The sequence below is a fragment of the Lontra canadensis genome, unplaced genomic scaffold, assembly GCF_010015895.1.
Source record: "Lontra canadensis isolate GAN:19392208 unplaced genomic scaffold, GSC_riverotter_1.0 scaffold112, whole genome shotgun sequence".
Classification (NCBI taxonomy): domain Eukaryota; kingdom Metazoa; phylum Chordata; class Mammalia; order Carnivora; family Mustelidae; genus Lontra; species Lontra canadensis.
This window is the reverse complement of record NW_022631106.1, coordinates 4,475,002-4,619,180: the sequence shown is the minus strand read 5'-3', so window position 1 is coordinate 4,619,180 and position 144,179 is coordinate 4,475,002. Positions and strand designations below refer to the sequence as shown.

The 144,179-nt window shown below is 40.6% G+C and overlaps 1 protein-coding gene and 1 non-coding gene across 2 annotated transcripts; one reads left to right on the top strand and one right to left on the bottom strand.

Moving 5' to 3' along the window:
• The first annotated feature begins 12,823 nt into the window (after positions 1-12,823).
• LOC116856818 lies at positions 12,824-12,928 on the top strand. Its single transcript, XR_004380632.1, has one exon. It is a non-coding gene; the product is annotated as a U6 spliceosomal RNA (small nuclear RNA).
• Positions 12,929-60,232: 47,304 nt separating this feature from the next.
• On the bottom strand, positions 60,233-121,889 carry SLC9A4 (solute carrier family 9 member A4). Its single transcript, XM_032840425.1, has 12 exons — positions 121,624-121,889; positions 114,713-115,176; positions 93,120-93,379; positions 91,498-91,715; positions 88,668-88,870; positions 87,550-87,636; positions 84,157-84,227; positions 79,027-79,188; positions 73,225-73,321; positions 68,431-68,562; positions 67,134-67,221; positions 60,233-61,028 (listed from the first exon to the last, which is right to left on the bottom strand). The coding sequence occupies exons 1-12, from the start codon at positions 121,877-121,879 to the stop codon at positions 60,673-60,675; spliced, it is 2,394 nt and encodes a 797-aa protein (XP_032696316.1). The 5' UTR covers positions 121,880-121,889; the 3' UTR covers positions 60,233-60,672.
• Positions 121,890-144,179: the final 22,290 nt, after the last annotated feature.

Below are 144,179 nucleotides of genomic sequence, written 5' to 3'. Positions count from 1 at the left end.
GGATCATGACCTGAGCCAAAGGCAGAGGCTTTAACCCACTGAGCCACCCAGGCACCCCGAATGGAGAGCTTTTAGTGTGTTTTCTTTATTTACTGGTACCCAACCATCCTATGTGATGAGTATTTCCTCCCCAACCCCCCGTTTAGATAGAGGAAATGTAAGGCTCCCCAAAGTGTAAAAAAAAAACAAAAAAAAAAACAAACAAAAAAACTGATCAAAAGCTATTCAGCCTCCAAGTAACAGAGGTGAAATGAGAACAGAAATTTCTTTCCAGGCTTGTAGGCTGTGAATAAACAGCCATAAGAGTGTCTCCAATGTGATAGAAACCCCAAACGAAATAAATATCAAAGGTTATGGAATTCAGAAGTGAGGATCCGGGAAGAAATAGGGACCTTAGCACCAAGGACCCTGGAGGCCCTGACAAGGACATTGACATTTACACTGACATGGGAAATCTTCTGAAAAGTTTGAGCAGAAATAAATGAGACGATCTGACTTTTGTTTAAATGGGATTCCTCCAGTTCTTGTCGTGAGAATGAAGATTAAGAGAGCAAGGACAAAAGCACGATGCAAATTAGGAAGCTTTTAAAATAAGCTAAATGAGAGATGATGCTAAATTGTGTCCACCTAGTGGCAGTAGAATGAACATTATTACCTGAAAGATCAGCTTGGAGGGTGGGAGAAAAAGAAGAATCTAGGTTAACTGTACGCTATCTTCTCTGAGCCACCGGTGGGGGGGGGGAGGGGTGCGGGGAATGGAGTGGCTTTAAGAAAGTTCCAGGATGGGACGCCTAGGTGGTTCAGGTCACGATCCCAGGGTCTTGGAATCGAGCCCCATGTCAGGCTCCCTGCTCAGTAAGAAGCCTGCTTTTCTCCCTCTCCCACTCCCCCTGTTTGTAATTCCCTCTCTTGTCTCTCTCTGTCTCTGTCAAATAAATAAATAAAATCTTCGGGGGAAAAAAAAAAGGAAAGAAAGTTCTGGGTTCTGGATGCCTAGATGGCTCAGTCTGTCAAGCATTTGCCTTTGGCTCAGGTCATGATCCCAGGGTGCTGGGATGGGGGTGGGGGTGCATCAGGTTCCCTGTTCAGCAGGGAGTCCGCTTCTCCTCTCCCTCTGCCCACCCCCATTCATGCTCTCTTTCTCACTCTGTGCATTCTCTCTCTCTCTCTCAAATAAATAAATAAAATCTTTTTGAAAAGGGAAAAAAAGAGAAAGTTCTTTTTTTGTTTTGTTTTTGTTTTAACACAGACAAGGAAGTTTGTGGAAGAGCCGGTTTAGAGTGTGGTTGTCAGGAACTTTGGAAATGGTAAGCTTAGGGTACCTATCAGACCTCCAAGTGGCAATGTCAAAAAGAGTTGAATATTCAGGTTTGGGATTTAGGGAAGAAGCTCCGAATGGATATGTTGATCTGTGAGTCAGCAGCTAATAGATTGGTATATTAATTAGGGCAATATTCTTGCTATTACAGAAAAACACGGCCTCTAAGTGACCAGAGCTGAAACTCAAAACCAAAACCTAACTCCCTAAATTCGTAGAAATTTCTCATTCCATTAAAATCCAGTCCACACTGAGGAATAGGGAAATCTCAGGGGAAGGGTTCACACAGTCATTAAGGGACATAGGCTGATCAAGGCTTGCCAATTGGTACCGTCACCCCACTGGTGGAGAGGAAAAACAAATTATGTCCCTGGGAAATTTTTGAGGCATACAGATCCCTTCTACTCATATTCCATTGGCAAGAAATAGACCAGTGGTCATAATTAGATGTGAGAACTTGGAAATACAATCTCTGGCTGGGCAGTTTTTTTCCCAAGCAACAACAGTCACTAAGGAAAGGGAGCACTAGTCTTTGCCAATTGGCTGGGCAATTCTTCCGGGGTTAACACTGAGACTACCCAAGGAGGGAGCACAGAGGGAGAAAAGAAGAGAGGTTCAAGGACTGAACCACGAGTTGTGCTGATGCTTAGAGGTTGTAGAGCTGAGGAAGAACCAGTAAACAAAGACTGGGAATGCACATTGAGAAAATAAGAGGGAACTCAGCAGAGTCTATATCCTGGAAGCCAAAAGAAGAGAGTATTTCAGGGACAGAAGCATGAGTAACAATATCTAATCCTGTGATGGATTGAGTAAGATGAGGACGAAGACAGGGCTTTTGATCTAGAGACATAGAAGCTTGGGGACCTAAAGAAGAACGATTTTGGTAGAGCACTACCTGTTAAATCCCCACAGGTTGAAGAAGGGAGTAGAGGAGAGGAATTGGAGGCAGTGAGTCCCAACATCTATCAACAAGGATTTTACTGTATGGGGAAAGAAGTAAATGGGACGATAGCCAGAGGGAAACAGGGGGTCAAAGAGAGAAAAATTTGTGAAGGCTGGAGAACTAACCGCATATTTGCCTAGTGACGAGCATGATCCAACGTTAAGGGGGAAAAATGACTTAAAAGAAAAAAAAAATCTCTGAAGGACTATCCCAGTTAGAGGAGAGGGATGGTATCCAGTGTGCAGGTGGAAGGACCAGGCTCGGCTGGGAGCAAGGCCAGTCTATCCACAGCAGCAGGAGAGAAGGGCACAGACAGGTCAGTGAGCATTTGCGATGACAGCGGCTTAATGGGTTCTGATCTCATCACTTCGAGTCTTCAGTGAGAGTGAGGTTAGAGAGAGTGGTATTGGAGATGTAAGGAGAAAATGAAAATATAAAGTAGTCATTCAAGGACATTGGAAGGGTGAATGACTAGGCATATAAATTATGAATTCCAAATACAATTAGAGCTCACTTGAAGTCTATAACCAAGAATATAAAAAGGGACCAGACAGTTGGACTGTGTGTTTTCTGGGTCCACATTCCCTTGCACAGGTGCAAGCAGGCAGTGGGTAAAGATCAGATTAACCTATATTGAGGTTTCACCAGGCATGTAGGACAAAGTGAAGGGCTTGAAGGAATATGCAAGGGCAATGGCAATGGTATTTACAATGTACAATGACAATGGTAAAATGGCATTTAAGTCAGGTAGGACCAAGGGACCATATCAGAAAGATACGAAAGGGCACTGGAGAGTAAATGTCTAGTATTTGAATTTAATAAAGAATTTGTTTATTTTCATGCAGACTTTGATTTATGAAAAAGGAGCTGCCTACGGTTAATATAACTTGTGAAATGTGTTCAGATATTGATTTGTTCATTCAACAAATGATTATTCAACTGAATTCTTTTAGACTTTGTGACAGACTCTCATCATTGTACAACAGGAAGTATTTTAACTAATGGAGCTCATTATCTCATGGGTTGGCCCAAATCATCCATATTAATTCAAGCTTAGAGACTGTTCCAACTCTAGGAGCAAATGAACAGCCCATAAGATACTGACCTTGTAGAGCGCCTGGGTGGTTCAGTGGGTTAAAGCCTCTGCCTTCGGCTCAGGTCATGATCTCAGGGTCCTGGGATCGAGTCCTGCATCGGGCTCTCTGCTCGACAGGGAGCCTGCTTCCTCCTCTCTCTGCCTGCCTCTCTGCCTACTTGTGATCTGTCTCTGTCAAAGAAATAGATAAAATAAAATAAATTTTAAAAAAGATACTGACCTTGTAGACTCAAATTTATATACCAATATAGATGGCAATTTATTTTTGCACAGGGACATGGCTTGGGATTTCTTCAGAATTCTGTACTTGAGTGAAATGGGCTATTTTGCATTAAACGATGATTTATCCCTAGTATGAGCATATATATAAAAAATTCCCCTGATTTGCTCTAGGAACCTATTTTTCTTCTGGGTCAGAGACATTACTTAGAGGTAGTTTTGTCAATTCTGGAATTCTGAGAAATATTATACAGAGAAAATCCTTACAGAAGACTTTATATAGCCCTTCTTTAGTTGCTTACAAGATAGTCCATGGCTCTCTTCCTTGTATTCATTCATCCTTTATCCCCATCCCTTCATGTGTGTGTCTCCTCCAGGAACATGAGCTGTTCTAGAGCAGATGCCATATCGTTTGGTAGACTAGGAGGGCGTGGTAAGTACCTAGCCAGTGGTTGAATGAGTGAAAAAAAAAAAATCACTGAATTGTCTTGATTTACTGTCTGGACATGCCCTACTTAATTCTTAGAGAATTCTTTTTCATTCTGTTTATCACTCAGTCCAATGTTTGCTCCTTGCACTTTCATCTAAACTCTCCCTCAGTCTTTATTACGTGCTTTTAGCATTCTTGTAAATTATGCCAATAAAGAGCAAAGGAAAGCCTAGCTGGCAACTGGCTTTTTCTGCTCAGGAGTCCTGGGAATGTCCTCCAAAATTGTAACATTGCAGTGGTGGCTTCTTCCTTAGGTGAAAATGACGATGTGGAATGCCAAGACAACTGACTAACTTGAAAATAAATGAAAGGGTCACTTTATGTAAAAGCCTCAATGAAAAGTATAAAATTAACTAGGTACAACAAATCAGGTGAATAGCAATGCCTTTGCCTCTCTATGTCACCTTTTCCAAAGGAGTTATTACAGAGCTTCCTTTAGAATATGAAACATTTCTTTTTAAAGATTTATTTATTTGTTTGAGAGAGCGCCTGTGAACACGAGTGGTGGGAGGGGCAGAGGGAGAAGTTGAGAGTGAATCTTGAGTGGACTTCCTGCTGAGCATGGAGCCCAGGCAGAGTTTGATCTCATGATCCTGAAATTATAACCTGAGCTGAAACCAAGAGTCAGATGTTCAACCCACTGAGCCACCCAGGTGCCCCAGAAAATGAAACATTTACAGTTAAAAAAAAAAAAAGTAATCCCTCCACCCCTTCTAAAATAAAACTGATTGCAATCATCTCAAGTCTGCCTGGGTTCCAGAACTACATTCACTGTTCATCTCTGAGGCTAGGACTGTACCAGTAGCAGGATAGGTCCACACAGACCTTTCCAGATGAGTCAAACTATTGTACTTTTAAACATAAATATACAAAAATTAGATCTCAAATTTATTATGACAGTGGGAGTTACAAAATGGGTGAAGATGATAAATAGGAATGATCAGAAACCAAGACATTCCCTACCACCTCATGTAAGGGTCCTCTGTGCTCTTTCTTAGAAAGAAAATTGGAAATTAATCAGAACCATATTGCACACCACTTTCTATTTGATTAATATACCACTTGCTTTTTCAATTTTTACATTTAACATTGAATTTAACATTTTACATAAAACGGTGTATATTTTCTGTTTATGCCACAATGTCAGAGAGAGATTACCTTTTGCTTACTCTGGGTTTAGAGAATTGAAATAATTCTGATAGGTTGCTTGCCAAGATATTTGGCCTGGCTTCCACAGAAATTAAGTTTCAAATATCAAAAAAGTTTTACTCTGTAAAACTAATTTTAAATGCATATTTTATGCTATGAATGTAATATATTTAATGTTCTTTGAGGTTAGAATACAGATTAAATTTTATGAAAGATAATGTAATAACTTTGAAAAGATAAGCATACCTTAGGCCAGTTAACAGGTACATATAACTAAGTACACACTAAATAGTCTCTTATGTTAAAGGGGCACCTGGGTGGCTCAATCAGTGAAGCATCTGCCTTTGGCTCAAGTCATGCTTCCAGGGTCCTGGATTGAACTTCTGGTCAGGCTCCCCACTCAGCAGACACTCTGCTTCTCCCTCTCCCTCTGTATCTCCCCCTCCCCTGCTTATGCTCTCTCTCTGGAATAGATAAATAAAATCTTTAAAAATAAATAAATACTCTTCTCAATAAAATAGATTAAAAACACACAAAGAGAAATTCACTGATGAAGGGCAGTATGGCGTCATCAACCTACATGACTCACATATGCACAATCACTCATCCTAAAAATGGAATTTCACATTGCGCTGAGGTTTCCTAAGAATTCTATTGTGGAAGGAAAATTATCCTTCTATATTTATAGATATATATTTTTATATATTTATATATTTTATATCAATATTTATATAGATATATATTTATTCCCTTCTCTGGAATAATTGATCAAATACTAGATTTGATTGTTTTTCAGTGCTTATTACTATTAACATTTCTTTGGTGTTTCCACATACATTTTATAACTTTACCGATCATATTTCTGCCTTGAATTGTTCTTCCATTTTATAAGTGTGGATATCTTTTCTATCCTAGAGTTAGTTGAGAAAAAAGTGATATACATATACGAATACATGAGTGGCAAAAACAACAGCAATAACAACAAAACCATATTAACAATGAATGTGCATGATACTTACGAGGGTGCCTACGTGGGTACATTTTTATAGCTCCACAAACATCAATTTATTTATTTTTTCATGTATGCAACCAGAATAATGGTGTCTACTTTGCAGAGCTGCTTTCACAATTGATTGCAAAAACATATGGTTAAGCACCCAGTGCAAGTCTGTGCAGCGTGCACATTAAGTAAATATTAACTGTCCTTCCTACATCATCACTGAAAGTCCCTGGCAGCTCGAGATTCTCTGTATCACATCGTGTAATGCCTAATAACCATTGATATTGCTCCGTAACTCTTGGGTCTTATCTGAATCCCAAGGAATCCTAAGAATATATATTTATGCTTGACATCACTTCACTAATGTAAAGTATGCCAGTCTCAACTGGAGGAGATATAACTCCTTCACATATATGGTTAAGAAATGAAATTCTTTGCCTCTATGGACCCACGGGTCTTCAGTTTTCAATGACTCAAAATTAACTTGTGATCTTTTAATCACTTGGGCACTTATGGAAATAATCAGAAAGACATACATAATGGGGGTGAGGAGTGATTGGCTGAAGACCCAGTTTATACTATGTACTCAACCCCTCACTTTCCTTTGAATCTCCAGGTACACTGGACATCAGGATCACTAACACCAATTGGGTATGCAAATAAGAAATCAGCTTCAGTTCTACTAGACTAAATTTCAGGCCTATTTAGGTTTAAATTCAACCTACCTAGGTTTGAGTTTCAGAGTAAATTCACTCCTACTCGGATTCATTTCCAACTGCTCAAAAACATGGGCATAGTTACCAAGCTCAGGAGTTAAGGGTTCAATTACCCAGGAAGTCTGTGCAGTCCTTGAAGCCACAGGTTAGCAGGAAGGCCTTCCAACAACAATTTAGTAGGAAAACATACACTATGGCCACCGAAGCAGCTGCTTGTGCAAAGTTACACTGGCCTGGATACTGTTTTCCCAGATGTTAGTGTTTAGTTCTTACATCACAGGTATGACCCGGATGACCCAGGCTTATAAACTGGAGCCAGATAAATCACCGAAACGCAAAGAGTTCAGGTGCCTTTTGAGTAATACTTACAGTGGGGCAAGACATACCCCACAATGCCAAGTAGTAGAAGGAAACACTGAAGGGAAATGTCCACGTGCCAGTGTTAAGGAATATTATCTCCCAATTTCTCAATTGCGTGCAAGTGTGCATGCACGCGCACGAAGTCTTTTCCATTCCAATGCCTGCATTTACAGAAGAGAGTGAGGTCCTAACAAATGCGTGGACTTAGTTTTAAAAAAAAAAAATCAGTGCCATATCCAAGAAAAGGATCCTAACCTGACTTGCAGCTTGGTCTCTTCCCATTCAGCTTAATAATACTTGAGCGTTTCCTGGTATCTACCTGGGACCGCCTGGAAGTTTTCTTTATCAATGTCCGGCCTAAATAAAGATACTACGTAAATAAAACATAATCACAGATTTGCTGAGGCGTAATGAGGTTCCATACTACTGGATTGCCATTATGAAATATTATGTTTTTATCAAGGAGAGTGAGATTTGGGAGAAAAGAATTAGCTAAGGACAGAGAGAAAGGGAAATCATTTTTCTGATCCCAAAGAATGTAGGCACAACCTGATCTACACTCCTACCTGCAGGGAAGAAAGAATTGTGAAAAGTTACTGTTTTTTTGCCATGGAAATACAGGCTCACTCAGAATTAAAATCAAGTCTAGCTAAACCCAAGAAACTTTATTTTGCCACACACTCATGCGCGGGGGTGCATCCCCCTCCCCTCCCAGCTTGGCCACACTCTGGCAAAGCCAGGAGGGACTTTACTGAACACCGGCACCTGCTGCCTTCCGCTCCTTATTCTCAAGACTCCCACAAGCTTCCCTCTTAGGGACAACAGCAGTAGAAGGGAGGTTTCAGTGACAGAGGATAATGGCCTCCGTGCAGTAAAGCGTAGGAACAAAGGTCAGCTGTAATAAGAATCTTCATAGTTGTTGATAAGGAGGAAATAAAATCAGAAAAGAAATCTCAACCCAGTTTTCTTCCCCCCCCGCCCCCCTGCCCCGTTCTCTATTTACTTACTTAATGATGTCCTTATTATTTTCAGACTTCAGCTACCTGTCTACTGACAAGTGGAAAATTTTGTGATTATCTGGAAGAATGAAGTAAGGCAGTAACACTCCCATTCCTACATGACTCTCTGCTTTTATTTTGGTCCCTGTGATGAATTGTACTTGAGTGCAGGATACCTATTCGTAAATACAAGTCTGGATGTTTCTGTGTTTTGTCTTGCTCTTTGCATCTGCGAAAGAGAGTAAGGAAACCAGAATTATCCCTTAGTGCGGGAAGGGGCTGTGCCATGTTGCTTTCATAGGTTTTTCTCATGGTATGTCTCTATCTTCCTCCTCCTCCCCCTCCTCCTCTTTCCTTCTTTTCTTCCTTTGTTTCTCCTTTTCCTCCTTCCTTGCCCTTCTGCCTCTCCCCCTTCCTTCTCCCCAATAGATCTTTCCTCTTACACACACTGGTACATACACATATGTAAACATATACTCCTCAGTTTGAAGCCACGTACAGAGAATTCAATGACGACATGGAGACAATATAACAATCTAGCTCACTCTATCTATCTACCTTCTGTCTCTCTCTCTCTCCGGTGCCATACTTTTCTGCATCTACACAAGGAGGCAGGCTTTCCTCTCTTCATACTTCACTCCAGTTTCCTTGGATCCAGGCTTTTATTACATTTCAGGGGGTCAAGAAGTGTTCTCGGATTACTCTCAACTTCTTCTTATCGTGAGCATCACTTGACATGGTCCTAAAGAGGTGATACTATAGGATTTTGGCTCATAACAGAGACAAACAAACAAACAAACAAACAAAAACAAACCTGGAAGTTAGCCGTCAAAATAGAAAAACGATATGTCCATTTATCTAAAATTATTGGCCAAGCTGTGTTCATAAGAACACGTTATTTGGCTTATATTTAAATCATTTTTAACAACTGATGTGACTCACTGCCTGAGTCATAGTTATATTGTGAAGACAACCAAAACATATGAAATCTTTTGACTCATTCATCATGTGTATATTCTACTCAAGGTAACAGGCAGTTTCCTCTTCAAAAATGTCTGCAGTGCGATCTGGCTTTCACTATTTAAGAACCAGTTCTTATAAACCTGTTTTTAAGACCTGTTGTTTAATTCACAGACATCAAACAAAGTTGTAAAACCAGTTCCCCTATTAGGCTGTACCAAGAAGAGCCTACTTCTTGTCATTAGATTATGTAGTTGTCTCTGTTAAGCAGACTTGCATTCTTCCACTAGTACCTGGGGTCCACATTTTATAACTAAATTGCTTCTGTTTCGACAACTCGGGTTGATAAAGATGCTTTATCATAATTTATTAATTTATTTTAAAAATATTTTATTTATTTACTTGAGAGAGAGAGCTAGAGAGAGCATAAGCATGGTGAAGGGCAGGGGTCGAGACAGGCTTCTTGCTGAGCAGGGAGCCCAATGCAGACTCGATCCCAGGACCCTGGGATCACAACCTGAGCCAAAGGTAGATGCTTAACCAACTAAGCCACCCAGGCTTTATTATGAGTATGTCTTTAAATTAATAAATTATGAGGGCACCTGGGTGGCTCAGTCAGTTAAACGTCTGCTTTCGACTCAGATCATGATCCTGGGGTCCTGGGATTGAGCCCCGAATCAGGTTCCCTGCTAAGCAGGGAGTGTTTCTCCCTCTGCCTTTGCCTGTCCACTCACTTATACTGTCTCCTTCCCTCTCTCTCAAATAAATAAATCTTTTTTTTTTAAGATTTTATTTATTTATTTGACAGACAGAGATCACAAGTAGGCAGAGAGGCAGGCAGAGACAGGAAGGGAAGCAGGCTCCCCACTGAGCAGAGAGCCCCATGTGGGGCTCGATCCCAGGACTCTGGGATCATGACCTGAGCTGAAGGCAGAGGCTTTAACCCACTGAGCCACCCAGGTGCCCCTCAAATAAATAAATCTTTAAAAATAAATAAAGTTATACTCATATTTTCCACCAACATCTTAGTATGCTTCTGTCCTGAGATGTGTTACACTCTGGGAAGTGGGAATCTGCTTCATCAGCCATGGTTGTATCTTGATTCAAAAGACTGTGGTTGAAATGAAACCTATCTAAAGGTGTATCTTCTGCCTTAACATATAAAATGTTGATCCATACAGATTTTTTTCCAAAATGTTTCAAGTATCATGGTAAATTACCATACACACAGGATATGCCCCTAAGGTATTGGGCGTAGAGAATAAAGTAAGCAAATAAAATAAACTCACCTTGTCCACTGAAGTCACCTGAAAACAAACATAAGAACATCAACAAGAGATTGAGCAATGGAATGTACATCGTTGCGGAAAGCCCATTTTTATTTCTTTGCTATTGACTGAAGAGTTTATTATTTCTGCGGAGCTGATCAAAATAAATAAATTCTGAATTTCTCAAATAATTCTAAGAAATTTTTAAAAAATACAAAATAACAAGTTGTTTTGCCTCCCTGGCGAGATCCCCTCACCTGTCCACCCTTTCCTTGTTGACCTGTTGACTGATATTCTTCCCCATTCTGTCCTCCTATTTTGTGTATTCTCCATGAGAATCTTCACCCTCTCCCTGGCGTTCAATCCCGACTATACTTGTGACCATAAAGCTACTACCAGTCCTAAATTCTCTATTAAACTTCAGGTTCATATTTACTGCTAGCTGGAAGACAGTACCTCCTAGGTATCTCACAAGTGTTAAAAATAAACCAATAGGCCCCCAATAGAGTCACTTATGCTAAGCTCCATGTCACCAAACCAAGGCTTAATTTAATTACAGTTCCAGCTCTCCCAGAAATGGAATCTTGAATCAGTTGATCAGGAATCATCTCAACAGCACTAATTAAATAATCTTGAGAGAAGTCCCTGTTATCCCCCAAAGGAAAATAAGCTTGCCATAACCTTGCACATGTTAATGTGCCTCTTCTCCATTTTCTTCATTCCAACTCCTTTCTGCCCATATAAGTCCTCCATTTTATAGGGTTCCTTGGATCTTCTTTATGGCTTCTAGATGGGATGCTGCCTGATTTGAATTCATTTTTCCACACACACACAAAAAATCCTCTTAAAATATTTAATATAGCTCAGTTTACCTTTTAACACAGTAACTCAATATTTTAGAATAAAATTTATCTGTTCCTCCCATCAACCCAATGTGACCCTTTCTTTTAAGTCTTATTTCATTAAATGTAAAATCTATTTGATTAGTCAAGAAATTTGGGCATTATACTTGATTTCTCCCTCTCCATTTATCCTACATAAACTCAAACTCCAACCCCTCTCACCAGGACTCCAAGATGTCACTGGAATCCATCCAATGGAATCCATCCCTCCAGTATCTTCCCTGCCTCCTGTTTCTCCACATCTTTGATCCACTCTCCTCCACTCTGTGCTCATAGTCACCTCTCCACTCAAACTCTGGGCTGCATCTAAGCATTCTCTTGCACAGGCTACTACATCTCTTCTCCACCTTTGCCTTTTTAACTCTTATGTGTCAGTTAGGCTTTAGCTTAGATATCATTTTCTCTGTGAAACCTTCCTTCACACTAGGATTCGGGGTACGCTGCCCTTCCAATGCAATCCCATATCATCCTACTGAATGAACTTTCCTACTCAGTTGTTCTGAACTTCATAATTTCTGCCTGTCTTGTTCACTGTTGTACTTCTAGAACCTAGCACACAGTACCTCGCATAGATGAAATATTCTAAATAATTATTAAATAAACTCATGGATTCATAAATGAGTGGTTTTAGGACTAGTTGAATACAAAATGGAATGAATTGGGTTGATGGCGGGAAATCAAACATTCAACAAGACAGTGAATGAGGACAAAATATTTTGTGAATTATTCCTAATGTCTTTTTTCTATCATAATTTCCTTAAAAATGCATTTATAAACTTGCAACTTTCACATGTTTGCAACAGATTTCAATAATTCCCATTCTTCACTCCCCACTGTATCTATGCCATTTGTCAAATAATTTTGCTAAGGTTACTAATGGTGGGAAGGGCACATTTCTCACTTCAGCTCTGGTTTCATCCATGATCAAGGCTTTGGTCCACAGGTTAATGAGAAAGTAACACAGTGTTAGTCTGAGTCTAAGACTCAAGAGGCTTGGCATGTTTCTGGTGGTCCTTTTGTGCCTCAGCCATTGCCATGGGAAGAATATGGCTGGGCCCACGCACTGATTCCAGGAAGAGAACATGAGACCCATGGAACAGAATGACCCCAGCCAAGATGCTTCAGCTGAACCCAGCCTAGATCAGCTGACCCCAACTGACCTCTTCCCTTGGTTGCTATATAAATGCCTATTGTTTTAAGTCACTGTGTTTTAGGATAGTTTTTTATACCAAATATTTGTGATGGCAATAACTGCCTGGTATATTTGTTACTTGAATGTTTGGATATATCTATTCCAGAGAATGGTTATGATATGTACTTGCCACTGTTCATTAAAAAATAATAGTTTGAGAAAAAATGTTTATCTTATTTAAGAGTTGAATCCAAAATACATAAAGAACTATGGTCTCTTCAGCAACACATATACTAAAATTGGAATGATACAGAGCAGAGCAGCAGGGCCCCTGCACAAAGATGAACACAAATTTGCAAATTACATAGAGAACTCATAAGAAAAAATACAAACAGGGCTCCTATGTCTCAGTGGGTTAAAGTCTCTGCCTTCAGCTCAGGTCATGATCTCAGGGTCCTGGGATCAAGCCCCACATTGGGCTCTCTGTTCAGTGGGGAGCCTGCTTTCCCCTCCTCCCCCCGCCTCTGCCTGTCTCTCTTCCTACTTGTGATCTCTCTCTGTATGTGTCAAATAAATAAATAAAATCTTTTAAAAAATTTAAAACTAAAGCACACATTTTATGATTCCATTTACATGAATATTCATATAGGCAAAACAAGTATAATTGTTAGAAATTAGTGTTTTGTTTTGTTTTGTTTTTCTCTCTCTCTTAGGGGAAATAGTGCAGAACTGACTAGAAAGAAGCTTGAGAGGATTTTCTGGGATTTGGGAAATGTTTACTATTTCCACAGATGGCAGTTAAATAGGTGTATATGATTAACAAAACTCTTCAGAATGAATATTTAAAATCCATGCATTATATGTAAATTGTACAGCTACATCCATGAAAGATTGTTTTGGCCAAAGGAGATGGGGAGACTATATACACAGATGAAAAGGAACGAGACACATATATACACAGAGAAAGAAAGAGAAATGATCAAACCTTAAGGCTACACTTCAAGGGGGCAGTTGCAGTGTTTTGCAACCATTTGATAGGGGAGGGAGCTGTCCATACACACAATTTAATAACAAAAAGAAATAGTACTTTCTATGGGGAACATGTGGTATTTGTGAATGAATGCCTGCTACAGGTGGTCCTGAATAATAATCTGACAAAATACAGATGAATAAGAGAAAAACATAATGTACTGACATGGACAGCATACATGCATGTGTGAGGAACTCAGTGGCGGGTAACTCAAAGGGATGGTTCAAACTTGGACTTACGTGGCATTTGGACAAAGAATGACAAATTTGTAGGGAAGTGACAAGACAAAGGGAGAAGAGTTTCCAGGCTTCTGGGAGCTGCAAACTGTGGGAAGCCACCTACATGAGAGAAACTAATGGAAAAGGAGGGCCTTTTTTTTTTTTTTAAGATTTTATTTTATTTATTTGACAGAGATCACAAGTAGGCAGAGAGGCAGGCAGAGAGAGAGGGAGAAGCAGGCTCCCTGCTGAGCAGAGAGCCTGATGTGGGGCTCAATCCCAGGACCCTGGGATCATGACCTGAGCCGAAGGCAGAGGCTTTAACCCACTGAGCCACCCAGGCGCCCCAAGGAGGCCTTCTTAACAAAGTTTGTCTGTGCAGGTCCATTTTGGTGCCAGCTTTCCATCTTCTGCATGGCCATAGAGCTTCCCCGGGAGAGGGCATGTGGGGCAGTTTTCCTTTCCAGAAGCTTTTGCTTTGAGTCAGGTAAGAAGCTCTGAGAAGGCTTCTTTCTGCATGTCTTGAATCTCCTTATACTAAAGCTGTACATTAGCGGGTGGCATATTCTGATTCTCCACACTAGCTAGTAAGCAGTGATGAAAGTATTGATATTTAGGGCTAAGTCCTTATTTTTACTAATCTTGGAACCCGGAAATCAACAAACTTCAATTCTTCTCACTATGCTCCATGTGCCAAACCCGAACACCACTTTACACCATGGTGTAATCGTTTTGTTTAAAAGTGAACTAGTCCTTAATGAGAGCTCATAATACTGCCTTCTAGATGGGTTCATGCTAATCACTTTTTTTTTTGTAATTTAGATTTAATACTTTGCATAATACCATAGATGAATTCCTGAGGAAACTGTAGGTAAACTGTGATCAAATCATGTTCATGCACTGGAAAGGCTCACTATTTAACAGAATCACTACAGGAAAATTAGATGGAACCTCTCTCTATGCAATAGTGCCAGTGTCCCTGATGGCAAGCAGAAGGAATACATTGATTTTTCTCAAAGAGGAAGTGGATGCATTGGAGAGAGAGCTGGGGCTCAGGGCAGTAAAAGCTTATGTTCCAAACCAGACCATGGCCACAGAGCTCTTGAGTGCCGTGTGATAAGAACCGCAGTCAAAGTCACAGCGCAGGCACAGAGCACTCACACAGCAGTTCCCACGGCGACGGCTGTGGCTTCACCCAGTGCCCTCACTCTTGGGTCATTCTCCTAATCAGCACTCCCCTAGAAAGTCCAAATGTCCAAAGGACTATCATGGGACCTGCTGCATGGGACCCCCTGCTTTGACCCCACAGTTTTCATAGCAAGATGTGGACCCTACTGCCTATGCCAAAGACACATGAAGGTACAATTCTCCAAAGGGTAATCCTTGGGTGCCTGGGAATGGTGAGAAGGACTGGCAGTGGGGGCTGGCAGTCCCAAATTGACAAATGTCAACTACAATTTTGTTCATAGTTGAAGAGTTTCAAGTTGATGCAACATGGAGATACAGTTTTTTTTTACATATAAGACTGGCAAAAATGAAAGCATCCAAAGTATCCTATTACTAAGAGTGCTGGAAAGCAGTCTCCCTATCCCATGGGTTGGCATGTAAACTGTTATAATTTATTTAGGGAGCAATTTGGCAATTTCTATCAAATTTCAGACTATGTAATCTCTTTGAACCCACAATTGACTTTCCAAGACTGAAAAGCTATCCTTTTCCTTTTTTTTTTTTTTTGTCAAGTGCCTTTTTATCACTAATTAATACTTCAAAATGCATTTAGAATATTTTACTAGGTTCTCACATTCCACAGGCTGGATTGGAAGCTCTACTTTAAGATAATTAATCTATGTCAGTGTCCAGTCATTTTACATGGCACCTAATCCAGAAAAAAATAAACAAGTAAACTCACTGTTATTTCACAGAGGAGACTATCAATGATATTCTGATATCCCCACAGGGGAGAAACAATCCCCTGTCCATACAGCAGACTTAGAAGCATTTTTAAGTAAAACCTCTTCTAGTTCTTAATGACCCAGAAAACTGCTTTCCCATCTAATGTTTCAATTCATATATATATATATATATATTTGACAGAGAGAGATCACAAGTAGGCAGAGAGGCAGGCAGAGAGAGAGGAGGAAGCAGGCTCCCTGCCTAGCAGAGAGCCAGATGCAGGGCTCGATCCCAGGACCCTGGGATCACGACCTGAGCCAAAGGCAGAGGCCTTAACCCACTGAGCCACCCAGGCGCCCCTAATGTTTCAATTCTTAAGCTGGGGTATTTGTCCCCTAGATATTCAAGAGTCCTAAGCTATATAGCACAGATCTGCCCTTGGCTGGTAGCTCAACAGGGTCCTACACTTTGGTATTATCAACACGCACAGATGTAGGGATTTGCATTTCTATCTGAGGCCTTCACCCTGAGCTGCCAGATTTTGCAAATAAATATACAGGGATCTGAGTTAAACTTGAATCACAGACAAACAATGAGTAATTGTTTAGTGAAAGTATGTCTGGCTTGTTTATCTGAAATTCAAATGAAACTGGGCACCCCATCCAGAGGAGTATTTTCAGGAAAAGTCCTATGAAACTTTGTATTATGATATTATTGATTACAAACTGAGGGTTTTGGAGGGGGTTTGGTGAGCCTGGTGGTGGGTATTGTGGAGGGCACGTATTGCATGGAACACTGGGTGTGGTGCATAAACAATGAATTTGGGAACACTGAAAAGACATAAAATAAAATAAAATGGGGGAGAAAAGATACTATTGAGGACATTGCTTATTCTATTACATAGTTTCTTTTTCACAAAGGGACCAAGCAAAGTGGGTTTTGTTGTTCTTTTTTTTTGTGGGTTTTTTTGGTTTTGTTTTGTTTTGTTTTGTTTTCCTGGGCACAACACCGGGAAGACTTGGTTGTCTTCTGTGAAATTCATTTGTTTTTATCTTAGAAAGTCTGTTCGGGAGTCCTTGACCAGGCCACTCTATTCACTGTGGCTGCTAGCAGGTGAAAGCCACATTTGTGGCCCATAAGCGTGGAAGAGAGAACATGGAATCTGTGTTTATGCATATTTTTAGCCTCTTTTCTGCCTCCATTTTCTGGCCCTATCTTTAGTTTCCTTTCTTCTGTTGCTTCTGCTTTATTATTGTTATCTTCTTGGGTTTTGTATCATTTTTAGCACCCTTTAAAAGTCTTGGGGACAGGGTGTGTGAAGAAAAATAAATAGAATAAACCTGCAGTCTTATAAAAATAGTTTGGTAATTTGACATGGAGTTCTTTGTTTTGGATTCCATCTAAAATGGTTTTATGGCAAAAGGCTTATTTATTGCTATTAGGGGGTCTACAGTGTAGGCCCACTGTGAAGGTGGGCCCATGATCGAAGCCCCCAAAATGTCATTGGAATGAGGACCCAGGGTGTTTTCATTCTTCATTCACGGAAGAAAATGTTTTAATTCTTCACCTGGCTTTTGTATATTCTCTCCTTTATTACCAGCTCTAAAATTATCATTTTGTTCAAAGCACATTTGTGTTAATATCCTATTTCTATTTAAATAAACACCCTACCTCCTGTTTTTTCTTTAACCTCTAAGTTATCAGTATGCAGATAAGCAATTTTATACCTTGTTGTTAGAAGGGGAAATAGGGCCACTGTCCATATGGGATGCTTTATGGGTAGCCTCATCTGAGAGCTGAGTTAATTAGGCAGAAAGTTAATTGATTCAGTCAGTGCAAAGGTTGAAACTGAACCCTGAGTTTAGAGCCAGAGTCTTCAGGTTAACTCTTAGCTGGCTGACCCCAATAGCCTAAGTGTTTATGATTTGGTAGCAGTATTCTCATTTGTACTTGTATCATAGGATCAAGTTTTCTTCTTTTCTTTTCTTTTTTTTTTTTAAGATTTATTGATTGATTGATTGACAGAGAGAGAGAGGGGTGGGGGGAAAGGAGATAGTGGAGGGGAGGGGTGTGGGGGGAGAGGGAATCTTGAGCAGACTCCATGCTAAGCACAGAGTCCAACTCAGGGCTGGATCTCATGACCCTGATCATGACTTGAGCTGAAACCAAGGCTCAACCAACTGTACCACCCAGGAGCCCCTAAGATCGAATTTTCTTGCCTTTAATTTCTTAAGGAGTTATCTCCTTACCATAGCATCAAAAACTGTCTCTTTCATTTCTCCCTCCCTCTGAGTTTACACCAAGTGTGTATCAGTGCATAAACAATAATAAAAAATACAAACTAAAAGTAAGAACAGTTAAAAAAAGAAAAAAAAAAAAAACGTACCCTAAAGCACTGTGACTTTATCTTCCAAAATGCAGTATGGGGTTTTTTAATTGCCTTGATTAGAACGCCTTGTTGACTCCTGAAAAATCAATCCATAGAACAAAACATTTAAATCTTTGAATGCTGAAAACCCAGGAAAATCATTTAAAAAGACTGCATTTAAGCTTGTGCCTCTGGGATATGGATGTACAGAGAAAAAGATTCGGACAAGTTAAAAGTGTGGGGCAGGCTACTCACAGAAACAGACCAACCGTGCTGTTCTGCTTCCCATTTGCCCTAAGCTCCTTTGATATTATCTCCTCCTCATTTTCGTCCAAGGCTGAGACTGGCTCCCATTTTAACTTCAACTTGACTGTTGTCAGAACTCCTTTCGGAAATGCCTTTCTGCACTTTCTGGTTTCATCAAGAGAGGTCACTGTGGCACTGCCACTAATAACAACCTATCTAGCTAGCAGAGCAATGGAAAAATGCAGTCAGTCAACAACCACGTCTTGGATGGTATCAGGCACCACTGCCAGGCAGGGAGAACAAAGAGATGCATAAAGGAGGTGGTCTGGATGGCGCTGGAAAGCAGAGGAGTAGGAATAAAGGATGCCAGGAAATATGCTAAAACAGTGACTGTGCGTCAGAGCATCAGTGGCAAAGCCATTGGTGTCCCGTTTCCATTTGGCACTTGTTCCTTCAACCGCATTTGTGTAAAGTCTTAAAACCAATGAACTACTTTTTTAAAAGATCTGATTAACTTGCATCATGTTTATTCTATAGTTTAAATACTATATACATAGTATTTAAATACATAGTTCAAAATACTATGGCAAAATATGTATGGCTATAAACAATCAAGTAAACAGACAAAAAACAAATCCTCAGGAATCTCTTCTTTTGAGAAGTAAACTCACATGTGTCATCACATTTCACAAACAGAAGCCGCTACAGCAGGTAACGAAGAAACTCTATCCCTTACTTTCCCCTAAAGCAGTGAGGTTGAAGCTCTTGGTTGAGGCTCTTTTAAAAAATCCCGCTGCCTGGACTTCAGCCCAGGCAGATGACATCAGAACCTTGGGCAAGGGGGCACACTAGTGTCCATTAAAGCTCCCAAAAACTCCAACGCGCAGCCATGACCGAAAGCCAGTGCGCTGGGAAGTCCTCAGACTTGGCCATCAAATTGGGTTCTTGTCCAACACTGAAAGTGACTTTTTTTTTCTTTCTTTCTTTTTTTTTTTTTTTTTTTTTTTTGACAGACAGCGATCACAAGTAGGCAGACAGGCAGGCAGAGAGAGAGGAAGGGAAGCAGGCTCCCTGCTGAGCAGAGAACCCGATGCGGGGCTCCATCCCAGGACCCTGGGATCATGACCTGAGTCGAAGGCAGAGGCTTTAACCCACTGAGCCACCAAGGTGCCCCGAAAGTGACATTTTATAAATGATTTTTAAAAAAGGAAAACTATTTAATGGAAACTGCTTGGCAAATGAAGGGCCATTTGGTTCTAAAATTTTAAAAATTGCACAGACTGGGACACCTAGGTGGCTCAATTGGTTGGACGACTGCCTTCGGCTCAGGTCATGATCCCGGAGTCCCTGGATCGAGTCCCACATCGGGTTCCCAGCTCCACGGGGAGTCTGCTTCTCTCTCTGACCTTCTCCTCACTCATGCTCTCTCTCACTGTCTCTCTCTCAAATAAATAAATAAAATCTTTAAAAAAAATAAATAAATAATAAAAAAAAATAAAAATTTCACAGACTGAATGTAGGGCTGTTGCCATAGTTCATTTCAAGGAAATGATCGAGCTGTGAGCAGGTACCCTTTTGAAGGCTGCTAGCGATTATTTGTGGGTCATGTGAAATGAGTTTTATGTCAATATAGTAGAAGCTGTTTTGTGTAGTTAAGTACTTTTGCCTGGTTAAATAAGCAAACAAAGGTGGAATAGGGAAAGGAACAGAGTCTGATTTGCTTTGTGCTCACCAGATACGTGGCCTCCCTTTCTCTTGATTTGGTATAGAATAGAAACTGTCTCTCCCTTCTCCTCCCGTGGTTTGTAATTAACAGAAGCTGACTGTTAAAGAGACCTGGATACAGGACTTGATTTTTACGACTTCTCTCTTAATCCATGACTATCCGTTTCACTGAAGTGAGATTTGAGCTATGTAAATACTTACTGCATGATGAGAACTGGTATTATTGAAAAGATTGTTTTAGACATTTAGTTTATTGAAATCTGTGGTGATGATTTTTAATGCATAAAAATTGCTAAAATATTTTTTTTTCGCTACAGTCTGGGCTCAGTATGTTAAGAGTAAGGGAAAATAAAGTGTCTGAGTAAATTGAAAATTGTTCAACTCCGTTTCTAGTGAAAGATCTCAAACGAAAGCAATAATGAAGTTCATTTCCTCTATTAAATTATTTTTAAAATTATAGTGTGTATAGTACCAGTGCAAATATGAATGGAACTGGTATATCTGTCCATTTCTGGAGACCACGTAATGTGGCAGAAAAAGTTGAAAAATTATTTGACAATACTTACAACAGCATTAAAAAATTCATACCCTAGGGGAATCTGGGTGGCTCAGTCGGTTAGGCATTTGCCTCCGGCTCAGGTCGTGATCCCAGGGTCCTGGGACTGAACCCTGCAAAGGGCTCCCTGCTCAGCAGGGAGTCTGCTTCTCCCTCTCTCTCTACCTCTCTCCCTGCTTGTGCTCTCCCTCTCTGTCTCCCAAATAAATAAATAAAATCTTCAAAAAATTCATACCCTAAGTAATAGGAATCAAATAATATTAATATAATACACAACGTTCTTAATATTATGGTTAAATACTACGAAAGAATAATGAATTTGTAACATATGTGATGTTCACTGACAGGAAACTCCACCTTATAAACTTAAAAACTGGGAATCAGGGAAGTTAAGTCATTGAGACATCAGAACCAGCCCAAATTATAGAACCACTATTAAATATAACAAATATAATAATATATACTATAATATATAATATAATATATAAATATACCAAATTAAAAAGTCATTTTTAAATCCACACAAAGTAATACCTTTTCTGGTGACAAATGGTAACTACAATTCCTGTGGTGGACATTGTGTAATATATACAATTGTCAAATTACTATGTTGTGAACCATAAGGGAAAAAAATAATACTTCTTTTTTTTCAAAGCTTTATCTCTTTATCTGAGAGAGAGAGTACATGTGTATGTGCGTGCAAGTGGTGGGAGGGCAGAGTGAGATAATCTTCAAGCAGACTCCTGCTGAATGGGGATCCCAGCAGGGGGCTTGATCCCACACCCCATGAGACCAGGACCTGAGCTGAAACCAAGAGTCATTCACTTAACCAACTGAGCGACCCACGTGCCCCCGAAAGTTATGCTTCTTCTTAAAATTAAAATTAGGAAATACAGCAAGAGTACATGTTTATTTAAATACCCACAAATGAAAATATTTGGAAAATAACTGAATCTAAATGCTTAACAATATATTATATAAGACATTATATCTACATATAACTTATTGTTGAGATATGTTGATATGTTGAAGTCCTTACTTTTATAACTTAAAAATTGTCGGTGAAGCAACATAGCAAAAACTCATACCATACATGTGATCAAGAATGAGTTGACACGAGTCAAGGAACCGAGATGGGTTACTTAAGATCTGGATTAGGGTCAGAAAAAGTCAAACAGCATGAAAGATTTGCTCTAATAGAGGTGACAGTTATTATAGGACTTGAGTTGCAGAGACAATAATTTATATTGGGGGATTAATAAGGCTCTAAAAGAAAGATGGGGCCATCTAAAATGAAATCTGAGAGGACAATATTAGCAGGAAGGTATCTGTGTAAAGTTGGTTAACCAGCTGTAGAACGTGGGTCAGTCAAAGGGAGAAACACATGAGTGCAGAAGGCATGTGGGGAAGTGTAAATAAACTATTTTCTTGAGAAAAAAATCCATACCCTCTTACTCAGTAATTCATTGAATCATTCATTCAATCTACCAATATTTATTGAGAAATTACTTGGACCTTATTCTTCCAGGTGTTCTGGTTATAATGGTGAAAGAGACAGTTCCTTCATTCATGGGGTTCCTATTCCAGAGCATGAGACAGGAAAGAAGTTCTGGATTAACAAAAGTGCTATGAGCTTATATTGGGTACACTACTAGTAGGCGACTCTGCTTCCAAAGATTTTTATTACATTTAATGATAATAATAACCTTATGAAGTAGAAATTCTGTCGGGCTCCTTTAAATTAGTGTGGTGGAGTTACCATCTAGATATCAATACCCAAACTAAAATTGCATCCTGTAAATTTCCAACAGAAGAATATGGATCAGCAGGAGGAGGGGATTATAACTTCTTTGAAGATGCATGTAAACCAATAGTTTTTCATTCATGAGACTTTGTGCCCCTCCCATTGCTGTCCTTTAGGATTTTACCTGGACCCTGAGTACAAAGTCCTGCCTTCCTTATTTAAGAAATTCATTCTGGGGTGCCTGTGTGGCTCAGCTGGTTAAGTGTCTTCTGCCTTTGGTTCAGGTCATGATCTCAGGGTCCTTGGATCCAGCCCCGAGTCAGGATGCCTGCTCAATAGGGAGTCTGCTTCTGCCTCTCCTTCTGCCCCTCCCCACTGCTTGTGCACGTGCTCTCTCTCTCTCTCTCTTCCCCCTCACTCTCTCTCAAATAAATGAATAGAATCTTAAAAAAAAAAAAAGAAATTAATTTTACCTAATGAAGAACTATTTGCTTGGCACCTAAGATATGTTGAGTGTGCTGTTAAGCCATCAGGACACAGTCAAATAAATCCTGCTCTCTCTATCCTCAGGGAGCATAGAACCTAGTGGAGGAGACCAAAGACTGAGAGGTCAATGCTGATAGTAATGCACTCCAAAACCAAAATGAGGAATCAGGGCCAGCTTCCTGAGGGAGGTGTTATTTGAGCAGGGTTTTGAGGGGTGAGTAAGAGTTAACCAGATTAAAGAAAGTATGGCATGGCAGAAAACATTCAAAAGGAAGGGCACAGTGATAATAATGACCTGATTATTTATTAAGCTCTTACACTGGATGGCATACATTTTACATGCATTAATTAAATCTTAACCTTATAAAGTAACAGAGGTATTACCACTGTTACCATTGTCTCTATGGTAAAGATGAAAAAAATTGAGCCACAAAGCTGTTAAGGGTGACTCTAGATCCTGACATTTATCCCTAGGGACTAACTAGACTATTCTACCTCTTGGAGTGTCAGGGCCCTTTCCCCAACTCCAGTGCATTCTATTGGCTGTGCCATGCTTAGTTATTTTTTTTTTTCATGCATATGTTCTATCTTCCAAGTACACTAGACATTCCAGAGGGCTGCATGCCATGTTTCTTATTATACCATGCACATTACTTTACAGGTGTGCTGAGGTTTCATTTGACCTGCTGGCTGAAGAAGAAATGTCTGGTTTCAGCAAACCAGTAATTAAAAAGAAAAAAAAAAGGAAAGGAAAAAGAAATCCCTTTGGGAGAGATTGGTCTCTTTCAAATATTCGAGATTCATCAGAACATATTTAATTTCCTTTATTTCTTCATATATCCCACAGGCATCAATGTTTCAAGAATGTTCTTTAACTCTTACATGATTTATTTGCTGATAATGTGTTGTCTACATCTAATGCATAACTTGTTGGATAATATGTTTCTTTTATCTTGCAAAATGATCCCCTCCCCCAAACTGTGATAGGTGTTTTTCTGTATGAGGAAAGACCACATTGTTTTGCTCTTACGTACATGTTTTCCAGTGACTTTGAACTGAGAGGCCAGCACCCTGTGATGGTGTCAGCTGGTTCTCAGACTATGGCCCTCCTGGGGAATTTTTTACTTCCCAGATATATAGACTGTCATTATTTCTTCTGCCTCCTATGAAACCTTCTGTGCTGTTTTAATGTCTGCAGTTTCTTTTCCAGATCTGCTATGTTTTTCCTAAAGTGTGGTAACCAGATCACACGACATACTTCTAGGTGGTCATTTCCTCAAGGACTGGAACTTATCCTGGAGAAATGAGGCCAGAGCAAGTGAGAATTTGTTTGCCATGTGACCAATAGCCAATAAAGGTCTGGATGTAAGGTCAGGGGCTAAGTCACAACTAGGGACTCAAAGTGTGGTGCTCCAGGGCTTAGCTTCCCAGGGCAGGGAGGAGGCAACACAGGCAAGAGGGACAAAGAAGGACAAAGGGAGCTGAGCACAGGCAAGGCCAGGAAAGAGGGTGAGCATCCAAATCAGAATCGGTGATGCAGTCCTGCAGGTTAAATGAAACCCTGTGCTTTACCCAACATCGGATTCACTGTGAATTTCTCAAAATGCAGATTCTTGGGCCCCAACACCGATTGGATTATCTGGGGAAGAAATGGAGGAGAATGTGCAGCGATCCAGGTTTGGACGAATTCCCCAGGTATTTCTCATGCACAACAAAGACCGAGAATCATTAAGACAAAATGTTTATATAACATTGTACAGGTGATTACCTGTGCTCTTAAGAAAACATTGGGAGTGTGCAAATGTCCAGAAAATAACCTTTTAAACCTTTCTACTTTGTCCAATTGCTTCTATCGAAAGACCTCCCTGAGAAAAAAGACGATTTTAAATTGCGGGGCAAAAACAAAATGGCACACTTTCACATTCCCTTCAGCTAAGCTTAAAGATGCACTCCTAAGTGCTTTCGAGTTTTTACTTCAATAGGTTGCTTAAAGTGTTTGCTTCAGGTCGGATCAAGTTCAGCTACACAGCACTAGTTCAGACCAATTTTCATTTTGGTCTGGAGCCTCACAGGGATCTGAGCACATCACATTTCCTTTTAGGAAGGCCTCCCTTCTTAAAGTGAGTGAGAGGGAATCCTCTTTTTCCCTAAAAACCCTTTTCAACCACTTTGATGCCTGAAATTCATTTTCTTCAAAGGAGGCTTTGAGGAAAGTTATATCTGAGAGCTCTAACACACCAAAACGTAAGGTGCTTCTTCTGAACTTGCCTAAGGAGGCATTTGATAAAGTAAGCGGTGTGGGGGTGGGCTGGGGGGGCGGGGCAAGGCCTGGAGGGGAGGGGCGGGCTGAGCAACAAGGAGCTGGATCCTTCAAAAGACCTTGACCCCTTCCCAGGACCAGCCCCATCCTGTCACCACTTACTTCCCCCAAGAGTAGGGAAGAGCCATTTGGAGACAATGGCTGATGCTTCACAGAAACATAGTTATTTGCAGCTGAAGGACCTACTTGCTCAAAATCTGGCCCCTTGTCTAAAAGGAACAGAGGAAAGATTGTTTTGCTTTAGGCAGATAGTAGATCAAACCAGGGAAAACTGATCAGCTCATAGAAGCCTTTCCGCCAGCCTATATTTGCTATACAGAAAAAGAAAGGCTTTCTATTTTAGCTACTCTGTACCTCCTCCCTAAGCTGCCTTAATTAAGGGTCACTCCAGGATTTTCAGAGTTTTCTTTGGTGGCTTCAGAAGGGAAAGATAGGAGGTGGCTTTGAACAAACAGGAACCTCACCCATAAAGCCAATCTCAAATTTCAACCTCAGTTCTTTTGCCAGCTAAAGCATCCACATAGAGAAGGGAGTGGGCCTTCGTGCCAGGGAATTCACCCTTAGGGAAAGAAAAAACCCCAACAAGCGACGATTAACAAAAGATTATCTCAGAAACAAGCCTTCACACTGGCTTTCAGAGCGAAACACACTCTAGGTCTTAATTCCTTATCATTGTAGATAGCAAGTCCAAATATTGGGTCCTGGATCCCTATGGCGGAAGGGTACAGCATGTACTTTGGATCTAAATCTTGGTGTTCTCCAAATTGTAGCCAGGGGTCAGGTGAAGTCTCTCGAATACTTTCTGATGACTCCCAAAGTCTCCTGTGGTTCTCTTCGTTTACAGCCTGGCTGTGCTTGCCCATCTGGTAACTCTCCGTGATCCTCGGGTGTCACCTTGTGATTCTGTCCCCAGCTCCCAGGCTGCCATCCCAAGTGGGAAGGCATTTTCTAGAAGAATTTGAAGAAGAGCCAAATGGAAAGTCAAACAGGCAGAAAGCTTAGCAAGAGATTGGCTCACAATTGATATGTGTGTTCTGGTGCCCTGTAGGATAGTGTTGTGCACGGAAAAGCTATTCAGAGGTTCACTTTGGTTTTAAAAAGTTAATACAGGTATCCCCTGATTTTCCAAAGGTCCCATTGTGTCACTTTGCTTTAACAAAAGACCTACATTAGTACCTGCTTTCCCTAACCCAGAGAAATCCAGGAAGGATTTTGTCTTTTGCAAAAAAAGCCAAAAAGTAAAAATAGCATTCATTGTTGGTGTTGCTGTGAGCTACTATAGAGAGAGTGCGTGCGTGAGCCCCTTCCCCAGGAGCTAAACTCAGCATGTCAGCATCTCAGCATCTCAGCATCTCAGTGATAAGGGAGCAGAAGGCTGGCTGAGGACAAAGCAAAAGCTGGCACCTTGCACCCCCTCTTATTCCTCAGGCACCCCTGGCTGCCCTAAAAGAAAACCAAATGGTTAACTTGCAGAGATCACAATCCTACAAGACAGGAGTCTTCCTCAGTTTACAAATGTCCTACTGATTTACAACAAAGAAGCTATCTTATTAACAGCCCAGCTTCCACAGACAGGTAACTCAGTTCTTCAAACCCTAACATCACCCTCCCTTCCATAAAACTGAAGGAGGCTGAGGCAGAAGGAAATGGAAACAAAGTTAAATTTCTTCTAAACCTAAAACTCACTGACAAGGATGTTTGATAGGAGAAATGTAACATTCCACCAGGAAACTCCCAATTGTCTCATGTTAGTGCCTCATTAGAGGGTAAGACGGCCTTGGCTTGATAATATCCAATATCCAATATCCAATATCCAATATCCAATATCCAATATCCTAACAGTCTTCTTTACCCTGATAGCCCTTCTGATCTCTCCTTTTGTCCTCACCTACCCAACTCCTGTGTATATAATCAGCCACTCCTCAGGATAGCGGGGCAATATCTCTCCTGCCCATGGGTCCTGTCCCTGTGCTTTAATAAACCACCTTTTTGCACCAGAGATGTCTTAAGAATTCTTTCTTAGCCTTCGGCTCCGGACCTCATCCCATCGAACCTCACCTAGGTTCTAGAACTTCATCATCAGCATCACACCCCCAGAGCTCTGACCTGTGTCTGTGATCTTCTGGGCTTTATGTCCATTTGTTCTGTGCATCTGTTAGCAAGATGTGTGCTGAAGGTATCAGAAAAAGCCTAAGAGAGGTTATTTTTTGAGTCTGGGAATGCTCAAAACTTTTTCCTTATAAATGAACAGTAATTGTGTCTTTACTTGTTGCCACCTTATGCGAGTTTAGGAGAGATTTCATGGGAACACTCTGCTTTGGGGTAGCAGAAGAAATCTGTAATAAATTTACTAAAGCTACAGATTTAAAATTCTAACATTCAGCTATTTTTCTAAACTTTTAAGGTCAGTCCATATTTGATGAATCAAACTAATTCCATGGCTATTTGTAATCTTCCTAAAATGGCTACTTAAAAATCATGGGACTATTTCAATTGCTTGAATATTCATCTTATACTGCATTAAGAAGGCTAATCTGTTGTCTCTATAGTTGAAAATCTGAAACAATACAAATACATACAGTATTAATCATGCACAGATTTCTTAATTATAAGATGTCAGTACCAAAGATTAGATCTCATGGATATTTTCTATATTAGGTTTTAAGTCTTCTCATCATTGAAAAATAGGTATCCAGTAAGGGAAGAATTATGGCATTTCACACATTTGGGGATTATTTGCCTATATAATTTTAGGTGATACTTTCTCAACTTGGTGAGGTTTTTTTGTTTTTTTTCCCCTAAGATTTATTTATTTATTTGAGAGAGAGAGAATAAGAGAGAGAACTTGAGCAGGGGGTATGGGGTGTAAAAGGGGAAGGGAGAAGCAGACTCCCCACTGAGCAGGGAGCACGAGTCTGTCTGGTCTTGGTTTCAGGACCCTGGACTTGCTTCCAAGACCCTGGAATCATGGCCTGAGCTGAAGGTAGACAACTGACCAACTGAGCCACCCAGGTGGCTCTCAGCTTGGTGAGCTTCTTAATGACCAGGGATTTTAGGCAGGACACGACTGAACCTTGTCTCTGACCCCAAGAGTTGTTAATACCTGGCTGTATTTGTGGTGGCTGGGTTGATGACTCCATTACTCAGAAGAAGTCAGGTAGTCCCAGAGATAGAATTACACAGGGACTAAATATTTGGGAAAAAAACCCAGATGTTGCACCATAATGCAGAGGGCTCATTAGATTGTATGCGTCTTTGGCTCTTAAGATATATAGTATTTTTCCATTGAGCTCTGAAGATCTATGGACCTGATGGAATGCTCCATTCTTTTTTCAAATATGTCCTCTCTCTTACTGATATTAAATGATACTTGCTTGAATATTGACTATCCTCTTGTGATTTTGAGTACTTGGTCATAATTTTCACAGTCATTCTGTTAACACTGAGAACAACTTCAGAATGATGTCAAGAGGCTGCCTGGAGGGGCACCTGGGTGGCTCAGTGGGTTAAAGCCTCTGCCTTCAGCTCAGGTCATGATCCCAGGGTCCTGGGATTGAGCCCCACATTGGGCTCTCTGCTCAGTGGGGAGCCTGCTTCCTCCTCTCTCTCTCTCTCTGCCTGCCTCTCTGCCTACTTGTGATCTCTGTCTGTCAAATAAATAAATAAAATTTAAAAAAAAAATCAAACTAGCTATTTAAAAAAAAAGAGGCTGCCTGGAGAGTTATTTGATGTTAATTCGTGGGAACATACGTGGATCATAAACTGGGCAGCTCCTCTGCTAAGGGCTAAACAAGTTTTCCCTGCACCTTAACAGGTCATTTCTGTCCTCATTCCCCCCTCCTCCTACAATCTTTGTTCTTGCCAGAAATAGCTGTATGCAATAATGCAGGTAAAAATGAAGACCATATAATAATGGAGCTCAAAACACAGAAGAGCTCATTGTTTGGATGGGGAAGATTTGCAAAAAGTCCGGTAGATAATAGGAATTATCCATTGGGAGTCAAAATTTACTGCTCATACAATCAGAAAAGTAGAGTTTGGGAGATGTCCAAAGATGGGGTACACGTTGATGGTAAGATGTACTTGCAGTATAAAATGGAAAGAAACAACACTACGCAACTAACCAACCAACCAACCAAAATTCTAGCAAAAAATAAAAAATAAAGTAAAACACTAGTGAGCTCTGTCTCAAATGACTGAATTACCTGGGTTCCCATCCTTATTCGGCCACACACCAACTATGCAATCTTAGGCAGGTGGTAAGTGCTCTGATCCTTAGCTTATTTATTTAAGTGGAAAAGAACCCTACCTTCCAGACAGAGATGTATTGCCCATGAGGAAGCTTTGTTCCAGTCTTAGAGCACCAGGAGACTGTTTAAGAAAAAACAAAATTTTGCTTTGTTAATGTGACATTTGATACTTCAAAAGAAAAATGATCAATGTGTTATCAAGGAATCATAATTCTGCTACATTTCCTTATACACATTTTGTAATTAGTTTATTTTAATTATCATCTTGTGTTCACTAGAATTTCTTTCTTTCTCTCTGTCTGTCTCTCTCTCTCTCTCTCTCTCTCTCTTTTTTTTTTTGGGGGGGGGGGGGGTTCCTGAATCCATTAAAGGCCATTACCTGGCTTAGTTACCAGAGTTATTATAAGAATTATATATGTGTGGAAATTAAAAGTTTGGTAAATGTAATAGGTGGCTGATAATTTTTAATGTGAGAGGGACAAAAAGTTAAAGTGAAACAAGAGTTTCATAGTTGCTTTACTTCTTCTACCTGCTGGGGAAAATTTTTGTCTTTGACTAATAGCTTTCAGGCCTCCTTCAGCTATACCAGCCTTATCCAATTGATTCTTGAGGAGAAAACCTTAAAAAGGAAAAAAGATCACTTGTTGCAGAGTAGAAAGATTCAATATGGAAAGAAAAAGAGAAAGCATGAAAAAAGAATCTAGACCTTGCATGGGTTTGACAATTTTGGGGAGTCTTGACTAAAAGGATGACTTTGGATACCAGCACACTATGGTGGGTCCTCAGAGTAAGAGAGATGTGAAATTAATTTTTATATGGTTTAAGGCATTCATCTCAGAATGTTCTTTATATCTGGTCTTTTCACAAGAGAAAAAAAAACTAAATTGCTTTTCAGCAATTTGTTTTACTCATGGACTATTGTATCTTTCACCTCAAGTCTCTGGTGGAATGAGTTTGAGGTCAGAAGGAACCATTTTGGTTCTGTGTTGGTTATATTGTCATTATAATCAGCATCATTATTATCATTATTTTATTCAAACTGCATAGAGAAAAATAAAGGGTATCATGGAATCCGTGTAAGCAACGAAAGTGAGTTCAGGCAATGAAGAACAAGGACATCCAAATGAAAAGTATGTAAAATGTGGTAAAAACCAGTTCAACAAACATGTGAGCACCTACTTTGTTCCAGACATGGTGATAGAGCTTGCAAAGTTTACAAACAAAAATCTTTCTCTCTATTTTTTATTTGTTTATTTGAGAGGAAGCAAGAAAGAGAGAGAGAGAGCTAGGGCAGTGAGAGAAGATGATGGAGAGAAGTAGACTCCCCCCGACCCCCAAGTAAACCCAATGTGGGGCTCCACTTGGGCTCAATCTCATGATCCTGACATCATGAACTGAGCTGAAATCAAGTCAGAAGCTCAGGGCACCAGGGTAGCTCAGTGGGTTAAAGCCTCTGACTTCGGCTCAGGTCATGATCTCAAGGTCCTGGGATTGAGCCCCGCATAGGCCTCTCTGCTCAGTGGGGAGCCTCCCCCCCCCACTCTCTCTCTACCTGCCTCTCTGCCTACTTGTAATCTCTGTCTGTCAAGTAAATAAATAAGATCTTAAAAAAAAAAGTCAGAAGCTCAACTGACTGAGCCACCCAGGAGGCCCACAAAGTTCTCTCTTTTAAGAGGGAACTGTCTTACAGAGGAAATATTCAAACATCGTGGACATAGTAGGTAGGAAGGGTTATCATACAGAAAAAGTGTAACAAAGATAAACTGTTATATACAGAATGGAATGATTCACTGTGAATAGAAGAATTGAGACCAAATTCATGAAAGAAATAGAATAGTTCAACTGAACCTTGAGGTGGAAATTGGATTTAAACTGGTGTTGCTGAGAGAGAAGGGGAAAGTTCATGGCTTCACCTTGAAGCAGAATATGCTTGGACTAACATTCTGTTATATATGAGTACGGTAAAATTATATACATCATATGTCTGTGGTGAACACAGTTATAAAAATCCTAAACAAAATATCACCAAAAAATTATCAACATTTTAATAGATAATATGTAACAAGAAAATATGTAACATATTATAGATAATAGATAATATGTAACAAATTTAGTAGTAGCACACATAGTTGGTTTAATATTAGTAAATCAACTAATATAATTCACCACATTAAAAAGTAGAAGAGAAAAATTCCATGGGAAAGTTGATAAAATATGAACACTAATCATAGTAAAAATTTATCACTGATATAACAAATGGAATTTCTGTACTCTGAAAAACAAATACTGCGATAACTTATTCAAACACAGCCTAAAACCAAACCATCCACAAGCTCACTAGATGCAGTAGTAATTTAATTGCCTGGAAGAACAAAACTCAACATTATTTGGAGAAAACTAACAAAACAGAATACAGCATATCATCCAAAGTGTCCAAATGTTAGATACACAAGGAGACAGAAAATGGCCCTTAATCAGAAAAAAACACAGTAACAATAGAAGTATACATAAAGATGTAAAACTAGCAGACAAGGGCTTTAACACAGTTATTATTAATATGTAAGTGATTTATGGAAAAAGAGAGGCAGATTTTGAGCATTGATAATATCAACGTAGAAAGAAAGCTATTAGAAAAAGAAGTGGAAATTACAGAAATGAAAAATACATGAACAGGGAAAAAAATAATAGTATTGACCTAAAGCAATAGGACACTGTATAGGAAAGGATCACTAAGCTCTAAAATGGGGCAAAAATCATCCAAACTGAACTTTAAGAGAAAAAAGAATGACACACACATACAAAAAAGAGGCCTTCAATGACAATGGGAAAATATGAGGCAGTCTAACATTTGTGTAATTGGAACCCCAGAAGAAGAAGGGGGCTGGGGAGGTATACAGAAACTATCTGAAGGAATCTGGCCAATGTTTCTTGAATTTGGGTTAAAAAATCAATGTACAAATCCAAAAATCTCCGTGAAACTAAGCAGAATAAAAACAAAGAGAAACATACATAGTAGAAAATCATAATAAAACTTTAAAGTCAGTAATAAAGGGAAATCCTTAAAAGGAGATAGAGAAAAAAAGATATTAAATAGACAAATACAACTGTAAAATTATGGCTGACTTTTTATTTAAAAAAAAAATAGAGGCCAGAAAACAATTAAATAGGGTCTTTAAAGTGATGAAAAGAAAAAAAAAAATCTAGACTTCTAGGTCCGGTGAAAATAGCCTTACAAAAGAGAGGAAAATGAAGACTTTTTAAAGATTTTATTTATTTATTTGACAGAGAGAGAGAGAGGATAAGAGCATAAGCCGGAGGAATGGTAGAGGGAAAAGGAGAAGAAGGCTCCTTGCTGAGCAGAGATCCTGATGTGGGGGCTCAATCCCAGGACCCTGGGATCATGACCTGAACTGAAGGCAGACCTTTAACTGACTGAGCCACCCAGGCACCTCAAATGAAGACTTTTTTCCCAGTTACACTAAAATTAAGAAAATTTGACTCCAGGACCCTGACTATAGAAAATATCAAAAGTTCTTTAAGCTGAGAGGATTGACATCCAATGGAATCTTGGATCCATATAACGAATCAAGAGGACAGGAAATCAAGACAGTGATACTGGCAATAAGGAGAGATAATAATTCATTGCAACAGAAGGGAGGGTCCAGGTATAGACCCACACATATCTAGTCAGGGATCTGTGACTTCACTATTCAAGATCAAGTAGGTGGAAATGGAATCTGGATGCAGTTATAAATTTGAAGCTAAGGAGTTACGAAGCCCCACCTGAACTGTAAGCACCGGACATTTGAAAGTGTGAAAATAAGTTTTAGTGACAAACAATGTCATTACATAGGAATGGCGGAAGGTAAGGAGCCAAGAAAAGCCCAGTTTTCAGAGTTTGCCCAACAGAAGACTCCTTCCCTACCACGGTGTACTAAATCTTTTGCTGGAAGTGGTCTTACCGTTCTCCTGGACAAAAGGAGTCCATTGCATTCCAGTTTAGATTGGAAAGTTCCTTTAAAAATGACAGTGTAGGGGTGCCTGGGTGGCTCACTGGATTAAAGCCTCTGCCTTCGGCTCAGGTCATGATCCCAGAGTCCTGGGATCGAACCCTGCCATTGGGCTCTCTGCTTGGCTGGGAGACTGCTTCCCTTCCTCTCTCTCTGTCTACCTCTCTGCCTACTTGTGGTCTCTTTCTGTCAAATAAATAAATAAAATCTTTTTTAAAAAATGACAGTGTACTAGTTATCCATATTCTTGGAAGGATAAAGGAAGTTTGAATGAGGTTCATATTTTGCTTGGAAATGATCATAGCAATTGACATGCATTGAGCAGTTACCATTGACAAGTGGTACTTTAAATACTTTCCAGGAATTCTCTTTTCATTTTCCAACAGCTCACATAGCCATTATCATCATTTTTTTGATGAGAACATGAACATGAACACCGTAAGTCTAATCAATGTAAAAGCTAATATAAAAACCCAGGTAGTCAAACTCTGAAGACCATGATCTTAATCACTAGTCTATAGCTGCCTCCCATCCACACAACAAACACTTTTGCAGCTCCTTTTCTTGGAACTTATTCAACCACATTTTATCATTGGCAATTTTGTTACACTTCTTACTTGGTATACCATTTTCAGATAAACCCCAGCAGCCATAATGTTTATGGATCTGAGGAAGGTTTCATAAGATTGTGTCCAAATGTATTCCACATTCCTACTCTACAAAGGGTGTGTGTAATTGGATTATTTGCAAAATCCTGAGGCACAAGTTTTCTTGACATCACATTAATATTAGAAACAACATTCTCATATTCTCCAACCTCCTTTAACAAACACTTCCCCACCCTGTAACTCAACCGCTAGGCTTTCCTTGTGACCAGTCTGGGCAAGGATGGATTGCTACATTTTCTGAATACGGGTTGTTACCTCTCTCTTTCTGAGTCATGTTTATAATGATTATTTCTTGATTTCCTTATTTCCCTTTGTATGAGATATCTAAGTTTCAGAGAAACTCATGCTCATTTCCTTATCTTATGCTAAACCAAACACTTTCTCAGAAAAACCTACAGAAATCTTATATTTAACATGGACAGAGTAAGAACTTGGTATGTGTGACTCCTTTATCTGAGCATGTTTAAATCATTTTGCTAAATGTGTTAGCTACTGCACCAGGCTTTAAAGAAATAAAGATGAATAAGACTTGGTAATTGCCCTCAAGAAGCTGCTGATTCAGTGATAGACTTGTTAATTGACCTTTGACGAACAGTGGATGGATTAAGACAAATGCCAGAGAAGAAAACCCAGCCAGAGAAGTACCCGCCTGACACCCAGACTGGGACCCTAGGGCTGCAGAAACCACATCTCTGTATCTGAGGATGGAATGAATTGGCCATTTGTAAAAATAATAAATTGTCACTGAATGTCCACCATGTGACAAACACTTGTGTAATTTTTAAAAATCACCACAATCTTACGGTTACTATTATTACCCTTATTTCATAGATAAAGAAACTGAGGCACAGAGAAGTAGGATAACTTGTTCAGGGTCACCATGTGTCAGGAGCAGAATTTGTATTTTTAATACCAAAATCACAGGTCTCTACTAACTGGATAGTCTTGGGCAAGTTACTTTCTTAAAAGTCAAACAACAGTATTTGGTCAACTTTAAAATAATAATACAATTAAGTGAGTAGCTATTGTATGTTCAAGCATATTTTAGATTCCAAAAATAACAATAGTAAGCCTTGCATTCATTTGTGTGCAACATTCAGGCCATTTATCAAGAAGCCTAGCTAGATATAAATAGATCTGTTTATTTCTTAATCTGTTCAGTAATTATTTACTAACTCTTCTGGTTTAAACTCTATCCTAGCTAAAGCCAGAAGATATATCCATGAACACAAAACTTTTAGGTCTCAGGAAGCTCATACTATAGACAGAAGAAGCAAACAATAAATACATAAATAAGCAGATGAATGAAGCTGACTTATTATGATATACTCTGCTTTTCTACAACTATCACCATATGGTAAATAGTTTTCCATGTTTTAAAGATGTAATGGATCTTTTAATTTTATTTTTATCAATCCTTCAAGGATTTTATTTTAATCCTTTAATAAGGGTTAAAATAATATCCTTATTTTATTTTTTTAATCAATATACATCATCCTTTGAAAGCCTTTGTATGTTGGCGTATATTCCCGTGTCTCAGTCAATATCTTCCTGCCTGTGTCACAGACAGAATTCAATATGCACTTCTTCTAGCTGTAACACTGGTGGACGTGGGCCCCTCCAATTCGGGTGCTTTGCTATAAGATTTGAGTTGGAAGGAGCAGAGGAAGTTGGCTCCGCAGATACTCCTACTTGCTGATAAAAGTGGGGTTAAGGCGTCTGTCTTTTAGGCATTATGAAGTCCAGTCCCTGATACAAAAGGGCAGCAGAGCTAATAGCTGTGGGACTACAGTGGAATTCCTGGCATCTGGTGTCTGCTCTCCATCATGGCAGCAGCAGGAACAGCAGCTTTTAGGCATCTTATGTGGACATTTAGGCCCAGACCCATCTCTCCTTCTGTCCCAATGATACTATGAGCTACTGAATGCCAGTTAATATATTCCTTGTAAACTAGATAGTGGATTCCATTGCTTGTGACTGATCCTTAACCTATTCAGTAATCGTTACTAGCAGTGGGTGCAGGGAACATGCCTTCACTTAAAGGAGAAGCTAATAAAGGAGAAGCCTGGTTGAAACAGAAAAAAAAAAAAACAAAAAAAACAAAAAAAAACCAAAAAAAACTGATGAGAATAAGAAGATGAGATTCTGGCTGTCCATTTCACATAATGCTGGAAGAATTTCTTTAATTGTCATCAGCACTCACCCAGAGTAACATGCCCAGTGCAGGTCAGGCCTTGTAGGATGGAGTTAGTGCTGCCTTAGGCAATGGGGAAGACTCGAGGAACACAATACTATGTGGGCTCCTGCTTCCAAATGTGCTGGAGGTGTAAAGGAAGGACGAGGTTAGGCTCCACATTTTAAATTCTCCGAATACAGCATGGTCAGAGAACCAGAGAAGTTTCTATGTGCATTCTAGGAAGATCTTTTGGACCTGAAGAACTACAGGGTTAACAGAGCTAAAAATTGTACAGACTCCTTGACCAAGTTAGGATGCAAAATTCAACTGAGTAAATTTCAAAAATCTTACTGGCTTTATTCATTGATTCATGAGTCAGGCAGCATCCAGTCTGGCAGATGAAGAAGAACTCCAAGGAGCTAGCTGTACAAATGAAAACTTTTACAGGCTGAAGGGAGCAAGAATGAGGAAGTTATATTAGGCCAAAAAGTAAATTGGTTATGGTAACATTACCTTTCTTTAGGGGATGGTAGGGCTCCATCAGGCAGATTACCTAATCAGTGCTGATCAGGGAATTCCTGATAGATTAGTGTAAGATTCCATTTCTGGGAGGGCTGAAACTGTAACTAAGCTAAATCTCAGTTTGGTGATGTGGGGCTTGACATAAGTGTCTTGAAAAACACTGTAATGGCTGTTTCCATAGATGATAGATATCTTTGGGAGGTACTAACTTTGAAGTGGACTTCCAGATCTCAGTGGATGATAAACTCTTGAAAAGTAGCAGTGCTTACTAACCACAGGCAGGGTAGCTGCCGTCACTGTAGTCATCAGATTGGTTTGTGTGGGTATGAGAACGGTCTGATCTTCAGAGGTCTTTGGCAGTCATTGATTGATGACTGGTTTCCCAGGATGAAATAGGAAGGACACCTGCTAATATCAGTCTTGATCCCTTAAATCTCTGTATTTGTCAATCAGACATTGGCTTAAATCACCACAGTAGATTCATAGACACTTGTCAATTTTCAGATTTAACTCAGTTCACAAACCCAGAGCCCCTTGAATAAAGGCAAGACCAGGTACCCTTGGACATCCTATGATAAATCAAAACCACACACGTGCAATATCCCACCCAATATTTCCCAAAGTAAGTTGCAGATATTTTCCTTATCCTTGTATCCAAGAGAAAGAAGGATCTAGGGAATTATTGGACATGGGTTCTTGAGGTACCTTTCATTTCTGCAAATCTAAAATTCCACAGTGGAAAATTAGTCCCAATAGAAGCTTATGAGGTAAAGCAAGACATGGAATTTTGGTATGAGTTCTGCTATCGATGGCCTGCTAGATCTATGGATCTATCTGTGGTTAATTTTCCAGATCCTGAATGCACAACTGAAACACAGTTATTCAGCAGTTGACTCCCTGATTCGTCAAATGATGGCTACGACATCATGAAGGAGCAAGTGGAACTATAGACCTTTTCCTGCTCTGCAAAATTGCCAACTGATATTAGTACCACATTCTTGGGGGAATCACAAGTATTAGTGCCATTTTCACAGCTTAAAACATGCAAGGATGGTGATTTCTATCATCTCATTTCCTTTGTCTTTTCAAGACTGTGTGTGAAATTTGTGGAGGTAATAAGCATTGTGTGCCCCTTCAGAACCCCCTTTAGGACTGAGGCATAACTGTTGTCTGCTGAAGGTTTGCAGCTGGCTATTCCTTCTCTAGAAATATCCTTAGCTAAGAAAGTGCTTTGTTGGGCACCTGGATGGCTCAGTTGTTAAGCGTCTGCCTTCGGCTCAGGTCATGGTCCCAGGGTCCTGGGATCAAGCCCCACATCGGGCTCCCTGCTCAGCGGGAAGCCTGCTTCTCCCTCTCCCACTCCTCCTGCTTATGTTCCCTCTCTCGCTATGTCTCTATCAAATAAATAAATAAAATCTTTAAAAAAAGAAAAAAGAAAGTGCCTTGTCCAAGGTTATGACCCCTTCTTGGGGCAGCCCACATCTAGTGATGGGTCCTATTAGAGGTAAAAAGGCCTGGCCCCCTTGCTTTAGTTCAGGTCATCTCTCAAGGGCCATCTCAGCTTAAGAATTCCCTATGGGTTTGGCCGAGGTCTTCGTTGCAATTCCATTACAGTTAAATCTCTCCTTTTGCCTAATCCTTGTCAGCTCTTACTCCCTCATAGGTGTTCCTGGGAACACCATCCATTAAAATTCCTGCATGCAAATCTCCTTTTCAGAGTCTGTTTCCCAGGGAATCAGACCTAAGACAGTTGGTGCCAGGACTGGTCCCAGGAAATAGACTCAAAATGAAATTTTGGAACTGCATCACCCATCAGTTAACAATAAGGATCTCATATACAATGATATATACACACACAAACACACACATACATACATACATGGTATATATATGGTATGTGTGTGTATTGTGTGTGTGTATATATATATATACACACATATATATATATAGCCTTTGATATACTGTTATTCTGCAGTTATTAAAACTTTTATTGGTCATGTACTGGGACTATACACTAGTGGAAGGAGATACACAAACAGGTACAAGAGTTCAGGTGTTTCAGGGACATAAGGAAGTAGAAATTATAAGGAAAATGAGATGAGATGGCTATTTCTGAATGCCATTAATGAATTAGGAAGAGGTAGTGAAATGCTGGGGTGACTAATTACCAATTTAATACAAAATATGAAGCCAGGGACACCTGGGTAGCTCAGTGAGTTAAGCCACTGCCTTCAGTTCGGGTCGTGATCTTGGAGTCCTGGGACCGAGCCCTGCGTCGGGCTCTCTGCTCAGCAGGGAGCCTGCTTCTCCTCTCTCTCTGCCTGCCTCTCTGCCTACTTAATGATCTCTCTCTGTCAAATAGATAAATAAAATATTTTTTAAAAAATGTGAAGCCAGAAGCCTCCTTGGAAGCCTATAAAGACACTCATCTCCTGAAGTTGGAGAGCAAAAAGAGATAAAGATCACACCCAGAACTTAATAATAGTGATAGCGGAGCTCCACAGAAGCTGAATTCTCAATCCCAATAATTACCAAGATCAGGGTCCTGATTAGAAAAATTTGGTCCTGAGTCATTAGGGTTAATGAACTTAAGAATCTTGAATGGCAGATTCTGTGAATTTCTGGGCCTATAGGAATGGTCCACTATTCTCCGCCAAGCTCCAGCACTCCCCTACTTCTGGCTAAAGGTAGTGTTGAGGTCTCTGCTTAGCAAGACTACATGTGTTCCTCCCTGACCTACGCTCGTCTCTCCTCCTGACACTAACTAGTATTAATTCTTAACATTGTCCGGATGCAGAAGAGCAAGGCCTGTGAAAGGGAAAGTTCCTGCACCCCAAGTGGGCAGCAGGGCCTAGAACTCATGTACTGGTAGGAGCTGGAGGAGTATGGATGGGACCAGGTCCTAAGGGTGCTGCATCAAGGTGGTGAGGGGTGCACAAACTTTGATAAAAGAGATTTATAAATACAGGTGCCCTCTCCCATGATTCAGGATTTAACACCCCAGCAAGACTTTGCGAGATGGTACTAATATGCTAGGTTAGCTTTTGAAATCCATGTTTCAAATTAAGTGAAGTAAAAATGCCCAAACTTCTATGGCAAATGATTAAAAATGAAAAAAAAAAAACAACAAAGGTGGGAGGAGGGAGTCCAAAGACTCAAATAATTGGCAACATTTGAGTGGATCTATCATGGAAAGCCAGAAATCCACTACCAGCCAACTTTGATCTCTGCGGGAGTTTTGGAAGACACTGAATGTGCTATTGAGAGGACAGCAGCAGCACTGAGAAGCTCAGACTCATTATCCTTTATAAGGAAGCCTGATGGGAGGAGACTCACTGATGGCAATGAGAAGGAAAATATCCCAAAGTAGGGAAGACAGGTGGAAGAAATGTGATAGCATGAAGACTGGAGTGGCCCGCTGTGAGTCAGACCCGCGGAGACCTACAGAGTAGGCAGTTGGAAGGGAATCTATCATGTTTTGGGGTGTGATAGGTGGGTAATGAAGAAAGGTACTAAACATTTACAACAAAACACCAAGGGATAAATGCTTCAGAAGGCTGTCTGCATGAGATCCCTATTGCTGCTGTAACAAATTACCACCAATGTAATGGATGGAAGGAAGGCTAATTCATTCTCCTGTAGTTCTAGAAGTCTGAAATGGGTTTCACTAGGTCAATATTAAGGTGTTAGCAGCGCTAGTTCCTATTGGAGGCTCTAAGGAAAAATTATTTCCTTGCCCTTTCCAGCTTCTAGAGGCAATCTGCATCTTTTAACTCATGGCCCCTTCTTCCATCTTCAAAGCCAGCAGCATTGCATCTTCAATCTCTCTCTGACTTTGCCCCTTCAGGCTCTCATCTCTTACTCTGTGTCTGACCTTCCTGCCTTCCTCTATATAGACCCTAGAGATTATATTAAGTCCCCCGCAAAGTCTCTTTAGCCACATAAGGTAATGCATTCACAGATTTTGGGAATTAGGATATGAACACATTTGGGGGTCATTATTCAGTTTATCACACTATCCAAATAAACATGGCAATTATTTGACAGCTTTCAAAACTGAGCCAGATTTCAGAACTAGAACCCATGGACCCAAGGAGAGGTCAGACCCCTAAATGGAATTATTTTGTAACCCTAGAGCAAGTTTATATGGAATGATTTTCTTGTCCTTCCTTAAAGGGACCTATAGTCATTTACTCAGGGAACCATCACTAAGAAAAGAGGGGTACCCAGATATTTCAAGGACTGTTGGACATAGGGTCTGATTTGACTTTAATACCGAGAGAGATCTGAAGAGCATTATGACCTGTTAAAGTGTACATGTACAGGAGCAAGATATTAAATTGACTCCTCACCCATGTTTAGCTGACTGTGAGTCCATGGTCCCCAAATCCCCACTCAGTGGTCATTTCCCTAGTCTCCAAATGTATAATTAAAGTGGACAGGTTTGAAGGTTAGAACTCCACACCTTTTCCTTGACCCACGGGGTAAGTGCTTGGAAAGCCAAGGTCAAGCCACATCCTCACTGTGGCCAAGATATTAAATTAAAAACAGTACTGTATCCCTTGGTAAATGGCAGAGATTAGTTCCACCCTGAAAGACTTAAGTGACATGGTGAGTGCAGTCCCAGTAATATTTCCATTTAATACACCAATCTGGTTCCTATAAAGAACACATAAATACTACAGGTTAATTGTGTATTATTGCAAATTCACACAAATAATTGCCCCAATTACAACTGTTACTTAGATATGGTACTATCTGCTAGAGCTGATAACGGGGATGCAGGTACAATGTATGCAGTCATCCACTGCTGAATGCATTTATTTTCATCCGTATTTAGAAAGAGGGCCAGAAACAGCTTGTATTCATGGAATGGACATCAGTATATCTATCTGTTCTTGCCCCAGGGCTATGTTAACTCTCTATCCCCCTGTCACAATCTGAAGATAGCTGTGCCTTATGAATTTTATACAGAACATCCTAATGTATGAAGAAGCAATGGCAAATGTTTTTGGAAGCCTTGAAAAGATCATGGACAGCAAAATTTGGAATATAAACAATATGAAGATTCAGGGATCTGCCACTTCCTGAAGATTTTGTGCCCCAAAAAGCTGGGACCTACTGAGCATCCCTTCTAATGTAAAGGACAAAATGTTGTGTTTCGTACTACTCATCACTAAAAAGCATGCCCAAGATCCAGCAGACCTCCCTGGGCTTCGGAGGCAGCATATTTCATACTTGGTAATGTTTCTCTAACCCAATTATCAAGTAAAGCAGGAGGCTTCCAGCTTTGAGGATGACTCAGGTCAGAAGGACTCTGTAACAGCTCCAGGCATTAGTATAAGCAGCTCTGCTTACCTGAGCCATCAGAAGTAGTAAACGCTGTAGTGTTAGAGATATCTAGCAGTAAAAGTCTCCATATGGAGTTGATGGCAGAATTGTGTAGAAATATCACAAAATTGGCACCTGCAATTCTGGAGCAAGGCCATGGCATCTGCAGCACAAAATTATGCATCACCTTAAAGCAGCTTTTAAATATTGTAGCAGGCTCCCGGGATCTCATAGCTTCTGACCACGAGACATAAAGTGACCATGTTGTCAAACTGTCTATTGTGAGCTGAGTTCTGTCTGACCCCGTTGAGCCAGAAGCTTAGGTAGGTTGAGCGACAAGCAAAAGATCAGATTGGTATAATCTGGGATCAGGCATGGGAGGACCAACAGGCACTTGTAAACTGCACAAGTGGTTGGTGTGGACCCTTCACCTCTAGGAGTCTTTAGTGTAGGGATAGAAAAGACTTCCTTCCTTTGCTAGCCCAAGGGTATTTCACCATCCTCTGTTGATATTCCTAACTTTGTCTTCACCTTTCTAAATAGATTCTTCATTGAGAAATCCTTATTTACCAATATTTGAAGATTTCATGGTTTCTTGTAGAACCTTGATGAAAACAAGAAAGAAGAATCTGCTTGAGACTACTGACCTGAGAAACCTCACTGACCTGGAGGACATTTGAATTTTCATTGCAAGAGTCATCTATTCTCTTATGCAATGTATGTCTTAACGGGACATCAATGCTCCTTGCTATTTCCTGGTCACCTAGCCTTCTCAGCATGATATCAACATAATCACCAACATGTCCCATTGGATGGTAAAATAACCCAAATCCTCAAAGTTTTAATTTCTGTGTTTGTCAACTCATGCCTTCAATGCTCAGGCAGTTTACAAGTCTGCCATACCCTTTATTTCCCATTTGTGTAGGGATTTAAAGATAGCCAGAGGAAACCAGAACCCTCTCAGATCTATCCTGCACATGTGTGAGGACATGTAAATCCCCAGGAATACATCATAGCTTTTTAAAGTTTCTATGGATATCTCATTTCTCAAATTTTCCTTTTAAATTGTTGGCTAGTTATTGTTTGCTGTAGGTGGTATCACACAGCCTTAGGCAGCTGTGATATTAAACCATTTCTGCTGATTGTTTTTGACAAACAGACCAAAGATAGAGTTTTTCCTCACTGAATAAACACTGATTCAGATCAAAAAACAGAAGCCCTATGAACTAGACTTTTCCAAGGAGCTGTCATATAATCACAATTTGCTAGTCATGGGGTTTTTTGAGAATAGGAGTAAGTAAGCCATATAAAACACCACAAAATCTGCCATCTTTACTGAGATTTAGTTGTTTTTCTTGGATAAACAATCTTCAGATTGTTGTGAGCTTTCAGCCAATTATCAGAGCTCTGGAGTTAATTTTGATAATTTTGCTAGTATTTTTATTGTTTTTATGAAGGAAGAGACTAATGCAGCTCCTTTCTCTGCTATTCTCTATGCAGGTATTCTGGAAAAAAATTTGCTTACCTTGCTTTGCACCCTCCTGAAAGTCATACTCTTTATTTACAGTCATGATGTTTACTTATTTATACTCACAAAATTATGACAATATATGACAAAACCCATATTTTATAGCAAAAGAATTAATACAGTATGCTGAAACCAACAGAATCCACTGGTTTTAACACATACCCCACTACCTAGAAGTAGAGTAGTAGAATAGTCAATTGAAGACTCAGTTATGGAGGCAACTGGGAGAAACTACCTTGTGAATTTGTGTAATAGTCTTAAAAAGATGTGGTATGTCAGAGCATCTGGGTGGCCCAGTCAGTTAAGCGTCTGCCTTCAGCTCAGGTCATGATCTCAGGGTCCTGGGATCAAGCCCTTCATTAGGCTCACTGCTCTTCGGGGAGCTTGCTTCTCCCCCTTTCTCTGCCTACTGCTCCCCCTGCTTGTGCTCTCTTTTTCTCTGTCAAATAAATAAAATCTTAAAAAAAAAAAAAAAAAGATGGGATGACTGTGTGTAACTGTAACTTGAATACATTGGTCCAGGAATCAAGGATAAAAGTGGGATTGGCTCCCACTCTATTAAAATACATACAATTAATTAGCTCTATTAAACTAAATACAAATATTTTGCATTGGCTATTGCTATACTTGCACATAAATACACATTTTCTATTCTTATGTCTTGTCTCTCCCAATATGAATTTTCATTCAAGTTTCATTTAAGGACAAAACTGGGTCGTATAAGAACTAGCAATACTGTTTAATAGGAACATTCTGTTGTGGTATTTTGTGTTCTAGAAGAAGGATTATATTGATGTTGAGTATCTGAGAGAGAAGGATAGGTACTAGTTTCCATTTTTATAGCAGCTCACTATCTTCCAAATATTTTTATATTTGGGATATGTTGTCTTCATGGAGCTACTGTGCTCTTTCAAAAAGAACATAATTTAAAAGATTTTTTATTTATTTTAGAAATATAGAGTGGGTGGGCAGAGGGAGGAGAAGGAGAGAGGGAGAAAGAAACTTAAGCAGACTCCATGCTGAGCATGGAGCCTAACACGGGGCTCATTCTCACAACCCTGAGATCATGACCTGAGCCAAAACCAAGAGTTGGGCACTTAGCCAAATGCATCACCCAGGCAAAGATAATTTTCTATAGAGAAGATAACTCATTGACAGCCTCCAGTTGCCATACCTTTAGATCTATCTTAATGTTGATGTTAGAACATATTTCCCTTGGGCTTCTCTTAGCCAGTGAATGAGCACATCAGGTATAGGTGAAAAGTCATTTTTAGGGGAAGGAGCAAGATGACAGAGGGGTAGGAGACCTAATATCATCAGGTCCCAGGTGTTCAGCTAGGTAGTTATCAAGCCATTCTGAACACCTACAAACTCAGTAGGAGATCAAAGAGAAGAAGAGCAGCAATTTTAGGAACAGAAAATTGACCACTTTCTGGAAGGTAGGACATGCGGAGAAGTGAATCTGAGGTAACATTTGGGAAGACAAACTGTTGGGGGAGGGGCCAGCTCCTGGCAAGTGAGAGAGCATCAGAGCACAAAATAAGAACTTTTAGAAGTCTACTTTACTGAGGAACATCACTCCAGAGGCTAAGTAGGACAGGGGTGCATAGTGGAGCTCTCCTGGGCAGTGTGGTCTCTCCTCAGGGTCACAGAAAAACTGGGGGTGCCTGAGTGTGGCAGAGCCCTCAGGTATTGAAGCAGGGAAGCCGGCTATGGAGACAGAGCTAAGGAGTGAGCGCTCAGTTTGGGGTTACTTTAAACTGTGATCTGAGGCACAGTCGGGCTGCTGCTCCTCAAGCAGGGACCTCATAAGTGGCAGATATAGGTAAACTCACCTTCCTCCCCAGAGAGGAGAGGTGCTGGAGCATGCTGCAGGAATCTGCTGGGTTTGGAGACTTCAAACAGGGCCATGAATCAGAGACAGAAACACCCAGTCACAGGCTGGGTGAGCACAGAGTATAGCCAGAGACCGGGAGATGGGAGGGATTGACTGCTTTTCTCTGAGGGGACACTGAGGCATGGGGCCCAAGCTCTCAGTTCCTAGGAGGCTAGAGACTGGGAGGCCACCATTTTCATTTCCACCCTCCTAAGCTGTATGGAGAGTGTTGAGGGAGCAAAACCTACAAGAATGAACCAGAGTAGATTCTGGCCCTTGGCAAGGGTGGTGCAATTATGCCCCAGGCAAAGACATATGAGAATCATTGCAACGGGCCCCTCCTGCAGAAGATCAGCAAAAACATCCAGCCAAGACCAAGTTTACTGATCAATGAGAACCACGGAACTCCAGAGCTAGGGCAATGCAATACATAGAATTCATGGCTTTTTCCCCATGATTCTTTAGTCTTTCAAAGTTAAATATTTTTTAATTTTATTTTTTCTTATTCTATTTTTTAAAATTTTCCTTTTTCTTATTTTAATGTTCTTTATTTTATCTTATCAATGCTTTTTAAAAAATATTTTTAAATTTTCATTGTTATAGTCATATTCTATCCCTTCATTGTATTTAATCTTATTTTTTTGTATACTTACAGGTTTTTCTTTCCTTAAAATTTTAGGATACAATTTCTTCTAACAGATCAAAATATACCCAAATCTAGCGAATGGCTTTGTTCTAGTTTCCAGCTTGATCACACTCTTTCCTCCTTTTTTTCCCTCTTTTTTTTTAGTTTTTTCAACCAACTTCTTATCAATTCCTTTTTTAGACTCTTTTTTAATTTTCATATTTATAGTCATATTTCATCCCTTCATCATGTTTACCCTTATTTTTTTTTTTGTATATATATTTTTCTTTCTTTAAAGTTTTGGGAGACAGTTTCTTCTAACAGACCAAAATACACCCAAAATCAACTGTGTGGGTCTGTTCCATTCACCGACCTGATCATCTTTTTTTTTTCCTTTCCCTTCCCCCTGGATTTTGGTCTCTTCTGATTTGTGATTTGTTTAGTGTATATTTTTCTGGGGTCGTTGCTACCCTTTTAGTATTTTGTTCTCTCATTCATCTATTCTTATCTGGATAAAATGACAAGGTGAAAAAACTCACCTCAAAAAAAGAACAAAAGGCAGTAGTGATGGCTAGGGACCTAATGAAGATGGACATTAGTAAGATGATAGATCTAGAGTTGAAAATGATGATTATCAAGGTGCTAGTTGGGCTCGAAAAAAGCATGGAAGATACTAGAGGACCCCTTTCTGGAGAAATAAAATCCCTTTCTGGAAAAAATAAAAGAATTAAAATCTAACCAAGGTGAAATTAAAAAAAAATTTATTAATGAGCTGTAATAAAAAAATGGAGGTTCTTACTGCTAGGATAAATGAGTCAGAAGAAAGAATTAGTGATATAGAAGACCAAATGATGGAGAATAAAGAAGCTGAGCAAAAGAAAGTCAAACAACTACTAGACCATGAGGCAAGAATTTGAGACATAAGTGATACCCTAAGACAAAACAATATTAGAATAATTGGGATCCCAGAAGAAGAAGAAAGAGAGAGAGGGGTAGAAGGTATATTGGAACAAATTATAGCAAAGGATTTTTCTAATTTAGTGAAGGGAACAAACATCAAAATCCAGGAGGCACAGAGAATCCCCCTCAAAATCAATAAAAATAGATCCACACCCATTCATATAATAGTAAAACTTACAAGTCTCAATGACAAAGAGAAAATCCTGAAAGCATCTTGGGACAATAGGTCTGTAACATACAATAGCAGAAATACTAGACTGGCAGCAGAACTATCCACAGAAACCTACCAGGCCAGAAAGGACTGGTATTATATATTCAGAGCACTAAAGGAGAAAAATATGCAGCCAAGAATACTATATCCAGCTAGGCTATCATTGAAAATGGAAGGAGAGAGAAAAAGCTTCCAGGACAAGCAAAAACTAAGAGAATTTGCAAACACCAACCAGCACTACAGGAAATATTGTAAGGGGTTCTCTAAGCAAAGACAGAGCCTAAAAATAACAGACCAGAAAGGAACAGAGACAATATACAGTTACAGTCACCTTACAGGCAATACAATGGCACTAAATTCATATCTTTCAATAGTTACCCTGAATGTAAATGGGCTAAATGCCTCAGTCAAAAGACACAGGGTATCAGAAATGGATGCATTCCTAGAGACATATAAACTACTAAAACTGAACTAGGAAGAAATAGAAAACCTGAACAGACCATTAAGGAGATTGAAGGAGTCATCAAAAATCTCCCAACAAACAAGAGACCGGGGCCAGACAGCATCCCAATGGAATTCTACCATTTATTTTATTTTATTTTTTAAGATTTTATTTATTTCTTGGACAGAGAGAGAGATCACAAGTAGGCAGAGAGGCAGGTAGAGAGAGACAGGGAAGCAGGCTCCCCCCTGAGCAGAGAGCCCAATGTGGGGCTCGATCCCAGGACCTTGAGATCATGACCTGAGCTGAAGGCGGAGGTTTAACCCACTGAGCCACCCAGGCACCCCATCTACCAAACACTTGAAGAATTAGGACCTATTCTCCTGAAACTGTTCCAAAAAAATAGAAATGGAAGGAAAACTTCCAAACTCATTTTATGAGGCCAGTATTACCTTGATCCCAAAACCAGACAAAGACCCCATCAAAAAGGAGAATTACAGATCAATATTCTTGATGAACACAGATGCAAAAATTCTCACCAAAATACTAGCCAATAGGATCCAATAGTACATTAAAAGGATTATTCACCATGACCAAGTGGGATTTATTCCTGGGCTGCAACATCTTGGGCTGCAGATGGTCCAACATCAGCAAATCAATCAATGTGATACTATACATTAATAAAATAAAGAACAAGAACCACATGATACTCTCAATAGATGCTGAAAAAGCATTTGACAAAGTACATCCAACTTTCTTGATCAAAACTCTTCACAGTGTAGGGATAGAGGGTACATACTTCAATATCACCAAATCCATCTATGAAAAACCCACAGTGAATATCATTCTTAATGGGGAAAAACTGAGAGCTTTTCCCCTAAGGTCAGGAACACAGCAGGGTGGTCCACTATCACCACTGTTATTCAACATAGTACTAGAAGTCCTAGCCTCAGCAATCAGACAACAAAAAGAAATAAAAGGAATTCGACTCAGCAAAGAAGAATTCAAACTCTCATTCTTTGCAGATATCTGATACTTTACGTGGAACACCCAAAATACTCCACTACAAAACTGCTAGAACTCATATAGGAATTCAGTAAAGTGTCAGGATATAAAATCAATGCACAAAAATCAGTTGCATTTCTACACACCAACAGCAAGACAGAAGAAAGAGAAATTAAGGAGCTGATCCCATTTATAATTGCAACCAAAACTATAAGATACCTAGGAATAAACCTAACCAAAGAGGAAAAGAATCTGTACTTCAAAAACTATAGTGTACTCATGAAAGAAATTGAGGAGGACATAAAGAAATAGAAAAATGTTCCATGCTTATGAATTGGAAGAACAAATATTGTGAAAATGTCGAAGCTACGTAAAGCAATCTACACATTTAATGCAATCCTTATCAAAATACCAACCACTTTTTCCAAGGAAATGGAACAAAGAATCCTAAAATTTATATGGAACCAGAAAAGACTCTGAATAGCCAGAGGAATGTTGAAAAAGAAAACCAGAGTTGGCAGCATCACAATTCCAGACTTCAAGCTCTTGTTACAAAGCTGTCATCATCAAGACAGTATGGTACTGGCACAAAAGCAGACACATAGATCAATGGAAAAGAATTGAGAGCCCAGAAATGGACCCTCAACTCTATGGTCAACTCATCTTCAACAAAGCAGGAAAGAATGTCCAATGGAACTAAGTCTCTTCAACAAATGGTGTTGGGAAAATGGGACAGCCACATGCAGAAGAATGAAACTAGACCATTTCCTTACACTACACACAAAAATAGACTCAAAATGGATGAAAGACCTCAATGTGAGACAGGAATCCATCAAAATCCTTGAGGAGAACACAGGCAACAACCTCTTCAACCTCAATCACAGCAACATATTCCTGGAAACATCACCAAAGGCAAGGGAAGCAAGGGAAAAAATGAGCTATTGGGACTTGATCAAGATCAAAAGCTTTTTCACAGCAAAAAAAACAGTTAACAAAACCAAAAGACAACTGACAGAATGGAAGAAGGTAATTGCCAATGACATATCAGATAAAAGGCTAGAATCCAAAATCTATAAAGAACTTACTGAACTCAACTCCCAAAAACCAAATAACCCAATCAAGAAATGGGCAGAAAACATGAACAGATGTTTCTGCAAAGAAGACATCCAAATAGCTAACAGACCAATGAAAAAGTGCTCTACATCAGTCAACATCAGGGAAATACAAATAAAAACCACAGAGAAATACCACCTCACACCAGTCAGACTGGCTAAAGTTAACAAGTCAGGAAATGACAGGTATTGGCAAGGATGCTGAGAAAGGGGAACCCCCCTACACCTTTGCTGGGAACGCAAGCTGGTGTAACTACTCTGTGAAACAGTATGGAGGTTCCTCAAAATGTTGAAAATATAGCTACCCTATGACCTAACAATCACACTACAGGATATTTACCCTAAAGGCAGTGATCCAAAGGGGCACATGCACCTGAATGTTTATAGCAGCAATGCCCACAATAGCCAAACTATGGAAAGAACCTAGATGTCTTTCAAGAGATGAATGGATAAAGATGTGGTATGTGTGTGTCTATACACACAGGCACATGCATACACAATGGAATACTATGCAGCCATAAAAAATGAAATCTTGACATTTGCAATGACGTGGATGGAACTAGAGGGTATTATGCTAAGCAAAATAAATCAATCAGAGAAAGAAAATCATCATATGATATCTCTGATATGAGGAATTTGATATGAGGAATCATCATATGATATCTTTGATATGAGGCAGGGCAGGGTGTCATGGGGGGGTAGAGAGGGAAAAAACAAAACAAGATGGGACCGGGCCAGGATATAAACCATAAGAGACTCTTAATCCCAGGAAACAAACTGAGGGTTGCTTGGGGGTGGGAGGAAAGGGATAGGGTGGGTGGGTTATGGACATTGGGGAGGGTATGTGCTATGGTGAGTGCTGTGGATTGTGTAAAACTGATGAATCACAGACCTGTACTCCTGAAACAAATAATACATTATATTAATAAAAAAAGTCATTTTTATGTATCATGAAAGATGGCAATTCATTTTTTTTTCTGATGCCCTGCCAGTTGTCTCATGATCACTTATTGATAGAATGTTTCCAAGTACATGTGAGTTCATTTCTGGAGTCTTTTGTCATAGTCCTATTGGTCAATGTATCTATCCCTTCACTAATACTATGCTGCCTTAATTGCTATAGATTTATAAAAAGATCTGAGATCTGATTTAACTAGTTTTTCAAATCTACCTCCTCTCTCCTCCACTCTCTCCTTCTTTCTTTTCTCCTTCACCTCCTCCTTCTTCCTCTGTAATATCTATCTTAGGACTTTGCACTTTCATATAAATTTTTAAATCTTCTTTTAAATTTAAAATTTTTAAATCTTGATAAATTCTATACTGAACATGTTCAGATTTTATTTAAATTTTATTAAATATATGGATACATTCAGGGAGAATTACTATATTACGTTGAGTCTTCCTATCTGTCTTCTCACATTACTTGGGTCTTTATTAATATCTTCCCCCAACTCTAGTAATGTTCTCCAAAGTGGTCTGGAACACTATTTTTTAAATAAAAAAAATAATAATACCAAATCATGGTGTATATATGCAATAATAACACACTCTTCCTGAATAAACTGAGAATAAGGGTAATTGTTTTTTTTTTTTTAATAGCCTGCTAGGTGCTTCCCCTGGTGTTTACATGCATTATTTTATTTATAGCTTATATCCATGGAAATATTATTTTTCCCATTTTGTATACCAATAAGCAAGTTTCAAAGAGTTATAGTCGCTTATCTAAGTTCCTACAGTTTGAATGTTACATGGCTATAACTTGATATCATGTTCATCACACCCCTAAACCAATGCTTTTTCCAACATATCAAATGAAATGAACACTCAGAATAAGGAAATAGGAGAAAATTTTATAATTTTAGGACAGTTTTGAAGAAGTTGGGAGCAGCTTAAAAACAAACATAGAGATAAATCATGGGGTCAGAGGCTTTTTGAAAAAAGATTTATTTATTTATTTTAGAAAGAGAAGCTTGGCAGGGGAGGAGCAGTGGGAGAGGGAGAGAGAAACTTGAGCAGACTCTGCACTGAGCAAAGAACTCAATCTGGGGTTCAATTTCACAACCCTGAGATCATGACCTGAGCTGAAACCAAGATTTGGATGCTGAACAGATCGTACCACCAAAGCGCCCCTTGTGGGGAAAGAGTTTTAATTGGGCAAAAAATGAACCTGGGACACCTGCATGGCTTGGTTGGTTGGCCGGCTGCCTTTAGCTTGGGTCATGATCTTGGAGTCCCAGAATCAAGCCCCACATCAGGCTCTCTGCTCAGTGGAGAGTCTGCTTCTCCCTCTGCCCCTCACCCTGTTCATTCTCTCTCTCTCAAATCAATAAATATTTTTTTAAAATGAACAATACCCTAAGATATATGCTGTCTCAGTAATAATCAAATGAAGGCCACTGCTAACCCAGTCTCACGAGAATCAACTAGATCAGTATACTACACATATCCTTTAAGTGCCAAATCTATGGACAGCATGGGACAAAGGATCCAATTTGAATTTAGTTGCAGATTTGAACAGTAGACAATGATGTAGATGGGTCTTATCCCCTTTGCCAGAGAAACCGGAAATTTCAGGGTTGTAATATTTCCTATGAGCTTTTAACAAATGTTCACAACGTTAAGGTGTTAAAAAAAAAAAATCCTTTTCTCTCATTTTCTAGATTAACCTGCTCCAAGCACTATGGTTTTAGGCTTTTGTTGACTTTGAATTATTTTGTGGTCTCTCAGCTAATTTCAGTTCTATAAATTGTAGAAAACTGACAGTACTGCAACCAATTGTCTGTAGACATGTAAATGGATTCTGTCAGGTGAAGAGACAACTGATTTCTCTTCCCACCATGTTAAAAGCTTATTTCACATCTATTCATGATTTCATTTTAGCATTCCTGACTGCCTTATAAATGTGTGGTATTTGAGATTCTCCTTTGAGACATTGGTTCCCTCATTAATTAATGAGTTAAACATCATTTTTACAAGTGTGCATTTTATTTTTGAGAGTTATGATGTTACCTCTTAAAAAAAGACTTGCCCTTTCATAGGATCTAGATGATCTGACTCCAGGGCCCAAGTCTTTCACCACAAAACTATGCCAACTCCTTCACTAGGGTACTAGGTAAAGTTTATCACACACTAACCATATTGGACACTCTGCTAAGAGCTTGAAGATGGTAAATGTTGCCTAAACAAAGTTTTACAAAGCCACAGAAAAGAATTAAGATTCAAGTCCATTTTACTCCTATACTCCCAACTCTTAACCACTGTCTTCCTCCTTAAGCCTTCTCACAGCCCCTCAAATTTCAGCTTGCTCAAGACTGATGCAGGGCTCCATACTTCAGAGTTCGCTAAACCCTTGGCCTTGTTCCAGAGTCACACCCCCTTCGTGAGGTCGGTAGAGTAAAGGTTGATAGTCTCGATTTGGTGATGTGGAACTGACTGGTGAGGGGAAAGGGCTTGGTGGGCATCACACAAGCACTGACCAATGGAGCTAGTACTCCAACCCAAACCTTCGGATTCCAAATTCTATGCTCTGCTTTATTGGAGGAGGCAGGTCTCAGTTCACCCCCAGGAAGGTGGTAATGCCCAGTGGGAAAGAATCTACTGCCAGGTGAGTCCTCTCAGGGTAATCCTGGAGAGTTCAGAAGCCCTGTGAGAACTGATGCTGTGGTGTTAAACCAACATTTGACCACTGCTCTAGGAGGTTTAGTTCTTACCATTTATTAGGGGACACATTAATGCCCCCAACATTTCCCAAGGCTTTCTCTATAGCTGGCGTCAAAGAGTTTATAGTCTAGAAGGGAACAGCATGGTGTTGAAAGCCTTGAAAATAATTTATCAAATGTAAGGTTATCGTCTGTGTATGAAGGTTTCCTGAGTCTACCCTAAAAGCAAGGAAGGGTGTAATGGATTATAATCACAATCCTACCTTTTTTTCCTCCAACAAACTCATCCTACCTCCTCAAGCCATTATGAAACTACTAACCTGCTTGGAGGCACTCTTTAAAAGCTATTTTCTTTCATCCTGCCTGGAAGAATTTACTCCAACTCACCACAGACGTATTTCACTTTTCAAATATTCATTTTCGTTCTTGCAGTATTTGTCCGGATATTTTTAACGAGAGCTGCCCGAAGCTCCATGTGTCGGGGAATGAAACTGCAGAAATTCCAGCTGTATTGTCTAAATTCAGAACTTGAAATTCAGCTCCAGGGGTGTGGGTGGAGTACAGCAACCATTGTTTGCGGAACCCCACGCTCTTAAGACTGTTGGTTTGGACTGCCCAGCTCTATGTGCCTTTCCCGTGGGCGTATCCCTGGGCGAGGACCTGTCCTTTGTCCTCTTGTTTTAAGAGTATCTCCTTTTCGGAGGGCAGAACATTTATCCTCTTTTCCTCTTTCTGATTGGTTTTTTAACTTCTGTGTTTAGAAGAACATCTGGAACATCCTCTCTACCCATATACACAACCCCTTTGAAAGATGGCATAGTTAGATAATAGGGCTGCCTCCTGAACCAGGTCCAGGACAAGCACAAACTCAAAACAAGGGCAGCCTTCACCAGTGAAACAGTACACCAGCGAAACCCAGAGTCCTAGTTTCACTCGCTCTTAGTTACCTAGAAAAATTCCTGTAAGGAAACAAAATAAATGAAACACTGTGGGGCCTTCCTTCCTTTTCCACTGGTCCAAGGCCAGGGTGCCAGGTGACCCCTTATTTTGAAAACTTCTATCTGACTTTATTTCTAGTATTTTCATTTGTTGAAAGATAAACTCCGATAGAAATAAAAATACTCAAATTATAAAAACCAGTTAAAGGATAATTCATGTTCTCGGTTCACTATACTTATTCCAAGAGTCCGGAAGCAATGATTTGGTACTGTTAGCTTTAGTTAGCATATGAACATCAAGCCAAACAGAAAGGAAACTTGTGTTTGTGGCAGCAGTGTATAAATAAGACCAGAACTATGACATGAAGTAGTGAAGAGATCTCAAAAACTCAAATGATGGCGGTAGACGGCAAATTCACTTTTTAGGTGACTCCGTATTCTTTACAACAGTGATGAAGGTGTTGCTATAGCTCTGTGGTTGTAATTAGTGGCTTTGGAGTCAGATAGCTCTACATGTAAACACTGCCATTTGTGTGCCCTTGATGCACACCTGAACCGGCTGTGTGTCCTTGGTGAAAGCTTTTCTGAGACTCAGTTTCTTCATCTGTAAAATGGGGATAATAATCATAACACCAACTTCATGAGATTGTTATAAATATTTAATTTTTATTTCATTTTTTTTATTAAATATTTTATTTATTTATTTGACACAGAGAGAGAGTACGAGCAGGGGAAGTGGCAGGCAGAGGGAGAGGGAGAAGCAGATTCCCCACTGAGAAGGGAGCCTGACTGGGGGGCTCGATTCCAGTCCTCCAGGATCATGACCTGAGCCAAAGGCAAACATTTAACCGATTGGGCCACCCATGTGCCCTGAGAATTTAATTTTTAAAAATGTGTATGAAAAGTTCTTAGGGGGGACTTGAGTAGCTCAGACATTAAGTGTCTGCCTTTGGCTCAGGTCATGATCCCAGGGTCCTGGGGTCAAGCCTCGCATTGGGCTCCCATTCCCCCTGCTTGTGTTCCCTCTCTGGATGTCTCTCTCTCTATCAAATAAATAAAATCTTTAAAAACAACAACAATAACAACAACAACAAAAATGAAAAGTTCTTAGTAAAAAGCCACGCACGTGCTGTTTCCAATTAATGGTACAGTGCTTACCAGGAATATATATATACCTCTTTAAATATTAGATGAAACCTTCAGAAATCAGTCATTCTCCTAACCCCTTTCCACCCTCTGTAAAAATCAGAATTTCAAAATCACATCACCTTCCACTGTATTTGTCCATTTTAAACCCAAGTTCCTTTTTAAATTTTTTGAAGATTTTATGTATTTATTTCACAGAGAGAGACACAGCGAGAGAGGGAACACAAGAAGGAGGGAGTGGGAGAGGAAGAAGCAGGCTTCCTGCTGAGCAGGGAGCCCGATGCAGGGCTTGATCCCAGGACCCTGGGATCATGACCTGAGACAAAGGCAGATGCTTAACCACTGAGCCACCCAGTTTCCCTAGCCAAGTTCCTTTTTTATAGGATGGAAGTCCTCCACTTCCTCCCATTGGATCTTTCCCAAGTGAGAAAAAAATTAAATTCTCAATTCTCCTCAGGGAGAAAGTTTAGGTTTAGGTCAATGGCTATGAACTAAATAGACCCAGTTTCCAACATCTTTGCTGGAAGCAGGGAGACCTTGAACCCGTTATTCAGTCTCTCTAAAGCTGTACTCTTTCTTTTCAGATGGGATGACATTGCATCCAACTATAGTAAAGCATTTTGTATAGTGCCCGGCGTATAGCAAGCCCTCTATAAATGTTGCCTAATATTACTGTTTTATTCAAGACTAATCTCTTAGGACACAGAGTATCCACCTTGATTTTAGGACCACCCATTTTGATTCAAGATTTATATCACTGTATCTGGAAACAGAGTAGTGACCATATCCGTTCAGTTTACAACATGGCTCCAATTACTTTGTTGAATAAGCCCTAACATGAAGAAGGCCGGACAATGGAAATTTTGATTTCTGATCTGCCATACTCACTTGGAGCACCCTTGGCTTGGAAGCTTGTTAGAGTCTCAGAAAGAAAAAGAATTTATTAAATCAAATATTGTACACAGATGAAACAACATATCACTTGCTAATTACAGGAGTGACTAGCACTGATGCAGGCATCTCTTTTATTCCCTTCGGCTTATGGCCCAATTAACAATTAGCAGTGACTAATGTCCTAAAAGGAAGCTTTCTGTCTGCACTGCTGGGTTTTCTCAGGAGGAGTTAGAAATAAGATACTTGACAGAGTTTAGTCAGGGGAAAAAAATTAAAACTACAAGAAAGCACCTGTATTACTTGTCAATAAAATGTATTTGCAAAAACCCTACACAACACAAACACAGGCACTGCCCTTATTTATTAAAAAAAAAATACTTTCCCTAATTTTAGAAAGTTACAAAACACAATAAAAACTACTTTGTTTTCCATGCTGAAAGTCCTTAAACACTTATTTCACTAGTTAATATTTATAAGTAAAAAATAATCACTCTTTCAGAGCGAAGGTCTCTTAGAGAAAAGATTTCAAGCCAAGGAGTTAAACCCCATTGAATGTTTCCCCAACGCAGAGAAATTTTCCCTTTCTTCACTGGGTACCTGTCATGAAATGCAGGGGTAGGTCTTCTAAATTCATTGTCTCTTTGAGAGTAAGCCATGCTTAGGATCAGGTGCCATGGTGACCATCCCCTCAAACAAGGAAATACAATAATTTTGAGGTAATGACAGAAAAATTAAATATGCTTTGCTGGAAAAACATGAATCTGTATCCAGACCTGATCTCTGGTTTTGCTACAGATTGATGGATAGCCCCAAGTGTCCTCAATTATGTCATTCAAACTGCCTCTCAGAAAAGTCTGTTTTTTATACTGCTTCATGTAATATTCCTCTGTCATGAGTACCTGCATTTTTGCCTAAATAATTATAGCTGTTAATGATCAAGCTCTTACTATAAACAAGCACTAAGCTGAGAATTTTCCAAATATTACCTAATTTAATCCTTAATGATGAGGTAGATTAAATAACTACCTTATTTTATCAATGGGTAAATTTCAGCTTGGGGAAGATAACTAGGTTGCCCAGAGTCCCACAGCTAAAATTGGCCTTCACCCTCAAAGCCTGAGCACTGAACTAACTATGTTGATTTAAAAATCTAAATGATCTGAGTGGCAGACATCTGAGGAGGCGAGGAAGTGTTCTAGGAGCTTCCCTATAGGCTGAAACCAACGATGTAGGCCGAAGACCTGAGCAATAGTAGTCACCTCTTCTACCCAGGCATGGTAATTTTATTACTGAATTCAAGCGGCAATTCTAGCCCTACTTCCCATGACCCTTTAACTTTTTCTCAGAAGAGAAGCATAGAAGTATCTGGCCTTCCCGAGAGAGAAAACCATGAGGGAAGCACAATAGAGTGGCCAGAATGCCATCCACACTGTCATAGCAGACTCTCTCCTGCAGCCAAGGTTTCTCTTTTAGCAGGTGATGAAAGACAGGGGAGGTCCCATAGCATCCCATCAGGTTTGGGTGGGGTGTGTGCAAATATTTACCACATTCCAAACACCAGCAAACTTGTGGGAAACCTTTAGGGTAGAAAGCTGCTGTATAGGATAAAGAAAAGGAAATGCTCCTTTACCCAATTTCAGAATTTACTAAAATCTAAGTCCACTAAGGCTAACAATAAGAACAGGTTTGAGAAAGTAAACAAACACTGGGGGGCAAGGGGCGGGGATAGGATTCTGTGGGTTGTGTGTTTGCTTCTCCAAGGTTGAAGATAGAAGGGCAAATTCTGTCCCTGGTGGAGAAGTTGTGATGCCCCGTAGACCAGGTGCTGGGCCCAGGAGAGCACCCTCATGGGATTCCGACCTCTCCCTGAGCTGCGAAGGGGAACAAGAAGCAGATCTTTCTTAACACTCAAAAGGGAACTTTCTCTGCTGCACTGCATGGTGCCTGTTGGAAAAACTCATGATGTGAAACCCATACCCAAGAGCACTCTTGGGGTATTGATCATACCCTCAACCAATCCCCAGAGTAGGCTGTCGCCAGTGGGATGAAGACCAGGTCATACTACATTTGGAAACCACCCTGGATGACTGAGGAAAGAGGCCATTTCCACCATGAGCTCGCCAAGTCTACCAGCTACCAGGACCACAAGGGCCCTCAATATGTCATACTTTGCAGGAAGGAACTCCAGAGCCACTTTCCTGACACAGTCAGCCAGAGCCAGACAGGATCTAGATGAACAGAGGGCTTTGGGGCTAACAACTTTATGATGTTTTCTACCAATAAAAGGGGCAATTCCCATCTATTCACTAAATCCCACTCTCAAATGGCAGCAACATCTCAGAGAAAACAGAAGAATTAGATGAAGTCCACTAATCTTTAGACTTTGCTGGCTACTCTGGGAAGGGACTTTCATAGTTTGGATCTCTGTTATGTGGAGAATCTAGCAAGGAACCCAGCCGAATCTTAAGAATCAGCTTTGCATATGGCTTTGGAAAGGTGATTTCTGATGCTTCTACTCTGTCTCTGTATTTTCATCTACGGTTTGAAGATAATGACTCACTGACTCCCTCTCATGGGGCATCAAAGTTTTTCTGTTGCTTTGACTGCTTGTTTGTTTGAACAATAATAAAGGGGAAAAAAACAACAACCCAAACCCAGAGATGCCTGGCTTTTATACATACTTCTATCTCTTTGGGTTGATTACTATTACTTGGTAACATATAACCTAAAATATTTAGGTAACCTAGAAGCAGTCTTATATTTCAGATTCAGAAGCCAAAAAAAAAAAAAAAAAGTCACTGTGGCCCCAACATTAATAGATAATCCACCATGTATTGTAATAACTAAGACCAAAAAAAAAAAATGGAGAAAAGTTTAAAAGAATAGAAAAAGGATAAATCCGAAACATAAAAAACACAACTGTTGAATGGATAAAATTTAAAATGAACAGATTATCCCCCCGTCCTTCAGACCACGTCAGATGCGCACACAGGAACACATGCAATTCCTAGGTAAGTTCTGTAACACACACAAAGTGATGTGGGACATCCAGGAGGAAGCAGATCACTTCATTGCTTCTGAGTAAGGGGATCAAGGCAGGTCTAGAGAGCCGGGTGCATCAGAAAGCATCCTTTAAAGATGTATATGATTAAATCATTTGGGGATGGTTAGAGATGTCAAATATACCAATGATCAAGGATAGTATGCTTATGTTTATTATAGATCAGCCATTTCGCACAACAAATAAATATGTGCTCATCTACAGGTGGCCAGCAGAGAGAAGAGGGAGGGAGGGCAAGAAGGGAGGAAAGATAAAGTCATCTAGAAAGCTGGTGAGCTAGACCATCTGGACTGTGAGGCTCAAGGTCAAGTCTGGGGGTGATGAGGATGGAAAATTAAATTGGGAAATAGTTTCAAACCCTAGGGCACAGTATCACAGCCTACAACTACATGTCTAATAAATACTTGTTGCTCATGTCATCGTTATTAAAGACTGTGTATGGCTATTTAGTTTTTAAAATAAATATTCCAATTATAAAATAAGACTATAAGCCCGTGGTTCACAGATTAATCCTCTAGTACATATCATTTATTATTGCTACTGATTAAATATAGCCATGTTGTGGCAAATTTTACCTTTCCCCAGAAGTATAATTCTCACATAGTATACATCAAAATGAAAACTGAATGCATTCTCTCTGGATAGAGTACAGCCAGCTTGTGAAAGCTGCAACTCACCACGGACCTTGGGCAAGGCGTCTTTATTTGTAAACACAGAGGACTGGGCCAGGCGATTTCCTAGGCCCTTTCCAGTTCTAACTCGATTATAAGCTGCACATGCAGATGGTCAAGGTGAATTACTTGACCAATCATGCTTTTATCTCAATGAATTTCATGGATCACACACTCTTGGGAATTTTAGCAATAATCCCTGTGATGATTAACATTTATCACTTTCAGGGAATTCATCTGCAGAGTACACCAACCAAGAATGTAGCAGAGCCTACAAATTTGTTCCAAGTCATTCTCCAGAAAAATCCCCCTTCCTCTAATAGATACATGTCTAATAGCTTCTGAAAAATAAACTCAGTAGCTCTCTTCGAAACTTGGAAAATCCTTCTTCCACAGTAATAGGAAAATGGACTCTTGAAATACATGGAGACAATCCTGTGGAAGATGAAATTATTTTCTTTGGAGCAATGGACTGTGGGACCTGTGGTGTTGCCTGCTGGGTCTGTGCTCCGCTGACCATCGGGACCCACCTGCTGCGGCCTCCTCCTCACTCTCCTCTCCAGATTCAAACTCTTCATCTACTGCGTGGAAGAGTGGTTTGGGCCGTAGTGCCTCCCTTCTGCCTGCGCCAACATGCTCTTCTTGCCTTGTGTTTCTTGGATACCCAAAGTGGCATGGCTTCCCTCCTCTGGGTAAACTCTTCATTGGGATTATCTCTTGTGTCAGCCATCTTTCTTGAAATGTCCCTGTTCGAGGGTGTGGTTTGAACACGATGGATGGGAGTTCTGAATCGCTGCTGTCATCACCTAGGAAAATATGACAAGAGGAGGAAAGAACACGACTGAAGGTCAGAGAGGACGCTGTATCGGGATGGCAAGAATTCAGAGTGAAACAGAGTCCTTGAGGTTCCAGTTCTCACGGTCACCAGTTTGACTTTCCCTGCACCAGTGAAGGCACAGAATAGAAGCATATGTGCTGGGTTATAAACAGAAATGCACTGAAACCTGTGTATCAGGCTGGACTCCTTTAGGTAAGTAAGGGAGTGTTTTTTGTTTTGTTTTGTTTTGTTTTTACAAATCAGATCAACTGGCCATAGGCATTAGGCCATAAGGCACAAAGATGCTTTGTGTTGTCAGAGACCAATGTTTAACTGAAGGTTTCATGGTAACTGTGATAGGAACATGGTTGGTTTGGATTTTTTGTTGTTTGTTTTTGTTTTTTCAGATTTTATTTATTTATTTGAGAGAGAGCATGAGCAGTGGGGGGGGGAAGGCAGAGGGAGAGTGACAAGCAGACGCCCTGCTGAGCAGGAAGCCTGATCCCAGGGTTCTGGGATCATGACCTGAGTGGAAGGCAGACACTGAGTGGAAGGCAGCCCCAGCTGGTTTGCTTTTGAATCGGTGGTTACCAGAAAGCATTAAATCTGAGTTTCATCCCTTTGACCTTGAAAGAGCCAGTCTTGGAGAAATGGGTGGGAGAGAGCCACAGCAGATAGCCTTGTGTGGCAAAGCCACAATGACTAGATGTCCTTCCTTCCTTCAAAGGAAGTCAGAGGTGAACAGATTACCTCTGGCACATAACAGCCCATGATAATAGTGGATATGTCCTTGTAGGGAGAACTCACTATGCACCCATCACTGTGCTAACTGTTTTACATCTACAATGCCATTTAACCCTTATGACAAGCCTTGCAGATGAGTATAGTTAGCATCCCCATTTCACAGGTAAAGAGGCTGAGGTTTCAAGAGGTTAAGTGAATTCCAGTATCACACAGTGAAGATGGGTCTGCAGTTTAGCGGAGTCTGTCCAGCTGCACATCTGCTCTCTGCCACACTGAGCCTCACTCCCTGATATGTGCCATGTGCAGGTCAGAGGCTACGCCAAGGGCAGAAGGAAGCCACTGGGTATCTACGTAACATCCCCTCTCGGATGACCTTCCAAAGACCTCATCCATGCCTAGGACATTGTGTTTTCCCTACTTACTGTGCACACATCTTCAAGGGAATATTTTTCACAAATCTCATCTATTCTCATTTCCTTAAGTTTTAACCTTATAAATTTATTTTCCCTTTAAATAGTCTCCTGAGATTTTAAGCATTTTAAGAACTTCATATTTAAATCTGAAAGCAGAGTTCTTTCTCCCACTCTTTATTCCCTCTTTAAAAAAAAACAAACACAAAGCAAAATAAAAACCCCACAGCTAGAACAGATATGCACACCGGTATACAGAAGACAAAATGTGTTGAGCCATCAGAAAAATTTAAAATAACCTGTTCATTAATGTTTTTCTAAATGTGATCAAATTATCCTCAGAACGTAGCCTGGAAGTTGAGGGGAGTGGGGACAGGAATCAATTGTTTGAATTTAAAAAATTTAGTTCAGAATATTTGTCCATTTTTTTTCATTACTTCCCTTTAATTTGTGCTCCATGACCTGGCCTGGAACAAAAGTTCCTCTTGATCCTTTGGTACTTGGAATATTATCTAAGAAAACAATGGCCTGGGTGCTTCTGCCCCCAAGAGCGGTCTTTTGTCCCTCCCCTCTGCCCCCTCCTGGTTTCCTACCCCTCCTTCTAAGTGTATGTTCAGCATCAGCACACAGATTATAGCTGATGTTTCCTGACCACCTCTGCTTATTGGAAAATAGGTTCCAAACCCTAGGAAGAGGCTTGAACAGACAACTTAAAAGGTTCCATGCAGCTTAAGTCAGTAGATGTGTCCAAAAGGGGAGGAAGAAGCCAGGGGAAAGGGGAAGAGGAAGGAGGAAGATTGGGGGCTGGGCTCTGTCCCAATTGCAAAACCTCCTGCCGGCAACACTCAGGCCGGCAGTTCCAGGGAGAAATCAATGGAGACCTTGCAGCAGAATCTGAACATCTATTCTTCTATCCTCCACTTTAACTTCTGGACTTTGGCACCCAGGGGCAGGGTGAAGGAGAAACAGGAAGTGCTTCTGCACAGGGCAAGACAGAGCCTGACACCCGGGGGTGACCATGGATTATCTCATACAAAATTTGCTGTTGAGAGACCTGACCTTGGGTGCAACCCTCCCTGCTCCCTTTCCTCATGGTTTTGTTTTAGTTCTGGTAAAACATACCATTTTAACCTTTTTTTTTTTCATTGTCACCATTTTATTGTATAGTCCTGTGGCATTAAGTACATTTACATTGCTGTGTGTCCATCTCCAGAACTCTTTCGTCTTCCCCAATCCACATGGATTGTCAGCCATCTCAGAGCAGGAGAGGTAGGTGTCCAGGAAGGAGTTCTCTACATATAACACCAAGTGAGCCTTGGCTTTTTACAGAAGAGCCTTGGAAAAGTATGTGGAGCCCCCACACATCTAGACTAAGGGATATTCCAATACTGGAGAGCAAGGGTACAGAGAGAAAGGAGAATGTTCCCCAAGTCACAGCCTGGTTACCCAGAGACTGTTGGCTGGATGCCATCTCTCCCTCCATATTCTCCCCTAGAAGCCCTCTGGCCACTCCTTGTTTTGTCCTGGTGCAGAAAGACTTCAAGTTTGGAGAGTATGTGAATTCAAATAATTGTGCCCAGAGACACACTGAGAATTATTTCAGTCTAACTCTGATTATTTTAATGCTTTAAAACTTATTTAAGGATAGCTGATAAATTAAGTCCCACTTGGAAAGAATATATGCACCTCTATGTTCACTGCAACATTATTTACAACAGCCAAACTATGGAAGCAGCTCATGTGCCCATTGATTGATGAATGGATAAAGAAAATGTGGTATATACATACAGTGGAATATTATTTAACCTTCAAAAAGAATGAAATCTTGCTATTTGCAATGACATGAAAGAATCCAGAGAGTATTATGCTAAGTGAAATAAGTCAGCCAGAGAAAAACAAATACTATATGATTTCACTCACATGTGGAATTTAAGAATCAAAACAAATGAGCAAAGGGAAAAAAGAGAGAGACATAAACCGAGAAACGGACTCTTAGCTATAGAGAGCAAACATAGTTACCAGAAGAGAGGTGGGTGGGCGATGGGTGAAATAGATAAAGGGGTTAAGAGTACAGTTATCTTGATGAGCACTGAGTAAGGGACAGAATTGTTGCATCACTATATCATACACTTGAAACTAATATAACACGGTATCTTAACTATACTGGAATTAAAATTAAAAACTTGATAAAAATTTAAAAATAGGTCCCACTTCATTACTTTCCTGTCTCAGATTTCTAGGTTAACCACGATTTTTTGCTCATCTAATAAAAATTTTGAGCCAGTTGTGCACAGTTGGAAGAAAAATACTGCATTGGACCAAGATTTCATTTTAGTCCCAGAAGAATTCATGTTCAACTGGCAATTCTGAAGTGTCTTTCTTTGCAAGAACACCTCTAGCTACCCACATCAAGTCTTTTTTGATGTTCTTCAGTAGTACTAATTATAATGGGTAATATCTCTTTCTCATTTACTTGATTCTAGGCACTGTTCTGGGAGCTTTGTATGCGTTGACTGGTTTCATCTCAGGACAACACTGGTCTATGTAGAAGGTATCAATATTCTCCTCTTTACAGAGAGAACGAAGAAGTAGGCTTTTGTGTTTTCTTCATATAAGTCCTAAGTATATTATTATTTTTATGGAAAATATGAGTAAGATGCCTTTTAGGACATCTGTTCAAAGAATAGGATCCTTTGACCTATTCATCTGGTGAATAATGTAGACGCATTTCCAAATGTTAAACAACCCCCACTTCTGGAATAAATCCCACTTTGTAAAGTATAGTATTTCTTTAACATTCTACTGTATCTTGTTAATAATGCTTTATTGAGGAATTCACATTTTGCTCAAGTGAGATTGCTATGTGGTGGTCTCCTGCTACAGGAGCATGTGACATTGATGTTCATCACAAGAAATGACCATGAGAATTTCATGTTTTTTATGCATTCCAACAATATAAATAGCACCAGATTATTTGTACCAGGAAGAGTGTTAGAAATTAATTCACTGTACACCCTACAATGGTGCTCTTTTGTTTTGTTTACTTTTGTTTGTGGACTAGCTCTTTTATAACATAAAATGACACTGCTTTCCAGAGGGTGCTCTGGGAATAGATGTCTAGATCAATGAAACAGAACGAAGAGCCCAGAACTCTCTTAGGATATGTGACTTTAGCACAGCAAAGGTGGCATCTCATCTTGGAGGAAAAGATGGGGTTGGGGCAGGTGCACAGCCATTGGAAAACAATTTGAAGGGTGTCTCTGTCTTAATCTACACAAAGATATATCTCAAAGGCTTGAAACTTAAATGGAATTGTTAAACTATTAAAGTTTAAAAACATTGAGTAAATCGTTTTTTTAATTTTTCTGTGGAAGATGGAGCAGATTTGATTGGTTGGAATAAAATTTTCTGAATCGTGAATATATCTAAAAACTAACAGATAAATGTGAAACCAGAAGAGAAACCATGGGCAACAAACATGAGACAATAGATGAAATCCTTGTTAAACAGTGTTCTTCCAATTCATTTTAACAAAACAAACAATGGAAAAGAAAAAAAAAAATTGCCAGAGGCAGAAACAGAAACTTCCCAAGAAGAAATACCATTGCTTCCAAAAATATGAAAAGATCTGACCTTACTAAAAATGAAACAGACTCAGACAAAAATTAATATAGTATATAAATTTTACCCTATCGCATCATAGTTTACTCGGAAGTCTGAGTGATGGTGAAATGATTGGCAATGACCCTTCTCATAGACTGTTGGTGTGAGGGTAAACTTAAATACGTGCAGTTTTGACCCCCAAATTTTGCTTCCAAGAAAACATACTAAGGCAATAATTGGTTATTTGTGCAAAAAAAATCACAAGTGATTTGAAGAGCTTATTATATATCATTGCTCATATTACATATAAAAACAAAATACCTTAGTATTTATTAATATGGATTTGGCTGACTAAGCTAGGATTATTTTATATAATTGACTATTATTTACTCATAAAAATGATTATTTAGTTCATATCAATTGAATGGAAATATGTCTATAGTAGATGGTTGAGTATACTAGACAATTTATAAAAATTCCAAAGCAATAATGACACAATGATTTTGTGGATAATATGATACTGTGTGTTTTTTTCTTTCTTTCTTTTATCAGGTAAAGATAGGGTAGAGATCAGGATGGTGCAGACAGAATTATAGAAGAATGCTTACCAAAATGTTCTATAAGGATTATATCCTGCTGTTGGGGTTTCAAGTACTTTTAACTTTCTTTTTTATACTTTTTCCTACTGATTGATTTTTATTTTATATCAAGTATGTTTTTAAATCAGAAGAAAATAAAGTTTCATTTTGAAGAATAATTATATTCACTCTTCAAAGATTGAATTCTAAAATCTAATACATTTAGCTTATTTGAATTTCTAATCGATTTTTAAGTCTTAAAAATTTGGAAAAATTTAAATAGATAATATTATATATTGTATATCATCTTTTGCTCATAGAGAATCATTTTACATATACAATAGTAATGGCCTTTATTAGAATAATAGCTTCAAAAATTCTCAGAATTCTACTTAAAAATTAGACATTAAAGGGAAATGGTTAATCTGTAAATTTGATGAAATTCTTTTAGTAAAACTTAACCAACTGTGGAGAATCCTACTAATTTTTAAGTATTTCAAATATTTAATTTGAGTTAAAATTTTTCGAATATTTCCAAAGAGTGCCCATTTTACACTGGCAAATTATCCCCGCTGGGCTACATCCATCCTGTTGCCTTTTCATATTGCCTGTGAACAAAGGATAGTTTCTACCTTTACAAGGGGCTGAAAAAAAAGTTAAAAGAAGAATATTTGATGACCGGTAAAAATGACATAAAATTCAAATGTCAGTGTCCGTAAACCAAGCACAAGGAAAAGAACAGCCTGGCAGGCGGATTACCTGTGAAATCCGCCACCTTCGGGTCTCTTCGTATGGGCCGAGGGTGGCCATAGGGAAAGGACAGGTAGCGGATGTTTTTAGTACCAGCCTGTGGGTAAGAAGCAGAAAGGAAAAGCAGAGGTAAGTCTGTAATTCACACTCTTCCATGGGAAACAGTGGGAGCCACAGGTCCACACTGGGCATCTCATGTAAGCTACAGGCTCACCTGGACTCCGGTTTCTCTGGTTTAAAGGCAGCAGAAAACCTCAGCCTTCAGTACGTGTTTCCTTTCCCTCCCATGAGGGAACCCCTTGGATGATTTTATTTGGGAAAACCCTTGTTTTTTTATTAAGGGAAACAAAATTATGGGTTATTGGGCTATATTGTTATAGGAAAAAATAAAGAGTATTTAGTCCACAGTCAGATCTATGTATTCTACTCATTGGGTTAATTATGATTAAGTGGGATAAGCCAACTAGCCTTTTTGTGCTGGAGTGTCACTGTCTGGAGAAAGGGGATAAAATGCCTGTGTTTCATTGTTCGTGGAAAGAGTCTGAGGATAGAGTAAAACATCAGAATGCATTTGTATTCTTTGCAAACAAGATATCACTAGGAAGTTTACAGGTACCTCTTAATGTTAGCTGGTCAGATGTGTGCTGAAGGTAAGCATTCCTACGGGATCACAGGTTGAATACTTTGTTTGATTTTATTTTGAAAATGATGAAGTGTGAAACTAAAATGTTTGAACAAGGCCACTTAACCCTCTGTTCAGGCGGTTAGTGTTATTATTACTATCCTCCTATTATCACTACATTTGAGCCACAGAGACTAGGGTAGAAATTAGAATCTATCCAGACGTAACCTTTGTCCGGAAGTTCCAGTGAAATTGTTTGATATGGCCTCAAATAGCATAGTTCAGATGCACCGTGGGTAATATGAAGACGAGCCCAAGAGTCTGGGTAAGAACTGATCCTTCCCTAGATCTTTCTGGGAGAGAAGGAAGCCTCCTAGACCCCAGGGCCCCAGTCCGTGGAGGTTCCCCTATGGTCAGTACCTGGCCACTGACACTTGATCTAGACTCACAGCCCAGGGAGTGTGCTCCCAACACTGACCCATCTTGGAGGTCCACCCTAACCATGAACCCTAAAGCTCTGGACCCAGAGGGAAGTTGTCTCATGCCCTGTGCTCTCTTGCTTTTGTATTACTTGTTGTATTACAGCAAGGTGCTGGTTTTGTGTAACTACCACTGGCCGTCACGGAGGAGGCCTGGGAGAGGGACTGGCACAGCCCCCGGGTGTGTCCACGGACCCCACCTTACCGGCTTTCCCCATGGCAGGCTGTGGCCTTTCCTCATGCTCTCCCTTAAGGTATTCTGGCGGCGGATCAGAATCTCTTTAGCCTGTTTCTCGCTTGTTTGGGGTTTGAGGTTGTATTTGTTGTAGGACAGGGTCTGCGGAAGGAATAGAATGTCAAATACGTCAGGATATTTCCAAACCACCATGGCTTTTGGAGACCATGGAAATATCACAAACTAAGAGAAAGAAGACATCAAAGAGGCTACCCGAGCATTTGCCTCAATTACAGGGGAGCAAGCAGTGGCCCCCGAGAAGAAAGGCCTGTGACTGAGGCCACCCTACCAGGAGAGAGCTGTGGTTTGGAGCCTATCCCTTCCAGCCCACACAGCCCTGCTGTCCCCCTGTATTGTCTCTTTTGTATCTTTGCAGTGATCCTGCCCTGAGATACCCATGGACTTCAGCTGCCCCATACCCACACATTTTCCCCGGTCATGTTTTTTATGCCCGGACGGTGCTTACTGAATGTTTGGATCCAATGGATGAGGAAAATGTCAAAACTGCTTTGGGAATTTCATTAAGGTTGCTATTTTTACATTTTTCTGGTTAAAGCCACATTAAAAAAAAAAAATCAACCCATTACCATCACTGTTTAAAAAGGAAGAGGTTTTTCCCCAACCAAAATGAAGGAAAGATATAATTGCCGATTAAAGAGTAGTCCTTCAAACTGAAACAATTATCTTTATAAAAAATTTCTTCCTTATTCTCACCAGGCCAGCGATAACCTGTCTTAAACCACAAACCAATGCTGGTCTTCAAATGTTTACAAAGTACTTAAACTGGAATCTCTTCTCTTTGTACCTTTCACTGTGCAACAGTGACTATACCATCTCACTGGAATACAGGTAACAGACTCAAACTACAGGTCCTGGCGCTCCTGGTTAATGAAAATTGTGATAAAGATTTCCAATTCAATAGCAGAAAGACAATTGTTCTGTGTATCAGGTGCCTTGGTAAGCACAGGATTTTTTAAAAATGGATAATTTTGAAGAACGGTCTTCATAAGGCTCATGGTCTACTTGGGGAATCAAACAAGCATATACTGTTATGTACTCAGGAAGTATTATGATATTGGGTCTGCAGGGATTTATAGAGTACAGGCAAAGGGCACTGATCCAGTCTTGGGTGGGAAAGCTGCATTGCCCAAACTGACTCTTGAAAGATGAGTAGATGTTCCCTTCAGGAAGACGGAACACATGAGATAAGACATGGCTCTGAAAAAAATGTGATGGGAGAGAGGAGGACCTACTGGAGCAGAGCTGGGAATTTGTTTACCACAGGAGAATTTAGTACTTTATTCAAAGCATGGTGAGAAATGAGACAGAGGTATGGGGCGGGACGGGGGTGGTGGAGCACCTAGGGACAACCTGCCAAGAGACGAGACTCCATCGTCCAGGTTAAGGAAGGTTTCCCTAAATGGGGAGCACATGCTCTAGGAGATGCTATAAGATGATCTGCAGTGTAAGGAAAGAATACTAATACTTATGTTTCCATTCATCTTCATAAAAAATATGAAAGAAATTAAATTTCTCTGTACTTACTATGCAGATTTATAATAGACCCTTGCCTGGTCAATATAGGGGATGGTCTAGTCTCCTGCCAGAACAGAAGAGGGTGTTTGTAACAAGGAAGGGTTGACTAAGAGTAGGAAAGTCAACCTCACTGGTTCACTGGTTTTCAGTTTATTGCTTGTCTTTTTGTGTCTATACAGCCAGTTAAGTAGATTTGTGGCTTTCATTATTGTTAGCTAACTAAGCCTCGTAAAACAGACAATTGTCTAAAAGGAGTTCCATATGGAAGGCAGAGGTTGGAGACCAGGGGAAGGATGAAGAATTTGCAAAGCCAACTTTCACCATCTCCTCATAGGAGATCTTTACAAGCCACTCTTGGGAAATTAACCAATCTGATAAAAACCTGGCAAAAAATTAAATTTTTGAAATATGTTTGAAATATGGATTCTTATCCACCGTCACTAATGATGAACCTCAACTTCAGTGCACTCACTGTATAGATGGAGATATTAAGGAATGACACATGATACTATCACAGAAACATTTTAAAACCGAGTATTAGAATCCCAAGACAAACTTTTATAATTTTTTATCAACGTTAAATTCATGCAAAAGTGAAGTCAGTGTGTGTGTATGTTTATATACACACACTTATATATGAGTGTCTATGTGTGTGTGTGTGTGTGTGTGTGTGTGTGTGTGTATGTATATGCATGTTACTGGTAGGAATTTCCTATACCTTGAGTTGAAGCCTGTACTTTGAGGAACATGTGGACATTTTTGTTCTATTTCACCTGATATCACCCATGTGCTTATCCTTGCTTGTCTGCAGGGAGCATAGTAGGTCCTTTGCATATAACATATACGCAGCTTCCTTCACTCTGTTTCATTTAGTCCAGCCCTTTAATGAAGGAGCTGGTGATTGATGAAAGACTGTATTTCCCCCTAGAACTTGAGTTCTATGGGAAAAGGCTATAGATGTGTATTAAATATTGACTGAAGAGAACTGAAGTTGAATAAATTGTTTTCCTTCTTTGAAAGTGTGTGAAATTTTGAGTGTGACCTGATCATTTAGGCCACCCCAGGGGGCTGCCCATCAACCTCTGACTTATCCTTGGAGTCTGAGGTGAGGTCAGTTTCTTCCCTTGAACGTTTAAAGAGAGTGTTTCTCCATCTCCATTCTCAGGGCATTGCAGAGAGCTTCTGTATCCCAGAGGGCTGTCCCAATGGGAACTTCCAGAGGCTAGTTCTTAACTTGTCCAGCAGTGACAATCTGATACTGGATGTGCTGAGGGGAGTGGCTTCAAACAGGAATGGCCAGAGCCCTCCCAGGTGCGATGGACCAGCTCAGTTCCAGATCAACTATTAATCAGGATCCCCAGAGTCAAACCCTGCATTCATCCCACCCTTGCCCTGAAGTGACTCCTGACTCCCAAGATGGCCTCTTCTGAGATGAGACCATGAGAAATGCCCCAGCCATCAGCCCCACACTGTGTGAGGTCCAGTGACCTACCACCCAGGCTAGATACAACAGATGTCACCTTTTGTGACAATCCTCAAAACTGTAGATCACTCACTAGAAACCAAGGAGACACATGACCTGCATTGCATCTCTAGAGAAGTTTTTCTTTCAAGAGGGCTAGAGGACCACAGGTAAAAGGGGAGTCACATGACCTATGTAAAAGATGGGGTGAGAAAGGAGATAGGAAGGGAAGGACTGATAAGGCTCACTCTGTCAAAGTAACAAAAGTGGAGGCAAAAGCCAACTTAGGGGATTGAAACTCCCTTCTGTTTATTATTTATGTTCTCCCTGTGTGACCTTCTATGACCGATCTGCTTATTTGGGGGCAGTAAGAAGGGAAGATGCTATATAGCTTAGACGGGAGAAACCTGGAGGACAGACTAAATAGGAGTACTTAGGAAAGAAGAAATTTGGCTGTCTGGGAACCTTCATGAAAGAAAAGAAAGAGAGAATGGTTAGTTAACTTCATTTTAGCTGGGTTGGAGTCCCAGGAACTCACTCTCCATTTCTGGACCTTTCCTTAAATTCAACCTTTGTCCACGTGGGGAAAAGGCTAGTTTCACCTTGTCTTTGAGCTTGGCCCCCAAGAAACCAGCTGACATTCTTCAAACCAGGAAGCTCTTAAGAATTTATCTAACTATTTATCAGAATGTGATAGTCTTACTGAAACAGTTTCACTTGGAATGATTTGAAAGCTCTTGAATTTACTCTAAGCTTGCTATGATTGATGCTGACCTATATTCCTTCAGCAGGTGCAGAGCCTTTTGCTGACACATTCCCCTTAATCACTGACCTTTCCAAAACAGGAAGCCAGAGAACATTCACTTTACTGGATCACGTAAGGCTGGAGTCACATGGAAAGAGCACTGGGTAGACAGTTGGAAGACCTGGTTCTTAACTTGGATTTTTCTTGTGTGACCTTCAACAGGTCAGATAAACAACTCTCCTAACCTCAGCATCTTCTCCTTGAAATTAAGGGGCTTTAACCTGATGAAATTTTTTGGCCCCACTCAAGACTATGATCTATAACATAGTCACAAAAACCAAGGCCACCAAATGAATTTACTTGTAGCCATATCATACTCGAGAATTAGCATGTTCAATAGAATCCTCAAACTGGAAAAAAAAAAAAACCCTCATCATTAGATTTTGCAAGCTTAAATGTCATTTGACTGCATCAAAATTTCAGAAGGACTCACCCACTGCCCCAGGAATGTTCTTACTATATACTTTCCACAAGTTCTCAAGTGGTAGTATAGACTCCATACCCTTTCCCAAAATTAAAATATAATACACCTAATACATCTCCTCTAATGTAGGCTTTCAGCATTTCAGTAACCATCTCAACTTTCTAAGCTCTTTTACAGTCAAACAGATTGAGCATATCATTGGCGTCCTGGTGCCATCTTTCTCTGTGGTGTGGTGAATGAGCTCCACCGCTTGTTGTTCATCTCTGTTGGTCTGGAAAGTACCAGGCTGCAGGGCTAGGGCAGCCTGACCCCTAGGGCCAGCAACTGGATCTGCATTCCTTTTTACAACACATGTGCCAATTTTTTTTTTTTTTTAAAGCAGAAAAGTAACAATTAACTTTCTGTTCTCCAAATCAGGCAGAAATAAATGGTTTAGCCAGAAGGCTGCTTTAGAGGAGATAATGTGAACAAGAACGGATTCCTGAAGGACTGGTTCCAAGGCCAGGCAATGGGACAAGTCAGATGGCTTATACACACCCTTTGTCGAACTTGGTACATGTTGTGTGTCAGAATGTCCCTCATGGACTCCACGTCTTCTGGGGAAAGCCTTTTAGTTCCGTGTATCCTCTGGGCCCTGAAAACATCAATGGAGGGAAGCCAAGCATTATTCTTACATCCTGGCAAGAGCGCCACAAAAGTGTCAATATATATGTGGGAGTTCTAAGTTCCAGAACCCATGTTTTAACACAATTTTTTCTACTGTTTTAGTTAGTAAGTTTAGTAAGACACAATACATGCGTCTTGACTTACCATTTTGAAAATATGGTTTCCTTGCCTATAGCTTTTATGTGGGAACTAACTCATTTTTTAGAAAGGAGTTGAAGGTGGTTACAAACCAGTTATTTTTTCCCTCCACATCTGTAATGAGCAGACACGCTGGTAAAACACAATAAAATCAATTGCTAGAAAATAAATGTTTAAAAAGATACTAGAAAATTAGAACCAAATGTTTTACTGTTAGAGTCAATGGAAATAAGAGAGTATTCAGCAAGACTGGCTCGTGGTTAGGTCTGCACTGATCTCATTGCAGACAGGTGACAAAGAGCTCACAGACACCATCCACATGCCACATTTTGAATAACACTGATCTAAGGGACTACTAAAATTCTGTGAGTACATTTACCTTGGAATGGTCCCTTTAGGAATTTTATCATTGGTTGAAGAATAATTGTAAGAAACTAGAATCATATTTTACAAGGATGATTTGGACTATTTCTATTCTGAAAGCCAGCACAGCTCTGAGACACTGGGCACTCTGTGAGATTCTAGAAGCCGTTGACTGCTCTCTGCCTCCGCATGACCAGCTCCCCAAGGCTTCCTTCACTATGAGCCCTCCCCGTCCCCCCCACCCGCTGCGCCCCCGAAAGGGTTTAAATATCAAGTCATGTCCAGGTTATCGTCAATGCACAATTGTCTTCGAGGGTTTCAAAATCATGACATTGCTATGTGCAGAATTCCCATGTGACAAATATATTTGATTTCAGTCATTTCAATCTAGTGGCAGAAATTTCTAGTAAACATTTCATTGTATGAATAATATATGTTCACTATAAAAAAATACGAATGAAAAAGAGAGAACTAAAGAAAATTAAATACATCTTTTAATACTCTCCTCTCCCTTAATATCTTGGTATAAAACCTCCCAGAATGTTGATTTTTTTTTTCTTTCCTTGCTGGAGCTCTTCTTGGTGCGTAAAGGCATGGAGACCCTAATATCTGCTTGCAAAAGGTCTTACAATAATTGATCACAGAAATCAGTAGTTATTGGTTTCAATACAGGCCACTTTTTTTAAGTATGTTTTTCCTAAACATTAGTAGCAAAATAGCAAGAACATCTTGTGAGTACTTTTTGTGCATTTGTAAGTACAATTGGTAAAATATTTTTAAGAAAAAATATTTATGAAAATATTTTTAAGAAAATATTTTTAAGAACTAAGAACTCAGATACCAGGTATCACAGCATGCCAGAATTTATTTAGCAATCTTATCCATAGACTGACTAATGAATGCCCTTTCTACAAAATCCTTGAAATCAGAGTTTCCATATCTCAAAGCTGCAAATGTCAACACTATCGATATTCAGTTACCACCCTTGGTGATCTAAACATTATTATCAGGGCATTTCAACCTCACTATTGAAAAGTCCTTGAAATAAAATTTATTCTGATTGAGATATACCTACACATTCCCACAATCTGAACACATTCCTTTATTATGATGGAAGCAATCTCTTGCTGAGCAGAAGAAAACAGCTAATTGAAAAGTTACATTTCCTATGTTCATAATGATATTCACAACCAAATAGAAAAGAAACCATAAGATAATAGTGAAATTAAACTCAAGATAGCAGTAGGTCTCACTTGGCACCCTTCCCAGTTTATAATTGGCCACTTTGGGAAAGACTAGACTTAATTAAGGTCCATTCAGGCTGTTGGCTAGATGTGTAATACAGGGATCCCAAAGGCATTATCTCATACTGACCCACACTGAGAAGCGACAGCTATGAAATTATACAGAGGAATTATTAATTTAGGCAAGGTGATACCTGGAGTTTTCTACACGCCACTTCATTAACAAAATCATCCCTGAGATGATCATATTGTGAGCACAGAAAGATATAATCCTTAGAAAAACCAAATACTAAATAATCTATAGGTCAAAAAAAATAAAATTATAAGCTGAGAGATGCTTGTCACTGGAGCATTCATTCAATATCCATAAAGGAAATTTCTGTCACCTTAAATAAAATTAATTTCATGACAATTAAGATCAAACTGGGAAAATCTGAATCCAAATGTATTTAAATAAAAGGTTCACATTGCTCTTAGCTTTTTTTAATCAGATGCTATAATAATGTAAAAAGACACTTCAGTTCAAAACACAGCAATATAAATATGAAATCTAGTAGATGTTCTATTCATGCCATGATATGAATTCCTAAAAGATCGAATATTATACCTTGATTCATTTGAAAGAACACTTTTCTTGTGATAGTTTTACACACGAAACCCATAAGAAATGTATGCTAAGGTAAATGAAGAATGCGTCCTCTGATAAACCAATGGGACTCAACTGCTCTTCTCTGTGTGTGGGCTCCTTGTGTCTTTTTAGAAAGGTCACATAGACTACCAACATTTAGGATGAGTGAAGAGTGGTGTAGGAGAGAGCCTGGCTCCGCATGACACAGTGTTTCATTATGGAAGTGAAAATGGCACCAGAATCTTCATTCTGGAATCTTTGGTATAAGAAGCATAATTGTAAGCCTCTACCTGCCAATGTGTGATCAATTAAAAAATTCTTAAACTACAATAAAGTAAATTTATAGATTTTTTTTAATAAACGACATGTTTATTAAATGCTCTTTGGGAGCATTTAAGGATGAAGCTTTGAAGTTCTACAGTTGTAGTTTGTTGTACCCATAACTTTATACACACTTTAATATCTCTTTAATATTAATCAAATATTTTTAAGGGTTTGACACTTTTAATCATTTGAGCCTTTATTGTCTGGTATTTCTAAAAGCTTCCTACTCATTGGTGAAATGAGGTGCCTCTTGTTTAAAATAATAATCCAAGTACACACTCTATCTATTTCTTAGGGTTGTTTTGAAGGTCAAATAACATAATCCATGCAAAAAAAAGGGGGAGGGCATTCCGTAGAAGAAAGGCCATCTGCTCTGTGCTATTGACGACTTCTGGTGATAGTGTTCTCCTGAGGTTCACAGAGTTTGGAAAGCTAACTCTCTCGTAGAACAATTGCTTAAACTTCTAAAGAAAAAAAATATATGTGCATTTTGTTGTTATCATCACATACAGAATAATAAAAAGCGAGCTGAGTACACACTTCTTTTTCCTATTATTGTATGAAGGTTTGTTTTGAAGAAATTAGCTGCTTTGATCTTGGGAGAGGAATTCCTTTTTGCTTGATGTCGTACAGATTTCTGAGATCAAATGAATGCAATTTAAATACGATTAAACTTGTATAAAATATCAGGTAAAAGAATCTCCTCTCCTAACCCAGTTAACTCACGGGTTTGGGCTAGTGCGGGGGGTGGGGGAAAAGTCTCTAACCTCTTGGGCTCTCTTATTAATCTTGACTCAATGTCCAAAAACTAATGAACTCAACAGAAAGGCTCCCTCCAGATAAAGCTGGCTTGGAAACTGCCTTGAGGTTACAGGCTGGGCTGGCTGCTTACGACCAATGCAACGTAATACAGAGATTGCAAATATATTTTAGCACATGACAGCCTGATTCTCATTTGAGATAAGCGCCCCTACATTCTTAGACCAAGAGCTCACAGGACTACTAAGCAAATGGATTGAGGAAGTTCCTAATGGTTTAAGGTGCCTGAAGCTATCCAGACCTCCTGCAGGGCATTAACTCCCCTTTCCCCCTTCAGTGGGCAGGTCAAATGCCTGGGGACCAGAGGGTCACCTCTTCTCACTCTCATAGCTCCCTAGACTTTAGGATTATAAGTTTGTGAGACTTTTTTTTTTTTTTTAATTAATGCCATGACCCCACTAGGGTTTGTGCTCCATAAAGCCAGGGACTGTGTCGGCTTAAAGTCCCTGGCACATAACAGTTGCCCAAGGAACAGGGTTGGGCCCAAGATTATGCCAAAACGCTCAGTCAAGTTAAGTAGGATGCAAACACAATATTTTAGAAAACAAAGGTCACTGTAAAAAAGAAAACAATCCACGATGAGTACAATATCAACATTTTTAAATAAAGACAGGATTGACAATATTGAATTTGTTTTGTTTTGGTTTTTGTTTTTTTCCCTTCTGCCTTAGGCTCTAACATGGCTCCGCATGGCACTGCCAATAAATATTTGTTAGCACACTGCCATTTTGGTATATGTGCTGCCGAAGCGAGCACACCACAGTGCCATTTTGGGATCAGCAGTTTCCTTAAAGCAAGCCAGGCAACCGGGAGCACCAAAACAAACAAGCAAACCACAAAAACAGTCTCACTGAGAAATAAGGCAGAAAGCTCTGTTTACACTGAGATGCCCTCAGGGATCGGACTTAAGTTTTTCTCAGGCCTGGAAGAAAGGCAAGGGTGTTTCTGATTCATTAGCAAGTAACGGATGCGAGATCACACTCAGTCATTAGCGACCTTTTTACTGCTATCTGTTCTTAGCTCTTATCTCAACCTGCTTTTCAAACGTGAAGACTCAATTAGAGCTCATGATCAAGTGTCTACAGAAGAATACGGGATGACAGTGTTCCTTCTCCTATAGAAATTATGAGTAATTTTCCTCAATTCATAAACTCCTTTTTTTTTTAAAGATTTTATTTATTTATTTGACAGAGAGAGAGATCACAAGTAGGCAGAGAGGCAGGCAGAGAGAGAGGGGAGGAAGCAGACTCCCTGCTGAGCAGAGAGCCCGATGTGGGGCTCGATTCCAGGACTCTGAGATCATGACCTGAACCGAAGGCAGCAGCTTATTCCACTGAGCCACCCAGGCGCCCCCATAAACTCCTTTTTAAAAAATATATATTTTAATTTGTCAGAGAGAGAGTGCACACAAGCAGGGGGAGCAGCAGGCAGAGGGAGAAGCAGGCTTCCCACCGAGCAGGGAGCCTGATGTGGGGCTCGATCCCAGGGCCCTGGGATCATGACCTGAGTGGAAGGCAGACGCGCCTAACCATTTGAGCCACCCAGGCATCCCTCATAAACTTCTTCATGAAAGAAACCTGGACATCCTTGAGTGGGCAGGGGGATGGGGAGGGGGTTGGCAGGTAAATGTAACTAGCCCACCAACCACCACACCTCCTGTTACCACCCCTCGACCCCTAATCCTAGCTAGCGTCAAAGGATGCTGATTGGGTCTCTCCTCCTCATATGAGACAGGAAGAGAAATAAACTTGCGGGAGAAATACATATTATTATTAGTGTACAATTAGCAAAAATCAAATGAACTGGGGTTAAGGGATAGAAATTAATCAAAAAGAGAAAGAAAAAGTCTTGTAAACTATGCCATCATTCTAGAAATTCACTTGCCCCTCCTTCCCAAGGTAAGCAGTCATACAGCTATAGCAAGCAACTTTTGCTACAAAGTAATGTTCAGAAACTAGGTGAGAGAGGCTGAGCATGGGCCAACGTACAAATGGCCAATGACCTAATGGCCAAGACTTGGGTCATCCTTTTCCCATGATTCCTCCTTCAAATTTCTGCCTCTTCACTCCTTGTATTATCTCTAATTGAAACGATGAGTTAGTGCCTCCTAGGAATTCTGACATGGAAAGTCCAGATCAAAGGACATACAGGACTTACTGGTGGGGTACGGAAAAGGATGTGGAACTGAGGATCCCAGTTTCTACCATCTCGATAGCTTGTTTCATTTCCAGCTTCTTGTACAAGGAGACAATGCTGGACTTGGGCTGGTTCTTTCGGGTTAGGATTTTCCGTAAATATCTGTGATCAAACTTCTTAAACCTAAAAACAAAGACCAATGGTTTGGACACCTTTAATCTCTGTACATGTTATAGATGTATGTATTTTTCCTAAAACAAACTATTACCTCACTTTGTTCGAACACCAGGATAGTGCTGAAAATTTAGTCTTTGAACACATTTTTAAAAAATAATAGGAATTTTATATTTTTATATTTTATTTTTATTATATATGTATTTTTTTAATAAAGAAAGAATAACCTAGTGGCCTGAATACATTGAAAATCAACTAGACAAAAGGGAGGGACAAGCTGCAATTAGGGCAGAAAGTATGCATAAGTGCGGAGCGGGGGAGGCCCAGCCCAGCTCAGCTCCAATTGTAAGAGAAGAAATGAGGGGTTGAGGCTTTTGAACAAATGTTCCATTCTAACAGCTTCCAACAGTGGCAGCTGCACTTACAGTAATACTGGCCTATTCAACCAGAACCCAATAAATTTAAATGGCCCAGTAGTTACAGTAGTTTTGCCCATTATGCTGCAGATCATTTTGATTCCTGACAATGCAAGAGGGAGCAGTGGTGGGGGGGGGCCACATATCCTGACAATCTGAATGATGGGGAAGCTGAATAGGCTAGGCGCTGATGGCCGCTGACTATTGGAGCAAACCTCTGGCTGACCCATTGGACTGAGCTGCATGTCCGCATATGGCGCCTCCAGAGTCGGCTATTTGCTTGGAGTACGAATTTTCAACCCTTCCAATCATTTTACATTCAAAGAGTCATTTGTGTGCCTGCTTTATTTTCTGGAGGGGAAAGCAACTCCCTGGGCGGCTGCCTTCTTATCTGGTGATTGGTCTCCTGGTCTGTGAAGCAGATGGATCCTTTATAAGTCAAGTCTCCTCTGGGGTTAGCAGGCTGTGATTCCTTACGACCTACGTTTGGCTCATGCCAGACCTGTTCTTGCTCCAAGTGGGCTCACCCCTCAGCCTTCTTGTTTTCTGCCTTTCTTCAAGAGAGGCTGTTTGTTGCTCCTATCTATTGTTCAATCCACTGAATTGCTCCCCACCCATAGGACCTCCCTGACACTCTTCATACTGAGCTCACCTTGACCTTTACTGTTCAACACGGGTGGGTGCCCCACGTGCCACCTAGATTCTCCTGATGGGCCGCCAGGTCATTTCCTCTGTGCCCTCCACCACCTGATCCACACCTGTTTCCCTTTCAGCCTCCCTAAAGACCTCTTCCAAATCTCTTCTTCTTCCTTACCTGTCCCAGAGGAATGGAAGCTTCTCAGAGTCCTGTCCTCATTCAGCTTCCCCTCTTCACAGCCTGGTAGTATTTAACTGAACATTCTTCTATTAGTCTATACATTTCACCATAGTGGTGTTATCCCCCTAGACTCACTATCTGGAAATCTGAGAGTCACTCTTACTGTCTTTCCTCACCGTCCTCTCCCTAAGCCCCTGCTCAGTCCCCATGCCTGCCTTCTGCTAGTTCCTCATCCCTATGATTCTAAAAGCTCTGTGGTTCACTGAAAACAGAAGAGGCTCTAAAGCCAGACCTAAATTCAATCAAGGTTCCGCTATAGGTTAGTTGATCTCCTGGAGTTGGTTTCTTCATCTTCAAAATGAGAAAAATAGGACTAACACAGGAGATTCAGGAGATCATGTAAGATACAATATATGAAACAGCTAGCATAGTACCTGGGGCTTATTTTGTGTTTACAGGATGAAATTCTTATGTCCACGTGGATATCCCTTACACATCTCGCACCCACAGTATCTCTTAAATTCAGCTTCCATATCGCTGTTGTTGTTTGCCTTTCAAAAGCCAAGTATGGTTATACTACTCTTCTATTTGTTTCTTTCTTTTTTCCTTTTTAAAAAATGTTTCTTATTTTATTTGAGTTCAGTTAATTATCATATAGTGTACCATTAATTTCAGATGCAGAGTTCAGTCATTCATCAATTGCATATAACACCCAGTGCCCATTACATCACGTGCCCGCCTTAAAGTCCATCACCCAGTTACCTTATTCCCCTACCCACCTCCCCTCCTACAATCCTCAGTTTGTTTCTTATGATTAAGAGTCTCTTATCTTTGTTTTCTTCTCTGATTTTATCTTATTTTATTTTCCCCTCTTCCCCTATGATCCTCTGTTTTATTTCTTGAATTCCACGTATAAATGAAACCATATGATAATTTCTTCCTCTAATTGACTTATTTTGCTTACTGTGATATCCTTTAGTTATATCCATGTCATTGCAAATGGTAAGATTTCATCCTTTTTGAAGGCTGAGTAATATTCCACTGTGTACATACACCACATTTACTTTATCCATCCATCTGCCAATGGATGTCTGGGCTCTTTCCATAGTTTGGTTATTATGGGCATTGCTGCTATAAACATTGGGGGTGCGGGTGCCCTTTCAGATCACAACATCTGTATTCTTCGTGTAAATACCTAGTGGTGCAATTGCTGAGTCATAGAGTATCTTTATTTTTAACCTTTTGAGGAACCTCCACACTGTTTTCCAGAATGGCTGCACCAGCTTGCATTTCCACCAACATTGTAAGAGGGTTCCCCTTTCTCTGCATCCTTGCCAACATTTGTTATTTCCTGACTTGTTAGTTTTAGCCATTCTGACTGGTGTGAGGGGGTATCTCATTGTGGTTTTGATTTGTATTTCTGTGATGCCAAATGATGTTGAACTTTTTTTCAGGTATCTGTTGGCCATTTCTGTGTCTTCTTTGGAGAAATGTCTGTTCATGTCTTCTGCCCATTCCTTGGCTTGGGTTATTTGTTTTCTGGTTGCCAAGTTTGATATTGGATATTAGCCCTTTATCAGATAAGATATTTGAAAATATCTTCTTTCATTCTATAGGTTGTCTTTTGGCTTTGTCAACTGTTTCCACTACTCTTCTATTTTACACTACTCTATTTGAAACTCTTTTGATCTAAATGTTCAATGTCAAATAGAATTTTATAGCATTAATGGCTGTATAGAGTTTCTTAGCACTGTGCCATAGAAGTGTTTCTCTGTCTTTCCAACCTCTTGTCTCACCACGTCCCTTTCTCTAACTGTGTCTAACCCATGCTGTGCTCTTTCTTGCCTTACATTTTGAAATATCCTGCTGCTACTGCTGCTGCTTGGCAGGTTTTCCATTCTTCTTTGCCTGGAGAACTCTTCATGTATTTTCAAAATATACTCCCATCACTGTACTATTATAGATCTATGCATTTGCCTCTGTTATAGCATTTCTTGTATGGATCATCATTATCGATTCAGGCTCTTTCTCTTTTCTTTCCCCAAAGACCTTTTCTACTACATTATGAGGACCTGGAATGTATTGAATGTGTCTTACTGCTTAGTGTCTAGAAAATTTGGTGTAAATTTGGCTAAATGGAATAATATTAAATGATTTTTCACTGGGTGAACTATCAGGTTTAGACTTTAAAAATCCATGACCTAGGTTCTAGGTTGGTGGACATTTACACAAATTAAGTTCTATTTTAACACTATGAGGAATGTCCTTTTTACTTCATAAAAAAGAACCCACTCAAAATGCAAATTTGTGCAGCCACTGTGGAAAACAGTATGGAGGTTCCTTAAAAAGTTAAAAATAAAACTACCTTATAATACAGGAATTATACCACTGAGTATTTAACCCCAAATACAAAAACACTAAATCAAAGGGATACATGTAGCCCTATGTTTAAAGCCGCATTATTTATAATAGCCAAACAATGGAAGGAGCCCAAGTGTCCATCGACTGACGAATGGATAAAAAAAGATATGATATATAAAATGGAATATTACTCAGCCATCTAAAAGAAGGAAATCTTGCCATTTGCAACAACATAGATGGAACTAGAGAGTATAATACTAATTAAAATAAATCAGTCAGAGAAAGACCAATACTACATGAGTTCACTCACATATAGAATTTAAGAAACAAAACAAAGGAAAAAAGAAGACAAACCAAGAAACAGACTCCTAATTATAGAGAACTGATGGTTCCCAGAGAGGACATGGTGGGGGGGATGGGTAAAACAGGGGATGGGGATTTGTTGTGTTGTTGTGATGAGTACCAGGTATTGCATGGCAGTGTTGAATCACTCACTATATTGTACACCTGAAACTAACATAACACTGCATGTTAACTAACTGGAATTAAAATGTAAAAATAGATTACTCACAGACTCACAAAATAAAAAATAAAATAAAACTTAAAGACCCCACACAAAAGCTCTCAGTTTCTTATTTAGGTGCCACTACCCATCTTGACAGCAAGACTGTTCAAAAGCCAGTTTCTCTCCACATCACCAACATCAATATGTTGGCAAGCCCTAGAAAGAAAACTTCCATTGTTTGGTTAACTCAACTACTGTCACCTCCTACATTCACTAAATAGCTGTGTTTAACTCCCAAGCTCTCATCTTCCTTATTCTGAGTGAAACTCTCTTCAGGGCCACATAAGAAATATGCTGTAGACTAAAATCCAGGAAGAGAATGTGTTCTGAAATGTGAGATGTGGTGGAGAAGAGAGACTTTGGCATTTGTATAGAATCACATAGAAAGGACCCCTGAAGGTCTTTCATTGTAACCCTCCTCCCCAGTGGAGGAGTTTCTTCCCCAGGATCTTTGATGACTCACTCAACTCCCTTTGTAGCCTTATGAAGCCAGTCATTTCATGGTTAAGCTTCTCTTTTCATCGGGAAAATTGTCCTTGTTTTAAACTTAGGTCTGACTTCTCTAATTTCAACCTGAAAGTTGCACTAGTTCTCTCTGACACACCTAGCCCAAATCTACAGCCCCTCCACCTGAGAGCTCTCCACTCACAGGCTAGGCATTGCCACAGCTTCACCTGCCATGATTGCTGGGCCCTTTGTATTCCTGGTCCCATTCCTCTGGGTTCTTTAAGTCTTATGCTCAATTTTCAATGTAACATTCTGAGGTTCCTCAGGCCACAGATATCCTTCCTAGTCAGTGAAACCCTCTGCCTCCTTACTTGTCTCTCACTTGGTAGTGGCTCCATTGCCCACACACATCTTCAATTCCAGCTTTCAAGTGATCCATCAGCTGCCAAACCAAATACAGGAAAATGACTGCTGGTGAAATGTTAACTCTAAAAGACACACAAGGAAAGCTAATACACTTTGGAAAACAAAGGAGGTTTTAATTTCCTGGAACATGTCCTCTTTTCTATCAGTCTGTTCATGTAACTGAAACTTATAATGCCTTCCATAGTAATTCAACTTAGTTTCATGATTCAGACTCTGCTGATAAGCTCCTTAAGAATGCACATAAACAGGGTACCTGCTATTTATTTTGAATACTATTTTTCTAGAACGACTTGGACAATGTCTCATTACTGAGATCACGTGAATGTAATTCTAATTGTTACTTATAATTTCAACACAAAAGAAAAATATTGTCAGGATCCAATTTATAGAGTTTCCGAAAATAGAATTCTACAGATATCCTATAATAACAATAACTCATAGCAAAATTTACCTATTTGCCTCATTTTTATCTGATTATTTTGTCTCAGCATTACACTTCACAACCCAAGCCAATTATACTAAATTTGCTTCACCCAAATTATTAATAGGAATCTCAGAAAAAAGCATAACCTCTTCAAAATTTATGAATTACTCTTCATAATTTAAACTTGTAATCATTGAAGTTTATACTGACTTCTAAAATACTTCTGCAAAATAGATTAAAATACTAAATTAATTCTGAAATATTTAACTGATGTACTTTCTACCAGTAATTATAACTCTATTTGAGAAAAAATTAAGGAAGGAGTAAAGTACCCAAGTTCTATTGTCTTAGGTATATTATTTAATTTCTAAAAATACCAAATAGAGGGTATAAAAATAGAAACAAAAATCTTCAATCAGGTTAAAGTGTTTCTTATTTTTTTAAAGACTTTATTTATTTATTTGAGAGAGCGAGAGAGAGAATGAGCAGGGGGGAGGGGCAAAAAGAGAGGGGGAAGCAGACTCTCTGCTGAGCAGGAAGCCTGACACAGGGCTCAATCCCAGGACCCTGGGATTGTACCTGAGCCAAAGGCAGACACTTCATAGATGGAGTAACCCAGGATCCCCAAAACACTTCTTATTTTTAAAACATTTGCTCCTTATCCCCATCTGTTGAAAATTTTCAAATGGCCTTGAAGATTATCGGTTTGGGTTTAGAAGATTTTGGCCATAAAATTCCGGGCTGATTTTGAAAGACTTCATCAGTCTCTCCAGCATTATGATCATGAAGTTATAGGCATAAAAGAAACCCTAAAATTATCTGAGACAATCATCCCTGCAGAGCCTGAATCTCCTGTACAGCAGCTATGCCAAGTGTTCCCAGTCACTGTTTGTACACATCCATTTTAGCTTTGGGTGTGCTATGGGAGAAACCATTGCCAGAATGGTCTTCCTTAGCTGAGCTGAGGTCTCTTTCCCTTTGTCTTCCATGTATTCCTTCCCATTTTTATGCTCTGGAGCCATACAAAATGGCATCCATCTAATACTGTATTGAACTTAAACAGATAGAAACCATGCTCAACTACATCTTTGTCAGAACTGAATGTTTTCACTGAAAACTGTACTAGGCTGTATCTGCAGAAGGAGTAGAAATCTTTATCCTTCCCTAATGAGAAGATCAGAACGAGCAGAAGGGCCCATGTTCCATTGGAACGATGATTTCAGAAGCAAGTAGGGCAATTATGAGCATTAGTTACTGTGATGGTTTTTTGAGGTGTCCTCTAAGCAAGGCTAGTCCCAGGTACTAGTAACACTAATCTATATGTTGCTGTGAAGGTATTTAGTAGATATGATTAAAGCCCATAATCAGGTGTCTTGAAGTGAGGGAGATTATCCCAGATAATCTGGGTAGGCCTAATCTGATTAGTTAAAAGGCCTGAAGAGTAGGACTGAAGCTTCCCTGATGAAGAAGAAAACTCCAGTTGTGCACTGTGCAGCTATGGCCCATGCCTGAGGGTTCTGGTCTACCCATCCTGAGGGGCTGTCTTGCAGATTCTGGGCTTGCCTAGTCAGCCCACACAGTAGGTAAGCCAATTCCTTCCAATGACATTCTTAATATATATCTCTTACTGGTTCTGCTTCCCTGTTGAATCCTGACAGAAACACTTCCAGCTTGGACCAAAAAGCAAGGCGAATAGATAAAATGAAAGCGAAGGTTGGGACCCCAAAGTTCTATAGGCAAGAAACAGGCTGATCAAAGGAATGAGCTGAAAACACAGGCCATCTTTCATGAAACAAGAAGGATGACTCAGAGGGTGGAGTTGAGAATCCAGAGGGTGGAACCCATATTGGAGTTCTGATCGAGGGAACAGAGGTAGTTCCCAGGCCTTGAAACCAAGTAATTTTCCCAGTCATTAGAAATGACTCCATTTGTTTCCTTCCATTTCCCCCCTTTTTGAAAGGGAATATCTATAGCCATTATCTTATGACTGCCCTACCAGTGTATTTTAGGATCAGATGATTGTCTCTTGAATTCCACAGGTTCAGCTTTGGAGAAGAGCTGTGCCTGAGGATGGATAATACCCAGAGGGTCAATCATCTCTGATTTAGATGACTGAGATGATGAGATTTGGGACTTTGGTGCTGATAAAATTTAGGTGAGATCTTAGTCCTACGGTTGACACTACAATGGATTGAGAATTTGGGGACCTCAGGATAGAGTTAATGTATTTTGCCTGTGGAATAGATATGAATCTTTGAAGGGCCAAGGGCAGACTGATAGACAGAATAATGGTTCATGCAGATGTCTATATTCTAATCCCCAGAACCTGTGAATATGTTAGTTTATATGCAAAGGAAAATTAAGATAGTAGTTGGACTTAGGGTTGCCAACTTTAAGATAGAGAGAATATCCTAAATTAACCACATGGGCCCAACATAATCATAAAGGTCTTTAATGTGGAAGAGGAAGGCAGAAAATTCAGGATCAGAGTGATGCAACATGAGAAAGACCTGAGTGGCCATTGCTAGCTTTGAAGATGAGAGGGGTCCATGAGCCAAGGAATGCTGGAGGATTCTAGAAGCTGCAAGAAGCAAGAAAACAGATTTTTCCCTAGAAACTCCAGAAAGAAATGCAGCCCAGCAACATCTTGATTTTAGCCCAGTGAGGCCCATTTTGAACTTCTGACCTCCAGAACTATAAGATAATAACTATGGTTTTTTAAGCTACTAAATTTGTGGCAATTTCCTACAGCAGCAATCAGAAACTAGTACAGTCACTCTTAATCTAGCTGGCGAGGAAAGAAGCTACATTTAGTAATGTGTATGCAACATCTCATCAAAGCTCTAGATTACTCCTGTCAGTGACAAGTGGAGAACATCCTTTTAGCTTATTAATTATGACAGAGATAACTTACACGAATATGAAGCTCTTCATTGATGGATTCTTTTTTATTGGTCTTTCTAACATCCAGGTACCTGACCAGTGGGCCAATTGTGATTCCCTAGACCACAAATGACAAAATAAAGAGTTCTGTTGTAGTGAAGATTGTCATATAGAGAGCAAATCTATTAGCAAAACTGTTAGAGCTTCCAATTTTCATATCTTTGTTTTGTACTAGCTTTGATTGGATAAATGCTCTAATATTTAGTTCTTATTTAAGTCTTTCAAATTCTGTAATGAAAATAGATATTACTTTGGGACTCCTGGGTGTCTCAGTCCTTAAGTGTTTGCCTTTGCCTCAGGCCATGATCCCAGTGTCCTGGGATCAAGCCCCATGTCAGTTCCCTGCTCAGTGGGAAGCCTGCTTCTCCCTCTCCCACTCCCCCTCCTTGTGTTCCCTCTATTGCTGTCTCTCTCTGCCAAACAAACAAATAAATAAATATTTCTTTAAAAGAAAAAAAAAAGCATAGCTTTAATCACATTTCTCTTTAAAAAAAGCATTACTTTTTTAAAATATTTTATTTATTTATTTGACAGACAGAGATCACAAGTAGGCAGAGAGGCAGGCAGAGAGAGAAGGGAGGAAGCAGGCTCCCCGCTGAGCAGAAAGCCCAATGCGGGGCTCCATCCCAGGACCCTGGGATCATGACCTGAGCTGAAGGCAGAGGCTTTAACCCACTGAGCCACCCAGGAGCCCCTAAAAAAAAGGCATTACTTTAAGGCAGGAGTTTAGTGTCATCCCTTAAAATAACTTCTCATTAGTTTGCTGAGAAAAAACTCCGGCTAAAATAAAAACTTGAGCTATCCAGTACTAATGGAAATCTTGTTTTCAGTAAAACACATTAGAGTAACTATCATTCACCTGCTACCCAGGAATATTTTGACTAATATATCTTATTGATTAAAAAGCAACATATTTTAGAGGTTAAAGGATGAACACAAACATGATCTAGAAGTATTTGGGAATTTAGTTGGAGTACTGAGCATATGTTGAAAAATTAGACAAAGCATCCCTTTTTTTGGTACTATATGTATTTAATACATTATCTTGAAAGACTTTACTTATTTCAGATATGAAAAAAATCTACTAACCTGAATAAATACAGTAAAATATATAACTACTAGAGTAGCGGTGACAAACATTTTCTTCCTAGGAAAAAGAGACAGAGGAAGCAAAAATGCAAGTGAAAAACTTCCAGCTCCTCGGACACCACTGTAGAAAATTATGCACTGGTCCTTGATGGAGAAGGGGAAAGTCCGAAACTGGTTACTGACATAGAAGAGAGCAAATACGCCTAGAAAGGGGGAAATACATATTAGAGCAGAGGGTCATGAATGAGTAGATATCCAGTGCTAGCATACCCAAATCGTGTGCACGTGCCCGCAACCTAATTTCATCACATCCATGCTTGTCCATCCCAAACAGAACATCCTACAAAACTTCATTTCTTGAGTAGTTGTGAACAGTAGTATACTTCACGTTGTTAGCTTCCTAGTCTGTACGAATGTGTGTGTGTTTAAAGTCATAAAATCTTGATACTTTTTGATATGACATGACATATATATTCTAATCTATACTCAAAATTTTTGCTCTGCCTTTCAAAACTAGCTAAAGCAAGGATATTACTTGGGGGATAGAAACATTTTTGTCATCTCATGTTCTCAATGAGTAACAAAAGGAGGCATATAATTTTAAACATAAGAGGACTCTCTTAGTGATTGTGGTCTCTGCTGGGTAAGCAAAACTTTTGTGGTTGGTTTGGTTCTTCTTGAGGTTCAATGCAAACAAGAAAGTTGGCAAGAGCTCAAAGGGGGGGGGTTAGTTCTTACCATCAGTAAGTGGAAAATGGAGGGTGACAGAGCTTGTTTAAAACACAGGTGTTTTCTACCTCACTGATTTTTCCATCTCTGAGTGGCCGGCATGACCTAACTTACCACCAATGCGCTGCTTCCTGGTGGGAAAGGTCCTTCACTAAAGCTCTGACTAAGGAGCTTTTACTGCAGAATAAAACTCTCAATATCCACGTGTGACTTCTAATCACACACACCTCACAGCAAGCAACCCTTGATGACAGGCACATGGATGATGTGAGAGATGGTAAAATCTAAAATTTTTCATTTTGTTTTATGTGTCCTGGCTTCTCCACATACTAGTATGTGACCTTGGCTAAGGTTCTAATCTTTTCATGTAGTCCGTCTCTCTGAAGGAGGTAATGGTAGTATTTACTTCAGAAAGTAGATGGAAGGCTTACATAAATTAAATATCTATATATAACAGAAAGCAGGGACTTTGCGTTATAAGCCTTCATGACTACTATTAGCCACAAGAAGTCAGGCTGGGGATGAGAAGAGGCTGGGAGAGAGAACTGGATTCTGTCAGCTGACTCTGTCCCTCACTGTGACGTGACCCAGTCAGCCATTCTCTCAGCTAGAATATGAGGGAATTGGGTTGGATTGTCACCAAGGACCAACAATATTGAGGTATCCAAAATATTAATCCTTTCTTAGATGGTTTATACTCCTGTTGGCTGGGCTGAAGTTCAGTAATATTACTTCTCTTGACATTAGAGAGGGAAGGGAACCCAGAAAATTTGTTCATGCCTCCCATTTTGTGGTTGAGGAAGACGATTTTTAATATAGCTAGTTATTAGCCATGCTGAGATTTGATTTGAAATTATACATTTGTATTGTTAAATAACACAGTTTCCTTAATTCTTTTCACCCCAAGAAACCGAACAGGCATACATATTCAGAGTTGGTGTTTTGAATATTTTAATATTTTCACATTCTTGTTATTCTTTCCTAGATTTAAGACCCACCTTAAATTAATTTAGAATTGCATGTTTAAGGTAAGTTCTTGAATCATTTTCCCTAATTCCTCTTTAACTGTAATTAGCTTGAAAATATTGATAAAGTCAATCAAGCAAATGTTTCAAATCCTGGTCAAAATCATTTAAAAATAAAACTGCTTCTAATCAAAGGGCAGCACTTATAATGTCATTTGGTACTTAATGTTCTTGCTAGCCCCAGAAACATAATGTACAATATAAATAAGCAGCCTTTAGTCAAGAGATCTCATGTTTTTAAGCTAGGCACATTTTATACGGGTGAAGTCAGTTACATTATAGAATTGCCTTTACTAATTAGTAATAAGAGCTTTTAAAAATAAAGATTCAGGGTGCCTGGGTGGCTCAGTCAGTTAAGTGACTGCCTTCAGCTCAGGTCATGATCCTGGAGTCCTGGGATCGAGTCCCTCATCGGGCTCCCAACTCCACGGGGAGTCTGCTTCTCCCTCTCACCTTTTCCTCGATCATGCTCTCTCTCACTGTCATTCTCTCTCAAATAAATAAATAAAATCTTTAAAAAAAGATATTAAAAAAAAATAAAATAAAGATTCACTTCCTGGTCCTTGGTTTTCCGTATGTCAAACTCAACCCTCAACTAAAATCACCTGTGGGTTTTAGGGGACTGTCTTCTGGCAGCACCTGCCTTACCTAGAATACACGTAGTGAGATCTCACTTTTCTTGTAATAAAAGTGTAAATGCTCACAGTGTATAACCTATATCTTATTTAAGGTGTAAGAGGGTAAAAACTGAAGGAAATGAAGAACAAGGGATAAATTTATTGAGTTATATTTAAATGTGTAGAGGTGAAAGTTCTCTCTTCAAATAAAAAAGAGAAACAAACTCCTTGCCCCAGCCTTGCTTCAGTGCACAACCTTCTTAGCCTCTAATTGCTCTGAACTGAGAGAGGGAGCACACAGACAACATTCCTGGTCCCTACAAGGTGCCTCTACTCCCCTAACCTGTAAAACCAGTTAGCGTCACCTCACTACTTAGGCTGTTACACTGCAGAAAGGGAAAAAGAAAATTTGAAAAAAGCAAGCAGGCAGGAGCTTCTGTGGGTCCTGCTGTCTCTTACTAATGGCTCTCCAGATCTGGCAGAAGACCAGGGTGAAACAGATGAAGGCCCAGTTCCACTCATGGTTCTTCCCAATGGTGGACACACCCATGAAGATGAAGATCAGGGTCTCACTGACGCTGCTCAGCATCTTCATGAAATACTTGATGGTGGTGTAGGACGTCTGGGACACATTTTCCTCTACATACTTCTTCATTGTTACTGCGCAGGCTGTGATTCTGCAGAAAGAAGACAGTCTAAGGAGAAGCCTGAGATTTCCCCCTCCCTGAAAAACTCCCTCCTGGTGATGTCATAGATACACACATCTTGATTTTAAACATTGTCTTCATTGCCCTTTCCCTTTCCCCACAGGTTTTCTTTATTTCCCTTCTCCCTCTGCAAAGAGTTTGCCCAAATTAGAGTGTTAGAGAAGGTGGGCATGGCATGGATTTCTCACAAGAAAATGGCATCAGGGGCTTTGGGGGGCTCGGTGGCTTAAGACTCTGCCTTCAGCTCAGATCATGATCTCAGGGTCCTGGGAACTAAGGGTCCCACATCGGACTCTCTGCTCAGTGGGGAGCCTGCTTCCCCCTCTTTCTCTGCCTGCCTCTCTGCCTGCTTGTGATTTCTCTCTCTGTCAAAAAAATAAATAAAATCTAAAAAAAAAAAAAAAAAAAGAAAATGGTATCAACCACTTGTGTACTGGGTGCACAAACCCAAAGCAGAAGTGTTTCTGGAAGGAATAATGAAGCAAGGTTCTCAATTCCCCCACCTGAGCAATGTTTCTTACAACAATTTAATGAGAAATTTTTTATTTAAAATGTTTTTACTCTAGGGTCACTAGCAAGTCGATGGGGAGGATGGTGGTGGGTGGTCACCTGAGGGCAGGGGAAGAGAAAAAAAATCTTTGCCTTGTCTAAGTAATTTATACCACTTTTAAGGTGGGACAATAATGAGTATCTAGATTTTGTACTATTATATTTAATTAAAATAGGTATTTCTATGCAATAAAATTAAATATTTCTGCCTGAGTAGCTGGGTATGAGGATAATGTCATAGAAAAAAAAAACAACATGACCAGATATAGCAAGCCAAGTTAAGAAACCTCATTCCAAGACCTATGGAAGGATAAATATTTACAAATAGTTTCATTAGGAAAAATTAATCTGAACTTCTGGTCTTATCCCATCTACCTAGTCTCATTCCAGTCTGGTGTGATGTGATTTAAGGGAAATAACAGAAGGCAGAGCTCAGGAATGACAGTCCTTCATGGTATGCTGCCCTTTACCTTCAAAATAACGAATTTTTCAAGGGGGAAAAAAAAAGCTATTGAAATGATACTTTAAGCTTGAACTTCTAGTTCTTCTCTGCATCAGAGCTTTTGAGTCTTTCAGATTGACCTCATAATTGTTCTGCTCTGCTAAGGTCATTCAGGAGAAGAGCAAATACAAAGGCTTGGGGGAAAGAACATTTGTTTGCCAAAGTCCCCGAATCAGATTTTACGGAAGTTTAAAAAACATAAATCCAGCAACACCTTTGCAGATTAGTGTCAAAAGTTCTGCCTTCTGCAAATGCTAGTCCACACCGTGCGGTCCTGCATTCTCTTTTATTGCTGTAAAAGTCGGTCCTTGGTTTGTACTCACGCCAGGATGCCGGAGAGGTAGAGTGTTTCCGCAGCTAAGTAAGACAGGTAGCTGAACATGAAGACGATGAGTGGTTCAATGGCAGAGATATTCTGAGTGAAACGCGTGATAAATGCAGAAATAAACCCAAAAATGATGCCGAAAAACACTCCTCCAACCCCCACAATAATGAATCGGGCACATCCGGCCAAAATGTCAACAGGTTCTATGTCTTCAAATTTATGCATCTTTGTGAAGGCAATTAATATATTGTATAAGACCTAGACAAAAAGAAAATGAAAGAAACATGAATTAGAAATGAGAATTACTTGACACACAGATTCTTAACTTCGTGTCCAGTTGAGTAATACATAAGTGAATTACAGGACCATAAATATTAATATGTCTTACACCTAACTTTAAAATCATTCTACATAATAATTTACTCTTATTCATTACAGTGGGTAAGAGTCTAATACAGCTGTCAGTCACTAAGCACCTACTCTGTGCCAGTCTCTTTGCGAAGCTCTCTGTTTCAGTTATCAACTAATTTAATTTCCTCCCAGCTCCAAATGCACCTTTCAATACGGGCTCTATAATAAACAACGGAATTCCCTCAGCAGAATTTTTCTCCTTCAAGGGAGCCGCATGTTACAGCTCTCTCAGCAGAGGGCGCTGAAGGGACATTGCTGGGAGAAGGGGTTTTCCAGCAACTTCCGGTGGGAGGGGCAAGAGTCAGTCAGGTGATTGGGAGGACTTCCTGTAGGTCCTTGGAGGGGCGGGCCACAGGCCTTGGAAGAAATTGGTCTGTAAGTTACGGCTTCCTCTGGGGATAACTTGTCCGTGGACCTCCTGACGTGGAAAAAAGAATCCCTGGCATAACCCTCGTGCAACATGTCTGTCGTCAGGGGCCTGGGCAGCCCACTCTGTGGAAACCTTCTCCTCTCCCCTGTCCACACAGCCTTCTCAGAAGGCCCTGTGCCCCCTCCTAAGCCCAGCCTCCCACTGCACACCAGGTTCCACCAACTACTGAGGCCCTCTCCCTGCCTGCCTCTCTGAGGGTGGCCTGCTCTTTGCCCAGCAACTCGAGGCCAGCTTCTCTCCTGCCCAGTGGTCCATCCACACCTCCAGGGAGATGGGAATCCCTTTCTAGTTTATGCTTTGGTAAACCTGGTACCCTATTCTAAGGGTACCTGGAAGAGTTCTCCTAGTTTACAGCTAGTCCTTTGTTATAGTTAATCATTTCGATATTAAAACTTCTCTGTTTAACCTACTGTGTAGTTTCTCTCTCTCAATTGGACCCGACCAACTATACTTTGCATGTATGTCATCTCACTGAATCCTTCAAACCACTGAAGCCCACCTGATACACACTCCCAATTTTCCTGCTATTTCTCTACTCAGTTCAACGTGTCTAAGAAATTAGAGTCGGGGGCACCTGGGTGACGCGGTTAAGCATCCAACTCTTGATTTTGGTTCAGGTCATGAGCTCAGGGTCCTGGGATGGAGCCACACTCATCAGGGAATCTGCTTGTCCCTCTACCTCTGCTCCTTCTCCCACTTGCACTCTCGTTCTCCCTCTCACTCTCAAATAAATAAATAAAATCTAAATGAATGAATGAATGAATGAATTACAGTAATCTAGGAATCGCTGCTGCATGTGCTTGGCAGCCCAGAATTTAGACTGAACTTCTGAAAAGTGGCAGCTGCCACACCATTAATGAGACACACAAATAAAGTGAGATCTCTGAGGAAATTGAAGACCTTTGAGAAGATCAGACCCTGAACAGCCCTGATAAACCACAAATATACATATTGGCCTTTCTTTGCCTATACTAGGAAAAATGGGGGGAAAAAAATCAGAGCAGGAGCAGAAGCTAACACTCAAGGAAATAAGGTCAATGATTATCTGCTGTACGTGGAACCACAGGAGTGGACAGACCCTCCGGTATGGTTAGGTCTCTATCCCATTCATTACCCTGGCTCTCACTCTGCTCTCACCTTACTTCTGGAATGATCCCCCACTCTGTGACCTGCAGGACTTGCCCAGGCTTGAGCCTCCTGTGTGACTCTGACTTCTCCATCCCCAATTTGTCTTTCCTTACTGAGACACTCCGTGTCACCTCTGTTCTTGAGGGTGCCCTGACAGCATTTGGATACTGGCCTTGGCTTCACCCATGGGGCTTACCAGAACTACTGGCAGCTTTGTATACACACTGACCCTTTGGCCATGGTCTTTCGTCTGCCATTCCTTCTCCATCCCTTATCCCAGTCCTGCCCTTTCCAGATCTGCTCTGTGAAGGGCCTCTGCTGATACCCCATGACATCACCTTTGATTAAAATTTGTTTTTCTGGGCGCCTGGGTGGCTCAGTGGGTTAAAGCCTCTGCCTTCAGCTCAGGTCATGATCTCAGAGTCCTGGCATCAAGCCCCACATCGGGCTCTCTGCTCAAGCAGGGAGCCTGCTTCCTCCTCTCTCTCTCTCTGCCTGCCTCTCTGCCTACTTGTGATCTCTGTCTGTCAAATAAATAAATAATAATCTTTTTAAAAAAATTTGTTTTTCTGACAGAGATGGTCAATGAAGAAGCCTAGGCTGGCTTCTGTTAGGTTCAAAAATCATAAACCATCAAGGTACATTTAAAGCAAAGCCCCACTTCATCTCATTTGCATTTATTTTCTAAGGAGTGCTTCATCTGTTTGAGTGAGGTTGTTCTCCAGTCGCAGAAATAGCACAAGCAGCTGGTCTGTGGCAATGTGTGTCTCTGTTCATGGGTGCCCTAGAGTTACTGTATAGACTGTTAACACACTTTGTTATCCATTTCTGTGTGGAGAGCAAAAATTTTATCCAGGGATGCCTGCATGGTGGTTAAGCATCTGCTTTCGGCTCAGGTCATGATCCCAGTGTCCTGGGATCAAACCCTGCATTGGGCTTCCTGCTCAGCAGGGAACCTGCTTCTCCCTCTGCCTGCTGCTCCCCCTGCTTGTGCCCTCTCTTTCACTCTCTCATTCTCTAACAAATAAATAAAATCTTTTTTTAAAAAAGGAAAGAAAATACATTTTTCAAAAAAAAAATCTTATCCAGGGTATATGTCAATTATAGCTCAATAAAGCTAGAATGAGAAAGAAAAAAAGTTAGGCAATATGGGATTTGCAACAGGTTTTAAATTTCGACTGGCCTATCTGAAAATGTTTTCAGCAGGATTGTTTAAAAGTTTGTGGCATGTAGACAGAACTCCCCAGAGTCCAGTTGTTAACATGATAATTTTTTTATACTTACTACTACTACTTTTATAAAAGTACTACTACTACTTTTATACTTACTACTACTTTTATACTTAAGTCTGTTTCTGGAGATGGGAGGTAAGGGGCTGGGGCAGGATGGGTTCTTAGGCCCATATCATGTCCTTCCCTGGGAGTCTATAGAAAACACAGTACTTTGTACTACATCTCTGTAGGATGAATTGGTGTTCTTTTTTCTTAAGAAGAATTTAAATATTCCATTCTTTCAAGTCTTATATATTTAGTTGATTACTATTACAAATATAGGCACTCCACAGAACATACACAACTTGCTTATACTGCAGCCAACACTTAAATACTGTTCTCTGTGCTGGCTGCCATTCCACGGCCCTCCCACACCCACCAGGGTGCACCTAATCTGGCCAAATGTAGAGCACTTCTTTCTTATAGTGATACTTCAGGTCTTTCTCCCTGCCGCCCTTTCTTGGAAATCTATTCTCTTCTTTCTTAATCTGGTTTGGATCCTTGCATGTCAAATTGGGAAACATTTTCATTGGGAAAATGTTCTTGTACTGTCTCTACTTTTCTCTACAGAACCTCTGGACTTGAGTTTCCTTTCTGAATCACAGACTTGTATATCACCTTCTTTAAGATAGGGTTTGGGGGCACCTGGTGGCTCAGTCAGTTAAGCATCCAACTCTTGATTTGGGCTCAGGTCATGATCTCAGGGTCGCAAGATCCAGCCCAAGTCAGGCTCCACACCCAGCCTGGTGCCCTCTCTCTCTTGCTCCCTCTACCTCTCCCTCTCACTGTACACATGTACTCTCTCTCAAAAAAGAAAGAAAGAAAGAAAGAAAGAAAGAAAGAAAGAAAGAAAGAAAGAAAGAAAGAGAAAAAAGATATTAGGGTTTTGCTACAAGATATTGCAAGAGTAGTGACTTTTCACATTTAGTCTTCGTACACTAACTTACAAAGAAGTAAATTAATAGAATAAATTCAATTCCAAAGAAAACAATAAATGGGGAAAAAACCCAGGAATGTTTCTGTTTTCTTGGGAATTTGTTAGTTAAAAGCTGAAAGTCATTTGTTGTGTTTGGGTTTCCCTAATAATGGGTCTTAAACTATGATGCTACCTCCGCATATAAGGGATTCTCATGCATTCACAATATGCCATTTTATAGCCTCCAATTTTGTTCCATCTAATTTTCCCTTAAAGATCCTTTTGGACCTTTTTTTGACTCTTTTATATTGCCATGATGTTTCGGAAATGACAATGTGTTGTGTGGTTTCCTGTTCCTGCATGGCCCTTGCAGCTGTGAGCACTTACCTTTAAATGGAAACTTCCATCCCTACATCCTCTAGCTTTGGGAACGACAATACCTTTAGTAAAGAGAATTTAAAAAAAAAAAAAAAAAGTCTTATCCAGAACAGAATGGCTTTTGTCTTTGGAATATGAGTTGGCGGAAAGTTTGGTCCTCAACGTCACTCGGTTGTCACCACTCCTCATGTAGGATGCTGTATCACTAATGGACTTTGCTGAATGGGGAGGGGAGACATGAGGAGGGTGTCCAGTGCACCTCCCCTCCCCAGTGCAGCTTTGTCACATTGCCCTCTGTATGAGTTTCCCAGAGCAGCTGTAACAGCACACCCTAAACTTGGACGGAAATTTGATTCTCTCTCACTGTCCTGGAGGCTAGAAGTCCAAAATCAAGGTGCTGAGAGGACCACACTCCATTGAAGTTTCTAGGAAAGGATAATTCTTTGCTTCTTTTTCATTTCTGGTGGTTGTTGGCAGGCCTTGGTGTTCCTTGACTTGTGGACATATGACTGTGGTCTCTGCCACTGTCCACATATGGACTTCTCTGTGTGTCCCCTCCTCTGTGTCTTCACATTGCCTTCTTACAAGGATACTAGTCCTTGGACTAGAACCCACCTTGCTCCAGTGTGAGTTCACCTTAACTAATTGTATCTGCAAAGAACTGTTTCCAAATAAGATCACATCTCATGTGATCTTGTTCTGGGTGGACACGGGTTCTTTTTTGGGGGAGGGGGACACTATTCAATCCAGTACAGCTTCTATAACCAAAATGACCTTACAATGAATTGACTTGTATTACAGACTAGCAGATTTTCATTGTCAATCTCTTGGGCTACAACTTGATTTTGAATTTCAAAAAGTCCTGATCTGTGGCTTTCCTCCAAATGGCTCTATTTTATTTCTTTAGGGAGCCTAGGACACATGTTTTCAGTGTCTGGATTAGTTCCTGCTTTTTAATGTGATTAGTAGCCAGTAGCCAACAAGCTTGGTTAGATAGAGGGATATGGACAGAAGATTGTAAACAGGCTCCCTTCCTCCCCTAAAGAAATGTTTCTAGACATCTTCTGGGAAAAGGAGAAGAAGCTGGGGAAGGTGTATAAGAAGAAGGAAAAGGGGTTCATGGCTGGTTTGGTCAGTTAAACAGCCAACTCTTGATTTCAACTCAGGTCATGATCTCAGGGTCCTGGAATTGAGCCCTGAAGCAAGCTCCCTGCTCAGTGGGGGATCTTCTCCCTCTCCCTCTGACACCTTCCCTCCACCACCCACTCGTTCTCTCTCTCTTGCTTAAAAAAAATATAAACCTTTAAAGAAGCAGCAGCAGCAGCAAAAACTTAGTGCAAATTGGCTCAAGCAAAGACAAACATACTCTTACATCATGAGCTCTGTACGCTGGTGCAATTAGGAAAGGGATTGCCTTAAATAGAGAGAGGGAGAGACTTGCTGAAATTTCACACCAGATTTGCTTAAGAATACTCATGCTGACGCACAGAAATTTTAAAAGGACAAAGTAAAATCGCCATATTGTCTCCCAGTTCCTCCCAGAGAAAGCCACTCTAAATATTATATATAGACACTGTATATGCATATATATTTATAAATACATATGTAAATCTCATGTAAACACACACACACATGTATGTCCTTTCTAATCCTGCTTCTCTGTCCATTATCTGTCATCCACCTCTCCCTCCATGGCAGTCAGGAGCCCTCAGGTCTCCAACTGCAGGGAATGAAACTGAGCAGCCAGGGACTACACCTTGATTCCTACTGCTGTCCTCAGCCAAGGACATGGTGTGGCAGGGCCCTAAGGCAGGCCCAATCTTGGAAGGTGCAGGATCCTCTGATGGATGTTCTTAGCCTGAAGACTCCCACTGGGCTTGATAAGCCCTCTCAGAAATGCAGTCAGACAGTCCCCTCCGGTTTCCCTTCAGCCCCCTTTTGCTCAGCTGGGGTTACTCTGCATGGTGGTCTGAGCTCCCCATTTCTCTAAGCTCCCTCCCCATCTTCTTTCATAGGAATTTCCCCTATACATCTCTTGTGCATCTAAATGCCCTTTGAATGTCTGGCACATGGCTGACCTGGACAATATCTATCCATCTGTACCCAGCATATTTTATAAAGCTGTTATAATATTGGTCTCTTTGGTTTAAGCAAAGTGAGGCCAGATTTTGAGAAAAATCTTGGCGGAGTGTTTGAAAGGAAACTGTGATGTTAGGTTTCAAAATGGACACAACAGAAGCTTAGTGGTTGTATCCTAGCTCAATGAGTTTATTCGGTCCCATTGTACCTTCTGCCTGACCTTAGAACAACCCACATACAGACCACCTCTGCAGATGTGCTCATATTCCAAGGAGTGAAGCCAAGATGAGGGGCCAGACATTCCACAAGTCCCCCCAAAAAGGCGTATTTGAATGAGGGTTAGTGGGACCTAGGAGTTTATTTGACTCTCAAATATAGAGGAAACATAGGGGATATGATTAAGACTCAAAGATTTGCATGTTGTTGCCACAAACGAAAACTCCTCTGCATAGCCCTCCGGGTTCTAAGGAGCTTCTCAGTCTGTTCCCAGGGTCTGGGAAAGTCAGTTGGGCCAGCCCTGTCCCTGGACACCGGTATACACTGCCAGAAAGATGCATGCTAGTTTGAGAAGCTAAAGTAGCACATATAATTTAAGAAGACTACACTTACAGATGCAGTCCCTATGACTACATGAAAAACAATTCTTATCTTTCCAAATTATATGGCTCTGGATGTCATTAGAGTTGTAAAAGATTTTCTTTGGACTCGTTTCAATCACAATCATGTGGATCTTTTTCACATATTGGAGGGGAAATCTCAGCCAATGCTAAATCTCAAACATGTCCATGGCATTCATGGAAACAAGATTAGATTTACCCTCTTCACTCAAGATGGAGATGCAGTAATGTGATATAACAGAAAAATCTGTATTTATTGTCTTTGTTTCCAATACCTTGCACAGAGTTCCTAAAAACCTTGCCATTTCCTGAGTGAGAAGAGCATCCTTTGTTATTCATAACGGACCATTTTTGACTACACCTGAGTTTCTGCTAATGAGGTTACTATTGTCCGGGTTCCAGAGAGCTTCTGGAGGTAGGCTGGTAGCCAGAGGAACCAACCAAGTGATTAGAAGGTTGTAACTTTCATCCCCCCTCCATGATCTGCAGGTGGAGGAGAGGGGCTAGAAATTGAGTTCAATCACCAATGCCCAATGATTTAATCGATTATGCCTATGTAATGGAACCTCCAGAAAAATCTGAAACTACCAGAGTCAGAAAGCCTCCAGGTTGATGCCAGGATGATGGCACACCTGGAGAGGACATGGAATATCAACCCTTCCTTCTATACCTTGCTTTATGCCTCTTTTTCATTTGGCTCTTCCTGATTTGCATCCGTTATAACTAACTGGCAACCAAGGTAAAGTGCTTTCCCAAGTTCTATGAGCTATTCTAGCAAATTATCAAACCTGAGGAGAGGGTTTTGAAACCCCCAATTTCACAGCCAATTTCAGTATGAGTGGCCCAGACTTGCAATGGATGTCTGAAGTGGAGGCAATTTAATGGGACTGAGTCCTTCATCTGTGGGATTTGTGTTAATTCAGAATTAGTGTCAGAATTGAATTAAACTGTAGAACACCAAGTCTGGAGAGTTGGAGAACTGGCTGGTATAGGAAAACACAGCCACACATTTGATGTGTCACAAACAGTGTAACACACAATAGTTCAGAGAGGGGGGCTCAGGGAATGGTCCTGTTATGTTCCCTTGAAGAAGTTCATGAAACCTCCCAAGATCATAATAACATCAACCCTTTAACAGAAACCACTGAGGAGGCACCTGGGTGGCTCAGTCGTTAATCGTCTGCCTTCAGCTCAGGTCATGATCCCAGGGTCCTGGGATCGAGCCCCACATAGGGCTCCCTGGTCTGTGGGAAGCCTGCTTCTCCCTCTCCCTCTTCCACTCCCCCTGCTTGTGTTCCCCGTCTCGCTATGTATCTCTCTGTCAAATAAATGAAAAAGAGAGAGAGAGAGAGAGAAACCACTGAGGGGCACCTGGGTGATTCAGTTGGTTAAGTGTCTGCCTTCAGCTCAGGTTATGCTCCCAGGGTCCTGGGATTAAGCCTCGCATCCGGCTCCCTCCACAGTGGGAAGGCTGCTTCTCCCTCTTCCTCTGCCTCTCCCCCTGCTCATGATCATTCATTCTCTCTTTCTCTCAAATAAATAAATAAAATCTAAAACAAAAAAACTAACCAACCAGAAACCACTGCAAAAGTCGGCAAAACCCTTTCAATACACAAACCCTCCTGACATCATAGTCATACTCCCCACCATTCAGTGGCTCCTGGTAAGGGTGACTGCTATGACATTGAATCTAAGGAAGGGGTAGCCTCGTGCAGCTTTCAACATGAGACTTCCCATTCAAGAACAGAGTACACAGACTCTTTAGAAACCTGTCCATAGACGTAACTGTCAGGAATATCCTCTCCCTACTTATGATCTATAGCAACTCTATTTTCTGAGAAGTACAGGGAGACTTGACTAGGTATAGACAAATAAATACCATGAGATCAATTAAGAGATGATAAAGAGGCACAAAGGAGTAAGGATTATGAGTAGGAGTAGTGGAAAAGATAATTGAGTAGATTATGTTGACTCTACTTGGAGTGAAACTGGAAAGAGCTATACAAAGGAGCAGATTCTAAGCAACTGACCCATGGTGCGTCCACGGTGGGCTGGGGGAGGGGGTTGGGGAGGCAGCCCTCTGGAGGGATCATGTGATACTTATTAGCACAGTTTAGCCCATAGTTCTTTTCCTTCAAGGAACCTGGTAGGACTCCACTTTCAGCTCCACCATGTGACTAAGCCTGGCCAAGTTTTGATTTTGAATGAGTTTTGAGGAGTGATATATATCATTTATGAGATGGGACACTTGCTTGCTGAGATGAGTTTCCATAACTCTTTTGCCCTGTGACGCAGTTCCCAGCAGTGCCCAGCAATGTTCAATATGGTGCCTGCTCTATAAGCCCAGGGTCCTGAGTAACCACGATGAATAGAGCATCTGGCTGGCCCATGAGAAACCAGTAGTGTAAACAAGAAATAAGAGTTTTAGAAGGATGTTTATTACCACAGCATAATCTGGACCTTCCTGACAATCAGAAGATTACGAACTCTTGCTTCTGTGAAAGCCAAACACAAATGGAAACCAGACTGGAAAATTTCCTGAGCAGACAAAACCAGTTTAGTCAGCAACACTTAATTTACATTATTTTGTGAGACAAACCAGGTTAGCACCACCTAGGTCTCTCTTTGCATACATCTCCGAAAATCATTAGCAAAACTTAAAAGATTTTATTTGTTTGTTTTAGAGAGAGAGAGTAAGTGAGCGAGGGGAGGGTCCGAGGGAGTGAAAGAATCTCAAGCAGATGAGAGACAGACAGACAGACAGAGAGACAGACAGTGAGAAAGAGAATCTCAAGCAGACTTCCTGCTGAATGTGGAACCTGATGCGGGGCTTGAACTCAGGACCGTGAGATCATGACTTGAACCGAAACCAGGAGTCAGACACTCAACCTACTGAGCCACCCAGGCGCCCTCTAGCAAACCTTAAATAATTCCCTAAAATTGATACGAAGTGACCACTAACCAATTCCCTTTCATTTAAGAAAATTCTAATATTGTAACCAATCACTATAAAGAACAGTCTCTGCCCTCACACTAGATAAGCTTCTTGCTTACAACATATCCTCATTCCATGTTTTGGTTTGAGTGCTCCTGGTTTGCAGACGTCTTTTTGGGTCTATACACAATAAACTTATACTAATGACTACTTCAGTGATTCACTGATTTTACTTTTCTGTTTGTTTGTTTCTTTTCCTGAACTTTAGGTACTTCTGAAATCCCTAAAACCAGCTTGGTCCCAGGTACAGCTTTTATGAGGCCTGGTAGTAAAGCATTTCCTGAAGGGCTCCTGACAGGTCTTCTCTGAGCTGAATTGTATCCCCCTCAAATTTATGTGAAGTCTTAACGTCCAGTACTACAGAATGTGAGTGAATAAGAGATAGGGTCTATTGAGAGGTAATTAAGTTAAAATGAGGTCATAAGGGAGGGGTCCTAATCCAGTAAGACTGGTGTCCTTATAAGAAAAGGAAGGGGTACCAAGAAGGCACACACAGGAAAGGCCACATGAAGTCACAGCCAGAAGGCAGCCAGCTGCCAGTCTGGAGGAGAGGTCTCACCAGAAACCAACCCTACCAGCACCTTGGTGTTGGACTTTTCCTGAAGTCTGAGAAAATACATTTCTCTGGTGTAAGCTTCCCAGTCTGTGCTATTTATTATGGTGGCCCTAACAGCCTACTTTGGGATCTCTGTCTTCCTGATTACTTTGTGTATGTCTTTTTAACTAATCCTCATTCCTTAAGTTTTCCATAAACTCAATTCCTTAAAAACAAAAAGCCTAACTAATTCCTGACTCCACACACATGTGAAAAGCATTGAAATTTCAGAATCACAGTAAAAATGATCCTTACTCTACATCAGATACTGGACAGGTACAAAGACTGTCAGAGGGAGCTGTACCCAACGACCTTACAGGAAATTAAATAATAAGCCCAGCTAATTTTCTCTTTTGTTTGAAGGGTCATAGACACATTAGATTCTGTCATAGAGCATTTCCTTGACAACCGCTGGCTCTGATAGGTAAAGGAAATCAACTAAGGAACCCAGCAATGACCTACAGGCACTGCATAATGATATAAAATAAAAGACAGAATGGAGGAAGCTTCAGCCTCACTCCTAAAGGAAGGAAAAAGATGATCAGCAACCCCAGAGAGGACACTTAACACGGGATTTCCCAGCTCTCCTAGGCTAGATATCCCTGAATACATGTCGCTTAGAACCTCAGAGAACAGAGGCCAGGAAGATGACCTGAAGAGATGTCAGAAGATTTAATAAAGAGAAGTGTGAGCGGCAGGACTTTATCAATGTAGGGCCCAGCAAAGAAGCTTCTTTGAGAAATTCATCTTCATATAAGAAGCCTGAAAATTCTTCTCAGCCTGAAGAATGGTAGGAAGGAGGGCTGCCAGGTTTCAAAGCTGCAATTACCACCTACCTGCCAATGGCTTCCAAGCATGCACGTCCATTAGATCCTGCCCCCACCCTCCAGACTCCTATTTCTAAAACTCGGGGAAAATTCTTTTCAATGGCTTATAGGTATCTCAAGCTCAGCAGTCAAAACGCACCTAACAGTCATCACATGGCCCCTCCAACACCTGTTCCTCACCCATACTACCATCCAAGGAAGGTCGCAGCCTAGCACTCCAGAGTCTACCTCAGCTTGGCCTGCCCCGCCCTCTCATCAGCTTAGAGCAAATGCTCACAGGGCTATCTTTCACCATCTGGTGTTAGTACACCAACATGGCAGGAAAAGTCATTTAAAGGCTATTAACCTCAGAAATTTTATTAACTATAAAAGCAAACATCAGCTGTGACCAGTAGATTTAAATCCACCGAAGACGAGCTCGGTGGTTGACTTCTTTGGAGAAACTGAACTTTCAGAAACTGAAAGGGGTTGCTCGGTAATAGTTTTTTTGTGAATAAAAGAATGAGGAGTAAATAGATGATTTGAATTCAGGAGCTCTCTGGCTCAAACAGGACAGAACTTGCATCCTTAAAATTAAGGCTCTGGGTTTCAAGATCTCTCTGTTTTTCTCCCAGGCTGTGAGTCTCCTACTCACTAAGGACCACAGCTGGTCCTGGGTGGTGAGGGGTAAAATCTGGAGAACCACAGCCCAGACAGTACCCATGGCTTCACCTCTCCAGCCCACCATCTGGATATCATGTCACAGAGCACCCTTGTACAACAGGTTCTGCTGGACCTACTATTCACCTTACACAATCATTTAGGAAGCTATAGGGAAACTCTTTGTCAGCCAACTCATGGGGCTTTTCACCTGACGCTGAGCATATTTTTTCCCAACCGCAGCTCAACACACCCAACTCACCCTTGAGAATGCAGAAGGGTGGGCTCTATTGAAAACCACTGAACTAGGAAACTCTCTTTGTAGTTCCAGGCTTTTCTCCCAAGTCAATGACTTTTATTAATGAATTACGTGATTTCCTAAGAAATCTCTATGGCTTGAAAGAGCAGTAAGAGAATACAGAAGGGGGCACCTGGGTGGTTCACTTGGTTGAGCAAACAACTCCAGGTTTCGGGCTCTGGTTTCTTGGGTCCATGATTTCAGGGCCAGCTCAGATCATGATCTCAAGGTTGGGTGATGGAGCCCCAAGTGGGGTTCACGCTGAGCAGGGGGTCTGTTTGAGAGTCTCTCCCAGGGCCCCTTCCCCCACTTCCATGTGCAGGCTCTCTCTTCACTCTAAATTAAATAAATCGACAAACAGAAAAAAGAAAATACAGAAGAACAGGCAGGTTCCTGGTTGTAGGGCAAGAAAAAGAATTTACAGCTAAGAAGAAACAAGGCAAATGTTGATAGCTGGTGGCTCATCAAAGGCCGGGACAACGCTCCTGAGCTCCTGCATCCGGGCACTCAGCGCGCTCGCTGTGCAGTGCATGGTCGTTATGGTTCTGAAAGAAGGGCTTGCACATGCTTTTCTGTGCTCATTCTGCTTGTTCTCTAAAGGCTTACAGTTTGCTTTTCTCCCCAAGTGTTTCTTTTCCAAATTCATTTCCACAGCTGTTCAACCTCCCTCCTGACAAAGGAAGGACAACTTGACAACCAGGGAGGCTTTGTTCTTTTTTCTTGCGCTTGGGAGTTGGAGGGAGTTCTAACCACCCGTAAAGGGCTCACGGCGTAGGCTGGTGGAAAATCGATTTATACAATTCCCACAGCAATCATTGTTTTTTCAACCCAAAGAAAATGAACCAAACAAGTGTATGTGAATCAAGTTTGAGGAATTCCAGTGAAATAATGATCGCAGTGTCCCTCTCTGTCCCTGTACTGCGTAAGCTCCTGAATTGGGACATGCATCTAGGGGACAGATCTTTCAGGCTGCTGGTGAACAAGAGTCTATAGGATATTTGGGAGGTAACGGTGTCACCCAGTTGGGGACATTTAGGAGTCAGATTTGCCTCCTCCAGGTTGGTGAATCTGTGACCTCTCCAACATCCTGTTTCATCCCAAGGTCTTTTTGCTGTTGCATCACACGTGTGCAGGCATGTGGCCACGCCTGCACCTCGTAGTCAGCACCATATTTCACTGCCAATGGCAGCTGTGGGCTAACTTCCAAATGTTTTGTTGAAAGCACATGTCTGAAGGAAATTGCTTGGGCCCCTGGCTGGGCAAGCACCAGACACCTGCTCTCCCCACCACGGTGGGTCAGAAGCAGCCATGGGAGAGGTGTCTCACAGCTCGGGTGCACTTGCTGAGCCCTTGTAAGGGCAAGGGCAGTAATGTTCATTCCCCAGGTAACTACAGCCAACCAGCCAAGGCTCCAGGGCCCAGTCTGTCTGCGGTTTAGGACTTCTCCCCATTTCTATGCCAACAGATGCCAACCAGATTGCCTTTCTTGTGTGGAACTTCCCCTCGAATATGGGAAGGGCAAAGGGACATTTAGTCATCAACTACTATGTGCCGGACATCTTTGTGTATTTTTTCATATCCTCCTCGAAACCGCTCTCTGAGGTGAGATCAGTTATCCCATTGTACACACGGGAAAATGGAGACGCAAATAGATTGAGCCACCTGCTCAAGATTGTACAACTTGTAAGTTTTGCCTCTGCCTTCTCCACTGAGCTCCCAATATTCTTGGCCAGAGGAAACTGTCTACTTGTATGTGGAGCCTCTCACTTCCTATCCTAGGAGCCTGAATAAGTTGAAATAAGGAAATAAGGAGGTAAAAAGAGGACAAGAAAATAATGCCTACCATGCCCACTAAAGAGTCAAGTTTGCGCACAGCCCTCCTCTAGGAAAAGCTTAGACTGCCTGATCGACCAGGTGACGTGGCATCACCTAGGATGTGAGGAGATCCCTGACTCAGAAGCACTCCCATAGGTGGACTTGTATTATTACTAACACCCAATTCTGACACCAGTAGCTATGAGTATGATTAAGCCCACAACTCTGAGCAATTAACTCAACTGGAGATAGCATCAGACCCCACAGGTGAAGGACTCAGTCCCACAGGAATGTCCTCCCCACCTGCACTCCAGATGCCAATCACAAATCCAGGTTGTCACCTGTGTCTCCGATCAACTGGACATAGAAAGGAAGTTCCAACAATGCCCTCCTCAGATTCTATTTACGTGCCAGAATGGCTCATAAAACTCACCCTCCAGACTCCAGAGAAGCATTTTACTGACCAGATTACCAGTTTGGCATAGGTGGCTATAACTCAGGAGCAGCCTGATGGACGGGGTGCATAGGGTAAGGCACAGGGACAGTGTGTGGAGCTTTCATGCTCTCTCCAGACACACCACTGTCCCTGAATCTCCACTTTCACCAACCCCCAAACTCTCAGAACCTGGTCCTTTCGTCATTGTTGTTTTTTAAGATTTTATTTTTATTTATTTGACACAGAGAGAGCACAAGCAGGAGGAACAGCAGGCAGAAGGAGAGGGAGAAGTAGGCTCCCTGCTGAGAGGAGCAGGGAGCCCAGTTTGGGGCTCGAGTCCAGGACCCTGGGATCATGACATGAGCCGAAGATCGTAGGAATGATGGCAGGAGCTGCTAGGAGTGGAATCACGGGGTTCACCTGGCAAATAGTTTGCCAAGTTAGGCTGGCAAAGGGATGGCAAGATGAGACGAGAGGAGGGCAGGGAATTCTAGCATAAGGGGTCTGCCAATTTAGGATCTAAGGCCAGCAACAAGCATACATAATAAACAGAGGGGTAAATTGAATGAAAGGCAAAAGCTGTCTGTGAAGAAACTGGTGCTATGGATTTCTGCCTTAGAAAAGCAGCCTGAGGGAGGGCAACTTTTCATTCTATCTCTTGGATCCTGAACCACATAGAATAAATTGTATCCAAAAAACAGCTTCCAGACCATCTGTGTCTTTATAATAAAAATAACAATGAAGAACCATAAGCACCTGGCGATCTGTGAATTCAGAGGCTCAAAGAAGCAAGAAGAACCAACAGGAGATGCGAACCCGGAGGTTGGAGTCCGGGGTGGGAATGGGGGGTGTCTCTCTTCTTAACCCGTACATACTGTCCCTTCATGCCATGGGGACAACAACCCTGGCTACATCAGGTTGCAGTGAATCTTGAATAAGGAAATCTCCATGAAGCACCAGCCACGTGAGGGGCCAGAGGTCTGTGCTCAGTCAGATATTTTCATTTGCCTCCCTCTACTACTCTCTCATTCACTGTTGTGCTGGAGGATGGACTCCACCACAGCAAGATGCCAGATGAATACAAAGGAAAGAAAGTCAGAGGGAAAGAAAGCGCAGGGAGAGAGGGAGAGAGGTGGGAGAGCATGGAGTACCAGTCAGGAGCAGACTGCTCTGGAACCCTCCGCCCCAGCTCAAGTGTCAGTCCTGGCGTGTGCTGGCCTCTTGGACCTCTCAGATGAGATGGAGGAGGGGGAAGATGGGGAGAGATGAGACACAAAAGAGACCCTGGTAGCATGGCCATGTTTAGCAAACTGACTCAGGGAAAACCAGGGAGAAACAATCCTCTCTCAGGGAAAACCATCTGCTTCCAGAAAATGAAGTAGCACCGTATTTCAAACCAACTGTCCACTAAGAGTAAGCCATCCGCCATGCCGTGTCCAGGAGCTTCTGTGATACACTCACTGAGTGCTTCCTAAATGTTGAGTACTCATGCACGTTTAATAGGAATTTTCCAGTGACCCTAGGAACTAAGGAATCTCGTCATCCCAATATTTACAGAAATGAGGCACAGAGATGATCAGAACCTTTCCCGGAGCCACAAGCTGGACTCGGCCCTGTTAGCCAATTCAAAGAAAGAGCACTGGCTTCCCTGCTAAGTGGACATGAGCCCAGTGCACTCAGCGGTAACACATGAGTTCTCTCATATCCCTTGGGCTATGAGTTGGAAACTCAAAAGGATGGGCTGAGTGGGTAGAGCAGGCAACGCTTGCCCTCGGTGTTGTGAGTTCAAGCCCCATGCTTGGTGTAGAGATTACTTAAAAATAAAATCTTTAGAGAGAAAGAGAGAGGAAGGAAGGGAGGAAGGAAGGAAGGAAGAGAGGGAGGGGAAGAAGGGAAGAAAGAGGAAGAAAAGGAAGAAAGGCAAGAGGTAAGAATACAAGGAAAAAGATCGGAATAGGGCAGAGCTGTGTGTCTTGTCCAGACTGTCCTTTGTCAAGCAACAATGCCGTTGTTCAATTTATTTTAACTTCCTTTGCCTTGTTTTCTTCATCTGTGAAATGGGGTTGTTAAGTCATGTGTCATAGTAAAATGCAAGAATTTAATAAAATAATAAGGGTTGAAGTGATCCCACCCAGGGCCTGGATATACTAGCTGGATATAGCTCCTTGCTATGACTTTGGCCATGTCGTTCAACAAGGGGTGCTAGTGATCATATTAGGGTTTTGTCTCTGCTCCCTTTGCCCCCACTAAGGGTGGACAAGAGACCTGGAGGGTCCAATTGGTATTTTGACAGTTCTAGAACAGCTCTTCTTTACTGAGAAAGCATCTGTTCAGTGGATAAAGATCTGTGGAGTTGTCACATGTAACCCACAAATCACAGATCGCTTTCCCGATGACTCAGACTTTCTGCTGAAAGAGCATGCTTGTGACTGCTGCCCTCAGGAAGGCCCCTTCCTCAATGAAAGGGTGAGTTCAAGGGCCTTTGCTCAAAATACAACTGGACTGCATTAAATACCAGTTGCTTTCAAACTGCCTTCTAAATCTGGCCCTGGAGCTCCTCTGGTTTCACACTGGGTCACAGAAGTGCCCCAGCACACACTTAATACTCACTGTGCTGTGGGCAACCACAGAGTGACCCAGGAGTGACATGTGGGCGACCCTCCTGCAGCCAACACAACAGCTTGGCCCATTGGAGGTCACAGCAGTGCCCTCAGCAGATACTGTGGTCAGTTGAAAATTGTAATTTTATTTTGAAATGATCATTAAAAAAAAAAAAAGCCCAAGTGGAAAAAATTAAACTTTGGGAAAGTCAAACAAATCTTGTTAGCCAAGAAACTCTGACCAGAAACCAAGCTGTGATTGGCTCTAGATGTAAAATCAAGAGAAAATTCAGGGGGACGTCAGATTCTCAAGTTCAGAGGCAACACCAAAGAGGTAACAGAGTCCAGTGCTATAAATAGCACATTCTGGGAAAATGACAAGAAGTGATATTTGGAAAGGCACTGGTGAAGGAAAGGTTGAAGAGTTAATTACCTCAGAATGGCCTGCCAAGAGGTGCCTTTGATGTTATCACAGATAAGCCTCCTCAGTGACGCTGTGGGAGTTACAGTAAGCAAGTAACACCCAATAACTTAGATTTAAGTGAAATCTTTGGAAGGTGAACTGTGAAATGAACACCTCATGGCTTAAAGGGGCCATCGTGGGAGTGGATAGGCTCCCAGCTGAGGCCACTTACTCCATTGTAAGAACACTGAAAGGATGAAAATATCTAAAGACAGAATGGGGTGAGGAAAGGGGATCTCAGAGTCAATCCAGCCCAGTGTGAGGAGAGAGCTGCCCTTGTTCCAAACATAGCACTATTTTACATCAAGATACAGTAGGTACTCTCAACTTAAAGGCAGGAAACCAAGAGTTCTCAAGTATCAACAATCATCAGAGGTGCCTGTTAAAATACAGATTGCCAGGTTCCATTCTCAGAGAGTCTGAGATGGGGTTTAGACATCCAAATATTCATGAGGTGAATCACTGAGGTGATTCTGAGACATATGGCAGGAGTCTGGAGTCTGGACTCCCAGCCTCCCCTCTCAGTTTCTGACAACTTGGCTTCCTGTGGAACCTGCCCAGAAGGAAAGACTATGGAGCCCTAATGAGTTCAGCATCTTCTTAAACGGTTAGAGATTCGCATTATGAATCAATAAACTGACTTCCAACTTCATGTACGGGTCTCCTTCACTTGGTGAATCCAACCTAGATGTCTTTTGATTACTTTTTAGGAGACTTTTGTCCCTGCCCTTTCTACTTTCGCATGAAGTCCTCGCTATAAAGCATTGTGTACCAGATGAATTAAATAGCTAATTGTAAAAGGTGAAAACAAAACAAAACAAAACAATGTTTGTGGGGTGTGATTCAGTCGTAAAGTGGCCAACTCTTGATTTCAGCTCAGGTCATGATCTCAGGGTCACGAGATCAGGCCCTGCACCAGGCTCTGCACTCAGCAGGAATCTGCTTGAGATTCTATCTCTCCCTCTGCCCCACCCCCGGCTGGCACTCACTCTCTGTCTGTAAAATAAATAAATAAGATCTTAAAAAAAATGTTTGCATGTTCTTTGGTTAGATACAATCTCAGCAAACAAGATATGAATTGCAGAGGCAATAAAAGAGTACATTAAGTTTGAGCTCATAAAAATTTAAAACTTTTATAGGATAAAAAAAATCATAGTCTAAAAAATTTTAAGTGACAGAATGAGAGAAAGTATTTGATTTGCATGTAATACTCAAAGTTTTCAAATTTAGATAATTTAGTGAGTTTCTACAAATCAATTAAAAAAAATTAAAAAAAGCAAAGAAAACGGACAGGATGTGGTACTTGCATACAATAACTGGGACATACTTATAAAAAAATTCATTGTTTATATGAAATTTCAATTTAACTGGGTGTCCTCAGTTGTTGTTTTTTTTTTAAAGTCTGGCAACTGTAAGAGGATATGAACCTCCAATTTACAACATGAAAAACACTAATGATCCAAGATCATGGAAGAGATGTATGCAAATTAAACAAACATGCCTAACCCATTTTTGCTCATTTGATTCGAAAACATTAAGAAGCAATGTCGTTGTGGGCTTCAATAAAGAAAATACTTAATATACTAATATTTAAATGCACTGTCTATGGAAAATATAAGTCCATAAGGTGTTTCCAGAAAATTCTAGCAGCTATGGTGTAAGACTTAAATTAAGATCCAATGTTATGTGCTACCTAGGCATTTGGTAAAGCTGGGAGGGTCCTCAATCATGTAACTGCAAACTCTCCTCCCCAGTCTGATTGCCTGCTGGCCAAAAAGCCCTCCTTACTGCTGGGACTGGGTGCCATACCTGCTCATCCCTGAGTATTAGGTGTCAATCTCCTGACAGCCTGTGGAGTTTTGTAAAACAAACCAATCACGTCATCCTGTGGGAACCAGGAGGCACCTCTCTTCTTGCTACAACAAAGCCTTACTCCCATACCCCTGATTGTTCCCTCTGTTCCCACGTGTAGCACCCATGTGGCCCTATGTTGTGTGCAGTGTCCTCCTCCCCTGGGCTGTGAGTATATGCAACTAGTTGGTGTCATCTCTTTATGGTGGGCCGTCACTTCTATCCCTGGGGCAGGAACCCTTCCCTCATCAACCCCATGAAGAGGAGGTGATTAAAACAGCAGCATCTTTCAAATTTTTGAAGGTATTCACTTTCGAAATTTCACTTCTGACAATATAGCCTATAAAAACCCTCACAAACAAAAAGAGATGCATGCAGAAACAAGAATATTCAATACAACATCCTATTTTTTAAGAGAAATAAAAAAAAAGAAAACAAAATAAAGGTGAAAAATTGGTAGCAACCTAAATATCCATCTGTGAGGAAATGGTTAAATAAATTATCGTCAATGTAATCTGTGAAACACTACCTAACAATTAAAATGACATAGAATGAATTCCAAGACTTGTTATATTTAAGCAATACATATAATCGCACCCAATTTATGCAAAATAATATACACCTACACATATGTGTGTGTGCATATACACTTATATACATATACACATATAATAAATACAGGGAAGGAAAAGCCAGACTGATCAGAGTTACTGTAGACAGTGAGGAGAGGGACAAGGGGAGGATTTTGTGTTTTTATGCTGTGTAATTTTGCACCGTTTGAGTCTTCTACACTGAAAGTGCATTCTAGTATCATGTGATGTGATAGAAATTTAAAGTTAGGAAGGGAAATCAAACTATATACAAAAGCCTCCTAGACTAACACCTGGTGAAGGTTTGTAGTAATGTAACACAACTAAGGAGTGCGAGTGTCTAGTCTGACTATCCCAGCACCAAAGATATCTTCTGGGCCTTAACACTATGTGTTGACTCAGCCTGTTAAATTTTTCTCAGCTTCTCTCCGGGAGTCCTAAAGCAAAATTGCCTCATTCACATATTCTGGAGGAGCCAGGCAATCAAGACAGATACACCAGCCAAGTACTTTTGCAAATCCTTTTCAATTCCCTTCCTACCCCATCTTTTATTTGACTTCATCATCTCATGCAACAAGTAAAACAAACGAACAAAAAGTACATAAAGAGTAAATGAAACAAGATGGGATTGGGAGGGAGACAAACCATAAGTGACTCTTAATCTCACAAAACAAACTGAGGGTTGATGGGGGGAGGGGGGTTGGGGGGCTGGGGTTATGGACATTGGGGAGGGTATGTGCTATGGTGAGTGTTGTGAAGTGTGTAAACCTGGCGATTCACAGACCTGTACCCCTGGGGATAAAAATATATTATATGTTTATAAAAAATAAAATTTAAAAAAAAGTACATAAAGAGAAGGAGGATGAGGTCCAGTGAATGAGAGAAAAGAAAAATGGTGAAGTACTATTTATCCCAGTGTGAAAACCAGATAAGCCCTCGACAGCAGTTCCCTCTTGCTAAGTGAAAACTTGAGTTTAACTAAACAATGATAGATATGTCTTCTACTTTTTCTCTCTTTAAAGAGGTCATCTGGCTACTGAATGAAAAGCATTATTAGCAAGTAATTATATACTTGATGCAGGTCATAAGGGAAGTCACCAGAACTTGGGTCACATTGCATTGACCAAAGCCTATCCCTGCCTAGCCAAGACCCAGTCCCGCTCAGCCTTCTCCAATTGCCCTGAGGACAGACTCCTGTCTCCAGGTCCACCCTGACCCCTGCTCTCCCTGGGGACACGCTTTGACATCTTACCACACTAATGCCGTCATTGAGAAGGGCCTCCCCGAAGATCATCATGTAGAGTGGCTCGTTCACACGCGCCTCCTCGAACACAGCCAGCACGGCCACCGGGTCCACGGCTGAGATCAGGCTGCCAAACAGCAGGTTCTGAAGCAGGTTGACGTCACTGAGGCCAAAAGCTTTGATCTGGCAGATGAGGTAGAGAGAGAGGCCAATGCCGAAGGCATTGATCAAGGCCCCCAGGCCTGCCCACCACAGGATAGACCCAATGTTCTCAAAGAAGGGCCGGGTGGGCATGAAGTAACCACCCTCCAGGACGATGGGTGGAAGGAGGTACAGGAAGTAGATGCTTGAATCCATGACGGGAGGAGATTTATGGTCAGTGCCGAAGATGATGGCGCCCACCAGAGCCCCAACGATGATGAGGAGGCAGCTTTCTGGCATGAGGCCTGGTAGTCTGTGGTAAAGATGGAAGCCTAGAAAAGAGCAGAGAACCACATTGAGATGTTTGCTAATAAAATGGCTCTGGCATGAAGATACCAGGAGACTGGTGAAGAAGAGGCCTTCTGAAACCAAGCAGATGGGACCTGGGGTGATGTGTCTCCCTGAGCCTTAGCACCCCGTCTGCAGCAGGGACTGGGAAGTGTTGCCAGGGCTTTCAGTCAGATCAAGTACTTAACAGGCCAGGCTCAGTGCAGGTCTCAGAGTAGTCTTCAGCCCGCTGTCCCCTCCTCTTCCTCTGTCCTGTTTCCCCACTTCACAGGGTCTGAGAGGGCAGTGAGAGAAGAAGAGCAAGGAGGTAAAGCTCCTGTGCAAGACCCTCTAATGCTCATTCAGAGTCACTCACAGCTTCTTCCAAACTTCCCTTCCACCAAGCCAATAAATGAAAATTCAGTCTTTCATTGTATTTTCCTCATTTAACCAATGACACTGCCATCTGGTCAGCTGCATATGAAGGAAATCAAGGGGTGCCTGGGTAGTTCAGTCAGTTGAGTGTCTGACTCTTGGTTTTGGCTCAGGTCACGATCTTATGGGTCATGGGATGGAGCCCTCATGTCAGCCTCTATGCTCAGTGGGGAGTCAATGTGAGGATTCCCTCCCTCCGCCCTTCCCCCGACTCACAAACTCTCTCTATTTCTAAAATAAATAAATACATCTTTAAAAAAGGGAAGGAAATCAAGTTGCATTTCCTTAACCCCCATCACTTTGCTCCTCGTGCAACCAGCTCCCTATTTCATCATCTGTGTCTCTCAGTGGCTGCCCCTAAGGACCATCTCCACCTCCTTATTCATACAGTCACCACCTTTATTTAGGGGTTCCCCATTTCCCATCCTGACTTCTGCACTGGCTTCCTGATCTCCTGTCTCACCTTCTACTCCCCAGCCGTTTCCACCTTCCACTGTCAGATGACTTTTCCAAATCATGTGTATCTGCTCATCTCATTCCCGACCTAGGACTCTCAAGGCACACAAAGCATCTCACAGATTTTTAGCTGAGGGTATGTGTGGCACTGCTGAACACCGTGTGTGATGTGGAGAACCAAACAGGCTTATTATAATTCCAGCTTTTTGAACACATTTAAGAAATAAGACATTAGCAAATAGGAAGACAAAGACAAGGCAATGCATAAGAATGCAGTGAAGTGTATATTGACCTACCAACAAACAGGAGAAGAGATCAGTGCACAGCAGGCCACTCCAGGGTTCTCTCCAAGTCAGTATCCCTCCCACCCAACACTATCCTTCTTATGCATCCTATGTGACAGCCAACCACACACCTTTTCCCTGTGGTCCCCTTTTGTATCTTTATTTATTGCTGCCTGAATTGTTCTTTTCTTCAACCTATTTAGGTCCTTCTTGGCCTTCAAAATTAAACTTTTCCCAACCACTTCCCAAGGAAATCATATGCCTTCCTCTGAAATACTGTAATATTTTATCAGTATCTGTCTAACAACAATGTTCTCTTCCTACCATTTTCTGTGTGTGACTTATCTGCCCTACTAACCTCCAAATTCTTCCAACTGACCCAAAGTGCTTAGCAAGGTGTCTTGCCCACAACAGTTTGTCTGTTTGCTGGAAGAATCTATAAGTGTGTACATGAATGATCGATCTGGTTAAATGTTCACCAGAGAAGCTTTTATATGAGAAGTAGAAATTGAACAGGTTGTTGGGGAGTGACTAGGACTTACATATTTGGACAGCAGAATGGAAGAGATTTTAAATGGGGATAATAACCCCAAAGAAAAAAAGGGGAGACAGGAATGGCCCAGTCAGATATGTCTGACATTCATTGAGGAGATGCACCTGGTTGCAGCAAAGTTTTTATGAGTTGGGAAGAATATTGGAAGAAGAGTCCATAGATGATTGAGCCAAATAAGACAGGGTCTTGAGTTCAAGGCTAAGGAATGTAGATTTCTCCACAGGCCATAGTGAGCCATTGAATATCTCCTTAGGAATTTTAATTTTAATTCCATTTTAGCCATTCTTACAGGAATGAGGTGGTATCTCATTATGGCTTTGATTTGTATTTCCCTGATGCTGAGTGATGTTGAGCATCTTTTCATGTGTCTGTTGGCCATCTGGATGTCTTCTTTGGAAAAATGTCTGTTCATGTCTTCTTCTCATTTCTTAACTGGATTATATATTTTGGGGTGTTGGAAATGCAACTGGTGCAGCCACACTGGAAAACAGTGGCTCCTGTTGGCTCCTCAAATAGTTAAAAATAAAACTACCTTATGGCCCAGCAATTGCACACTAGGTATTTACCCAAAGGATGTAAAAATAGAGATTCAAAGGGGCACATGCTCCCCAGTGTTTATAGCAGCATTATCAACAATAGCCAAACTGTGGAAAGAGCCCACACGTCCATCAACTTATGAATGGATAAAGAAGATGTGGGTGTGCTGTATATATATATATATACATACATATATATATATACACACACGTATGTATACACATATATATTTACATGTATGTATACATACATGTATATATATGCATGTATATATATACAGACACACACCCACATCTTCTTTATCCATTCATAAGTTGATGTACGTGTATATATATGTATGTATATATATACAGACACACACCCACACATATACACAATGGAATATTACTCAGCTATTGAAAAGAATGAAATCTTGCCATTTATAACAATGTGGGTGGAGCTAGAGTGTATTATATTAAGTGAAATAAGTCAGTCAGAGAAAGATAAATACCATATGATTTCACTCATATGCGGAATTTAAGAAACAAAACAGATGAACATAAGGGAAGAAAAAAAAGAGAGAGAGAGAGAAGCAAACCATAAGAGACTCTTAACTACAGAGAACAAACTGAGGGTTGATGGAGGGAAGTGGGTGGGGGGGGATGGGTTAAATGGGTGATGGGCACTTGTGATGAGTAGTGGGTGTTGCATGTAAGTGACAAATCACTAAATTCTCTATGAGAAACCAATTTTACCATATATGTTAACAAACTAGAATTTAAATAAAACTTGAAATAAGAAAAATTAAAATAAAAATAAAAGACAGCCATCCAAGACTCTGTAGGTTCACCTGATCACAGCTTTGAATTTCATTTGTAATCAGCAGGCAGGTTATTATGATAGGATATAATTAGTATCAAGGGACTGTCCAAAACCACAAGCCTACACATTGGCTTTAAGACCAGTTTAAGGTCTCCTTCAAGAGTCTGAGAGTCCTGCTCTCTCCCGTTCCTTAACAACGTCTTTCTTGTCCTCCTCCCCACCCTCCTCCTCCTTCTTCCTCTTCTTTAATTGTGCTCATTTTAACTACATTGAATTCTTTAACATGTAAAAGAGGTGGAAGAGCCTATAGTGTGATTTCCTCAGGCTCTGTGTCTTCCCAGTTTGGTCCTTCTTCCAGGAATCAAGTTTCCCGAAATGGATCCAACATGCACCTGTCTAAGCCAAGTTACACCTACGCGGTGGTGGCAGGAAGAGGCACTGTGCACTGTAAAGTAGGGCAATATAAGGAGAAACACCATGTGCATCACACTCTCCAATTCTCATTTTCTTTCATGATGGACCACAGCATCCATCCTGAGTTGTCACTTAGAGTTTTCAGTTCCAGTGCCTGAAATTTAAATGGCCACTGATAGCAACGTCCTGCCTGAAAGTCAGAGATGGTCCTACCATTCCATTCTGCCCAATGACTCAAGGAACACACTTCTGTAATGTGCCAAGGAGTGGAACTAAAATAAAAGATAAACAACAAAACCTGAGATGACTCTGTATTATCTTTGTTCTATAATATTCTTCTATAACACATAGAGTTGGCTGTTTTAAAAAGGATTGGGGGAGAGTCGTGATGTTCTTGTGTCTGAGCGCCTGCCAGGCAGTGCTAGATTCATCTGTTTTCCCCATTATGCTAAGTCCCTTGAGGCCAGGAACCGTGGTCATTACGATGTGTGGTAGGGGAATTCAAAAAATGTGTGTCAACAGAATGACTGAGTGAAAGAATGAATGTTAAGGGGCACCTGGGTGGCTCAGTGGGTTATAGCCTCTGCCTTCGGCTCAGGTCATGATCTCAGCGTCCTGGGATCCAGCCCCATATCAGGCTCTCTGCTCTGTGGGAAGCCTGCTTCCTCCTCTCTCTCTGTCTGCCTCTGCCTTCTCGTGATCTCTGTCTGTCAAATAAATAAATAAAAATCTTTAAAAAAAAAGAATGAATGTTAAATATAATATTGTTAATTATATTTTGATTCAAGTTTCACAATATAGAATCTAAAAAATTTATAGATTCTTCATGTGTGAAAGTTTTATGTCATTTTTTTTTGCCCCAAGCAAATGAGCCACCATATATAAAACTATGAGCCCAGTACTTGACATAAGAAATAATAATCACTAAATGTAGCCATCTTTTCGTGTACAAGATAGAAACAGTCTGAGTTCTTAAAGGCTAGAAAGTATGAAATTGTATTTGAATGAGAATGATCCAGGGGCACCTTGGTGGCTCAGTTGTTAAGCATCTGCCTTTGGCTCGGGTCATGATTCCAGGTCCTGGGATCAAGCCCCGCTTCAGGCTCCCTGCTCAGCAGGAAGGCTGCTTCTCCCTCTCCCACTCTCCCTGCTTGTGTTCCCTCTTTCGCTATGTGTGTGTGAGTGTGTCTCTCTCTGTCAAATAAAAAATAAAATCTTTAAAAAAAAAGAATGATCCAAATGATAACCTACTGAAGTTACTTTTTCTAAAGTATGCTGCAGTTTACCAAAATGAAAATCAAGACCATTTAAGCCCTTAGTCCTGTGAATAGCAGCGTCCTTACCATCCTCTGAGCTTCTAGACATTGTGGGTCTGGATACGTGCAATATTCTAAAAAAAATCTGCATTTTATGCTAATATAAGACCAAGATAAAATATATCCTTTCTGCATCGAGCAGTTCACTGACATAAAATGTAAACCTTTTTGCCACTAGAAAATCCTTATTTACACCAAAAGGAGGTCTTAGAGTAATTTCACAGCAAAGATTTAGACAATGTGACTAGCTGGTCAGTGACAGCTCTAGTTCCTTGATTCCCAGCCCAACTTCTTCCATTACTGTAAAGAGGGAAGGAGTGGGTGGGGACAGTATTGTTCACCCAGGAAAAGACAAGATCCACATAAGATCACTTCGAACGATATCAGCGCCCACGCAGTTGCGTGAAAGGTGGTAGAACCCTACCTCTGAACTGAGAATGTTATCCCATCAGAAAGCCATTTTCACTGGAGCACTTTTGAGAAATAACAGGAGACCCTCTGTGAAATTTAATGCTTGGACAAATCACACAGGAATTCTTCTAATTAACAATTTCCATTCACTCTTCACACTTTACTAGCTCAAAATGAGTAGCAATTGTGAAGGGCATCTAGAGATTACACTCGTACCCCGTCACCCCCGGGAGGGAGTAAGATGGGGAGACGGAGCCCACAGACCTGATCCCTAGGAGTTATCTGCCAAATCCCAAGGCTCAACCCTTGTTTCACACCCATGCTAGGGGAAAATTATAAATAAGCATCCAAATGAATCATAGATTCTATCCCAATAGGACAACTTATCTACGAAGTAATAAAGTTCCTAACAGAGGCAAAGGAGATGTCCTGCGTAATGACTGAGATAATTGTATCAGTTTTTCATTTTGGAATAAGCTGGTTTTAGGGAGAAGGGGGGGTGGAGTTAGGGATTAAAGGGTCATAGGGTGTAAACCATTATTTTGGGGTTTGGCACAAATAACCCTGATTAGAATTTAATCCATCAACTTGAAATTCCCTTTATTTCACAAAGGAAAGCAGAGGTACCCCACTGGCACCATTTGGCTCAGGCATAAACCAGTATTTTACTGACATATCCTCCTTTACGACCCCATACCCCACCACTGGGTGAAATAAGAGTGGCCTGTGATTGTCTTATTCCTTGCTTTCTGTCATTCTGCAAGGAGCACATGTCACTTTTAAAGAATAAACAATGGGAGTCATTGATGAAGCCCACAGTTACATGGCCAAGAATGAAGGAAGACTATTTTACAGAAGAATCATTATGTGCTCCTGAAATTTCCAATGGGTATCATTCCAAGGTCTAATGCCTTATTCCCTAGTTTTTAATGCATAGAACTCGAGATTTTTACATGCCAAATAATGTCCCATAGTTGTCACCCTGAAATAAGAAGAAATCAAAACAACCCAGGACCCAGAAATCTGCTCAAATTTCAAAGCACAATCCTGAGTTGTTACATGGCTTCATAAAAAGCAGTTACAACTTTCCCTTGACTCAAAGGAACAGATTTTTTTTTTAATCTAATAGCAGTAACCATTAAAATCCATGTAGTTCACCACCTACAAGTGAAATGTATGTGAAAGTTCACATATATTATCTCACGTGGAGAACAACTCCCACAACCAGGTGTCTGGGGGACTTACCTATTTTTGCAAGGGATGCTAGAAGTATCCAGAGGGTGACCTCATAAGGAATCTGTACGTAGTCATAATCCAGGGCAAAAACAGATATCTTCTCATCGGCCTCTGAGCTGGCAGCAGCAAACCGAACATTAGGTTCATGCTGGGCAGTGGAGTTTGTGGATTTGTTCAAATCTGAAGATGCTTCAGAACACTTGAGGGCCACCAGCAGTAGCAACCAGCTCCAAGGACTGAAAGGCACAAGCATTGGAAAACCCATGCTGTGGGCTTCTCCTACCCCGTGTGCGGTTGTGTGCCACACATCTGCCGCGAGGAGGGTTTCTAGAGCACAGAGGCGTCTACCTGGGTCAAAGGTAATATACATACAGTCTGTGGGTCATTCCAGGAAGAGTCCGAGCTTGCCATGGAATTCTGAGTGTCGATGTTTTCAAATCACCTTTAAAGGATTTGTGTCCAGACAACTCAGCCTCTGGCTCCAAGGCGTCAGTCATTCAGTAGACTTGGTAAAGCCCAAGTCACCTGTGTGACCTTCATCCGATCGTGATTTGAAGAACAGTTGGGAAGGGGAAAAACATGTCTTCATTCAAAGCTGTTTCCTCACTTCACGGCACTGGTTTCATCTTGTGAGTGAAAATTTAGAAGGACACCACGGTGTGCGTTCCAGGTATCACTGGAGTCCTTCTGACTAGGAAGGCGATCCTTCCCTCTCCACAAGGTCTCAGTAAGAAGCTACCTGTCCTGCACCTGCTCCTTCTCTCCTCCCCCTGCTCTCTCGCACTTGTTTTGAATGGGCAAGGCTGCAGGTAGCTCCTGCACTTAATTATTTGCTCTAATAGGACTTTTGTAATGAAATGCTCTCCTTGACGGTTTTTCCTGCGGTTACGCTGCTGACACCTAGTGGGCAGCCGCAAAATGACACTTCTGCATGTTTAATGATGAATGATTAAGGTGGTCTTGTAATTATCATCCACACAAGGGCATTTTTGAGAGTAGAGAAGAGCGATTGATACTTAATGTCAGACTATGGGTGTCAGCCAGGTTATCCTGGAATCATATGGTCTCTGTAAATTAGGAAGGATAAGGAGGCAGCATAACACATTACCAAACTCATGAGCGGTAATTCAAAGAAAATTCCAGGTTTCCAAGAACTTAACACAGGAAAAAAAAAAAAAAAAAGAGCAGAAAAACATGTTTTATGAAATACATTTAAAACTTTGTAATAAAAAACCTTCCATGGCACATCCAAATTTTTCATTTTAAAGAATTTTGTTATTATGGTTTATTTGTTTGAAAAGAGTGCCACAGAGGGTTTATGGAAGAATTTGAAATGGATTCCATGGATCTACTATATCTGGCCAAGTGACCTTAACCAAATTAGTTACTTTTCAAAGCATCATTTTCTGAAAAGGGGGAGGATAATGATGTCTACCTCACTGACTGACTAGAAGCATTAAAGGAGATAAAGCAAGGAAAGTCTCTGGCATTTTTTTTAAAGATTTTATTCATTTATTTGACAGAGAGAGAGCACAAGCAGGCAGAGAGGCAGGCAGAGAGAGAGGAGGAAGCCTGCTCCCTGCTGAGCAGAGAGCCCGATGCGGGGCTCGATCCTAGGACCCTGAGATCATGACCTGAGCCGAAGGCAGCGGCCTAACCCACTGAGCCACCCAGGCGCCCCAAAAGTCTCTGGCATTTAAGTGGCACTTAATAAATGCTGGTATTATTATTTTGCCTCACATTTCTTAGGCTATATGAAAACAAGAACTCTGTTGCAATGCGGAATAGCGCTCAATAGAAAAAGCAAATTAGTCTTGATAAACAGTCTCAATGCCTTTTCCATATCATATTGCAGGACAATTCATATATATATATATATATATATATATATATATATATTTGGTTCATGTTAGTGAGTGTGGATCACTCCGACCCTCCACCCCATGCTCAGCAGAGATCACTGGAAAACAGAGCTACCTCTGTTGAGGAAGGCTAGCACCTAGATGCAACTTCTTAGTAAGACAAGGATTAAGAGCTCACATATGGGTTTTTCTCTTTCCTTTGCAGTTTGGCTCTAAAAATAGATCTGATTTAGTCACTAAATTTAGAGGTTGACCACTAGTAGGTCACCATATTGGGTCAATATTTTTTTCAAGAAAGATGACATGCATAAACTTATAGTGGAAAACTTCTTTAGACTAGATATTTGTCTTTTCATTTGCACATCTGTTTTACTTTTGTTTTCTGTAAAGAAATGGGAAAGAATTTCCCATAGTGCTCCACGACAAGACCAAAACAAGAGTCAGAAAACCTCTGTTCTTTGGCTTTAATTACCTGCTACACTCTGGGAAAAACATTTTACCTTTTGTCATCTATAAACTGAAGATGCTGTCCACTCCAGGTCTCTTTTCCTGCTCTAAAGTTTCAAATCTTTGTGAATATACTACAACATGCTTTGTCATACAATCATCAGGTAGCTGAGAGTACAATCACAATCAGAGAAGTGAAGCCAAAGTCAGGGGATGGTGAGAGGAAAACGTGAATACTACAGCAACTAGCCACCTTGTCTTCCAGATTGAGGTTTGCTGTCTCCTCCAAACCCCCAGTCCCCCAGCCCTGCCTGCAGGGTCCACCCTTGGTATCACTTCCACCCATGGAAAAGTGCTTTCACACAGCCACATGAAACATTCTTTCTAAAATCACCTTAGTCCTGGTTCTCTAGAAAACTATGTGAGACAAAGCTTACATGAGTGGTGCAAACCAAAGGTAGCAAAGTGAGTGAAAAAAGGAAGCAAGGGAGAAACACTTCTAGAGTGGTGGTGTGGGGAGCTCTATAGACCCTCTCCCTAGTGTTAGAGAAACAACTGTAATTGGGAAGAGCTATTGAAAATAAAAAGAACATCCCCTTGGTCTGTGGAAATTGTCCTCTGGGAATTCAGCAATTAAAATAAATCTTCTAAATATTGGTAAAACCTGTGAGAGTCTGTGTCATGACCTATTTCTGCCCCTACCTCCCCACTCAGTATGAGGAAAACTCCACTCTGGGCAGGCACAGTCAAGAGGATGGGGCTCCCTCTAACCCTAGCTCCTGGTCTTAGGCTACAATTTCTACTCAGAAAGTCAGACAGTCAGTATTGGCCATCAGTACCACCCCACCCACCACCCACCACCCCCAAGCAATGCATTACACAAACTGCATTGCAGGATAGTGTGACTGGAGATCCCTTCTTTTATACAGTGCTGCTCACTTATAGGCTTGAAATTCTACCCCAAGCATGGCAGGCCAAGAATACTGGGCCCCAGTCACTCTCACCACCACTTACTCATAGGGCTGAGTTTCCACACCAGGGAAGACAAGCCAAGAAGACTGAGAGTTACTGCCTCTATCTAGGAACTTATTCATAAAAGCAGGAGTGTTATTCCAAGAGAAGCAGTTTGCTATCCCTGTATCCGTTTCCAGAGTGTTGGAGCCGACGTTCTGTTAAGGGGGAAGACAGGCCTAGAACAGAGAACTCCGTAAGTATCTCTAAGGGGACTGACTTTACTTGGAGGAAAAGTAGGGAAGTTCAAGCCTAAGGGGACTGTCAAAGACAGCGGAGATTTAGGTAGAGTTCAAGTTAAGAAGAGCCAGTAGCTCCCTGATACCAATATGTGAAAGGTAGACTACTTAGAAGTATAACAGAAGAACTAGCGAAAGAAACAGATATGAAGAGTCATCATTGGGTCAGAGGTGTGTCAAAGACTGGCTTCAAGATCTCCATGAAAAGGGCCTGACTTTATTTGGATCAGACTGTGGAGCAATTTAAGGCCTGTCGAACACAACAGATCATTCAGCTAGCAATTACTGGAAGCTAAGAGCTAGATATAATGTTCATAGGGACAACAGACCAGCCAGAACTTAACAGGGATATCAGGGAAAGAGTCAAAGGGAATCCTATTCAACGCACTGTCATCCTGGCTGAGAGAGGAAGAGGTCACGGAGATTATGAGTATGCCCAAGACCAAATGGGCCGAAAGACAATATTAAAGTCTGCGTAGGGAAGCAGACTTTACCAAAACAAGTCCATCTAAGTCACTATACAGACAACCAGATTGCAGTAACAGCTGGAGCTGGGGGAGGGGGAAGAATCGGTAACAAGAATCGCTACAAGACATTAAAATGTCTAGTTTTAACAACAACCAAAATGTAAGACTACATGCTATTTCCAGAAGATACAGTTTTTTTTAAAAGATTTATTTATTTATTTTAGAGAGAAAGAGCACAAGCAGGGGAGTGGGGGGAAGGGCAGAGGGAGAGAGAATCTAAGGAGACTCTCCTCTGAGCATGGAGCCTGACGGGTGGCTCAATCTCATGACATTGAGATGGTGACCTGAGCTGAAACCAAGAGTCAGTCACTCGAACAACTGCGCCACCCAGGCGCCCCGAAGACACACTGTTAGATTCAAAAACACAAATAGAGTGAAAATAAAAGGATGGAAAAAATATACCCTAAAGCAGTAAGGTCAGAAAGATGGAGTGGTTAAACAAATAACAGACAAAATAGATGTTAAGACAATTTTACTGGAGATGAAGAGGAGCATTTTATAAAAATCAAAGGACCAACTTACCAAGAAGACATAGGAATTACAAACTTCCCTATACCAAATGGGATTTGTCCTAGGAGTACAAGGCCAGCTAATCATCCAAATGTCAGTTAGTATAACGTCATACCAAAGGAATAAAGGGCAAAACCACGTGACCATTTCAGTACACTAAATAGAGGCATTTAACAAAATTTAATATCCCCTCATTTTAAGAACATTCAACAGAGTAGAAATTAAAAGGAACTTCCTCAACATGATAAAGGCCAACTATAAAAAATCCACAGCTGCCATCATCCATAATGGTGAAGATTAAATATATTCCCACAAGATCAGAAATAAGACAAGGATGCTCGCACTTGCCACTCACATTCAACATTCCACTGGAGGTTCTAGCAAGGGCAATGGGCACGAAAAATAGATAAAAGACATACAGATTGGAAGGGAAAAGTAAAACCATCTCTATTTACACAGGAAAGGTCCTTTTACATATAGAAAATCCTAAATAATTAAGTAAAATACTCCTAGATCTAGTAAGTAACTTCAGCAAATTCGCAGGGTATGACATCAATATAAAATAACAAATTGCATTTTATAGTAACAATGAATAAACCAAAGTGAAATTAATAACATCAAAAGCTAAATTTCTTAGGAATAAATTTAACAAAAGCAGTGTAAATCTTGTATTCCAAAAAAAACCACAAAGTTAAGTAGTTAAAGAAGACCTAAATAAATGGAAAGAAAGATATCCCTGTTTGTGGATCAATAGAATTAATATTGTTAAGATGGGAATATTCCGCCAAAATGATCTACAGATTCAACACAATCTCTATCAAAATCTCACGTGTCTTTTTTTTTCTTTCTTTTGAGAAATTGACAAGCTGGTCCTAAGATTTATATGGAATATGTCCAGAAAAGCCCCTCTCCAAAATCAATCAGTCAATCTTGAAACAAAGCAATCTTGAAAAACTATCTTCAAACAAAAACAAAGCTGGAAAACATATACTTCCCGTTTCAAAATTTACTGCAAAATTGGGTGGCTGGGTGGCTCAGTCAGTTAAGCATCCAACTCTTGATCTCAGCTTAGGTCATGATCTCAGAGTGGTGAGATCAAGACTCTGTTTGGCCTCTATGCTTAGTGGGGAATCTGCTAAAGTATCTCTCCTTCTACTGCTCCCCCTGCTCTCTCTCTCTCTCTCTCCAATAAATAAATAAATCCTAAATAAACAAACAGACCTTACTACAAAGGTACAGTAATCAAGATAATATGATATTGGCATCAGAATGTACATACAGATAAGTAGAGCAGAATTGAGAAAAGAGAAATCAGTCTTTCCATTTATTGTCAATTGATTCCTGACAAGTGTTCCAACACAATTAATTCAGTAGGTAAAAAATAACTTTTTCAACACATAGTGCTAAAAAACCTGAATATCCACATGCAAAAGAATGAAGACATACTCCATGCTTATACCATGGATAAAAGTTAATTCAAAATGGAGTATGGACTAAATGTAAGAGTTAAATCCTAAAACCTACCAAAAACAAACAAACAAACAAACAAAAAACAACAACAACAAAAAAAACACACCAGGAATAAGATTTGATGATCCTGAGTTAGGCAAAACTTTCTTATATACACATCCCAAAGCCACAACAAACAAAAGAAAAAAAAAAAACAGATAAACTGGATTTCATCAAAATTAAAATCTTATGCTCCAAACTATACGATCAGGGAAGTGAGAAAGACAACTCACAGAATGGGAAAAAATACTTGCAACTCTCATGTCCGATAAGGGACTTGTATCCTGAATATATAAAGAGCCCTTACAACTCAATAATAAAAAGATAAATAACCCAATTAAAAAATGGATGAAGAATCTGAAAACTCATTTCTCCAGAAAAGATATGTAAATGGCCAATAAGCACATGAAAAGAGACCCGATACCATTAGTCAAAAGGGAGATATGAATTGAAACCACAATGAGATATCATTTCATACTCACTAGAATGCTAGAATGGGTAAATAGTGATGATAATAATAATAATAATGGGAAAAAAAGAAAAAATAATGGGAAGAAGAAGAGGAGGAGGAGCAGACGATGATGATCTATAGTAACCGAAGCTGCCAAAGCTGGCAAGGATGTGGGAGGAATGTAAAATGCTAGTGGAAATCTAAAATGGGTCAGTTTGGGTAAATACAGTGTTACCACATGACTCAGCAATTCCACTCTTATCTATATACCCAAGAGAAATGAAAACACGTATCCACTCAAAAACTGGTCCATGAATATTTTTAGCAGCATTACTCTTAATAGACAACAAGAGGAAACAGCCCAAATGCCTATCAACAGTTGAATAGGTAAATAAAATATAGACTGTCTATATGATGGAATGAAGTCCTGACAAGTGCTCCAGAATGACCTCAAAAAAATTATGCGAAGTTTAAGGAGCCAGTTACAAAAGATCACGTGTCACAAGACTCTTTAGATGATGTGCCCAAAATAGGCAACTCTGTGAGATGCAAAGTAGATTAGTTGTCAGCCTGGGCTGAGGTGAGAGGGAAATGGGCACAGGTGGGATCCAGAGTGGCTGCTCACGGTAATGGGGTTTTCTTTGGGTTAACAAAAACTTCTAAGTTCACGGGGATGGTTTCACAGGTCTGTATATATCCTCAACACCACCAAATGGTATACTTTAAATGGGTGAATTGTAGAAAATGCAAATTACATCTCAAAAATGCTGTTTAAAAATCTAGGAAATGAGACAGGGAAGGGAGTTCATTTGTTACCACTCAGCTGCTGAAGCTTCACAAGAAAACACAATCTGTTGCTCGGTCCCATAAGGTGTCTTCCAGACAAGGAGTGTTTGGAAGACACTTCCAGACACCTTATGTGAAATCACTGTGCTTTGGAAAAGTCTATGGGAGATGGGTGAAATCAGGAAGGATTTAGCTGGAGGGTCCTTTTTGTCTCTGATCTCTTATTGGTCCACAGTTGCCCCATTGGGCATTAACTCCTTCTACTTCAGGATGTATTTACAGAGTACCCATGGGAAAGGCAGTCCATACACTTGGAAGTAAGAAAAAGAGCCATATAGCCTCCTTGGGTTCAGACAAGTTGAGACCAAGGCTTAAGCCTACAGAAGCCACTGATGCTGTTGCAGCCAAAGACTGCAGAAAGATGCCAAATGTCTTAGTATTTCCACCCCCACCCCCACGCCAGAGCCAAGGAGCTGGGGAAATGGATGGCTTCAGTTTTGGAGGTGCCACCTACCACGCTGCCGTCCATGGGACAAGAACTGGAGGGTGAGCTGCAGGTCCTCACGTGAGACGATAAACAGCTGCTCATCTCTGGCTGTGAAAGCTGACCTCCAAGCACACCAACAAGTTTTGAGCATTCATTAGAAGACTATAGTCCATCTACTGGATGAGAAGCTGCTGTTCCAACGATAGGTGCTCATGCCCTCACTCAAGACATCTGTTGGAGAAGACCAATCTGATCTGGGACCAATTGAACAAGCAAGGTTATGGGAGCCAGAGCAGGTGGTGGAGACCCATGCAGATAGAGCCAGGGAAATCCTGAATGAGGTTGTGGGGCTCGGGGAGGAGGGGAAAGAGGGATAGGAGGGAGGGGGCAGAGGTGGTGGTACTTAAACTGGGGCCTAGTTAAAAAAAAAAAAGCCTCTCTGGTCAGTTTATTTCTTAGCATAATGTAAGTGACTTACAGGTTCTAACCTCTGATTACATCTCCAGCTCCACATACCCAAATTGCTAACAGTTCTTGAAGACAAAGCCCAACACTCTCCTTTCAAACCTGCATCATTGTAAATGCCTTTGACTGCAATACCTCAACTCTACATCCCATCACTGCCCATTATCTGAATGATGCGTTCTGGCCCTTTAGAGTTCAAGCCAGGAGCATCTCACTCCCTTCTGCTCTCCAAGAGGGTTTCTCTTGGGACTTACGTTAACCTTCTCCTCCCACCAGATGAGGAGCTCATCGGAACAAGCACTGCCATGTTTATCTCTTGGTGCCTTGTCTGGCACCAAGGGGCTGTGATGGAAGGACAGATGTTGCAAACCATGTGGAAATGAAAAGCGTTTCCCACTAACCTCAGTTATTCCACAGTCTGATTTTCTCAATATGGAAAAACTAAACTCTTCTTTGGAAGCTACAGAGCAAAATCATTGCCTTCTGAAAGTCGCGACTAAGGAAGACAATGCTAAGAAGTCTCACGGGGAAAGCTGCATGTTGAGAAAGCTCCTGAAGTGAAGCAGGGCTATGGGGTGGTTAAGAACACAGGTTCTAGAGCTAGATGGTTTGCCTTCAAATCCCAGCTCTCCTATTTACTGGCTTGGAAAAGTGACCTTGAAAAAGTGACTTAACCTTTTTGTGCCTGGTTTCCCCTTCTGTAATGTCTGAGTGTTAGGTGAGCTGATATTGACGAAGCCTGACACATAGAAGAGCACTAAGTAAGTCTTGCTTAAGGAAAGGGGGATGAGAGGGAATGGGGAGGAGGAGGACATTTCTTCATTCAACAAACATGGTGAATTTGCTGTTACATGTCCTGAGGATAACAGGAAGGAAGAGATACTGTCTCAGGAAAAGAATGTGATGTTTCAAGAACACATTTTACACCATGGACTAGACCTGAGAGATTGCAGACCTTAGGAAGGTCCCAGCAATTGACAGAAGGAGACTTATAGTTACATCCTCATTGTTCAGTTGAAACAAATTCCTTTTTATGTGTCCACGTTTTAACAAAATTCACAGATAATTATCAGTTTATCTGACTCTTTGAGAGAGATCAATTGAGAAGGCTTCAGGACACTGGAGGGAGCTGGACATTTACCCATCCACGGGTATAGATAGAAAGAGATTTTTTTTTTTTTGAGAGAGAGAGAGAGAGAAAGAAGAGAGAGAGAGAGAGAGTGGGGGAGGGGCAGAGAGGGAGACAGAGAATCCTAAGCAGACTCCACACAGCACGGAGCTCCACACAGTGCTCCATCTCATGACCCCGAGATCATGATCTGAGCGGAAATCAAGAGTCAGATGCTTAACCAACACACCCCTCCAGGTGCTGCTACGTAGAAAGAGATTTGGGGAAAGGACCAGCTCTCCCTTGCAAGACAGAGAATTAAAGGACTTATTCTGGAATTTAGGTCAGCAGCAAGCTACTGAATGATGTGATGCATTTGGTCTAATTATCCAGATAATGATATTGGCAGTAGAAACCTGGCCTGCTCTGACCTTTGGTGCCAGGTCCCATGAGACCTTGTGATCCTTGTCATCTGCTCTTGGAAACCCATCTACTCATATAGTCCAGCGGTGGGGAAGGAATGACCTGCTGTCCTCTCCCCAGTGGATTCCTTATAATTTAAGTGACCATACCCGGTCCACCCTCGTGGGACTAATTAAGGGTGGTGCACCCAGCAGAGGGCTCACCCGTCCCCGAGAGCTCCAGCTGTGCATGGCTGGAAGCAGAGTTTTGGGGGTTTGGTCTTCTTCCCTGTTTACCCTCAGTTTTGTTTCCCAAAGGCAACTTTCGTCTTAAGCGAAGCTCCGAAATAAACAGGGGTCAAACTGATACCAGGCTCTGTGCCTGAATATGAGGAGTTAGAAAGTCCTCGCTCTCCAAGAACAGTTTTAAACAAAATGGTCAGCACCTCTTTTCTTCCTGTCCAGAGTGCCTGGCAGCTTGACTTTACCAGAAAGTACTCATGCAGCACCTCTGGGACTCAAATGGTAAGCTGCTTGTCCCTGAACTCTTGTTTTACTTTCTCATGGTTAAACTTCATGGTTTTTTTTTTTTTTTTTTTAAGGAAGAAGAAGAACAAGAAAGCAGTGATAGAGAGCTGGTCAGTGCTGTCCAGAAACATGATTTGCTTTCCAAGCCCATAGCTAGCAATTAAGCTGGATGGCCTCGGACGGAGCTCTGGCATATCATACCCCTAAATTGAAAGGCTGCCTCCCACACTGGAGAGAAGTCAAGAGATTTGACCCTGCTTTCAGGACAGGAGAGCTGAGCTCTCTCCCTGCTCCCCAAAGTCAACCTTCTATAGCTCAGAGAAACAGAGGGGGCTGTTCACTTGTTTAATCAACCCTGGGAGATTCCCAAACACGATTCCTTCTGGAGACCTATGAGACCAGACCTGTTTTGGGGATATTTACCTAATGCTCAGCTCAGGGATAAGAGAAAGGCTCTTACAGGAAGTAGTTTTTTGATAATTAAAGCAACTTGGATGGGATTGTGTCTTTTTAAAATTTGCTTTGTTTTATTGAGATATAATTAATGTCTAGCGTTATGCTATTTTCAGGTGTACAACGTAGTGATTGATATTTGTATATATGACAAAATGATCAGCACAATAAGTCTAGTTAGTATCCATCAGCACACATAATTACAGATTTTTTCTTGTGATGGTTAACTTTTAAGATTTACTCTCTTAGCTACTTTCAAATTACAATATGATGTTATTAACTATAGTCACCACACTGCACATGACAACCCCAGGACTTACTTATTTTATGACTAGAAGTTTGTACCTTTTGGTTACAAAAAAGTAGGCCCATCCCCTATTTTGCCCTACCTCTGGCAACCCCAATCTATTCTACATGTCCATGAGTTCATGTTTTCGTTTTACGTTTTATATATACAAGTGAGATTATATGGTATTCATCTTTCTCTGTCTGTTATTTCTCTTGGCGTAATGTCCTCAATGCCCGTCCATATTGTCACAAATGGCAAAATTTACTTCTTTTTTATGACAGAATAATGTATTCGTGAGTGTGTGTGTGTGTGTGTGTGTGTGTGTGTGTGTGTTGTGTGTATTGCAAAAGACTGGGCATGTGATCTTTCCACACCAATTAAGCCACTTGCCCACCCTCAGACCGGATCCTATTTTACTGAGAAATACGCTAAATGATGTGATTCTGGTAAGTTTGAGTCCCTTTGAGAAATGTCTATATTCTGCTCACCCAACAAAAGAGAATAGTCATTTGGTTAATTTTAAGAGGAGGAAAAAAGACAGGCTTGTTGGGAAAGTTAAAAAGAGCTCCTGTCAGGGACACCCGGGTGGCTCGTTGGTTGAGCATCTGCTTTCAGCTCAGGTCATGATCCCCGGGACCTGGGATTGAATCCTGGATCGGGCTCCCTGTTTGGCTGGGAGTCTGCTTCTCCCTCTCACTCTGCCCCTCCCCTCTGCTTGTGTATTCTTTCTCTCAAATAAATAAAATCTTAAAAAAAAAAAAAAAAAAAGCTCCTGTCAAAGTCAGTAATAAATAGCTCTGGGAGTAAGTGGGATGGATGACGGATTTCTTCGTCAGCTGTTCCTAAAATAGAGCCCCAGAGCTCAGTTCGATTCAACAACTATTGACTGAACTGCTCTGTCACAGGGGCATTGTCCAGAGCAAGAAGGCAAAAGGAAGAAGTTATAGAGGAGAAATGAGATGAAAGAACATGGAAGGAAATCACAACTCTCCCCACCAAAAAATAACTGCTTTGGTATTGTTTTCTTTAACTCTGAAAACCATAAAAGTTTCAAATGGCAAACCCTAAGGTGAGGACTCTCAGCTATTAAGGAGAACAGAAAAGTTTTTGTCTTCTATTAGTCAGCCACAGTAGTCAATAACCCCAGAACTTCAGTGGCTCAACATAACAAGTGTATGTCCCGCTCACATTACGGCTCAGTGTGGGTTGGGAAGCCCTTCTTAATCACACAGCAATGCCAACCCAGGCATGTGGACTTCAAGGTCACAATGGTGGGAGGGAGAGTGGGGGAACATTATTCCAGCACTTATTTGCCTCTGTTAGAAATCATGTACCATTTCCATTTATCTTCTAGAAAAAATCTGTCACAGGTCCTCATCCAGCTACAAAGGAAGCCGGACAAGTGGCCATCCTGTATGTTGGAAAAGACAAAATGATCTTGGAGAACACATAGCAATGTCGACCACACTCTGAAGTTAGCTCTAATTAGACTCAAGGAACAATTCTGTAAGTGACCGTCCATCCACAGCTGGATGGTGATTTGTAAATAACTTCCTGTGGGCTCGGAGCAGGGGATGTGAAGGACACTCTGTGGGAGGTGGTAAGGCAGGGGTGGGAGGAGAATAAAGCCATTTCCTGCAGGTATGTCAATAAGGGCAACCTGCTCAATAATCCACTCAGAGCTGAAGACACTGGTGGAAAACTTAGAGACACGAAAAGAACAGATTAGAAAGCTAAGAAGAGCTGCTATGTGGTATTTAAATGTGCAAAATTATGGTCAGAAACTTGCCTTTGTGTAACTGGTTTTGAAGAGGGCCCCAAAACTTCCCCAGCGTGGGTGCAACAAGATGTTCCATGGGGCTTTTCTGGTTGACTTCGCATTTTGGTAAAAATCACACATTTAAGGCCTGTGAGTGATAAGTGTCTTCCGGGTCCATACACAGGGGTTAGACAACACCCTTGCAGGACTTGCTGAGGGCAGCCAAATTGCCACATAGCAACCCCTAGCAACCAAGAGGAGAAGCACTTCAGCCCCACTACCAGGGAGAAAGCTCTAAGAACAGCCCAGACCTGGGGCTTGTCTGCTGACATTTATATTTCCTGCCCCACCCCTGGCTGAAGGCGGGTAGAGCTGAAGAATTATCATTCCCAGAGCATCCTTGCAGTTTGGATGTACAAGGGTTAAAAAAAAAAAATCTTGGGAGAATGTGACATTTCTCCTTTGGGATTCAAAGATTGAGATTCAAAGAGCCTCCCCAGGATGTCCTGGCAGTGGGAGGTCAGCTGGGACGACTGCAGGGGTGGAGAAAGTGGGTGTCTGATTCCTTGGGAGCCACGGGAATCACACTGAGAGAATTGGCTGTTAGAGGTTTCACTGCATAGGGCAGGAGATGAGGAGATCCAGAGAAGGCATCAACATGCTGCAGGTGCTTCCCAAGCAGTGGGGGTCCCAGTGGGGCCGCAGGGGAGGAGAGGTTGTCCTCCGAATTCACCAGAATGCCTCACTCAGAAGGAGCTAGTGCTTTGGCATTAGGTAAAAGAAAGGGCACTCCATTGGCAGATAATTTCAAAGAACACCATTTGAGTTAAGATTTGTCCTCCTCTTCTACTCCCTCCTCCCTCTAAATCCAATGAGGAGAAAGGGAGAAGCAGACAGAAGGATGCAGAAAAAGGAGGGAAGAGTAGATCTTGTTCCCCTGTCCCATTGCTGGTCCATGGACACATAGGTTGGGTCTAAACTAAGGGGAGAAGTTCGAGCAGGATTCAAAATTAAAGTTTTGATATTAGATGGAACTTGACTTAAACTTTTGGTTTAAAATTAAATCTAATAAAATTAAGGTAATAGAATAGAATGAAATAAAAATAAGATAAAGTAAAATACAGCCATGTGAGGGGCAATACACACACAGGTTCACATAGTCACCAAGACAACAAGTCTCTCTCTCTTCCTATGTCCCTATGTCACACCCTCCTTCACCTTTAACCCTTGGAAACCACATCTCTCTTGGGCCACAGTTTTGACTTTTTAAACATGTCATAACAATGAAAAAATAATTTTCTTTTGAGACTAGTTTTTCCCCCTCCACTCAGCATGATGCTTTGAGATTCAGCCAAGGTATTGCGTCTCACTAGTGAACTCTTCTTTTTGGTTGAGAAGTATTTAATTTTTTGCATGTGCAACTCTTTACTTATTGATTTGGCCTGTGCCAGGTTATCATTTTATTACCTGTCAGTCCCAAATTTACCATTCAGTACCTGCGCCGCTAAGAATTTCATAGCACTTACCACTTGCAGTGAGCGCAATATTAAACTCCGTCAGTAGAGGGAGCTGGAGAGGCATTGCAGGAGGTCTTCCTGGTTCCAGCCCCGGAATGTTGTTTTTCTTGCTGGTGCTGCAAGACCATTCAGCAGTATGGGTGTATGAGACGACGGCCCTACGCAAGCCAGCCATGCACCCAGAGTAAGCAGTCTCTCAGTCTCCTGGCCTGAGTCACGTGGCCACCTCCCCACCGCCTCCTGCCATGAACACAGCGCTCCAAGCCTCATGCCCACGGTGGCACTCCACCTGCCCCCGTGCACCCGCACATCAGCTGCGACTCTCCTGCACACCAAAGCTTTGTTCCCTGAAGCTCCCTCAATGGGGACACTCTTGTGTTCCAGATCTCATTTCCCCCAGCCGTGTCCTGATCCCAGAGGGCTGCTTACTGCCTTCCAGCGACTGTGGGGAGCCCTGACACAGGCAACCAAGAGAACTTCGCCATTCCCTGCGCAATACCACACCTTCTCTAACAACATCTGAGACCAAGACTGGAGGAGGGCTCCCTTCCAAGTTTGTCTTCCCACCCTGTTTTGGCCCTAAGATACCCTAGAGTTCTATTCACGGCTTTAAAGGTACTCTCTTACAGCCAAATAATTCTTTATATTAAAATTTGCCTTTTAAAATTGCTGTGTGGTTTCTCTCTTCAGATTGGACTCAAACTAATACAGTAGTTGAAGGTCATTGAGTTTTTTCCAGATATTGATGATGATGAATAGAGCTAATATAAACATCCAGGCGCAGGATTTTGTGTGCGTGTGAACGTAAGTTTTTACTTCTCTGGGGTAGATTTTCTAGGAATGGCATTTCTGGGGTATGTAGTTAAGTGGATATTTCACTTTGTAAGGAATTGTTAAGCTTTTTGCAGAGTGACCGCCATTTTTCATTCCCCCCAGGAGTGCACGAGAGTTCTGTCATCACCCACATTTGGTATTGTCAGATTTATTTAGTCTTCTTCCTTTCTCTTTTTATTGTTTTTTTTTTTTTTTTTGGCCATTTTAGTTTGTCATTTTATTTTGCATTTTCTTAATGAATGATGTTACACATCTTTTCATGTGTTTATTTGCCATCTATACGGCCTTTTCACTGAATTGTCTAAGTTTTTTGCTTCTTTTTTAATTGAGTAGTTTGCATTTTTATTATTGAATTTAGAGAGATTTTTATGTATTATAGATACAAGTTCTCTGGTGGATATGTGATTTTTCAAATATATTCTACCAGTTTAAAGTTTGTGTTCTCATTCTTTTAATAGCATATTTCTCAAAGCAAACATTCTTAATTTTGTTAAAGTCCAATTTATCAATCTTTTTCTTATAGGCCATCTTTTGGTGTCCGATCTAAGAACTCTTCACCTAATCTCAGGTCACGTTTTCTTCTAAACATTCTAGAGGTTTAGGTTTTACATTTAGATAGATGGCCCATTTTGATTTAATGTTTGCATAAGATATAAAGTTCATCTTATTGCATATGTATGTCCAATTACCAACACCATTTGTTTAAAACTCTGTATTTCATCACTGAATTACCTATGAAACATTATCAATAATGAACAGGCCATATTTGTGTGGGTGTATTTTTGCACTTTTGACTCTGTTCCATTGATCTATCACTTTGCCAATATCACACTGTGTTCACTGCTGTAACTTTATATCAATTCATAAAACTGAGTGGTCTAATTCCTCCAATTTTCTTTTTCAATTTGCTTTAGTTTTTCTAAATAATTTGCCCTTCCATATGATTTTATAATCAGTTTGCCTGTATCTATAAAAAATCTTGCTCGGATATTGATTGAACTTGTGTTAAATTTCTAAATCAATTTGAGGAGAATTGCTGATTTGAGAATATGTTGACTTTTTATGTCAATGAACATGCTATGCCTCTCCATTTACTTAATTATTCTTTGATTTATTTCAAAAGTATCTTATAATTTTCTGCATGTTCCTTTGATTTGTCCCTAAGTAATTCTTTTTTGGAGGGAACTATTGTAAATGATAATGCTTTTTAATTTTTGGTTTTGAATTGTTTATTTCTAGAGATAGAAATACATTTGATTTTTGCATGTTAATCTTATATCTTGGGATCTTCTTAATAAACTCACCTATTAGTCCCAGGACTTCTTTTTTTTCAGCTTTTTTTCTACACAGAAAATCATGTGTCATGAATAAGGACAATTTTATATCTTTCTTTCAAAAATGCATGAATTTTATTTCTTTTTCTTGAATTATTGCACTGGTGAGGACTTTCAGTACAAGCTTGAATAGGTTGTGAGAACAAACATCCTTGCTTTTTTCCCAGTTTTACGGAGGAAGCAAACATTGTGTCATGATCAAGGATCGTTTTAACTCTAGTTGTTTGTTTGTTTGTTTTTAACTATAGTGAGAAAGTTTATTGAGAATTTTTATGATGAATGGTGGTAAATTTTGTCAGATGCTCTTTTGGAATTGGTTGATATGATTATGTGGATTTTCTTCTTCAGACTGTTAATATGGAGGGTTATATTGAAAGATTTTTGAATATTAAACCAGTTTTGCATATCTAAGATATACCTTGGAAACCTTGGCTATGGTTTATTGTTGTAGTTATGTATTGCTGGTTTCAATCTGCTCATATTTCTTGAATATTTTTGTGTCAGTGTTCATAAAGAATTTTAGTTGATAATTTTCTAATGCTTGGTTTGATTTGCTATTAAGAAGATTCTGACCATATAAAATGACTTTGGAAATGTTCCCTCAGCTTCTATTTTCTGGAAGAAATTGTGAAAATGGGGTGGAGGGTTTTTTTTCATCTTTAACTGTTTGGTGGAATTAGGCAGTGAAAACATCTGGTTTGCTTTTGGAAATTTTAAGTTAAAAATTTAATTTATTTAACAGTTATGTGCAATTCAATTTTTTATTTCATCTTGGATACATTTTGATAGCTTGTGGGTTGTTTTTTTTTAGAATTTATTCATTTCAATTCCCTATACATGTCCATATAGTTATCCATAGTATTCTCTTCTTATCCCCTTAAGATATGTAGGGTCTGTTATGTTACCATTTATTTCATTCCTGATATTGGTAATTTGTGTCTTCCCTCCTTTTTTCTTATCAGTGTTGCTAAGGATTTATCAGTTTTACTGATCTTTTCAAAGATCTGGCTTTTGGTGTTCTTAATTTTCTCAATTGTTTTCCTATATTCAGTATAATGATTATAATCATTTTGTGCTCTTATCTTTATTATTTCCTTCCTCTTCTTGCCAAAGTGGAAATTTAGATTATTAATTTGAGATATATTCCTTTCATTTTTTTTATTTTATAAAAATATAATGTATTATTTGCTTCAGGGGTACAGGTCTATGAATCATCAATCTTACAGAATTCACAGCACTCACATTAGCATATACCCTCCCCAATGTCCATAACCCACCCACTGTATCCCTCCCCTCCCCACCCCCCAGCAACCCTCAGTTTGTTTCCCGAGATTAAGAGTCTCTTATGGTTTGTCTTTCTTACCGGTCCCATCTTGTTTCATTCTTTCCTTCCCTTTCCCCCACGACCCCAACCCTGCCTTTCAAATTCCTCATATCAGAGAGATTATATGATATTGTCTTTCTCTGATTGAGTTCTTTTGCTTAGCATAATACCCTCTAGTTTCATCCATGTTGTTCCAAATGGCAAGATTTTGGTTTTCTTGATGGTTGCAAAGTATTCCATTATCTATCTTTCTATCTATCTATCTATCTATCTATCTATCTATCTATCTTACATCTTCTTTATCCATTCATCTCTTGATGGATATCTAGGTTCTTTCCGTAGTTTGGGTATCCATACTGTATATCATTATACAGTATTATATACTGTATAATGTTTATAGCAGACATTGCTGCTATAAACATTTGGATGCAGTGCCCCTTCAGATCACTACATTTGTATCTTTAGGGTAAATAGCCAGTAGTGCAATTGCTGGGTTGTAGGGTATCTCTATTTTCAACTTTCTGAGGAACTTCCATACTGTTTTCCAGAGTGGCTGCATCAGCTTGCATTCCCACCAACAGTGTAGGAGGGTTCCCCTTTCTCCAGATCCTCACCAACATCTTTCATTTCCTGACTTGTTAATTTTAGCCATTCTGACTGCTGTGAGGTGGTATCTCACTGTGGTTTTGATTTGTATTTCCCTGATGCTGAGTGATGTGGAGCACTTTTTCATGTGTCTGTTGGTCATCTAGATGTCTTCTTTGCAGAAATGTCTGTTCATGTCTTCTGCCCATTTCTTGATTGGATTCTTTCTTCTTTGGGTGTTGAGTTTGATAAGTTCTTTATAGATTTTGGATATTAGCCCTTCAGCTGATATGTCATTTGCAAATATCTTCTCCCATTCTGTCAGTTGTCTTTTGGTTTTGTTGACTTTTTCTTGCCAAAGCGTTTGATCTTGATGAAGTCCCAATAGTTCATTTTTGCCCTTGCTTCCCTTGCCTTTGGTGATGTTTCCAGGAAGAAGTTGCTGTGGCTGAGGTTGAAGGGGTGGCTGCCTGTGTTCTCCTTAAGGATTTTGATGGATTCCTTTCTCACATTGAGGTCTTTCATCCATTTTAAGTCTATTTTTGTTTGTGATATAGGAAATGGTTCAGTTTCATTCTTCTCATGTGGCTGTCCCATTTTTCCAACACCATTTGTTAAAGAGGCTGTCTTTTTTCCACTGGACATTCTTTCCTGCTTTGTCGAAGATTAGTTGACCGTAGAGTCGAGGGTCCATTTCTGGGCTCTCTATTCTGTTCCATTGATCTATGTGTCTGTTTTTGTGCTAGTACCATACTGTCTTGATGATTACAGGTTTGTAATAGAGCTTGAAGTCTGGAATTGTGATGCTTCCAACTTTGGTTTTCTTTTTCAACATTCCTCTATTTGGGGTCTTTTCTGGTTCCATTTAAATTTTAGGATTATTTGACCCAGGATGTGATCTATTCTGGAGAATGTCCCATTGCACTAGACAAGAATGTGTATTCTGTTGCTTGGGGATGGAATGTTCTGAATATATCTGCTATGTCCATCTGGTCCAGTGGGTCACTTAAGGTCTTTATTTCCTTATTGATCTTTTGCTTAGATGATCTGTCCATTTCAGTGAGGGGAGTTAAAGTCCCTACTATTATTGTATTATTGTTGATGTGTTTCTTTGATTTTATTATTAATTGGTTTATATAATTAGCTGCTCCAATGTTAGGGGCATAGATATTTAAAATTATTAGATCTTCTTGTTACACAGACCCTTTAAATATGGTATAGTGTCCTTCCTCATCTCTTATTATAGTCTTTGGCTTAAAACCTATTTTATCTGATATAAGGATTGCCACCCCAGCTTTCTTTTGATGTCCATTAGCATGGTAAATTGTTTTCCACACCCTCACTTTAAATCTGGAGGTGTCTTTGGGTCTGAAATGAGTTTCTTGCACACAGCATATTGATGGGTTTTGGTTTTGTTTTAAATCCATTCTATAAAATGGATAATTTTTTAAATTTTATCCTGTGTCTTCTGATTGGGGTGTTTAGCCCATTTACATTCAGGGTAACTATTGAAAGATATGAATTTAGTGCCATTGTATCATCTATAAGGAGACTGTTACTGTATATTGTCTCTGTTCATTTCTGGTCTGTTACTTTTAGGCTCTCTCTTTGCTCCTTTCAATATTTCCTGTAGGGTTGGTTTGGTGTTTTCAAATTCTTTTAGTTTTTGTTTGTCCTGGAAGCTTTTTATCTCTCCTTCTATTTTCAATGACAGCCTAGCTGGATATAGTATTCTTGGCTGCATATTTTTCTCCTTTAGTCCTCTGAATATATCATGCCAGTCCTTTCTGGCCTGCCAGGCCTCTGTAGATAGGTCTGCTGCCAATCTAATATTTCTACCGTTGTATATTACGACCTTTGTCCCAAGCTGCTTTTAGAATTTTCTCTTTGTCACTGAGACTTGTAAGTTTTACTATTAGATGATGGGGTGTTGACATATTTTTATTGATTTTGAGGGGGGGTCTCTGTGCCTCCTGGATTTTGATGCTTGTTCCCTTTGCCACATTAGGGAAATTCTATGCTATAATTAGTTCAAATCTACCTTTTGCCCCCCCTTCTTTTTCTTCCTCTTCTGGGATCCCAACTATTCTAATATTGTTTCATCTTATGATATCACTTATCTCTTGAATTCTCCCCTTGTGGTCCAAGAGTTGTTTATCTTTCTTTTTCTCAGCTTCTTTATTTTCCATCATTTGTTTTTCTATATCATTAATTCTTTCTTCTGCCTCATTTACCCTAGAAGTGAGAGCCTCCATTTTTTATTGCACCTTTTTAATAGCTTTTTTTAAATTTCAACTTGGTTAGATTTTAGTTCTTTTAATTCTTCAGAAAAGAATTTTATTTCTACAGAAAAGGTTTCTCCCATATCTTCCATGCTTTTTTTTGAGCCCAGCTAGCACCTTGATAATTGTCATTCTGAACTCTAGTTTTGACATCTTACTAATGTCCATATTGATTAGGTCCCTAGCCATCGGTACTGCCTCTTGTTCTTTTTTTTTTTTTTTGAAGAGTTTTTTTTGCCCTGTCATTTTATCTAGATAAGAATTGATGAATGAGAGAATAAATACTATAATGTTAGCAAAGACCCCAGAAAAATATACACTAACCAAATAGGAAGAGAGAGGAAATCAGTGGGAGAAGAAAGGAGAAAAAAAAAAGAAAAAAATGTATATATTAGACTGGTGAATAGAACAGAGCCACACATATTGATTTTGGGTATATTTTGGTCTGTTAGAAGAAACTGCCTCCCAAAATTTTAAAGAAAGAAAAACTGATATATATATACAAAAATAAAGGTAAACCTAATGAAGGGATGGAATATGACTGTGAAGATGAAAATTAAAAGAGATTTTAAAAAAGGAATTGATAAGAAGTTGGTTGAAAAAGGAAAAAGAAAGAGAACAAAAAAATGTGATTAGGCTGGAGAGCAGAAGAAAGGTACGTGCTAGATTTAGAGTACATTTTGATCTGTTAGAAGAAACTGTACCCCAAAATTTTAAAGAAAGAAAAACCTTTATGTATACAAAAAAATAAGATTAAATATGATTAAAGGATAGAATATGACTATAACAATGAAAATTTAAAAAGATTTTTTTAAAAAAGTATTGGTAAAATAGTTTAAAAAGCTTAAATTAAGAAAGAGGAAAAATTTTTAAAAATAGAGTAAGAAAAAAATAAAATTTAAAAAAATTTAACTTTGAAAGACTAAAGAATCATAGGAACAGAACCATGAATTCTACGTGGTGCTTTCCCCTAACTCTGGAGTTCCCTGGTTCTCACTGATAGGTGAACTTGGTCTTGGCTGGATTTTCTTGCTGATCTTCTCGGGGAGAGGCCTGTTTGCAGTGATTCTCAAATGTCTTTGCCTGAGGCAGACTTGCACTGCCCTTGCCAGGGGCCAGACTAAGTAATCTGCTTGGGTTTGTGCTCATAGCTTTTGTTCCCTGAACACTTTCCATAGGACTTTGGAGGACGGGAATGAAAATGGTGGCCTCCTAGTCTCCAGCCCAGTAGAGTTCGGGGCCCCACTCCTCAGTGCATTCTCAGAAAAAAGCAGTCAGTTGCTCCTGTCTCCTTGGTCTCTGGCTGCATGCTGATCTCACCTGGCCTGTAACCGAGCATTTCTATCTCTGGCACACAGCCCCATTTGGAATCTCCAAACCCAGCAGATTCCTAACATGCTGCTCCTCCAAGAGGAGGAGGAAGGTGAGTCTCCCCAGATCTGCTACTTGTGGGGTCCCTGCTTGAAGAGCTGTGGCCAGACTGTGCCTTGGATCACAGTTTAAAGTAACCCTGAGCTGACAGCTCACTGCTTGGCTCAGTGTCTGCCACCAGCTTCCCCACTCCGATGCCTGGGGGCTCTGCCACACTCAGGCACCCCCCAGTCTGTGACCCTGTGGGTCCTGAGACCACACTGTCCCCATAAGGGCTTCACCTCCCCCACCCCTGGCTTAGCCTCTGGAGTGAGGTCCCTCAATGGAGCGGATTTCTAAGTGTTCCAATTTTGTGCCCCACTGTGCTACCACTTGCCAGGAGCCAGCCCCCACCCCACCCCGCCCTGTGGTTTATCTTCTCATGGCCTCTGATTCACTTCTCCACATGTCCTACCTTCCAGAAAGTGGTTGCTTTTCTGTTCCTAG

What these genes read in the sequence shown, in the direction of transcription:
- SLC9A4 (XM_032840425.1), bottom strand. Translation starts at nt 121,879, where the DNA reads ATGGGTTTTCCAATGCTTGTGCCTTTCAGTCCTTGGAGCTGGTTGCTA. An exon ending in AGCATCCCTTGCAAAAATAG is followed by an intron (nt 115,177 to 121,623) that starts GTAAGTCCCCCA and finishes GCTCTTTTCTAG; the next exon opens with GCTTCCATCTTTACCACAGA. An exon ending in GAAGGTGGCGGATTTCACAG is followed by an intron (nt 61,029 to 67,133) that starts GTAATCCGCCTG and finishes ATATTTTCCTAG; the next exon opens with GTGATGACAGCAGCGATTCA.